Source organism: Musa acuminata, chromosome BXJ2-5 (assembly GCF_036884655.1).
Source record: "Musa acuminata AAA Group cultivar baxijiao chromosome BXJ2-5, Cavendish_Baxijiao_AAA, whole genome shotgun sequence".
Classification (NCBI taxonomy): Eukaryota; Viridiplantae; Streptophyta; class Magnoliopsida; order Zingiberales; family Musaceae; genus Musa; species Musa acuminata.
Genome location: NC_088342.1, coordinates 42,629,130 through 42,773,308, shown reverse-complemented (window position 1 = coordinate 42,773,308; position 144,179 = coordinate 42,629,130). Strand labels below are relative to the sequence as shown.

At 35.3% G+C, this 144,179-nt stretch overlaps 12 protein-coding genes and 1 pseudogene across 15 annotated transcripts in view; 7 read left to right on the top strand and 6 right to left on the bottom strand.

The window, feature by feature from the left end:
- Positions 1–7,787, top strand: part of LOC135612857 (OVARIAN TUMOR DOMAIN-containing deubiquitinating enzyme 1-like) — a 20,059-nt gene extending 12,272 nt beyond the window's left edge. The window contains exons 5-9 of one of the 2 annotated variants that reach the window (XM_065109605.1): positions 6,067–6,119; positions 6,239–6,288; positions 6,366–6,466; positions 7,109–7,371; positions 7,464–7,787. In XM_065109605.1, coding sequence (XP_064965677.1) covers positions 6,067–6,119; positions 6,239–6,288; positions 6,366–6,466; positions 7,109–7,363 — 459 coding nt within the window. In that variant the 3' untranslated portion in view covers positions 7,364–7,371; positions 7,464–7,787. Of the gene's footprint in view, positions 1–6,066; positions 6,120–6,238; positions 6,289–6,365; positions 6,467–7,108; positions 7,372–7,457 lie in introns of both variants that reach the window. The other variant, XM_065109604.1, reaches the window with a different exon arrangement.
- A 5,028-nt stretch (positions 7,788–12,815) lies between these two features.
- On the top strand, positions 12,816–18,556 carry LOC103985577 (uncharacterized). Of its 3 annotated transcripts, none has more exons than XM_009403320.3 (13): positions 12,847–13,211; positions 15,103–15,240; positions 15,393–15,474; positions 16,086–16,162; positions 16,506–16,612; positions 16,788–16,899; positions 16,998–17,114; positions 17,207–17,298; positions 17,392–17,458; positions 17,547–17,625; positions 17,713–17,804; positions 17,934–18,077; positions 18,188–18,556. In XM_009403320.3, the coding sequence occupies exons 1-13, from the start codon at positions 12,981–12,983 to the stop codon at positions 18,245–18,247; spliced, it is 1,398 nt and encodes a 465-aa protein (XP_009401595.2). In that variant the 5' UTR covers positions 12,847–12,980; the 3' UTR covers positions 18,248–18,556. The 3 variants fall into 3 exon arrangements, with proteins under 3 accessions (XP_018681703.2, XP_009401595.2, XP_018681704.2); XM_018826159.2 differs by having other exon boundaries at positions 17,392–17,464; positions 18,188–18,379; XM_018826158.2 differs by having other exon boundaries at positions 12,816–13,211; positions 17,207–17,458; positions 18,188–18,379.
- Positions 18,557–21,357: 2,801 nt separating this feature from the next.
- LOC103985578 (DNA replication complex GINS protein SLD5) lies at positions 21,358–28,769 on the bottom strand. Its single transcript, XM_009403321.3, has 7 exons — positions 28,325–28,769; positions 27,009–27,131; positions 26,843–26,922; positions 26,639–26,748; positions 24,663–24,738; positions 24,418–24,581; positions 21,358–21,639 (listed from the first exon to the last, which is right to left on the bottom strand). Exons 1-6 carry the CDS (start codon positions 28,490–28,492, stop codon positions 24,482–24,484), a joined length of 657 nt encoding a protein of 218 aa, XP_009401596.1. The 5' UTR covers positions 28,493–28,769; the 3' UTR covers positions 21,358–21,639; positions 24,418–24,481.
- A 7,311-nt stretch (positions 28,770–36,080) lies between these two features.
- On the top strand, positions 36,081–37,418 carry LOC103985579 (pentatricopeptide repeat-containing protein At4g21065-like). Its single transcript, XM_009403323.3, has one exon. It carries the CDS (start codon positions 36,081–36,083, stop codon positions 37,416–37,418), a length of 1,338 nt encoding a protein of 445 aa, XP_009401598.2.
- Positions 37,419–39,661: 2,243 nt separating this feature from the next.
- LOC103985580 (chitin elicitor receptor kinase 1) lies at positions 39,662–58,113 on the top strand. Its single transcript, XM_065109603.1, has 11 exons — positions 39,662–40,371; positions 41,729–41,755; positions 41,976–42,122; positions 46,468–46,658; positions 47,585–47,674; positions 52,810–52,903; positions 53,006–53,157; positions 53,227–53,315; positions 57,190–57,328; positions 57,608–57,706; positions 57,788–58,113. Exons 1-11 carry the CDS (start codon positions 39,699–39,701, stop codon positions 57,947–57,949), a joined length of 1,863 nt encoding a protein of 620 aa, XP_064965675.1. The 5' UTR covers positions 39,662–39,698; the 3' UTR covers positions 57,950–58,113.
- Positions 58,114–59,135: 1,022 nt separating this feature from the next.
- On the bottom strand, positions 59,136–65,225 carry LOC135612856 (cytochrome b-c1 complex subunit Rieske-4, mitochondrial-like). Its single transcript, XM_065109602.1, has 2 exons — positions 64,921–65,225; positions 59,136–60,034 (listed from the first exon to the last, which is right to left on the bottom strand). Exons 1-2 carry the CDS (start codon positions 65,105–65,107, stop codon positions 59,391–59,393), a joined length of 831 nt encoding a protein of 276 aa, XP_064965674.1. The 5' UTR covers positions 65,108–65,225; the 3' UTR covers positions 59,136–59,390.
- A 3,707-nt stretch (positions 65,226–68,932) lies between these two features.
- On the bottom strand, positions 68,933–70,978 carry LOC135611595 (S-adenosylmethionine synthase-like; annotated as a pseudogene).
- Positions 70,979–71,278: 300 nt separating this feature from the next.
- On the bottom strand, positions 71,279–79,029 carry LOC103985583 (uncharacterized). Its single transcript, XM_009403327.3, has 5 exons — positions 78,686–79,029; positions 76,675–77,038; positions 74,718–74,788; positions 71,906–72,004; positions 71,279–71,815 (listed from the first exon to the last, which is right to left on the bottom strand). The coding sequence occupies exons 1-5, from the start codon at positions 78,998–79,000 to the stop codon at positions 71,720–71,722; spliced, it is 945 nt and encodes a 314-aa protein (XP_009401602.2). The 5' UTR covers positions 79,001–79,029; the 3' UTR covers positions 71,279–71,719.
- A 5,053-nt stretch (positions 79,030–84,082) lies between these two features.
- On the top strand, positions 84,083–99,197 carry LOC135612855 (calcium and calcium/calmodulin-dependent serine/threonine-protein kinase-like). Its single transcript, XM_065109600.1, has 7 exons — positions 84,083–85,592; positions 86,636–86,690; positions 95,681–95,791; positions 95,909–96,141; positions 96,948–97,155; positions 98,539–98,598; positions 98,681–99,197. The coding sequence occupies exons 1-7, from the start codon at positions 84,856–84,858 to the stop codon at positions 98,855–98,857; spliced, it is 1,581 nt and encodes a 526-aa protein (XP_064965672.1). The 5' UTR covers positions 84,083–84,855; the 3' UTR covers positions 98,858–99,197.
- A 2,757-nt stretch (positions 99,198–101,954) lies between these two features.
- Positions 101,955–102,946, top strand: LOC103985911 (jacalin-related lectin 34-like). Its single transcript, XM_065107471.1, has 3 exons — positions 101,955–102,033; positions 102,183–102,401; positions 102,536–102,946. Exons 1-3 carry the CDS (start codon positions 102,031–102,033, stop codon positions 102,779–102,781), a joined length of 468 nt encoding a protein of 155 aa, XP_064963543.1. The 5' UTR covers positions 101,955–102,030; the 3' UTR covers positions 102,782–102,946.
- A 2,106-nt stretch (positions 102,947–105,052) lies between these two features.
- Positions 105,053–116,593, bottom strand: LOC103985585 (probable arabinosyltransferase ARAD1). The gene is made up of 9 exons (XM_009403331.3): positions 115,955–116,593; positions 114,970–115,143; positions 112,567–112,724; positions 112,328–112,475; positions 112,091–112,206; positions 111,865–112,003; positions 105,800–105,910; positions 105,595–105,663; positions 105,053–105,352 (listed from the first exon to the last, which is right to left on the bottom strand). Exons 1-9 carry the CDS (start codon positions 116,534–116,536, stop codon positions 105,233–105,235), a joined length of 1,617 nt encoding a protein of 538 aa, XP_009401606.2. The 5' UTR covers positions 116,537–116,593; the 3' UTR covers positions 105,053–105,232.
- A 3,718-nt stretch (positions 116,594–120,311) lies between these two features.
- LOC135612854 (probable aquaporin SIP2-1) lies at positions 120,312–129,626 on the top strand. Its single transcript, XM_065109599.1, has 3 exons — positions 120,312–121,115; positions 125,579–125,833; positions 129,171–129,626. The coding sequence occupies exons 1-3, from the start codon at positions 120,759–120,761 to the stop codon at positions 129,342–129,344; spliced, it is 786 nt and encodes a 261-aa protein (XP_064965671.1). The 5' UTR covers positions 120,312–120,758; the 3' UTR covers positions 129,345–129,626.
- Positions 129,627–143,518: 13,892 nt separating this feature from the next.
- Positions 143,519–144,179, bottom strand: part of LOC135612852 (protein SCARECROW 2-like) — a 3,683-nt gene continuing 3,022 nt past the window's right edge. Inside the window, exon 2 of the mRNA XM_065109597.1 lies at positions 143,519–144,179. This exon is cut by the window's right edge and continues 76 nt beyond it. Coding sequence (XP_064965669.1) covers positions 143,781–144,179 — 399 coding nt within the window. The 3' untranslated portion in view covers positions 143,519–143,780.

Sequence of the window (144,179 nt, the reverse complement as noted above, 5' to 3'; positions counted from 1 at the left end):
AGAATACCCGCTAGCCAAATGTATTTTCACACGAGTTATTCCTTCACCCTTGCCAAGGTAGTCACAATAAATACATTGCCAATGATGATAGTCCTCATCTATCTTTCGGGCATAAACCCATGCATCATCATGTGGTTGTTCCTTTGGTGCATGATTTTACCAAATTTAAACCAAATAAACTTTAAAGTATAAACATATTGAATTGACTAAATATCGATCAAAAATCACTAATCGCAGCATTAAATAATTTTATTAAAACATAACTAATCATATTTTATCATCATAAATATGTTACATACATAAAAGAAGCATTAAATACATAATTTTGATCCAATATGATTTAAATTATGAGAAATCATCATTAGATACATTAATCACCTGAATAACGTAGTTAATTACTTCTCTTTCAATACTATAAAAATGTCAAACACCCTAATAGGCAAGGTCCGCCATACCGTACCGTACCGGAGTTTCGACCCGGGCTCGGTACGGTACGGTACGGGTGTACCGACCGGTATACCGAGGTGTACCGAGCGGTACACCCGATTTTACCGATTTATCCCTCCAAAATACCTGAAAATTAGAAAAAAAAGTTATGATAGGGTTTTCAAGTTACAAATAAATATAGTAATAGTATAAGTTTAGCAAAATCAATGTAAATTAGATAAAAATTGTATCACATATCTTTTTCAAGCTTTGAGGTAGTCTTGTTCGAGGTTCGTATTTCAGCCCGTTATAGATTGAAATATCTACAGAAAAATCAGTTGAATTGTTAGACTATTTTGTTACAATATAAACTCTAAAATTCAAATGAAATAAATTATCACATATCTAGATATACCTGATTGTTGTTCTACCACCAAAACGAACGACGGGCTTCCATGGGTGGTGGATCGGGGTCCTCGATCCGATACATATCAATATGATACGTTTGTTGGACCCAATCATGATATTGATCCCATGACATAGTGTATTGATACACCGTGTGCCATTGATGCATCAATGTGGTGCTGATCGTAGACTGATCGTCATGAATCATATTTGTCCGAGGCAGCTCTTAAGGCATATATTGGTGTTGTTCTGTATAATGTTGTTGCTCAGAGAAGGATGACCAACTATCACCATATTGTTGTTGCCCGTATGATTCTCCATAATACGATGAGCCTCTTTCTGTGTCTATATCATGTATGCTCTGTCGTATTTGTTCATATTCATCCACTGCCTTCCCCTTCCCCTTCCCCTTTCGCGCATAAACTTGACCGTTGGAACACTGTAGCATTGCTACAGTGCGGTAACGGTCGATTTCGACCGTTACCGAGTGGTACCAGGCGGTACCGAGTGGTGTCGGACGGTAACGGTCGAAATTTCGACTGTTACCGCTCGATTTTGCCCCGTATTGCCCGATACGGGGGTTTTGGGGCGTACCTCCCGGTAGCGGGCGGTACGCTTCGGTATGGCAGACCATGCTAATAGGTATTAAAGACATTAAATCGATCAAATTTTGATTAAATCATCATTAAGATGACTATCATAGTATTAAATAACTTTAATAAAATCTAATTAAACCTATTTTACCATCATATATATGTCAAACACATAAAAGATGCATTAAATATATAATTTTGATCCAATATAGTTCATATTACGATGAAATCATCATTAGATACACTAATTACATGATTAACATAGTTAATTTCTCACTAATTATTTCTCTTTCAACACTATAAACATAGAAAACATCCTAATAGATATTAAACACATTGAATTGACATAAAATCGAATAAATTTCGATTAAATCATCATTAAAATGACTAATCATAGAATTCAATAACTTTAATAAAACCTAATTAAACTTATTTTACTATCATAAATATTTTTTAATATTTAATATGCATGAAATATAAATATTTGACTTATTAAGTATCTAATTTTGAATTAATAAATATTAAACACACTAATCATAATATTAAAGATCTTAATTATTCTCTAGTTAAAGAAATAGAATACATACCTCTTGATTAGAAAGTTCTTCTTCTTAATCTTCCTAAATTAGCCTCGATTCAATTCACAAATCGTTGTTTTATAGAGTTTAAGAGAGCACAAATGTAAGAAAAAAAGAATTTGAGAAAGTATAGCTTCTTATTGATATTGTTGGTTTAGGCTTATGATGTTAATGGGTCAGTTAAGAGTCATGACAAATTCTGTCATAGCGGACTTAGTATTAGCATGGAGAGGGGCTGAAATAAGAAAGGGCTCTGTTTGGATGGGGCTAGAGGCACATGGCGACATGGAACTACTACTGTGTTACGTTTCACAAGCACCATTCTGCCATTTGATTCTGAGGTATGTGAGGCTCTGATGAGGATGTTAAACCTTAAGTAGAGGAGATTGTAACACCACAAGCTTAGTTCACATTGGATATGAGAAACTACTTGAGTTGGTTTATAAAGGGTCAATCAGTGTACTCTCATTTATTTAAGCTTAAATAATTTGGACCAATTGTTTAGGTTCATCAAGTTAATGGACCAGTCATGTTAGATGGTATCAAAATGAACATAGTATTAGGCATGATGAGGGTCGAATGTCATAATGTGGAGCTACTACTATATGCTTATATGCACTATACTATGGTTTAATTCAAGCCTATGTTAGGTTTTAATGAGGATGTAAAGCCTCAAGTTGGGCGAGTTTAGATTTTGATGTTTTCACATTGGATATATGAGAAAATTGAGTTAGTTTATAAAGCCCATATTGGATATAACTTGAATTGGTATATAAAGGCTAAATGAGGATACTACCACTAACTTTAAGCTTAAATATATTTAGACTAAGGCCAGCTAGTAGCACAGATTTGTTGATTGGTGAAAAATAAGCCAAAATAAGTTTGACCTGATTGATCTAGAGATCCACTCTATAGGTGGCAATGGAAATGGAAATGGTCAATCATCATATTTAGTTCCCAACTAACTTCATATAACTATAAACCTTGTCCTTTCCGGTATGTGTACATGAAATCCCTAATATGTTGTGAAATTTTTGTTTAACTGTTTTAGGATAATATTTCTTAAATATCCTTTCTCTATAATAATGACCAGTGCAATTCATGAAATTTTCTTTTCTTTATAATCATTGGGCTACCATTTATGCCAACCTCAAATACTAGGACACTATGACTTGTTGTTGATTTTGACAATAACATACTTTGCTTGTTCTCATGAATGATGTTCAAGGGAGACAATTTTGGAATTTGCTAGGAATAAATATGGGGAAATAATAATTTAGATGATGTGCCGAGGGGAAAACAGAATTGGAGTTGATACAAATATTGATATCACTTCCCATGCAGGAATAGAATTGGACTGATAGGTATTTATCGATATGATATGGTATACCTTGGTATATAAATAAAGGAATAGTACAATGTTGTTTAACATGTCAGCATTAACTGATTGCTAAATAATATGCTAGTTTATTATGGTTGGTATCATGCAATATATGAAGCCGTGATCAGAGCTAATATGCACCAGATAATTTGCTGATAAAGGTTTTCAATTTCGGGTGCGGATCTGTGCCAATCCATGGCTGGATCCATATGGGTCTGTTCCATTTTGATGTACCGACACACTATATATTGGAACATACCACGGTATTGCTGAGGGGGGATGGGGGAGGGGGGAAGAGGGAAAGAAGGAAGAAGGAAGAAAAAGAGGAGGAGATGTATCGTAGTGGGGGTAGGAGGCGGCAGCAGCAATGGAGAGGAGATGCTTGTGAGTCGTTGTGACTCCTAATGAGCCCCAGCACATCATGCTTGAAAGAAAAAAAGAAATGATTTCAAGTGGACAAGATCAGACCACTCAGTTTTAAGCTGTTTGTGTTCTGATTCCTGGCTGGGCAGTAAACATGGGTCAAATGGTACCAAATTAGGCAACATTTAAAATCTTGTGGCTGATTATGTAATAATTTTGGTGCTTGTGGTTAGATTTTTTGGAGTTGCCAATAGACAGTGTGCAGTGTCACTGGTGCAATACTCCTTGCTAGCAAGGATTGAGGACTTCAGAATGAAGAGTGTGCAAGACCAGCACTCTTTCTAATGTATGTGAGAAAAATGTTTATGTAGAGTCTACATTGTAGACGATCAACGAGTCCGAACAATAACTTCATCTATCTCTCTTGGATGAAGTCTTAACTTGTCATGATGTATTAGGTCAGTTTTTTCTTTGGTCTATGTGCTATGATTCTCAATATCATATGCTTAGGAGCATTTTTATAAGAAGAAAAAATGGCATCATGACCCTTATTTGTTCTCTTATCCGGTTTCTCATTATTTCAGGGAAAAAGCCCAAAAAGGCATAAGATTGATAAAAACAGGGTCTGCGGAGAGAGAGAGGAAGGAACTGGTCTAATGGCAGCATAATATTTTTCCTTTATATGTGTATAGATTCCTGGATATATTAGGAGTGGTATCAAGTCTTTATATATACAAGTTGCATCAGCTATGTAAGTCAGTGTATTCTCGATGAATCTTACAAAACTTGGTTTTGTCAGTTATTCTTATTTGTGTTCTCTTCTATTCTCTCTGTCTCTATTTTCACTCCTCTTTGCCACCTAAATTTATCCAGCGTAACACATTCTAGTTGCCCATCATGGTATGTCCTTTCTGTCCCTAACCGATCTATATTTTTTCTGATCTGCCATTGCAGCACTTTTGCTTATTTTTGGTGGTCAGTCAGTTCAACATCAAAGTTACGTCATAGAAAATATATCCTTTGCAATTATGTCAACTCAATCAATAATGATAACAATTTGCAGGGAGCAATTTTAATTTCAGCTTCTCCAAGTTCAACCATGGTAAACTTGACCTATTTTTAGAACCACTTGGCAATAAAACTTGAGAGTCTAAATTTAAATAAAGATAATACTTCATCTATGTAAGATTCAGAAGATACTTTTAGGAGATAATAAGGTTAGAAGAATAGGGTTTTATGGGTTTTATCACGTATGAACCATTTGAAACAAATTCACTAGCAGTTGAATCAAATTTCGAGATTTTTGAGATTACAATGATTGTTTGTATATTAATGATCTAACACTACAGGACACCAACTGATTTTATGATTGACTGAAATCAAAACATGAAAGCAAGCATCCTTTCGAACTATAATTGAGATTAAACTTCTTCTTTATCTATGGAAATAACTCTTTGAGAGGAATTGGTTGGCGTATTTCATTGAAAGATGTATCAAGTTGCTCACTTGCATCATGATTTAGAGCAATTTCAGATACATCTAGGAATTAGATAAGGTGAAACTAGATCTGAATCACATCATGAGCTGGTGCAACTTGACACATCTAGGCACTAGAGTGAAATCAGGTCTGAATTGAGTCAGATTTATGTTTACTTCTGGATATAATAGGTTATCTTTTTTTCCTTTTTAGGGATTTTGGTTATTGTTGGTGATTTTGATAGTTTAATATGAAGTGGTAACCACATGATGTACATAATTTTACATTATTTGTTTATGAGATGTAGTTTGGATCTGTAGGTTTACCCTTGTTCTCTTTATTTGTTCTTTTTCTCATTGCACCTGTGTTCCTCCTTTCTGCTTTCTAAACATGTTCAACAGTAGAAGCTGCTCTTTGCCTACCAACACAAACTCCAATCATCTCTCTATGAATTGGTTTCTTCTATGAGAATAGTTTGCTGTAACATGAGCCTTGCTGTTAATTGCTAGAAGGATTCAATTAGATCAGATCAGAATTCTGATCAGCATCAAGTTTTTATCTGATCCAATTTCATGTTCTGTAAACTACAGGCCTTACTTTGTGGGTGGCTAATCAGATTTAGCGGGTCCAGTCTCTGTCATATTTTGTTAGTCCTTTAAAGTGTCAACGCTGTTACAGTTTTTGAAGTATCTAAAATGAACATGAATTGGCATTTAAGGGAGCCCCTTTCCACTAGTTATGTTGGTTCATGCTGCCTTTCTCCATTTATCTGCAATTTATTTCCATAATGAAGTAAAATTTGCTATACAAATCCGTTCATTTATATCTACGAGTATCTTTCAGATATTTATCGAGCAGCTGGAAAGTGTTTTGCAAGGGAGTCAAACCTCGATAAGGTAAATTTTTTTACTGCAACATTTTGTATTATATAATGCATCAAGTAATGGCACACTATTTTATGAAAGACGAATTTTAAGTGTTATTGATGGTGCAACAAACATGCTTGCATTTATAGTCATGAGGAGCTTCTGCGTAGGAGTTGTGATCAATCTATTTCAGATTATGGTGAGTGCAATTTCCTAGACTGTTTAAATCATTGTCTATATACCAAGCTATTTCTTCTAAATACATCTTCTGGCCAGTTGTTATGTTCTTCAGATTTGTTACTTCTGGTGAAATACGCAGACGAGCTGAGTTTTTTGAACCATTTGTTGCTGGTTTAACAAATACAAGTGTGGACCAGGTTATATGTAATCTCTGATCCTTAGTTTTGTACTCATTTGCATATATTAAGTTGCATTTTTAGGCATGTTTAGCATTATGTCTTTGAACTAGTTCATGTGGCATTGGTTGATTGGTTCTGTCCAAGATCAGATTGATTGGATTTATGCCGCCAATACTTCTTCCCTTCGTACATGTTGGTTCAATAAATCTATACATGTATCTTAGACAATCATTTGGCTGTTGCACCTGCTAGTTCTATTGTTAAGTATTTATACATAATTCAAGTTTGGTGAATCTTCAACTTGAATATCTCCTTGCACTTTGAACTTGCCATAATGGAATTTTTAGGTCATAACAATCAAGTGCTATAGTTGCATCCGCTACCAATTTGCAGATGTTTTGAGTTCAGCTTTATGATATGAGGCAAGTAACCTGCCTTTTTCCTGAACCTGTGGCAAATTGTGGCTCTTGATGGGTCAAGAATTCTCTCTTTTGCACGGCATTCAGCCATACCGACTGATTCCTTAGGTTTTATTGGTTTGTATGCATCATCAATTACCAGATTTGTTGATAATTACATACTTTTTTTTTTCTGTCTATTATTTAGCTGTGAATAGGTAACTTTTCTGCTGATGATTCTTTTCATCTCTTGTGCTTACAGTTTTGCAAGGCTTCGGTGGAGCCAATGGGAGAGGAAAGCGACCATGTGCACATCATAGCTTTATCTGATGCTTTAGGTGTACCTATTCGTGTGGTGTATCTCGACCGGAGCTCATGCGACCCCAGTGCCCCGACGGTGAACCATCACGACTTCATGCCTACCGAGAGCAGTACCTCAAACGTGTGTCTTTTGCCAAGACCCCGTGTGACCTTGCTGTATCGGCCTGGCCACTACGACATTTTATACCCCAAGTGACTTAAAAGGTCCGGTGTTTCTCCAACTGCGTGATGTTCTTAACATCTCGAGCTTGCTTTCTGATTGATTGACGTACGCTTACCAACCTTAGCAGTTGCAGACTGATAAAGGGTCGTCAAGCGAGAGACATGGACCAACGTTGCACCACGGCCCATTGTATTGATACGTGCAGTAGGGAGATATTTGGACGTCAGACTTGTTAGTGATTATCATGGTCTAAGTGAATCTTCTCCGCATGCACGAAGTATCGAGTGTTTCCTCCTTTCTGCCATAAAATCTAGTGATACTCCTTTTATATCTTTTTGGTAAGGTTACTTAGATTTTATGACTGAAGGATTGGGAATCTTTTTAGCAAGAGCCACAACTATTGGTTAAAAAGATAACGATTGATTAAAGTTGATCGAGCTGAAATTTAGTACCTGCATATCTTCATTGGCTTCAAACTGTATTATAACTCCAGAAACAAAAATGGCTATATTATTTGCTGCATTTGGGTCGTTCAAAATTTACCAGCACGTGTATCGACTATTATATGGTAGATTTCAGAGAATAACAAAAACAAATTAAGTTTATAAATATTATAAAATATTATGTTTATAATAATTTTTATATTGTGTTTTATTATTTTCAAGAATATAAGAAAAATACTATAGTTATGTTTAAAAATATATTTTTATTTTTAATATATAATTAGAGAAAAAGATTTGAGTGAACGTACGAAAGTATAATGCCTCGATTGTTTGATAAATAATAAATAAAAATTATATTTTAGATATGTATTAAGGTAAGTGTTGTTTGATAACGACTTAAACATTAATTTTGTTGTACACTAGATCCTCTTATCCTACAACAAAGATCCTCGTATCGAAGGTTGAGAGTTTGAAATCTCTACTGATATAACTAGTTTGGCTATTAAATACTTTGATAGTATATCACGAGATCCTAGGCTTGAATCTTGCTTTCGTTATTTATTCTTTGCTAAAAAAAGTTTATTTGATAAAATTATATTTAAAAAAAATAAAAAAAAATAAATAAATATTTTTTATTTAAATTAATAAGTAAATAAATGTAATAAACCATATAAATGAATGTAATCTTATAAAAAAAATATTATATAAATAAATATAAAATAATTTTTAAAAATAAATAAATAAAATTTCATCTTGTATAAAATATAAATCATATTGATTTCTCACTAAATTATTTTAATAATCTTGTAATTTTAGATAATGTCATAGGGTATATACAGAATTTAAAAAATTATATTAACATCTTGCAAATGCTATCCTAAAATAGAATTAGCATTTAAGCATTCCATTCTAGCATCCAGGCTAGATGTTCTTTGAAAAAACTTTACCAAAATACTAATGCATATTTCAAATGTGTTTCTAAACATATCCTATAATATAATAAATATTATAATTTAATATTTTTATATTACTTTATAGTGTTTTATAAGTATTGTTAAAAACATTGTAATGTGTGTAGTAATATTGTAATTGGACTGTTTTCACCTTATGGATAGATCTATAAGAAAAGTGACAAAAAGAGAGAAAGAAAAGATAAGTGATTGGGGTATTCTAGATATTACATAAGAAAAGAGTGATGTTATAGTATTGATAATTTTTTTCTTAACATAATAAATTAATTACTATAAATAATATTTTTTATTTAAATTTTTAATAATTTTTTGTGTAGTATGGTTAAGAAAATTATTAAAATTAATTTTCTTAATTATGTGGACAAATTAAAAAATTTATCAATCAATTAAATTATTAATTTATTTATTTCCTAATGAGTGATGTGATTTTTAAAAAATAAATAGTTCAAATTCTATTTTTATATCTTTCGGGGAGAGTTTATCTTATTCTATATAAAAAGGGTTCCTCCTCTCTCCTTCGTTGATTCTGAAAGTAGGAGGATTAGGAAAATGATTCATGATATGTAATAATATTTTAATTTTAAAATTTTATAATTAATAAACATTGCTAGTTGATTTGTGATATTAATTTGACTTATAATGGTATCTTAGGCTTTAACAAATTGTAAGATAGATTTAATTATTAAATTTTTAATATTTAGATTAACATAATAGTTCTAATTCATTTAATAGATATATCTATATTTCAAGAATTATGTGTGAACTCTTATGATTTAATTAGTTTTAAATTTAAGATCATGAATCTAAATTATTTAATTTAGGATTTTAAGTTACTCTTTAATAAATAAAATATTAAAATCTAATTTAATTAGAGAGATCAAATTAGGGGTTTGACTTGAGTTAAGTTAATTGACCAAACTAACCCATGTAAACAAGCATGACCTAGCACATATGGTTAGACATAATCTAACCTATGTGGTTAGACATGACCTAGCCTATATGGTCAGGTATACTCAACTTATGTGATCAAATATGATATAACTCATGTGACCAAGTACAATTCAGCTTATGTGACTAGACATGACCTAGCATTTGTGGCCAATTATAATCCAACCTATGTGGTTAAGCATGACCCAACTTATATGGCCAAATACTACTAGTCATAGATATCCTACAAGTCAATCACATGAGTGATGACACGTGTGACATGCTACACAATCTCTTTACTTATTATTATTATTATTATTATTATTATTATTATTATTATTATTATTATTATTATTATTTTATTTTATATTGCATGTTGCATATATTGTGATGTCCACGGATCTATGTAATATGAATCAGATCCTAGTGAGATCATGATAATAAGACCGATTCGTATTTAAACGCAAACCATAAATAATCCTAGTCATAGGTCACTCGAGAAAGATATCGAGATAACAAGATAGATTGGTGTGCTATATACTCGTCCATGCGATAAAGGTGACTAGTCTAATAGCTGCTCGTGTGGCGACACTAAGGATATAGTGCAGGTGCTCATTAGAGAATAAGTTTACTGATTGATCCACTCAATGCTGGATGGTTGATGATACCTTGTTGTCAAACAACAATTCCATAATTCCAATTATGTGTCTAGTCCTTAGACTTGAGACACCAAGAATGTTTTGTATGAATACTCAACTTTTTGATACCAGACTTCTAGGTCTAGAAATCTCAGATATGGCATAACTAGTCATCAAGAGTAGTAGCCAATTGGGTGTCGATAGAAGATTAATAGCTCTTAGTGTCATGAGCTGAGAGGAATATCTTATATATTCTTGCTCAAGCAAATCCCCGACTATGGTCATTCAGATTGAGAGAGAAAGAGTTCTTTGGAAAAATCTAATTAGAGCGAGACTATGTAGGCTTGATAGCACCATGCTTCATATATGGTCTCCAGGATATTATATAGATGAAGAACTATAGATACATGGTAACTAAGGACAGATAGGTCTAATGGATTGGATTTCTTTGTATCATCTGAGGACTATGGCATAGTGGCTTAATACGTCCACAGTCGATAAGTCGAGTGAATTATTATGAAGATAATAATTCACTGAGTTAGAAGGAGTTCTAAAAGGTATGACTAACGATCAGCTCAATATTGGGCCTAGAAGGTCACACACATATGATAGGTGTTGCGGTGAGTAAAGGTTCGGATATGAGATATATATTGGAGCCCCTATCTTATTAGATATCCAATGAGCTTATGAATTATTGGATCCTGTGGATAAGATCCAATTGTTGAAAAATTTGGGGTGACATCACATGTGTAGTGGAAGAACAAAAATAAAAATATCAGATTTTATAGAAAAATGGTTTTTTGTCGTTGTGCGAAAATTGGTGCACAAAAACCCATTAAGCAAAAAAAGCATGCATGTTAACGGATGTATGTTATCTAGAGAGATCGTATATCATTAAAAACCTACAGATTTGTAGGAGAGGATGAAAGAGGTTAACTGTCCTTCTCTCTAACAGTGATCCACGCGGTAGGGGATGCAAAGACACTCCTCAAATCGCTACACAGATCTCCCTCTCGCACGCACCACACAATCAAGAAGGCCCCGACCCTTCTTGTTGTCCACACACCCCAAACAGGTGCTATTGGCTGAGGAGGAGAGGGGGAGAAACAAATATGAGGTGGCAGCCAAAAGGAGTCTAGCACATGACCATTTGATTTCCTCCTATTTATAGAGACCCCCTTATCAACTTAACCATAATGGATCCTACCCTATTGGGTACTAGACCTAAGCCTCTTAGATTAGTGGGTCTCCACCCAATAATCTCGCATTGGCTCTTATTGGATCTCATCCATATGATCCAATAATTCAAGGGCTTATTGGATATCTAATAAGATAGGCTCTAGCGGATATCTCATATATGAATCTCTACTCGTTGTAACACCTACTATATATATGTAACCCTCTAGGCCCAATATCGAGTTGGCCGTGATTCATACATATCAGAACTCCTTCTGGCTCAGTGAATTATTATCTTCATATTAATTCACTCGACTCATCGACTACGAATATACTAGGCCACTACATTGTAGTCCACAAACGATATAGGGGAATCCAATCCATTGGACTTGTTTATCCTTAGTTACCAAATATCTATATTCACTTATCCATCTAATATCCCAAAGACCGTATATTAGGCATGGTGCTATCAAGCTCATACGGTTTTTACTCGAGTCTCGCTCTAATCGGATTCTCCCGGAGAACTCTTTTTCTCTCAATCCGAATGACCCAAACTAGGGATTTGCCTGTGCAAGAACATATGAGATATTTCTCTTATGACACCAAGAGATGATGATCCTCTATCGATACTCAATAGCCCTCGTAAGCATGGCTGTCATTTTCGATGATCGGTTGTGCTAGATCTAAATTGAAAACTTTGAGTTTGTGTAGCTCTCAACCCTAAGGCTATTTCCTCCATATATGTATATGCATATATACATATATATATGTATATATATGTATATATATATTTATATATGTATATATGTATGTATGTATATATGTATATATATATATATATATATATATATATATATATATATATATATGTATATGTATATGTATATATATATATATATATATATGTATATATATAAAGATTGAAAATACATTAAGATGTAATCAGGAGTTGTAATCAAATTTTCTCCAGGTCATTCATATTAAAAAAAGATCGCCAACTAGTTACACATTTAGTGTATAATTTAGAACGATTTCAGAGAGAGAGAGAGATCATAGGTTTAAAACGTATTTAGACAATGTTTAACTAATTTAATTTGGTTAAATAGGATGCGATTCTCAAATCAGACTTTCTGAAATTAAATTTAATTTTCAACGATATATCGGATTAGAATTTAACGATATATATTTTTTATTTTCTGCTGCTTATAAGAATAAATCCACATGCAGCGGCTCTACTCTCGTCCTTGTAAATAACAGCAGGAGGAGAAGCGATGGGGTGCCAAGGCGCGCTCAACACACCCCTCCGCACTCACAAAACGAGCGGTTATGAACGCTGAAGACACATCGTCCCTTCACTCCCGATCCCTTACCGTATCCCTCTAAACCTCTCCCGCTCCCTCGTCCTCCTGCTCCTCCTCCTTTCAGTTTTGGAAGGGGAGGAGAACTGCTCCCTCTCTCCTCCATTTCTTCTGTCCATCTTCCTCTCATCCACGAGATGGAGATGTACGAACTCATCAAAGGCGAAGAGGCCACGGCCGCAGCCGAGCCCGAGAGCAAGATCAGCGTCATTGCCGTCGCCGCCGCCGACGCGCTTCTGTCCCCGCGCAAGGCCGACATCGAGGCCGGCGGTCCGGAGGCCTCGGCGGAGAAGGAGTTGCCGCCGGCCAACCGGAATCGGGAGCCACGCCTCGTCTCCCTCGACGTGTTCCGGGGGCTGACCGTGGCCGTAAGTCCGCTGTCTCTTCCTCGTTGCTTCCATCTCCGCAAAAATCTCGTCACTAATTTATTATTTTTATTTCATTTTTTAATATTTTCATATAATTTTTATTCATTTATTATCTCCTTTAATATTATAATTAATTACAGTAACGTTTGATGTTGGCCTCTCTTCTTCTCCCCGAATTTACTCTACAGTTTACTTATAGATATCCTAATTAATCACGCTCTATTAGCATTAAGGTCACCAGTTATATCTCTGCTTCATCATCATTAAGTATTTTCTCGGTATTAGTACTTTTGATGGGTAGGATAAATAATAATAAGAATAAGAATATCGCCTTTGGCATGGAACCGAATTCTAAATTTGGATGGATAATATTTGATCTTTGTGACTTTATTCCTCCGTTCATGAAGCTTACAATCGGTCTTCACTCTTCTTGTGTGCATTCAAATCCTTCGCTTCCGCCAACAGCAGCCTCCACTCCCTCTGCATCTCTTTCCAGCTTTCGTCGACACACGCACACAAAGAATAATCCTTTGTCGTCAGCTGAACCCCGGAAGACTCGGTCATCGGCCGACAGCCATCTCTTTTTTATGCCTTAGTCGTGGGATACCATGTCGGGTCAGTCCAAGGCCGTGGATCCTCGCCAATCCCACTTTTAGATGAAATCATTCGATCACGGTATCACTGCCGTTGCTGCGTGCAGGGCAGTCGCTCCTTCCTCCACCGTCTTTGAATTCGACTGCTGTACTTGGAGATGGACCAACCAAGGTTATTCACCATGATGCTCTGTGGGTGAGCACGGCCATCCGCCATTAGTGGAGCTCGGGGATGGCTCCTACGGCGGTCGTACCTGTCGAACCCATTAGATGTAGACTTGCTTTCCTTTTTTATCCTTCTCCCGTGAAGTTAGCCTTGTGGTTGGTGACGTACAACAACAATTGAAGTCTATGGTTTGAGATCGAGCTGGGTTGACCCATCCGGCTCCGTAGGGAGAAGTGACCTGGCCAACGCAGCCACTTCTTTCACCTCATCGAACTTTGTTTTGAGTGAACACGACAGGTGCAGGAGCCCACTATATGACAGCTCCACTGAGTGAGCGGGACAGCAAGACAGAAGCTGCTCTTCTGCTGTTGCTTTGCTTCCTGGCACCCACCCTTCGTTAAAGAATCTGTACGTACAACAGTAGTTCTCAAGTTCTTCTGAGTTATCAGGATGGCCCAAGTGCTTCACACACTTGTATCATATAGTATCAAGGTTGGTGCGTCTCTATCTGCTCCCTTTGGCCAGTTGCTAAGCCATTCCTTTTAGCTGACCATCCACTCTTTAATTGGGTTCGCCGCCGGAAGTAGGGTGCTGCTCCTAAAACAGAGTCTCTGGTCACCAAGTTCAAGTGGAGCAGAAAAAACAGTATATTAGAGCTGCCACTTTTAAGGCATTTTGTAATATGTGTATAACTTTGACTAAATTCCTGTCCCTTCGCATCCAAGTTTTGAAGCCTCAGTTTTGTGGCTTCGGATTGAGTTTTCGTGTTCTCGATTTTTTTATATCATAACAATTATATGTTTTCGTTTTCCCAAATGTGATACATTATTCATAGTGACATTTAACAAGTTCAACTGAAGATCACAAACTCCCAATTGATGTGAAAAGTTTCTGATGTGCTTTTCAATAATTCATTTGGTATAAGGATCATCGATATGAAACTATAGACATGAGAAAGTTTTGTATTAAGGATTTAACATTGTAGAAATTATGTTTTTGCTCTTTTGTTCAAATGGAATTTATGAAAAACCAAATCGAGAAACATGCTTTGACGTACTTACACCTCTGGTTTCGTAGGAAGTTGGGTTTTGTTACATCCAGAAAATGTTTATAGAACTGTCATTTGTTGCAGCTCATGATCTTCGTAGATGATGCTGGAGCATTTTTTCCTGCAATCACCCATTCTCCATGGGATGGCATAACCCTTGCTGATTTTGTCATGCCATTTTTCTTGTTAATAGTTGGAGTTGCATTGGCACTTACGTATAAGGTAAGCCTAATGGATTGACAAAAAAATCTTTTATTCTTCTTTTTCTTTTTTTTTTGAAGTTTTCATTTGCTAGATATCAGAAGGTAAACTTCTTCAGAAGTGTAGAAGGATAAAACCAAAATGGTTCTGTTTAGACTCCACTTTATGTGCAGAGAGTCTCAAACAAGGCCGCAGCAACCAAGAAAGCTGTACTTCGAGCAACGAAGCTCTTCATTGTAGGCCTTATTGTTCAAGGTATACGACTTTTTCTTGTTTATTATGACAGATATATCATACTGCAGTATATTTATTCAAGCAAAACTTGTTAATTTTCTTAATGCCTTGAAATCATATTTGTATTAGATTATGTGATCGTATTTAATTAGATAAGATATATTATAGATATAATTGAATTCTGATTATGATTATTGACCAATAGAAAAGATGTTCATGTTTAAATAGGATTTCTTAACAGATAACCTCGATGAGAGGAACTCTCCTAATAATTTATTATACTCTTTGTTCTCACCTATAAATAGATAGAACCTCTAGGGATTAAAAAGAAGTATCTCATAGAGGATTCAATTGAGAGATTACAATCTCTCTCTCTCAACCCTTCCTCCTAGAATGATCTAGTTCTCGAATCTAGTTCTCCTTGCATATTCATATCTCAGATTCGACGATAGTGCGCAGATAAAGTTTATTGTTCTGAACAATAATGAATAGGTATGCATCGTAATATTGTTAGATCTAATTTTATTTGATATCAATCTTGACATAAAATTTTTTTCGCATTACAGATACCATGATTATAGATTTTATGCTAATAATTTGATCACTTGCTAAGTTAATAATTATGTTCTTAGGTGGCTATTTTCACGGCCTTCACAATTTGACCTATGGAGTTGATATCTTGAGGATACGATGGATGGGTGTACTTCAGGTAGGACATCAATCATTAAGCTTCGTAATGAGTCATAAACAATTATTCTCGTTTAAGCATAATTTCGATTCCAAACTATTTAGTTGGAATTGAATCACATCTCTTATGTCTCAAGGAGTGATCAAAATTCACTAATAAATCTACCATTTTGATTTCTTTGGATGAGTGAAATTAAAACAAAATGGATGAAAATAGATATTTTTTAACGATAAATTCACTAATAAATCCTGCAGGTCGAAGGATGCAAATGTCAGAACTCCATATCATCCCTTAGATCTTTTAAGGCATTGTTATAATGAATTTTCGCCTTTCTAAGATTATTTATTCAACTGTGTTTTTGCAGAGAATTGCAATAGCCTATCTGCTGGCTGCACTATGTGAAATCTGGCTTAGAAATGATGATGATGTTAATTCTGGATACTGCCTAGTTAGGCGATGCCAATTTCAACTGTAAGTATGACTTGGTGTTTTTGATGATAATGAAGTCTTGTTCGATCATAATCTTTCTAGGATGCGACAGAAAGCTAGTGGATAGATAGAAGAAATTATTGGCAAAAAAAAAACTTTAGTAGCCTTTTTATCCATGAATCTCTGTCTCACTTGCAGCTTTCTTTTCTCCACATAGGTTGGTGGCTCTCATTCTTACAACCATTTACTTGGTTCTCCTTTATGGTTTACATGTTCCTGACTGGGAATACCAGATAGCAGTGGCAGGCTCCAAGCCTATGACCTTTTCAGTAAGTCCAATGCATTCCATTACACACTTCTGTCGCCTCTGCAGATGCATTTTAGTTGAATCATTCAATATATAATAATCAATATTTCTAAATCTTAGGTCAAATGTGGGGTGAGGGGTGACACAGGACCTGCTTGCAATGCTGTGGGAATGATTGACCGCCAAGTCCTTGGCATCCAGCATCTCTATCGACGTCCTGCTTACGAGAGAACGAAGGTTCTTCTAACATATACCAACTCTACTTTATGGATTATTCCTTATTTTTTTCATTCCATTCCTAACATTTTAGTTTCTTGCTGTGTCTTTAGCAATGCAGCGTAAATTCACCAGCTAGTGGCCCACTTGCATCTGATGCTCCTCCATGGTGCCAAGCTCCTTTTGATCCTGAAGGACTGCTCAGGTCAGCTGTTGTCACTTCCCTTGGCAACTTAATCTCTAGTCTCTTCGTATTGGCCCTTTTTTCCCCTGAAAATAATATTAGTCGATGCTGCAGTTCTGTCATGGCGATTGTTACTTGTTTGATCGGGTTGCAATTCGGGCATGTCATCATTCACTTCAAGGTCCTGGTATTTCCTTAATCTGTCTTTGAATCATGAATAACTTTTTTGCGATGAATTTATAACACTGTTCCAACGTGGTGGACTGCAGGATCACAAGGAAAGAATTGTCCGGTGGTTGATTCCTTCCTTCTGGATGTTAGCCCTGGCCTTCTCCTTGGACTTTTGTGGTGCCCACCAAATTGCCCCTTCTTGTTCATGTCACTTAGAATGGAGTTCTACGTAAACTTGAGCAACTGAACTTGTCTTCATCACAGGAATTCATATGAACAAGGCTTTGTACACATTAAGTTATACACTTGTCACTGCTGGAGCTGCAGGGATTCTCTTTACTGGAGTGTATGTGCTGGTAAGAGATCCAAAACTCTCTTCTATTTAAACATTTCCATTCTACCACTCGATAAAACTGGTCAGCTGAGCTTCCATCTCAAATGTTATTGTAATACTGTTTAATGCTTATGGTTCTTGATGGGTACAGGTTGATGTATGTGGCTATAGGAAGCCAACCTTGGCCATGGAATGGTTGGGGAGGCATGCACTAATGATCTACATTCTCATAGGCTGCAACATCTTGCCAGTTTTTGTCCAGGGATTCTACTGGAGGGAGCCTCAGAATAATGTTGTGAGTAAATCTATCCAACATACCCTTTCCTCCCTTGCTTGTATACTATGCGTTCTAACCACAAGCAGGTAAAATTGAATCAGTCTCTTGTTTCTGTGATCCATAAACAGTTGAAGGTCATCGGCATTTGGATTAGTCGATGTTCAGAAGAAAGTTACCAGCTGCATTGATCAGCAGTAAAATAGCACATTTTTCATGGTCACCATAAGATGAGGATTTGAATGAAAAGAAAGTAATTCGGTGATCAAACACATGTTTATATGCACATGGAACAAACATACAAGAAAGTTTGAAGCAGACATGAAATGAAAGAGTCATCAATGAAACAAGAAAGAGAACTATAATGATGATAGATATAATATTCCAAGATTTTTGCCTTTAGTTTATAAAAGATCAATGGTGAAGGCAGGTCTTGGAATTTGCGCCTTTTTTTCCTGTAATGATAGATTTAACATTTTTTTTTTTGCCAGCAATACTCACATATTACTTTTTTTTCCCATAGAATATTGATTTTTTCTGATATTTTTTAAATAACAAAAGTAACTCGAACTACTCATTTATTTATTTATTTTCTATTTTCCTTCCTCTTTAAATCAGTCGATTGAACCAACCCATGATTTGAACTGATTAAAAATAATAATTTATTTTTTATATATCAATTTTATATTAATAATAAATAATCATTTTAAAATAACAAATTAAAATATGACTTTATTAAATTTAATGTAAATAATAATAATATAATAATATTTATATATTTCAAAAAATAATAATAAAATTTTAAAATTTTAAATGTTAAAAAAATAAAAATAAAAAAATAGAAAAAGTTTTCATGATATGTTAGGTACATTCAGCATGGTACCTAAAGAAAAATTTTTCTTATTAATCTGATAATTATAGAACAGATATGACATAAAGAAATATTTTTAAATGAATCTTCATTCTAAACAAAGAGCAATTTAAACCTATTTTCTTTATGTATTATGCTCATGTTTAGGATAAAAAAATATTTAAAATATTTTAATTGATTAGTATATCTCTTTTATGTATGATACATTTGACACTATAGAAACAAACATTGACCTGAATGTTTTCATTCTGAAATTACAAGATGAATAATTCATTCTGGAGTTACAAAATGGATACTTCATTCATTATGGTCTTTTGATGCCCTCAATAAATAAATAAATAAAAAGGTATCAGCTTGATCTTTAAAGGGGTTTTACTAAATACATCTCCGGTCTAATCACTTGAAGGAATGAATGAAGTAAAACAAAATATAAATGATTTTAAACATCTTAATAAAAAAAACAAAGGGACGTTGATGTTTTTTAATCTCTTTTTTATAGAATTATATACTTCTTTATATACCATCAAACATTTTCTAAATTATTTATGATAAAATGTGCCAAAATGGCTTCAGATTGATCAAAAAATTTTAATTAAAATATGGTTATGATATAGACATACACGTACAAGTCATAGTTGATATGAAAGAAGATTCAATAGATGATAAAGATAAGCCTAATATTTTTGCTTGGGAGCAGCCCTATTTTCCCATTTAGATAGAAATGTCTTAAATGTTTTAGGTTAAATGACGTTGGGACAATGCAGAATTCATGATTCGGTTCTTTTTGCACCAGTCCATTCTGATTTTGTTATGTTGAATCGATCCATTCCATGCATATGGTTCATAAATTACCCCTCCTCATCCTTTGGCTTCATCTCATCTTCCTTCTCCTGTAAAAATGATTCTAAAATTCAAATTGTAATTCTTCAAAAATCATCCAAAAATTAAAAAAAAAAGAATGAGCATCAAAATCATATGTGGGTGCGAATGTACAAGTTCAAAGTATTTTAGACAAAGCTCACCCAAATACTAAATTTTGAACTGAAATATACTTGATTGCATAATTCTCAATTAGATAGGTATTGTGAATGACTATATTTTAGTTCATTTTTAAGTATAATATGATCCACTTATTAATACCAAATTTTCTATTATTAGAAGATTTTATGATAATTAAATATTAAATATTAAATTTGTTAGATAGGTTCTATGAACGAACGAGTGTCTTTTAGTTCATTTACAAGTGCAAAAGGTCAACTTCAACCAAACCACATCAAACTTTCACCACTCTACTATGACAATATTTTTTTATTTTTAGAAGATTTTAGAATAATTAATTATCAAAATTTAAATTTTTTAGATAAATTTTGTAAATGAGTGTATTTTAAAATATTCTCGAGTGTAATAGGGTCTACTTCAACCAAACTATCTTAAACTTTCACCCATCTACCAGAACATCATTAAAACATCATTTTCCATTTTTAGAGAATTTTAAGAGAATTAATTATTAAAATTTAAATTTTTTTTTATAGTTATTATGGAGGCTTTTAGTTTATTCTTGAGTGTAACAAGATCAACTCTTACCAAACCATCTCATATTCTAGTATCATACTAGAATATGATACTAACACCATTAGTATCTGTTTTATTTTTATAAAATTTTAACATAATTAATTATCAAATTTTGGATTTTGTTGGATAGGTTCTATGAATAAACAATAATGTCAACTTCAATCAAACTATCTCAAAGTTTTACTAATCTACTAACTCATCATTCTAACATTATTAATATTTTTATTTTTAAATAATTTTATTATAATTAATTTTTAAATTTAAGATTTGTTAAATAGATTATACGAATAAATATATCTTAGTTCATCAGTTCACTGTCGAGTATAATATGATCAATTTCAATCAAATTAGCTCAAACTTTTAAAGTTCTACTAGAATATGATTTCAACAAGAATTATATTAGTTTTTTCAATTTATGATAAACTCAGGATTATTTTTATATAAAAATTAATATATTTTATACTAGGTTCTGTCAACGAATATATTTGAAGTTATTTTTTTTTAGTAACGAGAGTTTTATTTTGGATAAATTATGAGTAAGAGGAGGAAAAGAAAGGAAGGGATTTTTTAATGTAAAGAGAGGTTTTTCCTGAGTAACTTAAGAGCAGGAGAACGAAAAGGACAGTGAGGAGAAGAAGAAAAAGGCAGAGGGGGTGACAAAATGGGAGGAGACAAAAGGAAAGGAAGACGACCGAGGAGGATAAGGTGAGAGGATAGGGAGGATGTGGAGGGTTTAGTGTTTTGACCCAAACCAGATCAAAGATTTTGCGAGGATAAATTTGATATTTATGAAAACAATAATCACCAATGATCTATTGCTAAATAAGAATTTCAATATCTTGGTCAGCAGCAGGCGTATCATGGAAGTACAATGATCTATTGCTAAATAAGAATCTCAAATGTGAAATCTAGCTATTTGCATTGACTGGTCGCATCTAAAGTCGGGTTTGTTAAGATAGGTGAGAAGAAATTAAAGGTGAATATTAGACATATTACAAGGATTTTTCTAAAAGGTAGCATCCAAATGTCGACACCCTTAATTTAGACAGGAAGCAGATGTCTCTGAATAATCCAACAAGTTGTCACCTGGAACACTTACAAAAACTCCATAATCCAGCAAATGCTTTCAACGGACAATGCCTGCAACAGATAACTATATGGTTTTAGCAAGTTTCTTAACTAACATTTAGAGTTCATTAAACTTTTCTGTGATAAGATGATGGAAGCTTTGCAAAACAAGCAAACTATGTACCAACATTGTATTAGCGGCGCATGTAGCTTACATGTAATTATGATCGTGCAGGATGCGCTTGTTCTACAATAAGCACAAAAATTAAAAGACGAAATAATGCATTTGTTAGTGAGGTGGTCCACCATTTTCATTTATTTTCTCTTGAATAAATTTTATCAATTTAATTGGTCTTTTTACAAATGTTAGACGCTTCATGTGAGTTATTCCATGAAAGCGTTAGTTCAAGTATAGTGAAAGTCGCTTATAACAAGAATTTGAACTAGATTTTGCCCCCCTCGCTCCATTAGCCTTACCGAAGCGACGAGCAGTCTTAGAGCAGACTAGCGCACGACATAAGGTAAAGAGAACAATTAAGATAACCCTAAGACAACTCTTTCTAGCTTGCCAGTTCAATCTGACCATATGTTTACGAAAGGAAGAGCAGACGTAACTGTTAAAAAGAAAATGGAAGTAGCATCATTAGCAGCTTCTCCGCCAGCACATACCCAAGGCAGTTGTAATTGTCATATGATGATCTTGTGTTGATTACCATGATTGCCCAAAGAAAACAAAAATGAAAATAAAAAATGCGAAGAATGCAAATCTCGGGCTTTATTGGGCATTCCAAAGAAAAATGAAGATGATTTAACTTAGATTTAATTGATTCCATTCCCATTAAGAAGTTATATGATATACAAAGAAGAAAGTTTATTAATCAAAATCTTATTGTAACAAGTCATTTGTCAAAACAAATATGAAACCTATCTACTTTTCATGATTGACATGCCTTCACCTATGAAATATAACTTTCTTTATTGCATCCCTTGTTATTTTTATATTTTTCCTATTCTACTAGTATTAGAGGCCTGGAGAAGTGAAAAAACAATTGAAACCATGAAGATCACAGAAAAACTGAATGAATGAAGAAAAAAAAATCTTGTAATTTCTTGCAAGTGATGTGAGACCATAATCTTATTTCTGACCGGATTCTATTGTCCATATGTGGAATGTTCAGAGCTACAAGACCTTCATACATGGCGATTAATCCTTGATCCAATGTAGATCTGGTAGTTCTATTTTTTGCTTTTATCTCATCTAAAATATTTTATTCTCTTCAAATCCTATAAAATACTTTCTTTACATCTATGCTTACATCCTCCGTCAAATTCAGAATCAGATAACCTATCCTCCATCAGATTGGTATTCTATGTGTCCTACAAAAGTTGTTGTCAATAAGCTAAGACAACCAAAACCTTAACACTAACCAGGCTTTGTTTTTAACCCATTTGGTGCAACTAGGCTTTTCAATGAGTTGGTGCCAAGTTTTAGCTAAGATCACACTTGGTTTAAATAAAGGTATTAAAATCATGAACTTGACCTAGCCCAGCTTAAAACTCAAACAACGTACACATGTCCAGGTCCAAGACATTCAGGCTTATTCAGACAGGAGACAATCGTGCATGCCTGAGCCTGTATCGCTGGCTATGCTATGGCATAAAATGTCTCTAGCCTAGCGAAGAGCAACAAGGACAAGCCGTTATCCATGTCATGATTACCATTAAGAATCGCAATTTTAGATAAAGTAACCAGGTAAGATAATAGTACCTAAAGAAGATTGGCTTTTCTTCCAAGTGTTGAGAATTCATTATCAACTCCTTGGAACAAACACCACATGCTAAAGGACACAGCATATAATGCTGTCCTTTAAGACCCTTATAACCCTTCTGTTTACAAGTCCTTCAATGTTACAGGAAGAAAAGAAATCAAAGAAAAGGTCATATTGCAAAGTTCATATACACACAAATATACCTTTTTACTGAATGAGTGTCATCATATGGAAAACAATTTTCTTACCAAAACATTCTTGTGATCATAATCAAACAAAGCAGTAGATCAAACAAAACAATTACAGAATAATGTCCTAATCTAATGAAGCATGACAGGCTACAGAACACCAGTATTTAAAAGTCTTTAAGGAATATGGGCATCTCCGACCATAATTTTGCATTAAGCACTCTTGTTTCTTTCAATTTTCTTAATAAGCTTATAATTTCAAGCAAAAGTAGAATGAGTTCATAGTTTTTCTTATCAATAGGTAGTAAGGGTTTTCATCGTCAAAGTTATCAAAGATAAGACATGACCAAGATACGACAAGTTTCTAGGTTTATTCTGCTTAAGGCTAGATTCAGCATCTATTTGCACCAATGACCATGTTGAAGTCAGATAATGAGTTGCTCATGATAAGCACATAGTTTATGATGTTTTCTGTAATCAATCTAACAGTACCCTACAGGCAGAAAAATATAGAAAAGCATTCTTTCATTAGTAAGCATTAGTTACTAAGAGCATGATTCCATACACAGAGATTGAAATTACAACATAACCACTAACTGTTCAATGATCTATGATTTATGATCACAAAATTTCTCAATTCTTTCATGGGAATGTTAATTGTACAGTAACCACATTATATTTTGACTTCATCTTATTTGCATTGCTGTAAGAAATAGAAAAGGATCAGAGGATAAAGGAGACAACAGCCATAAATTAAGCAACAATGAAATTGAACTATATTATTGCACATGCTTCGAAGGATGACCACGACAAAAGCAGGAAACGCACACTGAAGGCTACCATGGAAAATTTGAAGACAGCACTGAACATACAAAAAGGGTAAACCCTCTTACCACATCCTTCAGCCCCTCTCAGAAGATGCAGATTACTTTGCCCTATATTTAGCCTTTGAATAAGTCACACAAGATCAATCTGGCCAGCCTCCACCAAACCTTTTATGGATTTATAACGGATGACATACAAGTCATCAGCAACCAAGTCCACAATCTCATCCCCACTACAGTGAATTTAAGTATATATAAGCACAACATGCTCAAATAAGAAAATCAAAAGTGAATGCCAGAGTGAAGGCAGTTACCTGTCATCCAGCTGAAAAGCTCCAACAGCATCCTTTGCCTTGCAGAAGACGAATGTATCTAACTGGGGCTCGGGAACTAGATCAAGGATAAATTAGTCAAAGGGGCTGAGGAAAACATCTATCAATAAACAAGTTTATCAATGGTAGCTTTAGTCATGAATTCTAAAACAAATTATAATGTCTCGTAATGCTGAGTGAAATAAGGCTGGTGGACATCAGTTATTCCTTTGTGAGCACAAAAACAAAATATAATATATCAAAAATCACATGGAAAAACACCAAGGTTATATGAGATCAAGGTTTACAGTTGCCTGTATTTATTAGGGCAACAACCACTCAGGACTTAGCTGTGCATTTTCAACTAGTTCAGTCAAGCATGTGTTGTACTGCCTGCTAAGCTCATTGTACCAAGCATTCTAATACTGAACTGTACCGGACAATGAACTGTAACCTTTTTTTTACTTTTAATAATCGTTAGCTGTGTGTATGCCTTTTTTTTTTTTGTTATTCCTTTCCCTCTTTCTCTCAATCTCTCTTCCTCTCATTCTCTTTTTTTTATCTCAAATGTGCTCCCTCTCTCTCTCACACATGCTATTCGCTTTCTCCCCTCCTCTGCCACCTGCTGCTGCCTCTTGTTCCCTACTGTGTCGCTGCCTCGTCTTTCCTCGTACTGCTATCAACACACCTCCTTATACTCCCCTTCCTTCTCCTCCTCCACGTCCTCCTCCTGTACCAGTCCTTCACCTTCTCTTCCTCATCCTACCCTTCTCCTCCTACCCTATTCTCCCCCTCTTCCTCCTCCTAGTCCTTCCATCTACTCTCCCTCTTTCTCTCTCTGATCTAGACATTACCAATCAATACAGTGAGTCAGCTGGTTAATCCATACAGACTCAGCTGCCGATCAATCAGCTCCAAACTGAGAATTTAAACATTGTATGAGATATTGCACTTAGCCATGAACTAGCAATTGCTATTGCAAGTACATTTACTAATATCAGTAAAAAAAATCACTAATTTTAGAAAGGGCCAGGTATGATAGTCCAAATTAAAGTTAGTAAAAATGTCAGCCAATTTTCAATTAGATATCTAACAGATAGGGTCTCAAAAGTGTTGCTGGTTGACACAAAGAACTAAGGTCCTATTTGTCCACAAATTATGCTTTTTTAATTGCATATTCATTCATTTCACTAATTTCATTTGTTTTGATTAATTTCACTAATTTCATTTGTTTTAATTGCATATTCATTCATTTCACTTTTTTAATTATGTTTTTTTAAAGGCAGAATGTAGGAGCATCTCCTGACGATGAATGGAAAGGCAGCAGCAAGAGCTCTAGGGCGGACCCCCATCAAGATTAGGAAGTCACTACTCTTCCACCAGAAGTAACAGGAAACAGCAGCTGTTGACTTTTACCCTTGATTGCAGAGGATGCTGAATAAAAACCACACACACACACAAAAAGCATCATAGCTCTGTTTTTCCAAATATTTTAAATTAAAAAGTTTTTGAAACAAAATGATATGGGGATTGAGGAGTAAGATAAAATAAATATGTGGTGTGGTAATAATTAAAATGGGGATTGATACTTATAATCATTCTAGGGTTCTGTTTTTCCAAATATTTTAAATTATAAAGGTTTTGTAAACAAAATGGTATGGGGATTTAGAGTAAGATAAAATAAAGATGTGGTGTGGTAATAATTAAAATGGGGACTGATACTTACAATCATTATAGGGCTGGTACTTAAAAAACATATCGTAGTCTCCTAGTACTAATGGACTCAGATCAGATAAGTTATGAACCACCATACAACTAGTTTCAATAGTCAACTATAAGCAATAAGATCAAATAATCTCAGTCAGTGTATACAAACTACAAAAGCAAGTTGAAGTGCTTAACCAGAACAGGAAGAAGAAGCTTGCTGCAAGAGTAGAAGAATTTACAGAGATAAGTACAATGGAGATAAAACGATATACCCATATCATCTTCTTCACTTGATATTGATTGTTTCAGAAAGGACTCGTAGCCATAGGGCAATCTTGCTAGCACAGACTGCTCAAGAAGCTTCTCCATTATCTCTGTGCACCTTTAAAAGGACAGATTATCTCCAGAAAATTCAGAGCACACCAAGACCGTATGACAAAAATTGAGAATTGAAATAGCATAAATTTACTTTCTACCTTTTTGCAAACTTCTTTTCTTGCTCAGAAAGCCGGTTCCAAAGATTAGTCTTGGATATGTGGATCATATATTTCTCAATCTGATAAAATTTATATTTATAAGAAAGCATCCTCCAGGCTATGAGCTTGCAAATAACTGCCAAGAAAGACAGCAGGTTTTGAATACCTTTTGTAGACGGATTCGAAGATAAGATCTCAAAAGAAATAGGGTGCGATCTAAATCCATTTGGTAAAGAGAAACAACTAGATCATTGGAACCATTCTCCGTAGATTCCTCCACTGTCTCTTCCTAGAGAACAATTAGTCAAACATGATAGTATTAAAACAAAAACTAAGAAGAAGTAATATGTATATACACACTACATTTTGACACATAACTTGGTATACTGATACATTTATAAAGCACCATAGTTCAACATAATTCCTTATTTACCCCTGTGAATCATAGGAAGACACAGAAGAACAAGCATCTGATATAAAATCAAAGCACACATAATATTAGATGGTTGTTCTTACAAATTCCAATTTGAGATCTAAAATGTCATTTTTAGACTTGGATCAGCTTGTATACCATAGACTTTCAATTTTAATTGTTCTAAGTAACGATTCAGAGTTTTCAGGTGAATTCAATTTGTTCTTATGTGAACTAGACTGGAAAATTAAGTTCCATGAGTTTCACAGATACCTGGCGAAACATGTGTGTTTTGATCAACTTTCATCTTTTCACTCGAGCAGTTTTCTTTTTTTCCTGGAACTAGTCTGAACAGGTCCAAAGCCCAAAGTCAATTGAATTATCTGGTAGGCAGCATTTTCCAATGTCTTCTTTTGTTCGAAATTGTCATCTAAAGTTTGTTGTATAACATAACAAAAACAAAAGGATTCTATTGGAAACTACTCTAGGAGAGGCCACATTTAAACAGAAGCTACAACTATTTTATCCAAATTCAGATTTGTTTCCTTTGTTATATTAAATCTAGCATAAGGCCAATTCGATTTTACAGAAGCAAGTAAAGATCTATTGTTGCACCATAGATACTTTTTTCATAACAGAGGTTTAGCCCTAATATGGTTGAACTTTGTTAATGAAACAAATGAAACATGAAGACAAATCACTTGGGTTACCACTAACATGTTTCTTACTGGCTGTCCATTCTTTATAATATGTTTTCTTAAAAAATGTTCTTCAAAATGACTGAATATGAAAATAATGAAAGTAAGACAAAGCTCTTAAAGCACAGAGATTGCCTGAATGTTTTACTCCGATCAGAACTTGGCCAAAAACCATCAGATGATTAAACATAACAGGAGAAGGGAAAGAAAAAACAAATTTTCTAGTCTTATAAACCAACTCGTAAATATTACTCGGATGCCTTAAGTGTTAAAGCTAATTTGTACAAGCAAGATTGTGGGACGAGACATGGGCATATCTGCAATGCTCATGATTAGCAACCTGAGAGAAAGATAATACTTAGGGTTACTCACAAGGAGCTGGATCTGCTCTCGGACGCGGAGGACGAGCGGACCCTCGAACTGAAGGATCTCGGGGGCGGCCTTCTCGTTCCGCCATGCCCGCTTGATCAGCTCAACGTCAGTCGTCCCTGCCAGCGATGACGCATCCTCCTCCGCCTCCTCGCTCCACGGCCCCGACATTAGCCGCGATAGAGTCAGGTAAAACCAGGAAACTTGTCCAATGCTACGACAAAAGGAAAATATGGTTGCATATCCAGAGCCTAACCGAACATGGTACACCTAACGGAGAAACTCTTGTACGTGGCTCAAGCTGAGTAGACAACAGACGGAGAGAGGCGATGAAAGTGCCTTGAGGCACCAAATGAGGGAGAGACGGCGGAAGACAGATCAAAGAAGGGGGAAGGTTAGGTCACGAGAAGACGACCGACAGACTGAAATACCCTAAAACAAGGGAAAAATTACATATCTAATCCTTTCCTACTACTGTCCTCCGAATTGAAGTTTATATAGTTAGTTGATTAATACATTATATTGGGTAATTGATAAGATTGAACTTTTACCATATTATGTCCCATAATTGATTTTTATTAAGGAATATTTTTTAATTATGATAATATCTTTGAATTAGATTGTTTGAAGCCACAGATCCACAGATCGGTTCGATTCAACCTAAGCATCACATTTAAATTGATATATTCAGATTAGATCACCTTAGATTAGAAAGATCCGGTTATAATGGATCAGTTCGAACTTTATCAAGTGAACGAGTATAACTCTCATGTAATAAAGGTATTTTCATCAAATCAATCTAAGTTTTTTTTAAAACTATTAATACATAATTTTAAGATATTTAATTTTTTAATAATTTTAGGTTGAATACATTTTTAAATATGACATTTTTAGGTTGAATCTATACTTGAGTATAATTCGTTGAATTTTTATTAAATATATATAAACTTCTTCAAATTATTAAGGTAAGATGATAATATATTTAATATTATTTTTTTATTTTATATGAATTTAGGATGATTAAATTTTAAAATATATTATTTTTAAGTTAAGTTAGATTTTTAAATTTTTATCAAACATATCTAATGCTAGTTATAAATACCCTGTAAGCCAATCATATGAACGATGGTACGTGTGATATGCTACGTAGTCTTTTTGCTTATTATCATTATTGGTATTTTCTTACTTTATGTTACGTATTGCATATATTGTGATGTCTATGGATCTGTGCAATGGGAATCAGATCATGATGAAATCACAATAATATGACCGATTCGTCTTTAAACACAAACTCTAAATAATCTCGGTCGTAGGTTACTATAGAGGGACATCGAGATAATCAGACATATTGGTGTGTTATATATTTGTCTATATGATGGAGGCGGTTGGTCTCGTATCTGCTCGTGTAGAGATAGTAGGGATATGATGCAGGTACTCGTTGGAGAATAAGTTCACTGATTGATCTGCTCACGGAATGCTAGATTGTTGATGATACCTCATTGTCAAACAACAATTTCGTAATCTCAAATGTGTATCTGGTCCTTAGACTTAAGATATCAAGGATGTTCTGTATGAGTACTCCACTCATTGATACTGGACTTATAGGTCTGAAAGTTCTAGATCTAACACAACTAGTCATCGGGAGTGACAATCAATCTTATGAGTGTAATCGGGGTTATATTGATGTCGTTCTTGAGTAACGTATGACCTGGATAATTTATGATCTGTATTTAAAGATGAATCGATCTCATTATTTTAATATCATCGTAATCTGGTTCTCATTGCACGTATCCAAAAGCATCACGGTATATATCCAGATAATATATATAATGTGAGAAAATATCAATAATAATAATAAGTAAAAAGATTATCATAATAATATTATTAATTGACTTGTAGGATACGTGATTTGACTGACACCATATTAAAACCTAGTTAGACCCACTTTATTGTACATACGTAGGCAACAAAATCAAATGTTAACATATGATTCCTATAAGTGATGACCTATTTGATGAGCAGCAGAGTTTGTATCATAGACTACTTCCGGAAACATTTGTATTTTTAAGAATAAACTATAGAAGTATAGTGCCCAAACTATCTATCCACCATGATCTAACATGGTGTTCTTAGAAAATAATAGATGGTTTGGTTAGTATAGTCAATCATCTTCTCCTGCTGCTTCTGCCAAAATCAAATGTTAACATATGATTCCTATAAGTGATGACCTATTTGATGAGCAGCAGAGTTTGTATCATAGACTACTTCCGGAAACATTTATATTTTTAAGAATAAACTATAGAAGTATAGTGCCCAAACTATCTATCCACCATGATCAAACATGGTGTTCTTAGAAAATAATAGATGGTTTGGTTAGTATAGTCAATCATCTACTCCAGCTGCTTCTGCCAAAACTATGATGTCATTCATTATTGATCGTACTAATGGCATATCTAACTATCTCTTTTGTTTTTGGTGAGGTAGTTTTAACTGAAAACGAACTACATGCTTTATTTATTTATTTGTTGAAAACAAAGTAAACATTTTACTGATGAGTTTTTGCATTGCAAAAAAGAGGGAATCTTTGAGATCTACCAAAAACAGTTCGTTTATGAGCTACACAATTGAGATCTCTACTAAGGTGAAAATATTAATGACTGAGAGTTGCCGGTTACAAAATATACTACTGCATGTTAAACACTATCTTTTGTCTATTTCATGACCATGCATGTAAGATTCAATGGCAATTGTGGCTAAATCATAATGTTCTCTATTTGGTAACCATAGAACCGATGTATGCTTCATATGGAGTAAAAGCAGCAATTATTTTTTATTATCAGTTTAAGATTTTATAACTGTCTATATGCTGCATATGGAGAAAAGTATCAATTATTTTATTTTTCATGACCAGTTTAAGATTTTATAACTATCTATATGCCCCATATGGAGAAAAGTATCAATTATTTTTCATGATCAGTTTAAGATTTTATAGACAGAGAAAAGTATCAATTATTTTTCATGATCAGTTTAAGATTTTATAGCTGTCTATATGTCCCATATGGAGAAAAGTAGTAATTATTTTTCATGATCGGTTTAATATTTTATAACTGTTTATATGTCCCATATGGAGAAAAGTATCAATTTTTTTCATGATTAATTTAAGATTTTATAATTGTCTATATTCTCCATATGGAGAAAAGTAGCAATTATTTTTCATGATCAGTTTAAGATTTTATAAGTGTCTAAGGGGACTAACCCTAACAGTAGGACTAAAAAACTTGTGAGAACTACGATCAAATTTATAACTTTCTAAGAGGCTTAATCCTAACACAAGACTAAAAAACCTTCGGGAACTGTTGGGATTCTGTTTTCACTTTATTCCATGATGGCTAATTTCACCGTTCCAGTGGTGAAGTTAGCAAAACGTGAAGACATCCATTGCATTAAATTATTTTCGGACGCTCCACATTGCATAAATTTTGTTGTGGAATGTACTAAAATCTCCTGAGAACGATATTTGTGAATATTTTATTATTAGCTGCAGAGGTCAATATGATTAGCTTTAGACACTATTTGAAGTAGGGAGAATGGGATGACTTATTCTTAATAAAGGTCATTTAGTTCATAAGTATAGGAACCAAGGGCTCATAAGTTTTGACATGTCTTTTTTATCTTAAAAGGTATTTTTTAGAGCTCACATGCTCCTCCGAAAGGATAAAACTATATGAGTACGTTCATCGCTCAAAACGAAAAATTCCTCGTGAGCCTACAAACCGCATCAATGAATTCCTTAAATGATTCATTGTGTTTCAATTGTTGCATATTAAAGTATTAACTATTTTGTCAAAAGAAAAACAGGTTTAATGAAATTCAAGAACTTTAATCCAAAGTGAAAAAAATCTATACGAGTAAAAGTTCAAACTTGGCTCACTAAAGGCACATTGTTGTATAGGTATTTAACGTTATCGAGCATTTGGATATTGGAACCTTAAGGGAAAACTCGATTTTCTTTCAATCTCTACTATCTCCTCGAGTCCACCACAAGGCTTAAAAGAGAGGGCTGACCTGAGCCCATGTGTGTGTTATCCAGATCGGATAAGTTGGAGCAAGCATGGACCTAAACTCCCGTTCAACTCAAATATACTCGATAAAATCTTGGGTGATCACTTGTAGGATACTTGCATGCGGTTAAAGAATAATATGCTTTAGATAATGCTTGGACTCCTATTAGAACAAAATAGAATGTTTAAAACAAATATGTTATCCATTGTGATTTTATTAATCAACATAACATTTTTTTTCTCTGAAAAAGATGGCTTGGCATAACAAGTTAAGCTTCATGTTGACATTTTATGAGTATATAAAATATTTAATGGTAAATATCTTATCCTATAAATTTTTTAACAAGAATAATCCTACAACATGACATATACAAAATAAAGAGGTAAAATTCCATGTTAAAATAATTTAAAATACTTATATCCACAGGTAAGAAATATAATAAATTTATAAATTTTTACACCTCATATCATAACATATATATATATATATATATATATATATATATATATATATATATATATATATATATATATATATATATATATATATATATGCATTCTTATACCACACGTCATCGTAATATATACGTGCACTCTTACACTATACATCGTAATATATATGTATACTCTCACACTATATATCATAATATATACATATACTTTAACACATGATATAGTATATATATATATATATATGCATTATACGTTGTAACATATCTGTGCTCTCTTTCACCACATGTCATAGAAAATACATGTCCTCACACCGCACGTCATCATTTATATACTTTTATGCTTACAAAATATATACATTCAAATTTAGCTCATGATAATCATATCATTTGAAATATACTTTCCAAAATATATTATGAATACAATAATTTATATGATCATTATTTTGCAATGAATTAAAATTATACTTATTTGATTGAACTCAAATATGAATATATCAATGAAAGATTACGTTCCTTAATGATTGAGTATGCTAGGAAGTGGTACACCTATCAAATTGGGAGAATAGGGTCATGAGATGACTTAATTAAAAATCATACTTCTCGAATTATTGATTTATAATAATTTATAGCAAAATTCATAGAAATTTTTTTGATAAAATTCCTAATAAAATAAACTATACTTTATCTAAAAATGTATCTAAATTCCACCTCTAATATTTTAATAGTTCATTTTGTAATCAAATGAACTAGTTACTATCACTTAAGCTCTCACATAATTATAAGAAGAAATTTTATTATACTATTTTAGCTAATTAAACGATCTTGAATTATCATGAAATTTTATAAAAAAACTAAGAGACATGTAACACTAAATACACTAATTTTTAGTTTAAAATAGAATAATTTGGAGATTAAACTATCCTTCTAATTAACTATCAATACCTATTCTATTATGCTGAAATTGGATTAGGACGGTCAACTTATAAACGTCATATGCACAAAGGTGGTATTCACCTTATTCTAAATCATACAAAACTCCAATGAAACATTTTAAAATATATTAAAAGGATAGAACATAATCATATCCTATGGGGTCAATTCCTTTTGAATAGATCCATTTCTCAAAAAGTAAAAGATTTTAAATACATCAGATTGAGACACTCATAATTTTATGCATCGATCTTCTATTAAAGTCATACCAAAGATCTTATAATCATAAGAGATTTATACAAAATATATCCTAAATTAAACATAAATTTAAAGTCTAGATTGCTAAAAAATAGTTGAAAATATCAGTTTATAATATGTAAAATCAAAATCCTAGGTATAGAAAGAGAAAAATTAGGTTTTTCTTACATTAACCTTTTTTAGATATGACATTTCCTAACTTCCATAAGAAAAGATAAGAGAATGACTGAAGAATAAGAGAAATGATCATGAGTTATTAAGCTGGTAAAAAGAACGAAGCTAAAATAAATTAGAGATAGTAAGAGATTACTTTGAGGTCTAGAGTTCAATCCAATTAGACTTTATTTTAATTTTTTAATCTTCTTTTACTAATATAATTATAAGACTATAGCAACTTCAATTAAGTCTAATTTGGTTTGACAAAAATGATATTTTTAGTTTGAACTCATCTTTCAATCTCACTTATATATCTCAACATTTTTAGTATGACACTTTTCTTTAATTTATATTTATATTTTATTTTTTATTACTTCTTTCATATTTAATTAGCTTATTATCCTCTATATGCATAATGTTTAAAACTTAAAACTTTTTTATTTTAATCATGGTTAAACTCATTCACGCCTTGAGATTTACTTAAGGTCAATTAAAATTTAATTATCACTTCTAGTTACTATATGCATACTCGTTACCAAAACTTAACCTAATATTCAAGTCTACTAATACACTTTATCTAGTTGCACCGAAGGACTATGCTTGATTTCTATAAAACATGTTTAAAGTAGATATTAATGCTTATGCATGCTCAATAAAATTTTATAGAATATTATGAATAATATATTTTGAGAAGTATATAGCATAAGTATATCATTTATTATATTTATGAAGTATAAACATTATAAATCATATCACGATAACATATATATTGTTTTTATTTTTATTTATATACTGATTATAATATAATGTGTGTATGACTCGGGCACTACACAATAAATATGATTGTAAATTTCTATCCATTAATATACACATCCACTCAACTTATTTGAACTAGGTTTATTGTATTTGAAGTAGGTTTGGGAAAGATTCTCATTCCTAAATACTTAGTCATATATAAGATAAATGTAAACATAAATTAAAATCTTAACAAAAACAACTATGATGGAAGAAAATTATTATTTTTTCCATATAACAAAGTTATAGACAAAAAGTAATTGGCATTAGAAGAAAATAAAAGAAAAGAAAATACAGTTAAAAAGTAGAAGAAAAAACAATTTTAAATAATATAATATAAAACAAAAGTAAAAACCTAGAAGAAAAATATAGATCTTAAAAGTTAATATATAGACTACTAAAATAAGCAAAATATAAATAAAATGAGTAACAATTTGAATAACTAATAATAATGTTGATAATTAAAAAACTATATATATATATATACACAATTATATTAATAAAGGTGCCTAATACAAATAGTGCTCGTATCATCAGCACTAAAAAAAGGAAAAAAGAGAAAGGATTCAGCTAGTGATCGGTCTAAAAAAACGACTCTTTTTGAGTAGGTTGATTTCACCAAGCAATAAGTACAATGATTTTCTGTACTAAAAGTATATAAGATCCAAAATACAAAAATTAGATAAAAAAATAAAAAAAATAAATCAAGTGGCGTTTAAGGAGTTGGCCATAGAGATTCTTTGTTCAACAAGAAAATGTCAACCGTAAGTTTATCATCGGTCTCGATGTGGACTAGTTCGATCGTAAGGTTGACTCGAGTCCTACTTCGATCGTAAGGTTTGCTCGAGTCCTACTTTGATCTCCAACTTTTCATCAAAATGTATATATCTCGTCCCTGAATGCAATCTCCTGCTACTCATAAACACATCCCAGCATCATCAGTTCTAATTCGCCCCACCACCACCCCCCTCGCACACTTGCCATCGTATACCATTGTGAAACATAATGTTTTTAATGGTCATCTGGTTAATTATATTGTGTTGGCTACTCTTGCCAAAAATTTGATAACATCTATTAGGATATCGCGAGGCACGGCAACTGCAGCAAATGAACCAAGCCTACAGGCTCCACGCCCGCCTCATCAAGACCCTCGACCTCACTGCCCTGCACTCCTTCCTCCTCCTCTCCGTCCACCACCCCTCCACCCTCCCCTACGTCCGAGCTGCCTTCGTCCGCCACCAGCCGTCCCTGCTCCGCCACTCCGCCGCATTCCCTTTCAACACGCTCATCCGCGCCTCTGCTGCCGACCCCTCTGACGCCCTCGCTGCTTTCAGCCTCATGCGCGCAGCCGCGGTCCCCCCGGACCTCTTCACGTTCCCCCTCCTCCTCAAGGCCTGCTCGCTCCTCCCCTTCTCCTGCGCCGATGGCCCCCGTCGCCACCCGGGCGTCGCCGCCCACGCCCTCGCCGTCAAGCACGGCCTTTCCGCCGACCTCTACGTTGCCAACACCCTTGTTCGTCTCTACAGCGGGTTCGCTCTCCTCGACGCCGCTCTCCAGATTTTCGTCGAAATGCCCCTGAGGGATGCCGTCTCGTGGTCTGCTCTTATTTCCTCGCTCGCGTCCAATGGCCACGACGAGACCGCCCTCGACGCTTTCCGCCTCATGCAGGCTTGCTCCCCCGACGCGGCGCCTGACGAGGTTACCGTGATCACTGTGATCACGGCGGTCGCACACCTCGGCGCTCCGGACCTTGCCGCCTGGGTGGACCGCTACGTGGCTCGACGAGGGTTCGCCCTGACGGCCAAGATGGGCACGGCGCTGATCACGATGCACTCGCGGTGCGGGTCCATGGACCGAGCCGCGAGGGTGTTCGACGGGATGCCGCAGCGGGAGCGAGGCGTGAGGGCGTGGACGGCCATGATCGTCGGGTACGCGGCGCACGGGCGGAGCGCCGAGGCCCTGGGAGCTTTCGACCGGATGGTGGGCGACGCGGGGCTGCGGCCCGACCACGTAGCGCTGATCGGGGTGCTGACGGCGTGCAGCCACGGGGGCCTGCTGGAGGAAGGGTGGCGAGTGTTCCGGAGCATGGAGCGGACGCCCGGGATGGAGCCGCGGATGGAGCACTACGGTTGCATGGTGGACATGATGGGGAGGGGGGGGCGCGTGAGGGAGGCGTACGACTTCGTGGAGGGGATGCCGGTGAGACCCAACGCGGTGATCTGGAGGACGCTCCTGGGTGCGTGCGTCAGCCACGGCGACGTTGCGCTGGCGGAGCAGGTGAAGAGGAGGATAGCGGAGACGGAGCCTGGGCACGATGGGGATTACGTGCTGCTGTCGAATGCCTATGGATGGATCGGGCGGTGGGAGGAGAAGGATCGAGTCCGGTGCGCGATGAGGGTGGCGGGCGTGGCAAAGAGGCCCGGGTGCAGCTCACTTCGTGTCTGAGGGCAGAAGAAACAACGGCATTATCATATACTTTCATTACATTACATGTATCTTCAAATTCTCACATAAGCTTGGTTTTAATGTCGAGCACACATACCACTCATTTTCAACTAATAAATTTTATGACATACCCCGCAATATAATGTCCGTTTAGTTTGAGTGGACTATCCGGAAAAATGTGGCTTCTCCTCAAATGTGGTTGACCTGACACATTTGGCCTCTCACGTCAAGTGCAATAACAAGGGCATGAACTGTCCAGAGCGGAAGTTCGAGATAGATGACAAATCAAGCATATGGTCTGTCGTAGAGTAGGGACATCCTCTGCCTCATTAAGACAGTGATGAGTTTGCTCGCAAGATATTTCTTTCAGAAAAACAAATTTCCATTCATTGTATTAAGATGTACTGGACGTTCATGTGAACTCAAATATGAGACTTATCAACTATCCCATGGTGCTATGAACCGATAGTATCTCAACAGAAATGAAATGATGATTGATGTTACATTTAAATTTTTAATTAGAATTATATTGGAGACGACAGAATCACTATATGATAATATAGCATCATCAATCTAGTATTCCGTGAACAGATCAATTAGTAAGCTTATTCTCTAATGAATACTTATGCGGTATCCCTAGTGTTATCACATAAGCGTAGTTATGAGACCAGCCGTCTTCATCATATGGATTGGTATACAACACATTAGTCATCCGCTTATCTCGATATCACTCTCGAGTGACCTATGATCAGAATTATTTATGGTCTATATTTAAAGGTAAATCAGTCTCATTATCATGATATCATTATGATCTGATTCTTATTGCACAAATCTATGTACATCACAATATATGCAATAGCTAATATAAAGTGAGAAAAATATCAAATAAATAATAAGTAAAAAGAGTACATATCATATTTCACATGATATCACTTATGACTAGTAATATGTATCACCATAGTAGGATGTGATCTAACTTATGTTGGGCATAAGAAGTCAAAGCTTTAAGTAGGAAAAATTATAACACCACAATTAATTTCATTTCGAAAATAGATAAGATTAAGATTAATTTATAAGAATAAGTGTACTACTATTAACTTTTATAAACTTAACATTATATTGTAATCTCCTCAACAACAATATATTATGATAATATTAGTGCATTTATAAAAAAAATCAAGTTGCTGTATGCGAATTACGTGTATATAACGTTCATACTTTTGACCAACTAACTTTTTGCTATATGTAGCGTATTCAAGCCATATTTAAGGCCTTGATAATTTCTCTTATTCTTACTACATGAAGCACTTTCAAACCATGGAATTTTAATTATGAACCACATTCGATGATCATGGTTAGGAATCTATGTGTGAAATAATCAAAGAAGATCAAGAGAAATTAATCAATATTATTTATTTAATTATTTATCAATTTAACTTATTATTAGTTTTACTAATAAATAATCCTTTCCAATTAGCTAACATTACTTTTCTTATATATTATCTATTCGCAAGATCAATTACATATAATTAGGCTAAATTTTTTAAATAATGTTATTGTCACATATTGGTGGACTTGGATGAGTTAGATCAACCTGGGTTTAAAATCGATTCGTGTTAGGAGATATATTGACACCCAATGTGCTACAAGCCTCCAATATGATGTCAATCTTGAGGTGTATTTCTTTTTGTAAAAGACCAATATTAAGAAAGGCTTACAGTGTGATCCTTCTAAGACTCAAATTAAAAAATTTCAAGATAAATTTAAGAGATAAAAAAAAATCTAACATTGATAATCATACTCGTATTCACCTTTGACAGTGAATTCTCCCTTAACTTAATCACAAGCAAATATAAAAATATTTTTCATAGCGTTGTTGCATATCTAATCTTTCGTTCTTTTATCATTTTTATTAATGTGGCTACCAATGGGTAAGCTTCCAATGAAGGTAATATCAAATAGATAAGCTTAAGAAGAGATTATAACCGGCAAAACCCTTTAAATAGTTAGATATCTCTTGTGGCCTTCCAACTCGATTTATCAGCAGGCCGGTTCCTGGGCCCCAAGCAAAATCGTATGCGGCGGGGGCCCCCAGATGTGTTTCTCAAAGTTTGACCGGCCTATCGAGCAGCGGACCCACTGAGGCCACGTGGCCATCTCCCATTTCTCACATTTAAAAAAATCCCACCGCCGCTTTGACCTTATGATGAGAAGTCAAGTCGACAAACGACACCGAGAGTCCACCTCTCCCTCTTTTATTCCCTTGTAAGGAGATGGGGGATGGAGCGTCGTCAGGGTTTCCATCGACCTGCATTCCGTATCGAGTCCAAGATGATCCGATCGAGCTCTTTCCCTTTTTGCTTCCTAATTCTGGCTTCACTCCTCCGACGATCGGAATCCGCTTGCCGAAGAGGCTGCGATCTCGCCCTTGCGTCCTACCACGTCTCCCCCAAAGACAACCTCACCTACATCTCCAGCCTCTTCGGCGTCAAGTACACCGATCTTGGCCCTTACAACCCCAACATCAAGAATTTGAACAGCATCCGGACTGGAAGCCGCGTCAATGTCTTCTTCCGTTGTGATTGCATCGACGGCGGCTTCCTCGGCCACAATTTCTCCTACGTCGTTCTCAAAGGCGACACCTATAACACGATCGCCCGGGATGTGTATGCTAATTTGACCACGGTTGACTTGCTTTCGACGTTCAATAGCTATCCAGTGACCAACGTGCCCGATGGGGCGATCATCGGTGTGGTGATCAATTGCTCGTGCGGGGACGCGTCGGTTTCAAAGGACTACGGGTTGTTCGTGACTTACCCACTCCAACCAGGGGAGAACCTGTCATCGGTGGCTGCCGCGAACGGGTTTCCTTCGCAGGAGGATTTGCTGCTGAAGTATAACCCTGGGGTGAATTTTAGCTCTGGGTCGGGAGTCGTGTTTATCCCTGCAAAAGGTGAGCCTTTTATTTTCTTTATGCTGGTGATTAAGAATCTTAATTTAACCAAACTCTCCTAAAAGATTTAGTATAACCAAAATCTAAACCTAATAGTTGATATGATTTTCTCAAAATTTCCTTTTGTTCCCTAAGAGTATAGGGTTTGGAGGTCAAATTTAGATGGAATTAAATCTCAGGAAAATGAACCAACACATCCCTTTAACAAATTACGACAATGGATGCCTTGTAAAGGAAAAAAAAAAAAAGCTAATGCATTTTTGTCCAAAAAGTTCCTTAATCTTGTTGAGTAGGTTCAGCTCACCAGTAAATCTAGGAACGGCATCTGTGTGACTGATGTTTGCTGTCTTTTTATGCTCATGTATTTTGAGCTGGCTGAGCTAATGTGTGTAAGGTTTTTCTTTGCCCAAGGACTGCCATTACTCGCTGATCCCTACTAATTAATGATTGGACTAGCGTGTGTCAGTTGAGCATGTATGACAGTTGGTATGAGCATATCATATTGCTAAGAATCTCACCCTCTTGGCATAGCATGAGATCCATACTATCACTCAGGTAGACTGGTATGTTTCAGTTGGTATGGTCAATATGTATCTGATAATTGATTTTTAGAACAATAATTGAAAGTTTACCTTGTAATTGTCCAATTTCTTCATCTTTTTTGAATGTTCTTCAAAATGCTGTATCCTGCTTTCTGTTTACCCCTTTTTTTTGACCTATGCACTGAATGATGGATCTTTTGTTTCTAGGTTCTCCCTATTTGTCCAATAATAGTCTTTAAAGCAAGTCATCTGTACCTTGAGCATGTGTCAAGATGATTAGATCTACATTAGGCCTGCATTAATGTTACTCTTTAATAAAATTATTACAGTATTTAGGTTGTTATATTTATGTGGCATTATAATGTATGATCCAAGGTTCGCCGTACCGTACCGGCGTTTCGACCCGCGCTCGGTACGGTACGGTACAGGTGTACCGACCGGTATACCGAGGTGTACCGAGCGGTACACCCGGGTGTGCCGAGCACTGTAGCAGTGCTACAGTACTACAGTACTGATACAGTACCGGAACGGTAAGAGGCGGTCCGCGTACCGAAAGTCTATCGGACTGGTACGTACCGCCCGTACCGGGCGGTACTGTTCGGTATGGCAAACCATGGTATGATCTCTATATGCCAATATTTAGGACGTCAATTCTGGATGAATCAAATTTTTTTATTGAGTTTTTATGAAAATTTCAGATATTCTTTTAAGTGGTTCTACTGATTTGAATTAAGTGGAACTATGCTTGATCTCTTATATCAGCTTCTCACTGAAGCAGTTTATGACTACTAAAATGTTTTAACATGATTTTGCAGATCCAAATGGAAGCTATCATCCGTTTTCCTCAAGGTGAATATTGATAATTACTTGTTTAACTTTTATTTTTTCAATGTATTCTAATATGAATATTCTATCACTGTACTATTTCAGTGCAGGTAATTGATCTTCTTAGATCTTGTTAATTAAAGATGCTTATTTCGATCACAGAAGAGTTCATGTCTGAATGTCTGATGGAGGAAATATATCTCATTGGCTTTTCCAACTTATGTAAAGAGCATGATGTGAAAACAACAGGAATTTCTGATGGAGCTATTTCTGGAATTTCTATTGCTGGAGTAGTTCTATTAATACTGGCAACATATCTATATTTTCATCTTCGAAGGAGGAAGAAGGCGAAGAATGCCTCATTGCTTTTGTCACCATGTGAAGGTATCTTTTTGCTAAACAGTCATGGTAACTTTTTTTAATGTAATTACATACTATTGGTGCTTCTAAATTGTGAGCTAGATTTTATATAAAGTTCTGCTTTCTCCCCAAGTCAATTAAGTGTAGGTTTAGCCACTCCAGAAGATGGGATCAAAGAGAACTTGTTGTCCCTTGTACTATGTGCAATGACTTCGGATGGACACGACAAACAATTGGCTTGATCTGATAAAAAACAAACAAAGTAAATGACTGAGAAAGGAATCCTGTGCATACTTAAAAAGGAAGAATGGCAGTTGGATTGGACAAGTATTTAACCCAACGTGTAAAGAATCAAGAATCTTTTCTTTACATTAAATAGGTAAGGAGGTGCCAAAAGCCCCTGTTTGCTAGTAAGGAGGTCGAATTGTGAGGATTTAACCCGATACTATAGACTGTACAAGGTTGTAAAATATGGTATGGACAGCTGAGAGAACCTTGATGCAAACACAATAATGGTTGATCAGGCATAAGGGCCGGTCTAGTGCGCAAACCTCCCACCAATGTGGGCTCTAGAAAAGATTAATCTATGAAACCTTATCCGTGCAAGTAGAGAAACTGTTTTTGGGACTCAAACTCTGACACCAAGATCACAAAAAAGCAACCTGATTGTGACATCAAAACCTACCAAGGGCTGTCAGCTAAACCGTATAAATTAGTTGCAAAGCACATCAAATTCTGAAGAACTTATTTAAGTTGATTCAGCTTAATGCTAGCAACCATTTTGCCATATTCTCCCTATGTTGAAGACAAATATAGAAGTCCCATCCAAGGATTTTAATTTTGTCCTGTCTATTCCTTACGAGGTATATAGCATGGTACATTCACCATTCTGCATGGACCACCTAACATGTGATGTACTTCTTAGCAAGGTTTTTAATTTCGAATAATACCGTCCGTACCGGGCGATACGTACCGGTCCGCCAGCGGACCGGTACACGGACCGCTCGCTACCGGGTGGTACTATCGATTGGGGCTGTATTCGCCCCGTTATCGTCTTAAATTGGACGGTGACCGAGGGAGAAGAAAGAATAGGGAGAAGGGGAAGAAAGAAAAGGGAGAAGAAAAGGAGAACTTGGAGATCAGCGTCGCTCTCCCTCCTTGTTTGTTGGTGACTTCTCATCCGCGCGGGGAGAAGAATCCTCGGCGTCGCGGGTAGAAGAGAGGCGACATCACCTCGGCGAAAACGGTTATATATATATATATATATATGTATATATATATGTATATGTATATATATGTATATGTATATATATGTATGTATATGTATCAGTGATTTAAAAAGGCGCTCGGGCGCTTGCCTAGGCGCTCGAGCGAGGCGAGGCGAGGCGAGGCCCGAGCGCCTCGCTTCACTTCCAGGCGGCGGGCTTCAAAGAGGCGCCATCTGGGCGCTCGCCCGAGCCCAGGCGCTGGGCGCTTCGGGCGAGCGCTTGGGTTAAACCAGGCGATCGAACCAGGATTTTAGGTCTGGTTCGGTCTCCGGTGGTTAGTTGGTTCAATCGAACCAACTAAAATTGATATTAGCTGTCGCTGCCCAACCCTAACCCTGCTCGTTGTCGCTGCCACTCCCGCTCCCGTTGCTTGCAACCGCTGTCGCTGCTCGGAACTGCTGCCGCTGTCGCCGCTCTTGCTCCCGCTACCCACTGCTCGCCGTTACCGCTATCGCTACTAGCCGCTGCCGCTGCTGTTGCCGCTCCTGCTGCCGCTGCCTACTTACATTCCCACTGCCGCTGCCTCCTTACACTCTCGCTCCCGCTGCCGCTGCCGCTGCCTCCTTACACTCCCGCTGCCGTTGCCGCTGCCTCCTTACACTCCCGCTGTCACTGCCGCTTCCTCTTTTCTCAATCAGCACCCCCTTACACTCTTCCTTCTTCTCCTTCTGTATACTGTTAACAGTATACTGTATACTGTTAATATTGTTAGGTTTATTTGAAATTATTAATTTTCAATACTGTTAATAGATTAATAATATATTATTCTTAATTTAATATTATATTTTTATTTAAAATTTTAAATAATTATATTATATATTTTTATATTTTAGCGCCTCGCTTCGCTCGGGCGAGCGCCTGGCGCCTCGGGCGTTTTAGGACCTTAGCGCCTTTTGACGCCTAGCGCTTTTTAAATCACTGATATGTATATATATATATACATACATATGCATACATATATATACATATACATACATATATATAAATACACACACACACACACACACACACACACACACACATATATATATATATATATATATATATATATATATATATATATATATATATATATATATATATTATATAAGGTGACGAGGCCTTGGTGACGTCGCCTCGTTTTTCTACGACATCGCCTTGACGACGTCGCCCCGCGTGGGGAGAAGAGAGGCGATGTCGCCATCTCGTTTTTTCTACGACATTACTTCGACGACGTCGCTTATATATATATATATATATATACCGAACGGTATATCGGAATTACCACTCGATATATAGTACCGTACCGTACTGAGCGAATCTCGAAACTCTGGTACGGTACAAAATTTCAATTCTTGCTGCCTAGTATCAATATCGATTCATGGTCATCTTTTATCTAGATCCAACCACACGTGTTATCGATTCATTGTCATGTTTTGGTCCTCACAACAAAAGTTATACCTTGACATGGACCAATATTTTGCACTCATTAATTTGATCCTTTGGCAACCTTTTTAGGCTTTACAATATGATCTTGTACTGAATTCTTACCCTTCTACTCATAAATCTATTCTGGTTGCACTAGCATTAGGTAGGATGCTACAACTCTGCTTTACTACCTAGAGCTTTAACTTTCTGTAGATTGACTAATAAAATTTATCTTGTGAGAATAATTACGAAGAAGAAAGAGAAAAAATATTCATAGAAATGTCTAGGATGAGTAGGTTGTAAGTTAGTACACAAGTGTGCATCAAAATATGTCATATTATTACGGACAAAACTGTAAATAGGGTGTTCGATGGAATGCTTGTGTATGTACGTGTCTTTCAGTTTTGTTCATGTTTTGCACAGCATATAGAGGGCCCGCAGTAGACTTGGCAGCTTTATTTTGGTTGCGCTTTGTGGTTGTTTTAGGCTTGTAAACATAGGTTGTATCCAGTTGTTGTGCAGAGGCAAAACTGCTCAGAAACAGGCCATCCAGGCAGTCATTTTGAGGGTTTTCTAGCTCTGTAGAGTGGTATGAAGTGTCAACCAGCATAGCACCCAGGAGCTACCTGGATGACACATGGCAGGATGAGCCTTTGGGGTAGTGTCTACGGCTGGTTCACTTCCTTGTTCCATAGCAGTGTCATGTGGGCACTTGTGGGGACTTTTGGTTATAGCAGACCACCTTGGACCCTTTGTCATGTGATTGTTCAGAGCTTTTGAAGTCTATGTTTGTAATTTGTATTGTCTATCAAGTGCTTATTGAAATGTCTGTTTGTTGGATCCCAAGTTAAACGCTTCCTTTAATCGTATTCTCTTTTGTAGGTCTAGAGTCATGATAACGACATGAACAACAATGCCTTGACTGACGATGGCTGTGACGCCGAGGAGTCAATGGTCCCATCTACACAATTTGAGGATGATGCATAGATCGAGGAGTAATATTTTACACGTGCCACTTAAGATTTGGATCATAAAGCTCAATGTGATAGTTGGTCATTCTTCTTTAAGCAACAATAAGATGATTGATCTTATGATATAAAGTAACAAATTAGTGGCAAAAGTAGAAGTTCTAACATTCTCCATCATGCGCACAAATATATGCCAGAATTGTACTTGCTTCAGGAGCCGCCTTAGGCATGTAGTTCATGACAATTAGGTTACGACTATTACCACATTGATGCACTAATGACATGTGGTGTATTAGTATATTATGTCATGAGATCAATTTTAGGATTGGGTTTGACAAACATATCAAATTGATATACAGATACATAGGATTAGGGAACCCGATCCATACAAAAAACTTGGGCAATGTATATTTTTGTGGAATAGTTCGAGGCAATAAGACACACCAACAAGCCTTGTGATGGACTTAATCATCCAGAGGGATGATTAATATGTTGTCGTAGAACTTCATAAGATTTCTAAAGTTTACATTTTGCAAAAATAACAATACCATCTGAAGTAAATTATAAGACATGACTCCTACAACACTTTGGTCGCTTTGTCAGTAAGACATTAGATAATTATCCTTTAATGTGTTTCAGGTCTCTTTTCTACTTCTGAGATATCCTGGGCATGTTATATACTTGTTGGCTGACTGTCACAACTTTCTTTTCTTATTGGGGTCACAGCTTACATGTACAAGCCAGGAGTAGTTACATCTCGAGCAGAGAGGAGTTCCACAATTGCAGGTATTACTGTTGACAAATCAGTGGAGTTCTCATATGAAGAGCTTGCGAGGGCCACAGATGATTTTAGTCTGGCTTACAAAATTGGAGGAGGTGGCTTTGGAGTTGTTTATTATGCTGAGCTTAGAGGAGAGGTTAGTTGCTCTATGTCATTTTAATGTTTTTAGTATTTTTACAGTGTATTGCATCCATTCTTGCTTGTGTATATCATGGGAGAGATGACATTTACCAAATGAACTTGTATTTTGTACCTACTATTCTTGAGATTCATTCTTTTTTGTAACATACAACAACTATAAGCTGTAATATCCTAACTATTTGGGGTTGAATATGTGTATTTTATACCACCAATGAATTTTGTACAAATCGATATTCTTAGTTGAATGAAAAATATTTGAATATTTATTTATAGTCTCTAATGGAGTCATCCTATGTCTGTCTCTACTTCTCGTCACACCACTAATACTAATTGTATCATCTATTTTAACTACAACATTTATAGGTCTCGTTTTATTCTCTATTGTAGTTACACCTAATTATGCAGCTACATCTAATTATTCGTGAACACAAATATTATTTTCTATCTTTCCTAATAACTCTAGACATTTGACTCAACATTCTCATCTCAGTGATACAATTTTTATATATGTTGTTTCTTAATCTTCCAACATTTGGATCCATGAAGTATCACTGACATAACAACAATCTTTTCTGTAAGGACAAGAAGTTTTATTACTAAAAAATTATGAACTTTGACTTTCATGTAAATTTTTAGCATCTGGAGTAGTTCATTGTTGCAAGTTAAGTTGTCTCCCTCATCTGTTCTGAGAACTTTCTTCTATTGTTAATTGTTGAGTGCTGGATCAGCTGCTTGTTTAATTGTGAGAAGAAAACCTACACTGAGGCATTACTAAATGTTCAGTCTCTTCCATTCAAGATGTACTTGGTTTCAAACTTTCAATAAAAGTTGACTTTTCCTATCTTCTCCAAATACTCCTCTCTTAATTGCTTCCAGAATTTCTTTCCTGATTCTTGACCTCCTTGATGTCTCTTTCTGCAGAAAGCTGCTATCAAGAAAATGGATGTGCAGGCAACCAAAGAATTTCTTGCGGAACTGAAAGTCTTAACAAATGTTCATCACTTGAATTTGGTAAGTTTCTTCATTCATTTCTTGCATGAATATGGTGGGACCATTTATGTTATATTTTACTATTTAGCTTTTGAATTTACTATTTTGGGAGTCATTTCATGAGTCATCTTACAATATCATTTGTTATCAAATGTCATGATGGTATTATGTTAAATTATCAAGTTAATTTTTACTAGATAATCAATTTTGAAATAAAAAGTTTGGCATCTCTACTTGTTACTTGGTTTACATGCAATTTATCCAATAATGTTCTTTAATTTAGTTTAGATCATGGGACTCTGTAAGGCGAGATTTGATTGTTCAAATCTCCTATCTAATCTGGCAACCTTGAAAACTTGCAATTACCTCTGCATAAAACTTGAGTCTTTGCAAGTGTTCATGAAATTCATTTGAATACCTGCTATCTTAAACTTACAGGAGTATCAATGTGCATGGGAATTCAGGCATATATGACCTATATCAGTAGCTTAGCTATTGTTGGAAAGAATTTTTCTCTCATCTATAAGAACTATGTGTAGAATAATACTTTGTTATATCTGCTTGTACAACTCAGTCCTTAATAGTTTTTTCACTTTAATTGCTTTTGCGGTTTGGTCCTTTGAAAGTTAAGCATCCACATATCATATAATTTATACAAGTAGCAAGTTACTCATATGTATTGCCCCAATCAAAAAATTGTGGTTTCTCGTTCTCTGTAATAGTGGATGATATCACATATTCCTTTCAACAAGGGAATGAAAAACCGATCAGTTCAGTACATCCGGTTGGTATTCCCAAACTGTAGACTGGGATATTGACTGCGACCATTTCAGATGCTCCATTTTGGATATTATTATTTCTCTAACACAGGTTTCAGGGCTTGCGATTGCTCTGTACCTTCTGTGCTGGTCGCGAGCCTCCACCATTGCCCAATCATGTTGCCTGCACACTGCCATTGCACGCTGGTGCTTCTCCTCCTCTCCTTCACAAATCCAGTTTCTAAGATTGCAATCCTTATTTTCAACTATGCCCTTGGATTCTTAGCATGTAATTCTGAATCAACATTGAAAGTTTTTAACCACGAATAATCTTTTCAGCTAGCTAGATATCTTTTTATCAGTTTCTGTGGGAAGAAAATTAAATTAAGGTGATTTCTTTATTTGATGGTTTCCCATCTACCTTCTATGATGCCATCACAAATAATATTGTGTTACTAAGGTATTACTTCTGACAAGGAGCGAGCTATGCTTCTTAACTTGTGCCTTTTAAGTTACTGAAACATCTTTTCCTTCCTTCCACAGATAGTGGTGCACATCACCTTCTCTATAACTTCTGATTATGCATGGCCTTTCTCTCACATCTTAGGAACATTTCTTTTCATCGGTTCAATCTTCCTATAAGGTGATGGTTTTGCACCAGAATTAATTAGTTTGGAGTCTTTGGACCATAATGGATGCTAGCCATGTCTTTACCATTATTTATGAATTAAAGAGAACTTGTTATCATCTTCCAACAGGCTTTCAACCAAGGATTGCATTTTCAGGTACGGAACCCATTTTGGCAATCTATCAGACCAGTCTGTACCGGTGTACCAACATATGGTATGCCGGTATGTACCGGTGTTTTGGCAATGAAGAAGAGGGAGAAGAGGAAGAGGCAGTAGAGGAACAGAGGAGGAAGTAGGAAGGAGGAAGGAAGAAGGAAGAAGAGGAAGTGGTGAAGGAGGAATAAGAAAGAAGAAGAAGAAAAAAGATGAGGAGAAGAAGCAGCGGCAGCATAGTGCTCATGTTCGCGAGCCCTAAGTTGTTTTTTTTTTCTCCTTTCTTAATGCTGAGTTGGATAGGGCCCCACCATGTTTCTGAAATTTTTATTATTTTGATCAAACTGCTCGAAATGGGGTTGGTCTGTGTATTGGCCCATGCCCAGATCGATACCATGCTGTTTTGGGTGGTGCAACAGTCCTTGCTTTCAACAGTATGTGGTAGGATTGAGCAGCCTACCTGTAGGGTATAAGGTAGAATATAGAATCTTTTCCATTCACATGATAATGGACCATATAATAATGAAAGTTTTATGATTATTATCAGAATGGATTTTGTATTTGTGTTTTCACATATATTGTAAGTGAATCTACCATAAGAAGATTGCATGAGGCTCACCTATATAGAGAAAGATAAGATAAGGATGCTTTTGATGTTGGACAAAGGTATCTTTCTCTTTGCTTATTAGGGTAAGTTGTGTACATCATGGTTTAAAAACTGGTTGGACTGGTCCTTACCAATCGGTTTTTAGCAGTCTGACCATAAACCAAGATGGTATTAGGTGATTTCGCTGGTACCATCCGAAACATGGATTACCACCCAAAAACCCTATAAACCAGACTTGTCGCTTGATGTTAATGCATAAAATTGGGGTCTAGCTATATTTGCTTAATTTTTTCACAAAAACTATTGTTTTTTCCCTTTTTTTTTTTCCACTGTTGCTTTTCTCTCTCTCCTTGCTTTCTCTCATTGTTGCGTCTTCTCTGGTACACCTCCTCCTCTGCATCTCCTCTTCGACTGCCTCCTTTGCTCTTCCTCCTTTCTCATTGTCCCTTACCATCCTTTGATGCTTATTCTTCTCCTCCTCTCATCATCTTTTCTAAATCTCTCTCTCTCTCTCTCTCTGTTTGGTCCATGCCGACCAGTACACCAGACCAGTTAACGTCAGGTATCTAAATTTCTAACCTTACTGTACATTGACCCTAGACTAGCCAGAGCCTCATGGACTGGCCTTCCTCTTTTTATGAAAACTGTTAAAGATGGAGTCTGATGGGATTTTCGGGTTTTGGTGTTTTCATAATTTCATAATTTCTTAAACTTTTGAGAGACAAGGTGTTCTTTTGCCCTAGCTCTTTGAAATCACACCAAGTCAAGATTTTCATGTGTTGGCCCCTAAGTAAACTAATTATTAAAGAAATTTTGACAGCCAAAAGTTGGCTTTCTACCTTCCACTATGTTTTATGTTTCAACTTTCAACTAATTTAGAACTGTTTACAATGTGCTCCTAGCCGTCTCCTTACTTTGTGTCGGACCATTTTTTTCTATAAAAGCCAACATATGATACCACTCAAATAGCATTGAGAGGCTTGAATAACCCTAAAATGTTCCTCAACCTTATCCCACTAAAGAAGTTGGGATGCCTCCCTCTATGCTTAAGTGTTAATGCATTTCAAAGAAACTATACTCGAGTCTTTGGGGAAAATGATGGTGTTATATCTGTATTTGTACAATCATGAAAATCCTTCATTCTTCTGAAATTGTTGGCCCTCATGAAAGGAGCTTTCAAAAAATGATGCTCATGCCTTGTAAAAGTGATCTCCCTGCTTTGCTCTCATTATATATTTTCTGCCTTTTTGATCACATGACTATTTTTGTTATCATCATTTTTTATCTATATATTTTTCTGAGTCTTATATAATATTCTTATTAAAAAAGGATTAGATGTGTTTCCCCAGTTTTTCTAGAAATATTAAATTTAATTTAAGCTTATTGGAAATGCTTTTAATTCAAAAAATATGCAAAACCATATTGCTACCAACTGCAGTTCAGAGAAGGTTAGAATCTTCATGATAACATAGTCTTTAATGAAAGAGCCTAACTTGGATCGAGTATGTCAATGAGTATTTGGGAGATAACATAGTCATTTTGAGACTTATCTACGTGAAGATTGAATGGCCCCTAATGTTGTTAGCCTTATAACTATATCTACCATAATTAGTTTTATTTGATTCCAACAACAAGCCATGATGTCTCAATTATTTTTGGTCCATTATGTGAATCTTTTCCTTCCACTGAGTTTTATTTAGCCAATATTACTAATCAAACTGGGGGCCATCAAATCTCTTGTTATCTTTCTAATTTTTTAATTAATTTTTGTTTGATAGGAGCATATATGATGTACACATATCTATAGAAAATAACAAATCGAAATGGATATATGTGTTTTTGTCATCTAGGACTATTGCATCATCTTTGTCTTTGCATGGTTGCACCTTGGCAAGTACTTGAAACCACTATGTGTACCTCCATAGGCATTATATAATACATAAATTTCAAGATGTCACCAAAATCTTTAATCCACAATATATTAGTCAACATCAATCTATCAGATAAAGAACTGCTGATTATTATTGTAATTGATCCACTAGAACTCAAAGATTGAATTTATGATTATTTCTGTATTGCCATATTGGTAGCTAATGCCTTTTCTATTATTCAACATAACCTTCATGAAGTTCAAAGAATATCCACACAAAAGTACCCATTTATGTATGTGCCCAATTAAAACCAACAATATATTTGATATTCCCTTAGGAGTTCAAACTTGATCAACATTCCACTAGTGAGCTTAGTAATAAGTTTCTTTTTAAGATAATTATAGGAAGCAAAAAAAATTGTAACATGGCAGTTTCTAAACTTTCCTTGTCAAAATTGCAATTGCCTTTCGTGTTTTCTTTTAAGAAGTACAACGGATCATGAACCTTATCTCACTAGCAATTGACCCCCCTTTATCTAGCTAGACTCGTTCTATCTCACTAGCAAAGGGATCATGAACCTTATCACTACCATTAGAGATCTCCTTAGTTGTTTTCTGTCACATACTTTGAACATCCTTGTGACTTTTGTACCAGCAGTGGACATACATCCTGTTACTCCTTTATTATTCCATTTTTTAATTATAATGGATGGTACAGGTCAAAGACTGCCCAATATCTGGATGGTGTACTAGTTTAATAGGTTGGTGAAACAAGTATCTGACTGATATTTAACTTTGTTACCTACATTTGTTTCGTAAATATGAAATCTGAGGAATTTGGACAATATCCTTGAAATTAGACTCAAATACCAGTTTGTGCCAACCATAATGAAATGGTATAATGCACTGTTGTGTGGTTCAGACAAGCATTTAAATATCAACATGAACCTCTCTTTTAATACACTATCTTATGACAAAGAGATGAATGTTCAAAATTAAACTCTTGCATTTTGGATACGGAGTTAATTAATAAATATATAGGACATCTTGGTTTTATTGGCCTGACTTAAAAACTGAATCCTCAATCAGCTGACTTATGGAGCATTTAAATTGCCAGAATGACATGGAATTTTATGCAGGTGCGCTTAATAGGATACTGTACCGAGGTTTCCTTATTCCTTGTCTATGAATTCATTGAAAATGGCAACTTAAGTGAGCATTTGCGAGGGTTAGGTAAGAGGAGCACTAAAGTAGGCATTCTGAATTTGCAACCAATCAAATTTTTAAAATTCTTTCATGAATTACCCTAATGCCAGCAATTTCCATTTGCTATAGGTAGAAATCCTCTGCCATGGGTTGCTAGAGTGCAGATTGCCCTTGATTCAGCAAGGGGTCTAGAGTATCTCCATGAGCACACGGTTCCAGTGTATACACATCGTGATATCAAATCGGCAAATATATTGATAGACAAGAATTTTCATGCAAAGGTTATCGTGATCATTTTGATTGATAGACTGATATTAGTATTCAATGCTGAAAGTTTGGTTAAATTGCAGGTTGCAGACTTTGGATTAGCAAAACTAACTGTATTTGGTGCATCTTTGCAAACACAACTTGTTGGTACATTTGGTTATATGCCTCCAGAGTAAGATATATGCAAAGCCTCTCTCTATCTTAACACATTTGTTCCCTCTCATGTTAGTGTAAACCACTTGCCTGTTCTTAAAGTTAATTGACCTACTGAACATCCATCCTCATATATGATAAAATACCCAAGTCAAATACATGGCATATCACATTTATAGGCATAAACAGAAAGTGAAAACAAAGGAAAAATTTTAAATCATACAAAAGGAATTTCGATTGAGGGTGACAACGGATGAATTTTGACAAAAATTGACTTGAGTCAACCTTGCTTCACCCTCCCTTGTCTCTTTCCATTAAGGCTTCCCACCCAAAAGACCTTCTTAAATTGACTTAAATAAGGGTCTCTTCTGCACTTAAAATTTTGTATTTTGATTAATAATGCTTCATGCAGTTTAGTTAGAATCAAGTGCCCTTACTGCTGGATATATCTAATATCCTAATACCAATCATATGCCACAGTAATGATATATATTTTGACATGTCCTAAGGGGAAAGCTGCTTGACATGGTCCTATTCCATGCATTCTATTGGAATAAATCAAGACTGAAAAACCAAGGATTAGCGTACGTGTCAGGTTTTGGTGGTAGTAACTCAAATCCATGTGCTGGTATACAACCAGTTTTGGTTCATTACCACTCCTTGAATACATGTCTAGTTTGACTTATGAAGTCTTGACCCTAGGGAGGTTGATCCAAGTTCAGTATTAAAAAATACATAAAGGTCAATGTGGCTTATTTAAATCAATCCAGCATATTTCTTCTGTGGCTCAGAATTACATGACGGAATCTTCATCCACTTGAGTATCCTGCTGAGATCAAGCTTCTGCTTACACTGAGGTTATGCTGGTCCTTTGTCAACCACGATTAACTATATTCTAGCATTCGCTGCTTCCAATTTGGCATTAGGGATCAGGTATTTAAATTTTTAAACAGTAGTCTTTGTAAAAGAGTGCCTTAACCTGAAAAATTTTCAAGGAATTAAATCTAATCCAAAGTGGGTCAAATGGATGATTATTTTGTTGCCTCCAAGCTGCTTCCAATGACGTTGAGTTAGAACACAATTGACCTGGATAAATCAGAAAAACTGATTGTGTGGTCCTGTGTGTGCTCCCTCACTGAGAATGGCATAAATTTTCATGCTTTATGACGTGTAATCCAGATAAGGGTGAATATCTGATCAATGAACAAACTATGCCTAGAAGGAAGTGTGGAAATAAGAACCAAGGCACTGTAAATTTGATATGAGTCAATGTCTCTTGACAAGGATTAGAGTGTAAATCTTATTTACAAGAATCCAAACCAACTAAGATCAGAGAATCAGATTGGCGGGCATTTAGTAGAACATGTTTGTATATATTAAGATATAGAATTCGTGTACATGTCTAACTGAATTCATAAAGCTGGGCTGAACCTCTTTTATATGGATACATAAAAATCTATTTAAAAATGACAAAGGATATACTTTATTGATTGCAAAACCTATGTTAGACAAAACAACTTTTTATATATTCAAATACTTGCATGAGGGTGGTGTGACACCCCAATCATCACACACTTGGACTAGTTTATATGGACTTAGTAGCTTATAACTCTTGATTTTCGTGTGCCGTGGCGACCGTCATGAGCAGAGCGAAACGCCAGCCATCTCAGCACCCTGGAACCCCCCGATTGGCACAGGGCTGGATGGGGCTTTCGTATAGCAGGGAAGGTGCTGCCCCTCGCTTCGCTCGCTGTCCGCCTCTCGCCGCTCGCTCGCGCAGCCAAAAATGGCCTGTTTTGGCCCCTTTTTGGGCTGTTTTGGCCTGTTTTTGGGCCGTTTTCGCATGCCGCGGCGACCGTCGTGAGCGGAGCGAAACGTCAGCCATCTCAGCACCCTGGAACCCCCCGGGTGGCACAGGGCTGGATGGGGCTTTCGTATAGCAGGGAAGGTGCTGCCCCTCACTTCGCTCGCTGTCCGCCTCTCGCCGCTCGCTCGCGCAGCCAAAAATGGCCTGTTTTGGCCCCTTTTTTGGGCTGTTTTTGGGCTGTTTTCGTGTGCCGCGGCGACCGTCATGAGCGGAGTAAAACGTCAGCCATCTCAGCACCCTAGAACCCCTCGGGTGGCACAGGGCTGAGTTTAAAGAGCCATGTGGCTTGAGGCTCATTGTGTGCCATCTTAAAGGCATATGTGAGTTAATGATAAATGGTCTCTGAACAATATGTAGATTTATAGTTTGATTATGCAGGATGTACATCATGTGCAGTTATATGGGAGTTTCCCTTAATTTCTCCTAGTTTAGATGCTTGGGGATTTTAAGAGATGTTTCTTGCCCTGATGAAGGCATTTGGTATTTGTTGGGGGATATATTGATAATATTACTCCCATGATTGAATTTGTATATGTGGACTCAATAACATACCGCTAATAACTTGAATTTTTAAGCATTTGTAGTCACATGACTAAGCTAGTTGTATAAGTTATTGGATTAATAAGATACTAGGATAAAATTTATTGTGACTCAAGTAGCCCACTGACATACATAGGCCTTGGGCAACATTCCCCCCAAAATGCTTGGGTTAAAGCATTGAAGTAGTAGGATATAGAGATGATAATACGGGGAAAGTAATCGGCATGTGAAAAAAATGATGATTTGGCAATTGGCATCATTAGAGCCGAGAGGGAAAGGAACCAGTTTTATCCTAAGAGAAGACAACCTTTCTTTATTTTCTCTTGTTCCTTGTACTTTTGGCTTATTTGTGCTTACAATAATTATGGATATTTTTTAAAGGGAGGAATTGCCTTCCAGTCATGCCATAAGACTATACTTTTTAAGGCATACAATATCATGATCTTGCAAAGCAAACTATGAAAGGAGATTAACTAGGCAAGCACATCCAAATTCATGATCTTGCAAGAGCAAACTAAGGAGATTAAAGCACTGATGTAGAATTGAATCAAATATTCTTTTGTCAAATATTCTAACAAAATAAATAATAGAAGTTTATTGATGACAAATATATTGTCATTTTATTGATGACAAAAATATTCTAACAATGCCCACTACTATAATGAAAATAGGACTTGTACCCAGAATAGTTCACAAAATACCAAGCAACAACAGAATTTTCACCCAAGACGACCTGGCTTTTAGTTGGACAGCGGATCTGAACTAGGCGCTGGACTTACCATTTGGAAATCATCAGTACAGGACAAATACCAGATCATACATTTGGCATTCTAGCCTTATCATGTAATTAGAACAATACTGCTCAGTTTTTGCCAGTTTATTTACTGATTGGTCCAACCCATATTTGATTGCCTAGGTGAGACTAAACTGAATGGTAAGAGCCTAGACTGTTATCTAGGTTTGATCAACACTAACTTCGATAATTCCCTATATAATTAGGTTCTTCCTCTTCATAGGAGTTTAACATAAAGTTGTATTCGTAAAATTCTTATTAATGCTTTAATGTTGCCTTTTCTTTTATTGTTCATTAACTTTTCCTTTCTTTTTTTTTTCTTCGTTCTGTTGTCTTATAGGTCTCAATTTAAAACATGGTTTAGAACAGTCTGAAGATGATTATGCATAAATTGATATGAATCAGTACTGTTAAGATGATGAATCATCTAATTTGTAGACAATGAAGCAGGGGAATTATATGATTTTGCAGCTCATAGTGTCAGCAAGCTTACGGTCAGATCATATTAAATGAGTTTAACACTAAAGTAGATTCCACACATCAATCAGTTTAATTAAATTATGATTGCTCTGTTGAAATAGCAAGAATCAGAAAGTAGCAAACTTTGCCAATTGAATCTACAGCAGGAACTTGTCTCCTCAATGCATGTCAATGCATGTTGTAGCCAGTAATTTGTCTGAATTTATCATGCAGGTATGCACAATATGGTGAAATTTCTCCTAAGGTGGATGTCTACGCATTTGGTGTTGTTCTTTATGAACTTATTTCAGCCAAAGGTGCAATTGTGAAAACAGGTGGTTCTGTCACACAATCGAAGGGATTGATTGCTCTGGTTGTTTTCTGCTTCCCTACTCAATATAGGCTGTCATCCTAATTTGTCCAGCATTATTAACAAGAATTATGGTTTTAGTTCAAACCAATAACATCTATACGTTTCTTGGATCCTGTTATGGTAATTGCATGATCTTTCTCAGAGACACTTCCTGATTGCATCACCAGTTATTCCAATGTTGAATTACTTCATTCGGAAATCCAGGCTTTTCTTTGCATTGCATAATATTGCTGGCTGAGTAATTCAACGATGATTAATTTTCTTGCGTGCATGCTGCAGTTTGAGGAGGCTCTTAGTAAACCTGATCTGAAGGAAGAACTGAGGAAGTTGATCGACCCAAGGCTCGGTCAGGACTATCCAATTGACTCGGTCATTGCGGTCAGAAAGTAACCAATTATATGATTTAATTTATGACTGAAAACGTCATACTGTTAAACTATGCTTGTTTTTTATTTTTAGATGGCATGGCTTGCGAAGAGTTGCACTGAAGAGAATCGTCAGCAGAGGCCAACTATGAGACAAATTGTTGTGTCGTTGATGACACTATCTGCGGGTAAGGAAGACTGGGACGTGGGCTCCTACGAGAAACAAGCTTTAGTCAATCTCATGTCTGGAAGATGATTCCCATTGATTCTTCACTACCGTCATCTTTGTTGTATCATTTACCAATAATGAGTTCTATTTATGTTATATTGTGGCTCTCGTCTTGAAAACCTGTATCAGTAGGAATATGATGGCGATGTAAAAGGTGGCATCTGATTAGTTTTTCTTTTTCTTTTCTTTTAGTTATCATCTTATTTTTTAACTGAGAAAGGCTCGAGTTTGAGACGAACCAAGTCTACCACTATGTGCCACAATAACGCCGTTTGATTTAGACGATGGCTCATTATCGTATGAAGTAAATGGATTGCTCCAAGTATTATAACGTGTTTCGTCTGGAAAAAAGGACGGAGAGTACATTAAGAATTTAGGACATCACTTCACCGCTACGTAGCCACACTAATCACCTCCTCTTAAGTATTAATTAATCCCAGACTTCAAAAGCCTGAAGACATCTTCCTCTCAACTCTCATTGACATTTGATTCGTGGACAGCAGGCGATGGAGCAATCCACGTTACTTGCTTCATCGCGTCGAGCTCAAACTTCTTTCCATTTGCGCTCAGTATCATTTATAGAGTTATGTCTCAGCTCGAGGAATACTAGTAACTCCGAGAATATGGTGAACAAGCACTCATCACAAGCCACTTACCATCGGGATGCATCCTATTTACAGGTGAACCTGATTCATTCCACGTCATGGTTACCATTTTGATACCATCTTTTCACGATGCGAGAACCACAAACCACCCTCATGTGCAAACAAAAAGATAAAAGAGATGAGACATCTTACATGGTGCTTCACTTTTGCCTCACTCCCTCTCACACTACCAACGAACTCTCTACCGCCTTTCTTTTTCTTGGTGAATAGGGGTTTGATATATCTATAGCATATTTATCCCTCTAAATCTAAATGTAGCGTCTATATCCTTATGAAAGCTTAAATGTTACGTCTATACATACGTATATCTTCTCTCTATATTTGATAACATTTAAATATTATCAGTTTTGGTGACCTTAAATTAGAATGATACCTAAAAATATGAACAATGATACACGTGTAATATTTTTGAAAGATATTAATGTTTCTGCATTTTATGTTTCTAATAGCAAATTTAACTAACAAGGACGAGGGACCTGAATACCGATGAGAGAGCTCATGGAAACAAGCAGTTAGGCTGAACAACTGGTCACAACCACACAGCATCAAGGGGCAACGGAATACGATACAGTAGCTCAAAAAATTTTACAGGGATCTAAATAAAGTTGACATAATTTAATTCAATAAGTACAATAAATATCGTTCAGAACTTTACTGTGCCGTACTATAATGCACATACTACAGCTTCAAAACTATCTGGTCCTCCAAGGCAAATTGGAGTTATTCATATTCAAATGCCAGACAGACTGGCCAACAAAAAAGATCCATGTCACATGACAATAAAGGAAAGAAGTTTTGCCGATTCAGCCAATAAGCAACTTGTTTTCCTCCAAGAAGCTATACTGGGGCACCTCCAGGTTAAATGGAGCTGGACCCTTGCGGATCCTACCAGAAACATCATAATGTGAACCATGGCAAGGGCAAAACCAGCCACCAAAATCTCCAGCATTTGGTAAAGGGATGCAGCCCAGATGGGTGCAAACACCAACTACAACAAGCCACTCAGGGTTCTTCACCCTGTCTGAATCCACCTGGGGATCACGAAGAGATGAAACATCAACACTGTTTGCCAGCTTGATATCATCCGCTGTTCGGCGCCTTACGAAAACTGGCTTCCCACGCCACTTTACAGTCACTGTGGACCCTGGTTCTATGTTGGAGAGATCAACCTCCAATGAAGCCAGTGCAAGGACATCTTTGCTAGCAGACATGCTTAACACAAACTTCAGAATCAGGAGTCGAAGCAAAGAAGCATAAACAAATCTTCCACCTGTCAAAACAAAGTATGCAAATGCTCGCTTGCTTGGATCGCCTGGGGGGTAACGCTCATGATTGTGTTCGTCATAGGTGATCCTTGAGGATGGATTCTTCACAGCAGCCACTGTTGCTGGAAGATCAGCTAAACCCAAATCCTGGTGTCTAGGGACAATGATTTCAGAAACATACCCTATAATTTTTTAAGAGCGACACAAATTAAGCAACACAAAATGAAGGAAAGCAGAACTTTTGGATCATTAACAATTATTTAAGATACCATACATCGATGATCTATTATGAAAATAAAAAAATTATAATAATAGTTACAATTCACAGAACAAACACTAATAAAGCAAAATTCTCATTACAAGCACTTCTAAGAAGTAAAAACTACTGCATACTAAAAGTTTCCTTAATATGCATTTATTAGAACATGTTTTATATATAAAAAAAAAACCACAAACTAAGTGCACGATATGCATTAAATGTCACTTGCATGTCCACTCTATCAGGTACAGCAGCATGCTATTGGTAGCATATTAGAAAATTGGATGATTGCAGTCCTCTCACTAGTAATATTTTACGTAAGAAATAAGCACCTCTCGTTGTGCTAGTCATCTTTTATGTCTCTAACTTCTCCTATTCTAATAAAGAAATCTTCCTACAAATAAATTCTCAATAGTTGGAATTTCAAGATTTTAGGGGACAGATTTTCAACTTGTCTCACTTCCTCCTTTTTCATTTTAATTAGCAGATGACCATTAGAAATACAAGTCAGCAACACATATGTTACATCTATACGTCACAAATCAAACAAACAATTGTTCTTAGTTTTAGTATATTAAAGCCTTGATGCAGATGATCTAACATTTCTTGAAGAAACAGAATTATTTCAATGGATTAGCATGGTGTTCAGGCAAAAGTAAACTGCACTCCCTTTTTTTGAACTTGTGTAGCTTAAACTCCATTTCCAACCATAGACACAATGTCAGATTCCAATTACCATCGACATGCTTGTAGTTTCTTTTTACTCATCTCTTTCTATCTTTCCCTGATATTTTATTTTCATTGGAACTCCTAAATTTACAACTTCCATAATCGAATTAACTAGAGAAACTGAGAGAAGTCCCCATTTGGCTTGCTCGAGATAGAGACCAAATTCCAATAACTTGCATTTCATACTGGGAAGCAGTAATTACAAGCCAAAGAAGTGCTAAACAGGTAGCTTGACAACCTAAATTAAACCACCAAGACATTGTCATGTCATGCTAAATTTAGATCGTCTAAACCAAGACTCAGAAGTTGCCCATTTTCAAGCTATAGCTACTTCCAATTCTGAAATCCTCAGCAAGCAAAACCTACTGAAACTATCAACATCTGCATTCAGAAAGCAATTTAGTAGGATTCAATTCTTTTCCATATCTTACTATTCTCACTTTAGATGGATGAAAGTCAACAACTGTTGCATCATATCTTAATATTAGATCGAAAGAGACTGTCAACTGGCTTTTTATTTGACTCTTTTCAATCGACATCGGAAAATTTAGTTGCCTAGCCCTAGCCTATAGTGTAGTTTTCTCCGTGCATAAACTTGCAAAGATTTGGTCAAATCTAACTAGATAAACATCATACATACTAATCCCCAGCATAATTTAGAACCTTGAACCAATAACAGTTTCAGAACATTTTGAATCAATATATACTGGTCAACACAGTATCAGTTGTTATCTGTAGCTTAAAAAAAAACTAAAATATGAGTTTATTTTGAAAAATATAGCCAAGACCAACAGGATGGTACATGGTCCGCATGCCTGGTATACCATGAAATTCGATCCCAAGCTCATCATGCAGTAAAATTTGGACCCCTCTGATACAACATAGATTAGAAGGTTTATGCTTCACGACATGAAAGATTGACTAAGCCAACAAATCTAAAATTCCTAACAAAAGAAAAACAATTTAGAATCCTAAAAAGACAGAGATATGGAAATCCAAAAGCCTCTACCACTAAACAGTAATGTAATCTTAATGAACTCAAACATACAAGATTGCATATCAAGTTTCATTTTTTTAAATTATGGAATCATATAATCCACTTAAAGCATTCCAAATGTGTTACTTAGGGACCATGGTCATTGAACTCGGTATTTCACCTCACTGTACCCATGTTGCTATAACTCAACACCTGCACTTTTGTTGTTGTCCCATCCAAGAAACTCAATTTTGGTCACCAGACTCATGTTGTTTCATAACCAGACCTGTGCAGGTCTGATCCATTGTCATATCGACACACAATGCAATAGGACGTACCACGATACAAAGGCGACAAAAATAGAAGAGGAGAGGAACAGATGATGATGAGGCACCAGAGGAGAGGAGGGGAGGCGGCAGATGGTAAGTCCTATATCACATGAGGACGCCCCAAAATTGAATGGTCCACAATCCACATGCTGGTTCGCTACAATTCTTGGCCCATTATCACAAACCCCTACCATCACTAAGTAGTTATTACAAAAGCTGCTTCTATAGCCACCAAGACCATGAAAAAGTTAAGAAAGCAAGCCAAGAGACATCTCTACCAAAAGGAAAGATGAAATATCTCCCAGATTGGTTTAACTATTCTCCAATTGGAAGAGACATGGATCCCCAACAACACTAGTTCTGAACTATTAGAAATCCTACAGAGCAAGAAGAGAAGAACAAAATAAAGGAGATGAAGCAAGGATAAAAATGATAGAAGATAGGAAAATAACAGGATAAGAAAAGTAACTAAAAAGAAAAAAGAAGAATGAAATATTTGAATAAATTTCAAAATAATATAAATTAATTTAAAAAATAAAAGTTATATAACCTACAAATGATCACTTAAAATTTATGTTTTAGATATATCCTAAAACATTTTAAATCGTGTCATTTCCCTGTACCTAAAATAATTGGAAACTACAGCTTGTTATTGCTGTATCCCATACACTATCTTCAATTTGAACCATTCACATCGACCACATGAGCATGTCACACACTAGACAAATATCATACATACATGTGTCACTTTGCCCAAGTCTGAGCAACGTATCTTAGATATTAAAAGAAAAAGAATGATCACTAGTCTACCTATTATCTTGTGCTTGCAGCTACAAAAATAGTGAATTGAAGAAATTATGGCTCCATAAAACAGAACAAATAACGTAACCGAGTAAAATTAGATCAAAGTTATTGCGATAAGTGGACTAGAAAAATTATAATTTTTTATTAGAGATCTTAAATATACATCTTTACAAAGATGAAAGTCTATCAATCAATAATATCTCAAGAAAGGAAGATTATCCCTCAAATCAAGTAAAAAAATATTATCTTCTTCGAAGGAAGGAACAGATTGTATATTTGATTTGATGTGATTGTAAATTTCCTTATTTCTGTAAGTTCCCTTTCTATCTTTGGACTTGAGCTTATGAAAGGGGCTAGAATATTGTAATGCATCAATTAAAAATGGATCAATGAAATGAATTCTTTTCCCACCTTGAGTGTGAGTGGTGCGAGGCTACATTTATTTTCTAATGTCATGATTCCATCGTCCACGTAAAAGACGTGTAGAGATGCGAGGCCTTCATCTTGGGAGAATTCTCCTAAAGCCAGAGCGAGTCTAGTAGTTATCCATTTGTTTTCTTATTATCTTTCAGTTATTATCTTCTATTCCTCTCTTTTATTTTCCTCTATTATCAAAAAAAAAATCCTGTCACTCTCGTCCTGCATCAGATTTGGTATCACAGTTATTGGTTTAGCTAAGATGTTCTATCATCAAGGCCGATCCATACTCCAATCATTTGAACTCAAGATGAGTTCCACTGTAGCAGAAGTGTATGGTATAGGATGAATTTAGTTTGTGTTATTTGAATAAATTTTATTTGTTTTGAGATATTTTTGCATTTATCATAAGTTGCCAAATGGCAACATCTACTCAAGACGAAGAAAAAGAAAACAAATACAGGAAAAGTGAAAGAAATCAAATTATTGATTGAAGATTACAAATTTTTATTGGAGATATTAAATATTCATCTTTACAAAGATGAAAGTCTATCAATCAATATATCATTAAGAAAGGAAGATTATCCCTCGAATCAAATCAAGAATATTATCTTCTTCGAAGGTATAGATCATATATTTGATTTGATGTGAATATAACAATGATTTAAAAACTGCTAGGCACCAAAATGTGCTAATATCCCAAAGTGCATTCTAATGCAAACTGGCCATGGATTTTGATGTGGAGACTGTTCTGTTTGGTTGCAACTTGATGGATCAAAGACTATGTTGGACGAAACAACATCAAATAAACTTTCTAACCTTCTGATTCCTCTTTCTAATCCTTCTCTGCTGAAAGGCATATCCTGATGTATTATTCATTGTAATGCTGAATAATATTGCTTAAATATTAAACAGGAAACTTGCTGGTTAAGAATGCAATTATTCCACAAATTTAGTAAATCCATGGTTACTGGATACTACAAAATAAACTCAGCAAAAAATAGTCGGCCTACATCTTCATGGCCTATCATGGTTCAACCATTAAAGCCATATTGTCTCCAGAGACAAGCCTACCCATATCACCTAACAAACATTAAAATACGAGTAATACACAAAAATGCATGCTTTTATCAGTTTCTTTTTTATACACACCGGATTTATCCTCTTGTGAAACCTCCTCTTCCAGTTTATCAGTGTTCCTAGTCCACTAAGCATGGCATGTTCTCATGCTCTACGAAGGCATCATTCATAATCAGCAAAGAAAATGGAAATTATTACACATTGTAGTAAAATATTTCTGAGCGGTTAAGCACGCATAGGCCACAGAACATAGAATTATAAACATTCAGATCGAGATTTATTTACAAGCCAACCATAGAATTACCGATTCTAATGAATGATGCAGGAATTAGCCAAACTACAAAAAGGAGGAAGAACGATAAAATCACCAAAAGAACCCAACTTTCTCCTATCAAGATCAGTATCTACAAACAATGATACATCTCGGTGACAAATAGATTCAAGTGCAAAACGAGAAGGTTACGAAACCCTGACCTCTCACGGCGCCAAGAAGAGGCGATTGAAAGACAGACCGGGAAGATCGGTCAAGGACCGTTGTCGGATCTTCGGCAGCGGACGAGTCCCCGATGCCACGGACGGGATCCCGCGAAGAGAGAACAGAGGCTGTGGGGGCCGGCCGCCATGAGCAGACAGCGAGCCTTCTTCCGGCAACCCTCAGCATCTTCTCTGCCGATAGGTGATGATTTCCAAGGTCTCAACCCGCCGCCACGAAAAGGACAGACGGAAGTCGAACGGGGAACGGCGGGCACGAGAGACGAAGACGAAACTTCACATTATTGCATCCCGGTACAATGTTATAAACTTAAATCCCGGTATTCCCATGCAAAACGGGGAAAAAATGATATAAGCCAGAAACACTTGTTACGAATGAATCAATCATTAGCCATTTGCTAATATATTTATTGTTAAACGTTAATAAACAATTGCTTTGTTCATATGTTCTAATGAAGACATGCTTTGTGAAAACTTGAGAAGGCGTACTAGGTGGAAGAAGAAGAAGAAAAAAAGGATACCATGGAGCTCTCATTTGGGGATGGCTATGGATAAGATATCATATTATTTTGTTAATTTTTAAGTAATTAGCTAAAAGTACGAAGTCCAACTTGGTGTCTTCAATTTTGCTATCTATCTATAATTATCATAAATTCAGTTACCAAATAATTTAATTTGATTTAAATTGGATCAAAAAATTAACAAGGTCTGCATACCGAAGCGTATCACTCATACCGGGCGGTACGTACCAGTCTGACAGATTATCGGTACGTGGACCGTCCGGTACTGTTATAGTGCTACAATACTATATTGTAGTACTGCTATAGTACTACAGTACTATACTGTAGTAGTATAAAAAAATATAAAATTATTCGGTACATCAGGGTATACCGCTCGGTACATCCTGATGTATCGTCCGATACGCCGGTACGTTATGGTGGCGAACCTTGAAAATTAATACAGTGGATATGTACTTTTTTTATGATGGGATAACTTGTTCATTAATCATTCGAGTAATTATTCTTAAACATATCATATTATTTAGATAGATTCGAAATCAAATAAATTATATGTCCAAAAAATTTCAATCCATTGTCATCGCTCGTCATTTTATTGTTCTTGCCAAGGACAATATGATTAGTCTATCACTAACAAAATTGTGAATATTTAGTTATGATATGAAGTATTTTAGTTAATTAGAACACATGACACCATCCCATACATTATATTATAATATTTTTAGATTGATTTATCCGGGCAAAAGTTGTCTAACTTTAGGCTTTTTAAGGAAGAAAATTTTAAGTTCTCTTTTTTTAAAGTGAAACTTAAACTTTATTACTCAAAACACCTCTATATATTTCTTTTCTATTTTACTTGAGGAGATTAAAACCTCCGGTGCACCACATATTTTTCTCCCTTATTTACATGAGAGATTATAAGTTCCTCAAAGAAATCTATTAGATATAACACCAAATAAGATATTAGCTATTAGAAAATATTTGTATCAAGAGAGTTTGAAAAGAGAACTAAAAGAATAAATATCGAGAAAATCGAGTAACATATATTAAATTTGACCTATAATTAAAATTTTAAGCATGCTTGCATTAGTTAAACTCAAAAATATGTCATTCGACTCTATCGATATTTATCAATATAAAAATAATTTTTTAATCTCTCATCAAACAAGAATATTTTTTGATAATCTCCGTGGCTTAATCATTTTTTAAAGTTATATTGTTAATAATTAGTATATACCATGTTTGATATTAGAAGGTTAACATATTTGATATTATTACTTATTACTTATAAATGATAAACTAAAGTACACTAATCTACAAAAATAATCAATCATTATCTAATATGGACATAGTGATAACAACCCTTTACAACCCAACCTCATGTCTTCATTTCAAACTCAATATTAGAATATTTACATATATGAGGTTATTACATATTATTTATAATAGCAAACTAAAGTATGCTTATTTATAAAATGATTAGTCATCATCTAGTATGCAGTCTACATCCAAGTTTATAGGGGGCATAATGATAATAATCCCTTACAAACGCTGTCTCATGTCTTTACTTTAAGCTCGATATTGGAAGATTAATATATATAAGATTTCTACCTGTTATTTATAATGGCAAAAAAAAAGTATACTTATCTAAAAAATGAATCATCTAATATATATACTACATCGAAGATTTGGGGAGGCATAACGACAACAATCTCTTAGAACCTTGCTTCATGCCTCTGCTTCAAGCTTAATATTGGAAGGTTAATATATATATGAGGTTATTACCTATTATTTACAATGATAAACTAAAGTATACTTATAACATGATTAGTCATTATTTGATATATAGACTACATCTGAGTTAATAGGGGGTATAGCGACAACAACCCCTTATAGCTTTACCTCATGTCTTAACTTTACACTTGATAATATTGGAAGGATAACATATCTAAGATTATTACTTGTTACTTATAATGAAAAACTAAAGTATGCTTATCTACAAAATAATTAGTACATATTACAACTAAGTTAGTGGGGGATAGTGACAATAATACATAACTTAGAGAATGCAGGAGGCACCAATCTAGGATTGCTTGCGAACAAACTATCAAATGATGAGATCAAATAAGCTAATTGAATAAAAATAGACTCGTTAACTCCAATAGAGTTCCAAACACCCATGGGTCAACTTAGAATAAAATGGGAGGCATCCTAACAAACTGATATTAGAAATGATTGACTGTTCAATTCCACTCAAGGGATCTATACATAGTTGTGCAGTAGGGATAGGCACAACTTATCCCTTGGTGATCGAATGCACGTAAGTATGGGGTTGCCAATGAATGGCCACCAATGTGTTAGCTCTAAATCATTGGAGATGTAGAGCGAGTGCATGGACTTCACTTCTAATTTAAAATTTGACTATAGTGGTAACACAGGTAAAAGTGAGGTCTAGCTGAATTACTTGGGTAGACTGAAGATGTCTAGTAGGTTGCCTGATCAAAAGAGATCGTAAAACTTGGAGTATAACTGATGCAAGCGAGCTTGGGGCCTAACCAAAAGGGATTGGTGGAGGTTGGAGTTTGATTGATGCAAGTAACCTTGGGGCGTGACTAGAAGGGATCGATGGAGGTTGGAGTCTAATTGATGCAAGTGAGCATGGTGCATGACCAGAAGGGATTAGTGGAGGTTGGAGTCTGACTAATGCAAGTGAGCTTAAGGGCTTGACCAAAAGAGATCGATGGATCTTAGTGCTTGACTACCATAGTTTGGGCCTGACCAAACGAAATGAAGCAGGACTAGAACTGAAAGGGGTTGCCATTGATAAATATTTTAACACAAATTCTTTTCTTCTTTCATCAAATCATTTGTCAATGACTTCATACCATTATAACAAAGAAACAAAATAAACCATGTAACATAACCCAACCAAACAAAAGGGAATGAACGATAATAGTCTTGCTATGACTACAAGAGCAAAAACAACCTCACCTTTTAGGTCATCATGACCAACATATGTGGCTTCTCTCACTTGAGGGGCTTGACTATCTCCTAAGAGAAGCTTGGCTTATTCCTACTAAAATATCTATATATAAGTTTCTATCATCATATATGTGTCCTCACCCCTCTTTAGGTCAGGTTGGAGATTATCCCAAGTTTGAAATCAAAATTCTACTTCACAACCTTCAAAATCTCCTTATAAGGGATCTTGCCTATTCTATAAGTGTCAACAAATATAGATAGTGGCTCAGGGATAGGAAACCTAAATGATGCAGCGATGAGCAAGCTCATTAGCTTAAAAAGATACTATCTCCATATGTAAGATCTTTGCCTAAAAAGTCACTACATTGATATACTCCCCAGCCACCATAGGTGTCAATAATGATCTTGCGGCCAACAAGACCAGCATCACCATGAGATCCACCGATAACAAAATAACCAAAGGGGTTCATATGTAAGATGATATTTTCATCCAATTATTGCTCCGAGATGATAGGCTTGATAACATGCTCCTTCAGGTCAACATCAATCTCGTTATTAATCACAGTCTCATTGTGTTCGGTGGAGATAAGGATAGTGTGCCTTAGGATAGGAACCACAGCATCATGGTCGTCCTGGTACTCGATAGTAACTTTGGTCTTACCATCGGGCCACAACCAAGGATAAGTTCCATTTATGTAAACCTCAGTGAGGCAAGCACCAAGTTTTGTAGCAAGGACATGGCTAAGGGCATCAACTTATGAGTCTCATTAGTTGCATAGCCGAACATGTGTCCTTAGTCACCAGCACCAATCTCCTTATGGATAAGTTCCATTCATGTGAACCTAAGTGAGGCAAGCACCAAGCTTTGTAGCAAGGACATAGCTAAGGGGCATCAACTTAGGAGTCTCACCAGTTGCACAGCCCAACATGTGTTCCTGGTCGCTAGCACCAATCTCCTCAAGGCACTTTTTGAAGTGCCAATAAACACCCTGAACCATGTTAGGGGATTGTTACTCGATGTTCACAAGCACCTCATAGTGGTCAACATCAAGGCCTACATCCTTAGATGTGAACTCGATAGCATGACAAGTGTCACCGATAATCTTGTCATAGTCAATATTGCAGTCGGTGGTAATCTCACCAAAGACCATGACCATACTGGGTCTTGGTGCAGGTCTCACAGGCAACCTTGTTGTTAAGGTCCTACTTGAGGCATGCATCAATCATCGCATCTAAGATATGGTATTATAGTTTATTGGGGTGACACTCATTGATAGATTTAGGGATGGAAAGGAAGGTATCGTCCATCTTAGTTATATCTTAGAGTGAAACTAAAGAAGATGAAGCGAAGAGGTCGTAGAACCTTAATATCCACTACCCTCTCACTGGTTCGAACAGGACTTGACAAATGGTTTTATCAAAGAAGAAAAATATTTTCCTGCTTCATGTCTTTTGAATTGGTGTCTGACTTGATATATATTAACCTTATTTAATTTGACTTGACCCGTTGTCAATACATATTTAACTTAATATTAGACCCAAGGTTCATAAATAAAAAAAAGAGTGTAAAAAATAATTGAAAAAATTAAATTGACATGAATTATTGAATAAATTGAATCAAAATAAACTTAGGAACAAAAGTCAAGCTTGTGATTATGGGACAGAGTTAGTTGTACCACCTACCAAACTGTAGTTGTGGACAAAGTCACACTAACCAAAATGAGATTGGTAACCAAAGTCAAGTTTGTGGATGTGGAAAAAGTTTGATCCATAATCTAATAGCTTGAGCTTGAGCTTGAGCTTGAGCTTGTTGATTGAATTAGTATATGACCTGATGTATATCGATCTTGATGAATTTAACTTGACTCATTATTAATAAATTTAAATTAACATTAGCAATACCTGATGGAGGGACTTCCTTTGCATTCAGTAGTTGAACAAGGGTTTTCACATTGCTTTCAATGTGAATCTTTCGAATGTCCCTCTTCTGTGCCTCCGATATCACTCCTCGGATGGCCGACGCTTCATTGTGAAACCTGGATCTAACCATCGTGCCTCTGCAAACATACGCAATATCAATTCTAATAAAAAGGCCTTTCGAATGTCCCTGTCCCAACGTCACTTCTCGGATGGCCAACACTTCATTGTGAAGACTCGATCTAACCATCATGCTTCTGCAACCTGCGCAAACAACGCATACAGTATCAATTCTTAAAATAAAGTCAATTATGGTTATTAGGATCAACCAGTTAACCTGAGTACTATAATTTCCCTCCTTGAGCCACGTTCCATCCTCTAACCCTCAAAATGTTGAAAACTGCATAGATAATTTCTGCTGACAAAGATGCCAAATCCTCATAGCAAACTCACATTGAAAGAGCAAGTGTTGGTAGCCATGCTGCACAAAACACATTGTCCTTCGTTTCCAATTCCCATATGAGCCAACCTCCGAGTAGTAGGAAGTCGTCCATGCAAAAGTTTCCAGCACAGCCTTGCAACTCTAGGTAATGGAGGTAGAGACCAAAGCACTCGCCAACCATCCCTAGAATCTTCAGACCAGCCAGCAGTTAGAAAAAAGAGACTCGTAAGCAGATTTGGTTGATGCTAAGCCCCTGATATCATACTTCCAAACCCACAAATTGTCCCGATTATTAGGGATTCAATTCTAGCAATTTAATAAACTAATTCAGGTCCAAACAATTCATTTAAATGGGGAGTATTCCCATCTTGACCATTAAAAAGATTTGTAATTAAAGAGTAAGAAGTATCAACAGAAATAAAAGTAGGTTTCATACACGGGTGTCAAGACACCCAACTACCATTCATAATACTAGTGGATCTGCCACACTAAATTACTTTGACATATCCAGATGTAAGTTGTACAATAGCAGTCAAAAACAAATTCCAACTCCAAGTCATTCTCCTAGGATATTGAAAGCTCCTAAAAGATTAAAAATCATATTTAGCCATGACAAGATTATTGCAAACAATTTCTTCATGGTTAAGTAAGCTTTTAATCCTTTTGTTTTGAAGGGCAACCTTGGTAACATACAAGTCCCTAACTTCAAGTCCCCCTTCAGCAGCAGTATAGCAAATGCCTGCCAATGATCCATAGTACTTTGTGACACAATACACATGCCTGTCATTGATCAATAAAGCATCATGGTATCAAATGCAACAGAAAAGTCACCATGCAGCTAATCAGATCTAAATGACAAGTTTCAGATATCCTTAAATTAATCAATAGGCCACTACTAATCCATTTATCTTTAATCCAGTGTCTATTCAAGTTGTCCATCAAGATTCTGAAGCAAAGCCTTCTTCTCCTTTTCAGGAAGAGCATTGAACATGAATACAGATTTGTCACCAATATCATCCTACAAAGAAGTGGAAAAATAAAGAAGATCAGAGAAAATCCAAAATCATAAATTTGATACTTCAGATATTGGCAACATCCAATATAGAACCTTAATGGGCTGTTGAAACTTCCTTGCTGCAAACACCATGAAAAGAGCCATCCAAGTACCCAATAGACTCAGTTTTGCTCCATCATCAATAAAACCTGTCTGCACATACAAAGTTTCTATTAGATGCACTGTCACAGACTAATCAATATCGTCTTCAACATTTTTGAGCAAGAATATTCACAAACATCATCATGCACATAAAAGAGATAAAAAGTCATTCTACTGAAAAGAAATTGAATAGGATGTTGACCAGCTTATTATAACAGGATACACCAATTTATACATCTCCTAATGTTAACAGAACAATCCAAATAAGTGTGTTAATTGCCTTCCTAGATGCCCCTTCAGGTGGATTTTTTTTCCTGAAAATCTGAGAATTGCTTTGGTAAAAGTAAAAAAAAAATAGAAAAGTACTAATCATGTTTGCTTACCAAACAAGCCATTTGGAACATCCATGAAGCTTTAAGTTAATTGTTATTCATCAAATGAAAAGGTCTTGAAATCAATATGGGTGAGTAAGAAATCCTTGCGGGACTAGTATATATGCACATACGATTGTCAAATGGAACATTAACAGGGCAAGGATTATTATTTTTGGCATGAGAAACACGATGTAAGTTGGAGACAGTCATGGTACATTTTTGTGACAATCAGGGATACAAATAATAATCAGACCAGCATGTACCAGCTATATTAAGCAGTCTGATCAAGTACCAATACCCAAACATGTAACCTGATACATGCGGATGTACCATTTTCTTCTTCTTCTTTTTTTCTTTTTCAATGATACTGGACAAAACAAGCTGCATATTATTTCATATATCAACACCATAGAAATGGGCATCGGACCAGTATTTAGATCTCTAACATGTAAAATCAAGGTGACAACACGAAATATGTAAAAAACAAGTTGACGACACTACATAATTAAATACAAAAGGGGAGCAAAAGAGCAAATATGTATAAAACCCTTTAACAAACAAAAATCTTAATAAAAAATATATATTGTTCATGCCAGCATGGTAACCCCAAAGGAGCAATAGAAGAAGCCCATACAATTTTTTCTGCATCGTACATGATTGGCATGTTTAAGGAGTAACTTCCTGTCATAGAATTAATTGAATTTACCCAAGTCATGAGAGACCCTTATGATATCCATCTACAAAGGACCAGCCTAAGTGCAACATTGTATAGGTTTCAGAAATATAAAATAGAAAATTAATTAGTTTAAAAAACAAGTGGCAAACAAGTCTCGACATCAGGGTTTGCAATACCGTACCGTACCACTTGGTATGGGCGGTACATCTCGGTCTGCTAGCAGACCAGCATACGGACCGCTCATTACCGGGCAATATCAACCATCTGGCCCTATATCGAGCGGTAACAGTTGAAATCGATCGTTACCGAATGGTAACAGTGCTCCAACGGTCAAATTGACCATTGGAGGCCTCCTCAAGGGTTTTAAAACTCTTTCCTCCCCCCTATTTCAATCCATTTCACTCTCACACTATCATAAACTCTCTCAAACTCATTTTTTCTTACATTCTTTTTTTTATTCTCACATTTTCACTCTCCTAAACTCAACAAAGCAATGATTTGTAGATTGAATCAAATTTAGGAGGCTAATTTAGGAGGATTAAGAGGATGAACAATCCAGAACGGACCGAAATTGTGAACTTTGCATAAAGCTACTCCTTAAAGCCCGAAAAGAATATATTACACTATTCTTACCTAATTTACATTATTTTTTCTAAAACTATACTAAATGTATATTTATTTCTAACTTAAAAATCATATCCTAACTTTTTTTTTTTCTATTTTTCAGATATTTTCGGAGGGTTTTATACCTATTTTAGGCGTATCGCTCAATACAATATGAGATTAAGAACCCTGCTCGACATCTCGAACAAAAGCACAACAAAGCAAATTAGCAAACAATTGAAAGGGAAAAAAAATGACTCTAAACAGTAAAAAGACAACCACAAACCCAACAACAACTACTTAATCAGTTGTCGGATTGTTTGGCAAGCCTACGTATAATTTACATACAAGGTTGAGAGTTTCAAACTGATCACCAACGCTATCCCAAAGTTCCATCTAGTCCTATGCCACCTGAGCAATTTTATAGACTATCTTGACCTACAAAAAAGGGGAAAAAACACACATAAAACAAGCAAAAAATAAGTCAAGAAACAACACAAAAAAACAAAAGTGACAAATGGCTTGTTGATAAAGGTGGGGCATACGACAACCATTCGTGACATTCTCCCCTACTTAATCCTTGTCAGTGCTTGCTAGTAGGTTTTCATGATCACTTCTTAATTTTGCAAGTCTTCTAGTTCCCAACTGGCTTTAGTTATGAGAAGTTTACGCCACTTTGTAACAATCGCCTTTAATATGATGCTCGGGTCGAGATGGTCGAGTTGAGACTTTCTGGGATAAGTCTTGCAGATCCGAAAGGTAGGCTTTTAATTCCTCACGTAGAATACACAGTGAATGTTAGCAATGTCGGGTGCTACAACTTATAGGATACATTGCCTACTATGTCGATGATGAGAAAGGGTGCTTCATATTTGTTCACCAATCCTTTGTGCACTTTCTACCTAAAGATATGGATAGATGCTGGTTCAAGCTTTACCAACATGGAGTTATCGACCTTGAATGATATGTCCTTGCACTGATCCATGATATGTCCTTGCATTTAATTAATAAATCCTTTTGTAGCATTCTGACATGTTTACTACTCTCTTAACTTCATTAGAAGATTTTATTCTTAGTTTAGCATCTGATAAATAAGTTGTAGGAAACATACGAGATGTCCTAGAAGAAGTCCAGGGATGATGAATGTCAGGATACCAGCTTCCAACTTCCCATAGCAGAGACCTGTATGGTGTCCAGTAGCAACAAATATCAATAGAAAAAAAACCAAACAAAATATAAGATGTGCACAAAAGATTTATTATGATATACAGCTACTTGCACAGAGAAAACATGACCTGACCAAATTGCAACAGTCAGAGGACCTAAACCATTTTTTTCTTGATAAATGAACTTGGATGTATAATTTCACTGACAAATATTCCTAAGAAATCTAGTTTCTTCCTAGCTTAGAAATCATAACATATGCCAATGTATGAATATCCAATTGAATTTATATGCAACAGAATATAATAAAGTATCCATAAGCACAAAAGAATTTGGATTTCTTGGATACTCAACAAGAAGACAGATTCAAATATGCATCAGAACTTAGGCTATTATATAATATTGGAGTAAAGTACAAGAAGATTTCATATTATATTCCAGATTAGCTTCGTTTACACTATTTACCATAAATATCTTGCCATATAGGACCGGATCTTGATTATTGCTCCTATTCTTGCATAAATCATTCTCCTTTAATGATCTTCAATTAGTTTGGAAAGGAGTTAGAGAAAACTGAGTGAGTTTTGAAAGAGATTAAAGAGAAAAAGAGAGTGAGAAAGAGAGGGAGTGTGGGAGTGTGTGTGAGGGCTAAGATTGAGGTGTGGAGGGGATATTTATAACCCCCACAAAGGCCCCAGTGGCTACCCAACTGCTATTGGGTAGCCTCACCATATCAGCCCTGTACCAATCGGCTTGGGCTGCTCCCTTATCAAGAGCGGTAAAGACCACTTGGATCATACCATACCAAGCAGTGGATCATAAACCCCATTTGCACCTGCTTAAAGTTGCATATGCTTTAAAAATGATTATTCCCTCAGCTATATAGATTCTAAGAGTGAAATTCCTTTTTGTTCTTGCTAATTTTTGGATCATAAAAAGAACACTCAAGTTGTCTAAATTAAAAGCATGGAGAAAGTCTTTACAGGATGGGGGCCACGGCAAAATGAAAACTAGATGTCTTAAAGACTTCGATCGATATACCTTGTGATGATCATTTTATTATTCATAAGAAAGTCGATAATAGGGATATAATAGATAGACATATGGACATATAATAGGCAAGTTGGTAATAGGCATATGGAGATATACTTAAGAAAAACATAAGCAAGTTTAATTATAATTGCATGATTACTGCACAAATTTGGCTGCCAATTAGATGGTAATAGGCACATGGAACTTTGATCAAGAGAAAGTATTAAACCAGTTAATTCATCTCTGGCAAAGATATCAGAAAAAGAAAACTCATACAACCATAATAAAGCTAGTACAAATCTTTGAAGTTAAAAACATGGATCATTCAGCAACCTAACTCAAGAAAGACTGATAATATGTCAAATGCACATCTGCATGACTAAAACAACTGCAAATACCTTAACTCACTGTTCTTTTTTTTTTCAAGAAATTACATTAAACTACTGCATGGATTAAGCTGCAAAGCATATGGAACATTGATCAAAGAGAAAGTGGAAAACATGATAAATTGATATCTGTCAATAATAAAAGAATGAGCAAAGACTTGCACAACAACAAGAAGCTTCTATTATGAACATTTGAGGTCAGTATACATGACTGAGAAAGAAATAAGTTGGTAAATCCAACTGCAAGTTTCTTGATACACAGGTTACATTTAACACAACAAGCCAGACTTTTCAACTTGCACCATATCTTAAAAAGAGAAGAAAGGAGGTGTGTTAAACCTAGAAACAAAGTTCAGAAACAAACTGCTTAAGCCACATCCTGCTATTTGATGTTCAAGGTATTTACACAATGTTAGTTAATAATACATGTTTGAAAACTAATGCAAAATTTTTGAAGAAAATTGCATTGAAAAATATTGCTTATACCTTCTTTGAAAACCACACCAGTCAGTGCTGCAAAGAGAGGTCCAATGAACCATACACCGACCGGGTTACTTATGACATATTCTATCAAGCTTTGGTTCAGAGGCTTGGCAAGCATTATATAGGTTCCAACAGACCCGATAACACCAAGTACCCAAAGTGACTGAAGGAATCGCTTGATAGGAGTCACGTAAATGTGAATTAAAAGTAAAGACAGGCCTAGTCCTCCAGCTCCAATGATGTACAAGAAATCGACATCTTGCTTGATGATATCACCCAATATGTTGCCTTCAGGTATAAAAGCAGCAGAAGAAGAAATAACAAATGATGCAGCAGCAGTAATCAATCCTAACCTATATAGGATAACCTGCAAGCAGAGAATGAAGCAGTCAGACAAATAAATATACACACGCAAAAGGCAAATTGTGTGTCATCATATGTGTATTACTTCAAAATAAGAATTTAATATTGACACATAAATATCATAAGAGATTTTTGTTACAGTCTATAGATATTGTAAGAGTTCATTATTTGTTTAATAATTAAAATAACTTAAACTTATTATTAGTTCCAGGTGTCTGATTTTGATCTATTGCTGCAGCTACCAAAACCAAGCTGATGTTGAACATTCAAGACATGAGAAAAGTAATCTACTTCTTATACAATTGAGAGCAATGAGAGTTAGAAAGGCTAAATGTCCAAAATTTGGTGGAGGCGCAAGCATAAGTGGAATGCTTACACACTTTGAATATCCCCTAAAAGCTTTCAATGGCTAAGTGGTCTCTATGGATGATGAGAAGGGTACTTCTAAGGTGCATGGCTTGATATCACCAAAAGCTCTAGAACAACGAACAATTCTTGTGCAAGCTGCACAAGCAATCACATTTATTCAAAAGAAAAATAAATCAAATCTTTCCTCCTCATTTCATCATATTCACTCCTATTTACTGAGTATCCACCTCTTAGCTTGTAATAGTCTCACACATTTACCAATTAAATAAACATAAAACTTCTAATTTTCTTTCTTTGTTCTTCTGCAATTATCCAGTAGCAGTTGACGTCATCCTTGGATTGCATTGAATAAGCAAGCTTTCATGTTCAATACCTTAACCTAAATTCTGAACAGACACATTCCTGCTCAGATCTTATGTGATTATGTCAACAATGTGCCAAAGATAGACAACCAAATAAGACTTAACTGGTGCATCTGAGTTTCCAACTTAATCCTGAACAGTATGGCAGAAGGGTTAAATGGGTTGCATCATATTTCCTCATAATTCCAAGTTTCCATAGAAGAATGAGCAGGCATATGGAGTCTAGTAGATTAAAAATGATCCATCAGGAAATTATTCTAGATGCAACCTAGAATAAACTAATAAGTAAAATTTTCCAGATCTGAACCTGATGCTCTTGAATGAGTGGTTTTTAACGGTCATTTCTTAGATGGGTCAGGTAAAGATAATGATCCATGTCACCAATTTCTAGCCAGATTGCCTTGTATGCAAATTTGAGCCTTTATTATCTTCCTCATGTCTCATCCAAGTAAAACACTTGACTGAGCTCCAACTTTCGGCCTTTCATCAACTAGAAGAAGGTAAAGCATCATAGTTCAAATTCATTGAATGCATATAATATTAAAAACCTTTAGAAATTGCTTCAGTAGACATTAGTAATAGAGCTTCAACCCACGGCTGAACTAGAACTCCAATTATTTTGGATGGATAAAGAATAAATAGAACCTAAAGAAATGCTTGCGAACCCTAAATCTAACTCTAACATCTCTATGATAAGACCACTTTATCTAGCTGTAATTTAGTACTACATAAAGACAATAAGAACAAGAAGATACGTTCAACAAAAGCTTCTTGCCCCAACTCATTTCTAAATCTTTATGTTCAAAGATCACTTCTTACCGAAGGAAAAATACAAAACACAGAGACAAAGTCACCATGTTAGAACAAACAAACAAACGTGTCAGACCGAAAGGGTAGAGGAAACGAAGAGGACATCGTACCTCGCGAATGTCAGAGGGATCCACCGTCCAGGGGCCGTAGACCCCTTGATAGACCATCCGATCATCGAAGGTCGACTGTGATCCCTCGCCGGTGGCGCGGCACCTCACGGATCCGATCCGGCCCGAGGACAAGTAAGAGGTGGAAGCCGAGTACGAAGAAAGCTTCCTCGAGCATGAGGAGGAGGAGATAAGATGAGGAGCAATTGAGCAAGAATTACCCGGTAGAGACGATCTTTTGGGAGGAGGAAGAGAGGTGGGAGTGAGGAGGGCGGAGGCAGACAGGGGCACCGAAACCATTATTGCCGCCATTACCATCGCGATCAAACCTCGGTTTTTTTTTTCTTTTTTTCTTTTTTTTCTTATTTTATAGCGTAACAAACAAAATGGATTCCAGCCACACACGAGCAACGCTTGGGTCCCACATACATGATAACTCTGTAAAAACAAAGGAAAAAAAAAAAGGTTTTGTTTTTAGCGGTAGATTTTTTCTTTCAAGAAAATAAAACTATATTACCCCCGACTGACACAGTCGACCTAATGAATACATATCATGATCAATTGGCATTCCTTAATTGGTCGATCCCCTAAGGATTTTGCATAAATGACCCATTATTATTGTGCATGACTTATTCTCTTCTTTATCTCAAGAAATCAATTTCGAAAGACATTGATAAGGTGATATAGATATCAATTTCTACTCTCAAGAAATCAATTTTGAAAGACATTGATAAGGTGATATAGATATCAATTTATACTCTCAAGAAATCAATTTCGAAAGACATTGATAAGGTGATATAGATATTGATTGTCTGTTTCAATTAGCAAGTCTGATCCTTTTTAGCAACAGTAATATTTGATTGTCAAAACAACTACAATCCTGTCGAGAGACATAAATCATTAGAGTTTATTGTTTAGCAATAGAAGTTACTACACAATCTAACATCTAATTATCAATCAAACACTGTTCTAGTATCTCATGAAACCATCATTTATATAATGCAAAAAAATATTATATCAATTTTACGATATATATTTTTTAATATTATCTGAAAAGATCTTTGTGTGTCTTTGGATCCAAAATTACTGTGAGAACTAGATTTTCATTTTCCTAATCATTGTTAATATGCAAATATACAAGAGAACTAAACTTTCTTTCTCCCCTTTCCAAGATGTTCTGTTTATTTATAGACGAAATTAGAAGATCTAGAATAAATTATTAAAAGTTCCTCGTAAGGATATCCCATAAGAAATATGAACTTCTTTACTATTAATCAATAACTATAATCAAAATTCAATCATATTAATAATATATCTTATCTAATTAAATAAAAATACATAATCTAATATTATCTCCTTCAATTAACAAATCTGATCCTTTTTTAGCAACATAAAATTGATAATAATTGATTGTCGAAACAACTACAAATACATAATCTACTATTATCTCCTTCAATTAATAAATCTGATCCTTTTTTAGCAACATAAAATTGATAATAATTGATTGTCAAAACAACTACATTCTTATCGAGAGACATAAATCATTAGAGACTATTGTTTAGCAATAGAAGTTACTACACAATCTCTAACATCTAATTATCAATCAAACTCTGTTCTAGTATCTCACGAACCATCAAATCACAGCACGAATCTTCATCACAACCTTAATAGCGTATGCAATGATATCACTTTAATTCATCACCAATTGCATCTTTTTTTTTTTAACAAAACAAAAATTTTTGAGTTCTTTATCTAAAAGAAAATCTCAATCTTCTAACTTTTGCTGCATAGTGTTCGATTTCAAAGTTTTACCACATAGCATCGTTAATCTAAAATGCTAAAAAAAAAGTCCTTCGTATTGTGGCTTAAACCGATTAAACTGTTCAGTATAATTCAGATTTTAAAAAAATTAGTATAACTGTAACAAAGTACTAAATACATAATGTAATTATTTTTATTAAATAAATCCATATTCAATCTAATTTCTTACAACCCATGTGAAAATTACCAAATAAATCATGAAAATGTATATAAATTTATCTAAAATTAAAAATCTATAAAAGTATTCTATTCCACTTGTATAATCATGTTTAAAATTAGTGTAAATTTAAAGATTTGACTATGATTATATTTCATTATTTATATCAACAATATATTACCAATGTATAAGGATAAATAATACGTACAATTACTTTTTGTTATTCCAATATGTGCAAAATTTAGTCTAATTTTGTTGTGCAATCTACACTAAAAAGTCAGATAATAGTAATAACTTCATTTTTATTTTTATAAGTAAAGTTAAAATATAGTATATATAAAATAATTAAAAAATAAAAAATAATCATTCCTTTCATCTTGGATCCGAAAATTAAGAGAAAAAAAAAAAGAAATGCTCATGCAAGCAATGTAGTGGTTGAAACAAATGATTAATCAAATTTCTTGTACTTTCTTTTTTAAGATATTTTTATGTGTATACATACATAAGGAGAGTCGTTGGCCACTGTTTGGGGAGGAATTTTTTCCTCTATTATAATAAAAAAAATTATCTACTCCATTTGACAAGTATAATCCACATGAATATATATATATATATATATATATATATATATATATATATATATATATATATATATATATATATATATATATATATATATATATATATATATAGTCACTTCATTTATAAATTATTTTGATGCATTTGGCAATAAATACTTTGTGCATTTAGCCATAGAAAGATAAGATACCTAGATATATGTCTGTTTATGATATCATATTATTGATAGAAATATGTGGCATGTTATTGATATTATTTATAGATATATGTCGTTTACAAATAAGATTACATATTCTATGTCACAGTTAAATACTCATGATGAATAAGAATAATGAAACGTTTGTCGACAAATAAATTTCAAACTAAAATAGATATTAATATTAACATGTCTCACGAAAAAACTGACGTGAAATATGTAATCAATAAAAACTCAAAACTTTATATACGAAACTCATGATAAATGCTTCATATTGAATATTATCATTGTGGCTTCCTCATCGTTAGCAATCTCATCCTTCTCGTACATTCAAAGAAAAAACATCAATTAATAAGATGCAAATGAAATATAAGAAACAATAATAGTACATATGTTGCTATACCTTGACCACCACATCTCTCTTGGTTTCACGAAGCTATAACCGATCTTCTTTGTCCATTTATTCAATTTGTCCGGTTGCATCACCTATTGCTATTAATTTGTCTCCCTCACCTTGTTCTTGCTCATTACTCTTGCTCTTCTTGTTATTTTTCTTACCAGTTGTAGAACTTTTTTATTAGTAAAGCCACAATATTCATCCTCCTTGTAGCTGCATCACTCGGCCTTTACAGTTGGGACCTTATTAAAGATGGATAATAGTATTTCCCAGTTCTCTTAGTCATATGCTTCTATGTCATCAAACTTCTCTAATAATATGACAAATTGAGTTATTTAGTGATCCTTTGCATCACAACTTATTCATTCAATGTTTGTTCTTTCCTCCACATACACAACCTGTATAATTCTATTGACCTCCTCCTCGATCATTTTGACACTCTTATTCTCATATACCATAGTAGTTTTGTAAATCTCAATACTTAAAGTCTCTTCACCCCTTAACCCCAATCATCATAGCCTCCTCCCTTGTGGTCTTACCTATCTTAACATCAATAGTTCCAATCTCATCACCTAAGGTTCTAAGCTAATTAAGCTTGACTCGTAGCCCCTCCACCTCAACAATCATGATCTTCTCATGGCTAATTATCTAGTCTACCCCTCAGGAGTCTTACTCTCAGTGTCATTATTCTTAGCCTCATCTTTAAAATTCATAGTCAAATCATCAAGAATCATCTTAGTGTCTTTAACACCTACTAATTTAACTTTTTGAAAATAATATACGATTATAGTGTTTCAATAGAGGACACGATCATTACTTATCAAACCTATGAGAAGAGCAATATGAATACGACACAGTGTTCACTCTTAGACAACCAACGAGAACCGAGATGCTCAATACTATTGTCATTGAGAACTAATCCAGAAATACTAATGTCCAGTCGAGTAATCTACACAAAAAAGGCAAAGCTTTTAGGGGAGTTTTAGGGTATTTTCGACACTGATCTATAGTGTTTCATAATCGATGAGATGATTGTAAAAGCTATAGGAGATTAAGATTTATGGGAGTCCAGAGTCGTCAGCACTAGAGAAGATGAAGAGAACATTAGGGATTTGGGAGAGAGAAGATATGATACAATGCTATCCGCTTTAGGGTTTAGGTTGTCACTAATGAGGGAAAACCCTAGATAAAAATCTAAAAACTAAAACCAAAACACTGTATAGGTAGAGCCACTCGAGATAAGAGAAATACCTATTGGGTTTGCCTTATCGAGAGTAGACGAGATGGGAATGAGTTTCATAGAAGCTATAGCTTAAGGATAAGGGTAATAACAATAAAACCCGTGAGGATGTTAAAGAGTCGATAGTAGAGTTCCAAAACAAGATTGGACATATGAGGTCTAAGAAAAAGTAGAAGAGTTAGTGAACATGTTTCGTCGATTACTAAAGAGAACTGTTTGACGCGAGAGAGTAGAGGTAGCTAGAGAGCCAAGAAAACAGAGGAGTGCACATGAGAGTAGAATTAGTTGGATTCAATTGCAATAGAGAGAAAGTCGACAACTAGGTTTAACAATAATTAATGATATTATTGTACCGGGCAATGTCTTAATGGTAGTATTGATATAAGAGATTATGAAACGGAAATAATAAAAAAGGGAGTGATTGATCAAATAATCACCCATTATATTAAAATAATAAAAATAAAATTTAACCTTTTAATATAAAGTTAAAAATGATATAATAATATTATTTGAAATTTTAAATATATGAAAAAATAAAAATATTGAAAACCCAATAAATGTTAAATATTTATTTTCATTATAGTGTCACATCAAATAATAAAATATTATTTTTCTTTCCAAATGATATTTTAAATAATTAATTAAAAATAGGGTATATAAAGACCAAAAAATAAAAAAAAGTATTATTTATAAATAATCCTTGTATTATTTTTTATATTAGAATTTCATAGTCGAACTCTCATAATCTGTTTTAAAAAGCATATTAGTTAATCATGAACAGTGCACTGTAGTATTAGAATATGTGTGTTTTTTTTTTTTGTTTTGGGAAAAATTTGAGCGGGCCGCAACGTTTGGTCAATGTTTGGAGGACTACTGAACGAGCTTATTATGTTGGACACAAATTCGGGACGAAGGAACCATTCGTTGATTGCTGTGTGTTTTTTATCCTTTCCTTTTCGTTGTTTGCTGTGTTGATCTTGTTAACGATGTCACCAACGACGGCATCTTCTGGCGGCCAACCATCATTGAGCACCTTCTAAGAGAACACAAGGAAGAGTACTCCACAACCACCAAATGAGAACAGCTGCTGGTCTTTCGAGTAGGCTGACCTCTTCTTTCGTTCACCTGCTTCCGTTCCTTGTCCTTTTGCGTCTCTGCTCCCCTTCGCCGATTCCACCGTGATATTCCCTCTGCTCTCTCTCTCTCTCTCTCTTTTCTTTTCTATTTTATAATCCCTACCCACTTCCACCGTTTCTGTATACTATAATCCGTTTTATATAATACAATGCACCGTTCATGATTATCTAATCTGCTTCTTAATAATGCAAAGCATTCTTCATTCATCTCCGTGTTCCCTTCGATCTCTCTTTCCATCGGCAGCTTCTGCGGCGCTCACACCTCTGCCGCGCGCCTTCGTCTCAGACCAAAACAGAAAAAATATCTCTTGCAATTCTGAATTGCAGTTTAGGCTCGTATTACTCGGTCGGAATCTTTGCCCTCCATTGATTTGTAGTTCGAAGTCGTCTTCCTTCTTGAACGCGTCGAGTTTCTTGGGCCTGTTTGTGTTTCCTGTTCTTGATCATATGTGCTGCTTCTCCGTCTTTATTAGAAAAGAGTTGCAAGTTCTTGAATTGCGCTTTGTTTTTGCTTTGTTTTGGGAGCATCTATCTGTAGTGACAGTAATCTAGGTGATGGTGGAACCCAAAATTTTGGAATAGGAAGCGTGTGAAGAAGAAGTTGTGGAGCAAGTTTTCGACTTCTGCTGGCAGAACCACTTTTTACAATGTCGAGGATCGAACGGAGAAAACTATCTGACGATTACGAGGTGGTTGATGTCCTGGGTCGAGGCGGCTTCTCAATTGTCAGAAAGGGGATCAGAAAGTCCAGCATCAGGGAAAAGAACCAGAACCAGAACCAGAACCAGGTAGCAATTAAAACCCTGAGAAGATTGGGAGGGTACACGCCTCCCGGGCCACTGCAGACCTATCATGGCCACAAGAAGAGGCTGCCTTCGTGGAATCAGAATCAGATTTCGATATCGGATGCATTGCTGACAAATGAAATTGTAGTGATGAGGAGGATAGTGGAGAAGGTTTCTCCTCACACCAATGTAATAAATCTATATGATGTATATGAGGATGTGGATGGAGTTCACCTTGTGCTGGAGCTTTGTTCTGGCGGAGAGCTGTTTGATAGGATTATTGCTCAGGAGCGTTATTCGGAATTCGAAGCGTCTGTAGTCGTTCAGCAGATAGCCAGTGGATTGGCAGCACTTCATAAAGCCAACATCGTTCATCGTGATCTGAAGCCAGAAAATTGCTTGTTCTTGGACAGCAGTGCTAGGTCTCCGTTGAAAATAATGGACTTTGGTTTGAGCTCTGTGGAGGATCACACTGATCCTATCATTGCGCTGTTTGGATCAATTGATTATGTCTCACCTGAAGCTCTTTCAAGGCGTGAAGTTTCTGCAGCAAGTGATATGTGGTCTCTTGGGGTGATCTTGTATATCCTTCTATCTGGGTATGTTTCTGTCTTTGTTTTAATTTGGATATATAACAATCAAACTTGTATCCAAACCACTTCTCTACTACTGGTCTACCTAATTCACTTATCCTAAATTGAAGGTTCTATATCCCATTTCACAAAGTTTTATACCTAAACTTTTGTTGTTGGTGATGGTATGTTAGGTCTGCATATTCTTAGGTTCAGTCTGGAAATATTTTTTTGTAACAGGATCATTTAACTAAGATTAAATTTTACGTTTGAAGTATTTGTTCGATGGTGATGTACCATATATATTTACCTAATCGATAAAGGAATCTATTTACCAAATTAAGGGATCGAAACAACATCCAATAAATCTTCAAGATTGATGCTAGACTAATAAAGTAGCAAGGAACTAGAACCAAATCCTATCTTTGCCACTTACATTAGCAGAAAAAAAAAAATCTTTTATTTCACTTGCGAACAAAGAATTATTTTAAGGGAAACTAGAAAGCCTAGATTAGTGTCATTGGTAGCTAAACAATCTGCCATTTGGTAAGGTTCCCTTTCTTGAAGAAAAATAAAATGAAAACAAAGAGAATTCTTTTAAGGGAAACTAGAAAGTCTAGATTAGTGCCATTGGTAGCTAAACAATCTGCCATTTGGTTAGGTCCCCTTTCCTGAGGAAGCATAAAATGAAAAAAATAAAGTTTTTCAGAAGGTTCAATGGCTCTTAGGGGATTTTTCTCTTTAAGAATTTGATTAAGTACTTGGTATTATGATCTAAGTACATGCTTCCTTGCTTGTCTCTTTAGCCCTTCTAACTAGTCGATATCACTGAACTTATGGGAAAAAGAATGAAAACATCTGCCTTTGGACCTGCACACGCCAAAATCTCACTAGATTTGGCTATAATAACCCCTGTCTCTCCCACTACCATTATCATTGCTGACGTCTGGTGGCGAAGAGGAAGAACAGAGGAAGAGGAAGGAAAGGGAGTAGTGGGGGATTGTGTTTCCTATGCAGGAAGACATTTCTAACTTTGACTTTGCAAATAATTTTGTTATTCATCACTACAGATGCCCACCATTTACTGCATCAACAAATCGAGAAAAACAACAACGGATACTGGCTGTAAGTTTGTCTACTGTAACAATTTCATAAGCACTTCTTTGCTGCCTACTTTTACGTTGTCTTCTCACTTGGTTTTTGTATAACTGCTTAAATTGTATAGCTTCTGGAGGAATAGAGCTCCTGCTCTTTTAAGTGATTTTAATTCTAGATACTACCCCGAATAACATTTTTGAAAATAATTTCTTCACTAATTGATTGCTACATGAGCTTTTGAACTAGAATGTACTTTTAGGTGTGCAGATTCTGTATATATAATAACAGATTTGATATCAACAGTTCTAATCATGACAAATTTTAATATTATATATATATATATATATATATATATATATATATATATATATATATATATATATTACATAAAGGGAAGGGGGCTTTTTATCTGAATATTTAGTAGGATTAGCTAAAAAAATAACACTTGATTTTAGCTAGAAAAATAGGCTTCCTTGTGTTCTTTTTCTTAGAGTTTGGAAATGGGTTTTAGAAGCTTTAGTTTCTCACAAAAGATGGGTCAGATAAACTGTATGTTAGAAAAGATGAGCTGTGACCTGAAGTGATTGTAAATTTTCTACCGAACTGATCTAAATAAAATAGAAAGGCTAATTTTAGAGAATACATAATAAATATGAAGTTGTCTGGCAAATGGCATGTAGCTGATGCAAAAGGATTCTTTTCATCCTGTGTTGCTCTTTCATACTTGGTACGTTAATTTTAGCTCGATTTAATTATTTATAACAGTAAACAGAAGGAAACAAAATGCCATTGAGTGAAAGGAACAGGCCTATTAGTAGCCATGGTGGCAATGCAACAATCGTTTTACCTCTGTTGCATGCTGTGGTAGTCATGAAGGGAGCAATAGGAAAAAGTATATTTCCACGCCATTGCTTACCTATGTGACTGACATCGTCAGCAATAAAAATGAATTTGCTTGCAGCCTCAACAACTTTAGTGCACTCTCTTTTTGTTCCTTATACAGGGAAACAGCAAATACTGGGGTAGAATATTACTAGAATTAACCAAGGCATGATGATCTAAGAATATGTAGATTATGTTTGTTACACTTCATTTGCAATAGTCGGGAAGTGAAATACATTGCTTCTTGCTGAACTTCTCATTTAATTATTTGATCCTTCTATAACTTTCAATGTCTAAGGAGAACACTAGAAACTTTCCCCCAATTCATGGATGATAGGAACGGTTATTAACAACATAATCAGCAACAACAAATGAATGTGTGCTGTTCTTTATTCTTCTTTTGCTTGCGTCTCATCTGCTTCCCTTCTTTGCCTGACTACTCTTCCCCCAATCTTTCTGTTGTTCCAGTCTCCACCTCCTTTCTGCTGCTCTTCTTTTTTTTTTTTCTATTTTCCTTCTCTGGTACCGTGTGAACCCTGATAGATCATTGACCGCTGCCCTTTGCTTAAGCCCAACATGTGAAAATTTTATCAAATAGGGTAAAACTACAATCGTGTGACTTTGATATTTGAAAACAGTACATTATGTTCTGCTTTTTTTAACACAGAAACTTATATTAAATTGGCTGCTGCCAATCCCTCTAGAAACTTATGTCAACAGATGAGATAATAGGGTATATAGATAGCTTCGATTGTCAGTTGGTGTTAGAGTTTAAATATAACTTGTCTCATTTCCTATCTATCTGCTTAAACTTTCAGGATAAATGGTAAACCAAACTAAAATTTTATCATGGAATTTGAGTTGGTCATGATGTCAAATTGAGTTAATTCATTTTCTCTGACTATTAGGTGTATCTCAAGCCCATTAAACTTTCATCTAGCTTTCACATGAGAAGGAATGTTAAATTTAAATATAAGTTGCTCAATTTTCCTCTCAGCTTATGCTTTTGACACAAGTGTTAATTCAGCTGAAGTTTAATGAAACATCCCAAAATCTCATAAAAAGAAATTAAAATTGGAAGAAAAACTTCCAAATGGTTTTTGCTACTATTTCATTGCTCTCACTAATATGCTACTATTCTTGTGGTCCTACTGCTGTGTCGCTTTGTGCTACTATTCTTTTTTAGTCCTCATGATGATCTGATATTCAAACTAACAATTATTTGATAGTACTCATGTTTCAGTTGCTTTGTTTTACTAATCAGTGCTTCAAATCATGAAAGTCTAATCTTACCTTATCACATGGTAGTTTCTAGCTATAGATGTCCTTTTTCAATAGCTTACTTAATTTTTTTTGTTGGTAATTTCTTTAAACTATATGTTGTATTTATATATTGCATAGATCATTATTGCTATTGTTCATAATCATATTTATATTAAAAATTTCTGAATTGGAATGACACTTTTGACTGCATATGCTCCTGCAATAAACACCCTAGCTAAGCTGATGTTAAATGCTGCAAAAATGAAAATAGACAAGTGGTCTCTTGACATCCAAGGTACTATATTAGTATATTGTTCATCATATGAATGTACAAATTGGCATGGAATCACTTAACAATGAGACCCTAACTACACTAAGCATAACAACTACCACAATGATTTCTTTATCACATCAGAAATTGACTGGTCTTCTGATCATGGACGGACTGCCTAGTGTACCGGCTCCCATCATTGCACTTCCAATTTTTATTTATTTTTACTTCCTTCACATACGCTTTGTCAGACATCTATATGGCATTGTCCTGCACAAGAACCATATAGAACGTAATCCATCTATGTGTCGCTGCTCCTGTGGTTGCATCTAGAAGTAAAATCAAGATTTCTTACTTTAAAAAAAGAGTATAATTGCACAGGCAAATAGGTTTGGGTGAATTCTTGTTTTAAGAATGTCTTAATACTTGGGAGTGTACATCGAGGATCAATTTTAGCAATTTGTAGTGTCTTGAGGTTTTCTATACGGGTGTTATGATATCATTTGAAGATTTAAGACTTCTGAGGCCTCAAGAAATATATAATATATGTTTCAGGAATTTTTTGATAAATCATAAAAGGACGTTTTTAGTTGACTATCTTGATTTTATTATTTATTTACAAACCTAATCGTTGATTATTGGTTATACTAAATCATGGCAAATTTTTTATTATAATGGACCTCTGTAATTGAAGCTTGATAGAGTATATCTGATCTAATTATAACCTTTATAAAGAATCTGACCTCACTTGGTAGTGGATGCAATTTGTATATTAAAACTGAGCTGATGTGATCAGATATGATTATACTTGTACATTAATGGATCTGATTAAATAGTTTATCCAAAGTCATATTAGAATTACTTAGGATTATCTTTGATTAGCTAGGGTTTTTGTTGCTGTAGACTTTTATTAAGTTACGTATTGATCTATTAGAAAAGAAGCGATGTTATATGTAATATTGATAGATAAAAGTAATTTGATGAAGCATTTGACTATTGAGGTTAATGAATTGACTATTGCGGATGCACTTGACTATATTTGTTAAGAAATATAAGAGGATGTATACATATGTGTACACATTGAATTGTGTGCGATATTATTATAAGTATCTAGATAGTCTAGCTGGTAAAGACTTTGATGGCTCATCGTAGATCTTAGTTCAAACCCCACCATTGTCACCTATATTTTACAAAAAGAAAACAATTGTCAAAGTTGACGAGTAAGAACATGATGTATTTTCATTGGTTGCCCTTGTTCTGCAGTTGTGTTCTTTTCTATTTCTATTATTGATTTTCGTGGATTAGCATCTCGAGGTCCTTTGATGGGCATAAAGAAATCGTCTTGGTAGCAACTACCAAACAAATAGAACAACGGTTAGCTCTGTAGTTGTTAGTCCACAAGAAAGGGTTGTAGGTTTATTACTGTCTAGCTCCAAGCCGAAAAGACCTAATGGAGTCATCCTAACTGTTTTGTAAATCTACTGATGAATATTGATGTTAATAAATTTTAAATTATTTAATTAAATTAGTAATAAAAGATTTTGATGCTATCTTGGAATATACATAATATACCTATATTCTCTTTGATTTGTTATAGATAAGTGTGGATTTTTTAATCACTGATAACGTTAAATTCAGCTTTAAAAATACAATATACTTCTCCCTAAGTCTTTTTAGTGATCTAAACCAAATATTGATCGAGGATGAGATGCTAAAGATATATAATTGTACTCTTAAACATCAATTAAGATGATGTGAACTTGATAGATCATTCAATATTATAAAGACTCAGATGTTTCTCTAGAAGTTATCAGAGTTATTACCTGATCGTGAGATTGAAGTCATTATGAATTTAATATTTAACACTGGATTAATTGTTAAGATCCTTTATAGAATGATATTTATTAAATTAAAATAATTGAATAAACAATTACAGGAACTATCTGATAAGAGTTTTATTGATTAGTATATTTGATGAAATTATGTAGAAAAAAATGAAAGTATGACTGAAGTTATATTATTATTAATCTTTTTTGAATCAAATACATCACATTTATGGACTAAACTTTTTATTTAGGGGGAAATATGTAATATCTATATTTTTATTTTAAGGACCCCAATGTAAATAATGCAAAAGGCACAAAAGAAAAAATAAATTAGCTCCCCACCACCTGTGTGTCTCGTAACTGCATTGCCTCTTTCATAAGGAGTGTTTCACATGGAAGAGAGAGAAAGAGAAACAAATAATTAGCTCAACACTGCCTTTGTATTGTAATTGCATCACTGCTTTTTTTTTTTATAAATGATAAGTGGTGAAGGCGAAATTTGAGTCCAGGACCTCATAATATACTTTCAAATCTTTATCAATTAAGCTAGTTAACACCTTCACTACATCGCCTCTTACATAAGGAGTGTTTCACATAGGAGAGAGAGAAAGAGAGAAACAAAAAAGAAGGGAGAAGGAAAGAAGAAGAGAGAAGAGAGAAGAAGAAAGGAAGAGAAAGATGATCTTGTGGAAGAAGAAGAAGAAGAGAAGGCAGAAGGAAAAGAGAGAAGAAAAAAAAAGAAACAGAGAGAGGATCTCTCATGGAAGCAGAAGAGAGGGTGAGAAGCGAGAAGAAGAAAAAAGAAAGAAAAAAGAGAGAAAATGTATGTGCTACAATATATTTTCTTATAGCCTTATGTCTAACACCATAGTGGTTCCAACCAAGGATTGTCATGCTGATTGGTGGTATCAGTCCCCTTGATCAAACTAGTATGTACAGGTAGCTACCGACATACTGTGTGTTGGTATTATCGATGCATACCGAATTATTAGGAAAAAAGTCAAAACTAACTAAAAAATAAAAAAATATATATTTTTAAGGATTCATCCATAATATAAAGTATACTTAAATAAAGTAGACAGGTCTCTGTTGTAGGAAGTTGCTTTCATTGATGTTGAATCATTTGCTTAGGAACTTTAATTACAAAAGTGTAAGAAAAAGTGGGAAAAAGAGTGAGATTGAGAGAGTGACTGAGAGTGAGATTGAGAGGGTCAATAAGAGTGAGAGAAAGTAAGTAAAAGAGGGGGAAAGGAGGGAGATTTAAAGCCCCGAAAGAGATCCCAATGGTCAATTTGACTGTTGGGGTCAAAATTGACCCAATTTTGGTTGGTATGGGTCAAATTTCAATATACTAGATAAATTTTACCAGATCAATCGATATATCCCGTGCCAGCCGATATCAGACCATATTTGAGCATATTGGTCAACTAATTGATTGGTATAAGTCTCCCAATTTGTCCTGTTTCAGGCGATGTATCAAACCTTGGCTCCAATTAATAGTAATCATTAGTGAAATAAATCACAGATTAAGAAAATATGTCTGTCTAAGGTGTGACTAGAGAGTCAGCCACTTGCTCCTTGGAGAGATTTCATAACCTTCTTACTTTGTCAAACCTTGGTTCTAACTAATTGTACTCATTAGTCAGAGAAGTCACAAATTAAGAAAATCTTTGTCGATTTAAGGTATGCCTAAAGGGTCAGCAATTTCCTTCTTGGATGGATTCCATAGATTTCTTGCTTTTTAAAATCTTGTGTCTAACTAACACTAGTCAGATAAATCATAGATTAAGAAAATCTCCATTTGTCTGAGGTGTGCCTAGAGAGTCGGCCACTTCCTCCTTGGAGAGATGTACCTTCTTGCTTTACAATGTTGATTTTTAAGCATAGCAACCCCACAACTTTGAACCTAACACTCCCTTGAATCTTATAGAGATGCTACTTTTTAATTTGCAATGGTGATCGGAGATCCATGTTCTGCTCCTCCATGTTCTTGTCAACAATAATCATCACCTGGCCGAAGGCAATTCCACTTGTCCACAAAGCATAGAGAAGGAATACGATGCTATTAGGATAAATAGCTATTAGAACTCAAAAGCAAGATCCTTGGAGGCTTGGAGAGACATTTTAAGGATGGACCAAAGGAAGGAAGATTGACATTTAACATGGTGGTATTGCACATTATCCCTAAATGGTTTGATGTATAATTAATGATTTGTGTTAGAACTTAGAACTAGCAAGGAATCTTAATTAGATTTAATTTCTTAGTGTATTAGGATTTGGATTAGTGATCCAAGTAAAATGAGAAGTCCTTAGTGAATGAGGACTTGTTTCTATAAATACACTATTTATCTCATGATTTTTATGAGAGGAAAAGTTATAGAGGAAGACATTTTGGGTTTTCCTGAGTACATTCTCTATTGAATCTAGAAAGAGGTGAGAAAAAAGTTTTTCGGGTTTATGTGAAAGTGTGTATAACGGTTTCAGGCTCGGGTTTGAGTTAACTTATGAGAGAGTGATTCCGCATATTAGTTTTCTCATATATTTAAGAATTTAATTTTTTACATACATTTAGGTAGGGAGTGTCAAACCACGTTAATCTTATATCATTTTTTAGTATATTCTTTGGTTGATCTTTCGGGTTTCTCTTTTAGTTTTGAGTTCTTCTCTCTCCCTAACAAAATGGTATCAAAGCTTAAAATATCCATAATTAGAAAATTAATAAGGATATTGTCAGTTATTTCTGTGGACTTTACTATGGAGAAATTTGATGAAAGAAATAGTTTCACTCTGTGGCAAAGAAGATGGTCTTCTTGAACTACAAGGTCTAGGACAACCAACCAAACCAGAAAATATGAGTGATAAATATTGAGATATTGAGAGAAGCTTCAGGCAAAGTATGTAACCACTATTCGTCTTTGCATCATTGATAATACTATCAATAATATAATTGATGACGATTTCGTCATCACGAAAAAGCTTTATTTGACTAAAAGTTTGACTAACAAGTTATATCTAAACCAGAAGTTATAGTTGAGAATCGAGGAAGGCAAAGACTTGATAAAACATCTAAATATATTCAAAGAAATTTTAGATAAACTAAATAAAGTTGATGTGAAGACTAATGAAGAAGATAAGATGTTACTTCTTGCATCACTCATCAACTTTTATGACAATTTTGTAGAGATAGATATTATGTGAAAAAGATACAATAACTCTGAAACAAGTTGAAAAAGCTTTAGTATCTCATGTTACAAGGAAAAAGGATAAATATAAGAACATTGATAATGAGGCATTAGCTACTTAGGGTGGATATCAATTAGGATGATTTTTCGATAAGAGTTGATCTCAAGATGACAAATCAAGATCAAAAGTTAGGTTTTTGGATGATGTTCAATGCTATTATGGACATATGAAGTAACTTGTCTAAAAGAAAGGGAAGAAGAGCCTGATGAGTGCCTTCTTATGATGGATGGTGATGGAGATGTCCTCATACTCTCCAAAGGTAATAATGCATTTTTCTAGAAGAGTTGACATTTAAATTTTGCTTGTGTTACTCGTATTTGTTCTCAAAAGATTGTTTTGGTTCACTAAATAACAAGTTGACTAGCAAGTTGAATCTAAGTGATGATTCAATGATGGATGTCATACATGTTGGTAAGGTAAATATCAAAATATTTGAGGGAACACAACATACTTTAGAGGATGTGGCTTATGTTCCAAAGATACAAATTTTTTAAGTCTTTTGGTTTCCAAGGATTATGGCTATAGGGTTAGAGGTGGAGTTTTAAAAATTTCTTGGGGTTATATAGGCCTAATGAATGAAGATTGCATCAAGAATTATACCATATGGATGAAGCATAGTAAAGATCTCAAAGGGCTGGACACATGTTGCACATGTAGGGATGGTAGGTACCTGCAATAGCAAGTCTTGTTCGCGATAAAGAAAACAAAGGGTGATGGACAATGTAAGGGGAAAAGTCGAATTGGTGGTGAGACGGAGAGATGAAGATCTCTCCTGAATAAGTAGTGTCATTGATTTAGTTTTAGTTACACATGGTATATTGGCGAGTTTATTATAATCAAATGTTGAGCCATGAATCGATTCATCTGCGTAGCTGCGGTAAATTCTTTAAGCCAATAGTTTATAGATTTTGTATAGGAGACACAAAGTAGGAAGATACTCGCTAACATAGAGATGGTTAGGATTTGAAGTATTTTAAAAATAGTAATTATGCTGAAACCATTTTGATATTTGGAGCAGTACTAATTAGATTTAAAGTCCTTGGTAGATTGAGATTGGAGATCCAAGTAGAAAGAGTATTTCTTAGTGAATTAGGATTTGTTTTTATAAATACGTCACACATTTCATGATTTTAGTAAAAGGGAGAGGCATAGATGAAAATATTTTGGGTGCTCTTAAGATATTCTCTAGTGGATCTAGAGAGAGTTGAGCGAAGAATTCTTCGGGTTTATATGAGAGGATATACAAGAGTTTCGGGCTTTGGTTCGAGTTAGCTCAGGAAGAGTGATTCCTGGTTTTTTCATATAATAAAGAATTTGATTTTCTGCATGGATATAGATAAAGAGTGTCAAATCATGTTAATCTTACATTGACTTTTTGATATATTCCTTTGATTATTGATCACTGAGATACTCTTTTGGTTTCCAATTCTTCTCTCCCTCCCAACAATCCGCATCATATTTTTCTTCTCTTCATGCCAAACTTATGAATTTTTTTATAATTTTAACGATCAACATAAATGTTCTATATCCAGGGTGACTTCAACTTTGAGGATCCTACATGGAAGACCATATCCTTTTCAGCGAAGGATTTGATTTCTAGACTGTTATCTGTGGAGACTTATAAGAGACCCACTGCTAGTGATGTATGATTAATGTCCATATGCATTATTTTTTTGTGACTATATTGAACTATGGTGATGTCATATAACTTTTTCTATATCGTCTGTTTATTCAGTCTCATTGATCTGATATGTAAACAGCTTCTGAAGCATCCATGGGTCATAGGGGATTCTGCTAAGGAGGAGCTCATGGATTCAGAGGTTGTCACTAAACTGCAGAGATTTAATGCTCGGCGGAAATTGCGTGCAGCTGCAATAGCAAGCGTATTAAGTAGTAAGGTTGCTCTACGAACAAAGAGGCTGAAGAGCCTGCTAGGATCAAATGATCTCACCACTGAGGAAATTGAAAATCTACGTTTACACTTCAAGAGAATGTAATTCTTTCGATATCTGATATGGTTGATATATTTTTTTTTTTAATGAGATTTTGAAACTACCCTTACGAATCATTTTAACAATCATGTTCAGATGCTGTAGCGGTGACCAAGCAATATTGAATAAATTGATAATATATCCAACCTTAAATCACTAATGAGAATGTCTGACATGTATGTTCTGGTAAGGGCACTGGAAAATTACAATAGGTCACTCGAGCTCATTTCATTATTAAGATCAGATATAGTGAAATCAATCTTTCATGCTCATACAATATTTCTTTTCCCTCCTATGTTCTCTATAAGTCTAATAAACTTGCAATTGATTTGCATAAGACCAGCTAACATTGTTTAGTTTCATATGCTTTTTTCTATTAGAACAATGATACGTTGTGCTACTGTTATATTGTGTTATTCCTGTGAATTCTCAAAATAGCAATTTTATGGCACTATCTGATATAACTCTCTCTGTTTTCTTTTTCCTGCATACCTAGTCATTTGTATTTGATGTAGTACTTGAAATTGTTGATAAGTTCTCATGTCTTGGTAAATTATAGTATGAATAGTAGCCTAAGACAATCTATTTATCATGGCATGATAGCTGAAAATTCTGAAGTGCATAGAGAACTATGATCTATAATTCTGACATTGTTGATAAGTTATCATATCTTGGTAAATTATTGTATGAATAGCTAAGATCTATTTATCATGGCATGAGAGCTGAAAAATCTGAAATGCTTAGAGAACTATGTATGATCTTTAATTCATTGGAGTTCAAAACGTAAAAGTAGGTGTTGTGGATGCAGATGTGCAAATGGAGAGAACGCTACTCTGTCAGAGTTTGAGGAAGTCCTGAAGGCTCTAAAGATGGATTCACTAATCCCTCTAGCTTCTCGAGTGTTTGATCTGTTTGACAACAACCGTGATGGAAATGTTGACATGAGAGAGATCCTTTGCGGGCTATCCAGTCTCAGGAACTCACGAGGAGAAGAAGCTCTACGACTCTGCTTCCAGGTAACAAGCTAGCATACTTGTCATGAAACACTTAACAAACAGGGAGAGAGAAAACATGGTTTTGATTTCACAGCTTATGTCCACAGGGAAAACATATCCTAGAATTTTCTTGATCATAGAATATTCTCCAACTCATGAGCATCTTGAGTATCATGACTACATATAAAAAATGAAAGAGGTAATACATTAGCAAACCTCACTGTTATAACGATTATGCAATCAAGATATACATACATGGACATGCAGGCCTGATTAGCAACAGCAGTCAGATCCTTCTCTTCCATCGACAATAATAAGTTTGGAAACTTCGTGAAGACTGACAGCATAAATCCTTTATAACATACTAGTTTATGTGATTTGATTCAAATTTATGTATTTAGTAGCAAGTGGAGCTGGGTACAGTTTTCTTTTCTTTTTTTTTTTCCTTGTATTAAAATTTAAATGGAGGAAAAGAAAGGAGAAGTGAAATTATATATATATGTATATATATATATATATACATGTATATGTATATACATGTATATATATATATATACATGTATATACATATACATGTATATATATATACATATACATGTATATATATATGATAAGTAGATGAGATTTTCCTAACTGTTTGAGGAAATCTCTCTACTCTGTTAAGGGATGAGAAGGGGTGAGAGAATGTTTTCCTCCTTGCGTGACGACGACGGAGAGTGTCTGCTGTAGGTAGCAAATAGGAGAGGGAGCAAGGCCGGCGAAGAAAAGCAAGACCGACGATGAAGGAAGAGAAGGAGTGGATAAGCAGAGCTAAGACGGTGCTCGTTAGCACTGGCTCTGCGGCCGCTTGGCTAACACACGGCGATACTGCTGTCGTCAAAGAGGAACTGCTCTGATACCAAGTTAGAAAATAAATAGATAAACAAGTTGTAGAAGAAGTTGATTGTTATTAACATATCCCCCTTCCTTTTATACAGGTTAGAAGGGAGAATTTTCTACAACTTGTTTATCTATTTATTTTCTAACAATATATACATGTATATGTATATACATATACATGTATATGTATATACATATATAGATATATAAATATATATATATACATATATATATATACATACATATATATATATATATACATATATATATATATACATATATATATACATATATATATATGTATATATAAATATATATATATATAATTCACAAATGGGAACTGTGTAGGATTAGCAGACACAATATTCTTCTCTTGGAACTTAATTTGCAATCAAATCAATGAGTTATACATAACATGAGACACTTCTACATTGACACGAGAGTGTCTGATGGTATACATCTGTGTTATGTTTGGTCTATTCTTTCTTAACGCTAATAAGATATGTTTGTGTGCTGCTGCCGCAGATGTATGACACTGACAGGTCGGGATACATCAGCAGGGAAGAATTGGCGTCAATGCTTAGAGTAACACTACCAACTAAAGTCTCCTCCTCAATCCCATGAAACCATTTCCAATGATCTAAAAGGAAACGGTTTACTTCTGCAGGCCTTGCCTGAGGATTGTCTCCCTGCTGATATTACTGAACCAGGGAAGCTAGATGAAATCTTCGATCAGATGGATGCTAACAGTGACGGGAAGGTCACCTTTGATGAGTTCAAAGCAGCAATGCATAGAAATAGCTCTCTGCAAGATGTTGTCCTGTCTTCTCTGCGGCCAGTTTGACTCCCCATAATGAGAAGCAACAGGTGAGATGAACTCCATTGTCCACCTTGACTCCCCATAATGAGAAGCAACAGGTGAGATGAACTCCATTGTCCACCTTGGCTCTCTATACCTGAGTGGTTCCGGACTGAGGGGCTGCTTTGGTGATTGCACCAAAGGGAGTGGGAGTAGAAGATATATTACTTTTACGTACTACTAGTATAGTGTCTGTAGACTTTATTTTGTCACATGTTCCCTCAATTTATTAGAAGAAAAATGTTGGCTTAAAAATCCCACTTGTTCCTATAGAACTCCATTGCAAAAAATAAAATTTAACACACTGTTAAAATTTTATTTTGCATAGATACGTGTATAGATATAAGAAGGATTCATTTAGCGTGAGATTTGGGTACCTAATGTTAGAGTTTGTTAGTATTTTAGATCCTTATTTTGGAGTTGGTAAGTTCTTTTTAGATCGCCTAATTGAAACAAAATTATTTGGAGAACCAAATCATTCCGAAAATAAATAAAAAAATTTCAAGAGTGAAGATAAAAAATTCTTGAAAATTTAATTATCCTATGTCAATACTTTAGTAGTGAAGACAAAGACGCTGTGATCTACAATTTTCTCTAGTACATTGAAGAGATTGAGAGAAAGTTTCTTATGTTAACGCGAGAGGAAATATAATAGACTCTAAGCTTAGATTTAGATTAAATCGAAAGAGAATTTAATTTTTGAATTTTATTATTTTATCATATGATGAAGAATTTGAGTGTCAAATAATGTAATCCTACATTAAATATTTTGGATTTATGTATTATTGTTGGTTCCATTGAATATTATATTGATATCAATATCCTCATTGTTAATAAAGTGATATAAATGATCTGAGAGGATTATAGATTAAATAAAGGGGATTATAGATTCAAATAAAATGTCATTGAATATTTTTTCAAGCCATAAAAATTTAATGAATGAAATTAGTTTCATTTTGGTACAAAGGAACAAAAGAGAGTGTTTCATTGAGGCTTAACAAAAACCTTGGAGGGATGTGCAGTCAAATCTAGAAAGATGAACTATATATATTAAAAAAATTAAGACAAACTGAGTGAGTATTATGTGTCATTATATCTTTAGTATTTGATAATGATTCCATTGTAATTATTTGTGATAAATTTTAAAAACTTTTTATCTATCTAGTTAAAAGCTTAATTAACAAACTATATCCAAAACGAGGAGTAGACAAGAGGAAGGTGAGACTTTGTTGAATATTTGAAAGTGCAAAGGAATATTAAATCAACTAAGAATAAATGATGTAAAAGTTGATAAAGAAAAAGTGTTGCTTCTTGCATCATTCACCAATACCTACGATAATTTTGTGAATATATTTAGCCACTATGTGTAAAATTAATAGTACCCATGGAACATATTTAAGAAACTTTAGTGTCTTATCCTAACATATATATATATATATATATATATATATATATATATATATATATATATATATATATATATGCTTTGAAATTTGGCGATTTCGATTTTGTGAAAAATGAACAATAGTATTCTAAACACTTTTAGTTTCTGGTTTTGGAATTAGCAGTTTTACTTTAAATTTCGGAACGGATGGTTCTAGTTCTGATTTTGGTTCAAGTTTTAATTTAAAATCAATATTAATATTCTTTTTTATATTTAATTCCTTTTATTTTTATTAAAAAATAAAAATAAAAATGAACTAGATGAGAACTAATTCAAACATTACTATAATATGTCACCTAGTTCAAATAAAAATTGAGCTAGATGAGCCCCAAGTTTGAACGGGTCTCATCTAAGATATGTTAAAATGACACTTATTACTAAAATTTATTTTATAATAATTGATTAAGTTGTTAAATGACACTTTGTACTATTGAAGAAGAGCTCAAAATTTTGATCTCTACCATATCAAATTTTACTAGTTCGGCTTGGAAGATTAAACCCATAATATTGCTTTTCTGGTCTTTTAATTAAATATGACCGAAGCCCAAAGGTGTGGGAGACAAACAAAAATGCATAATGAAAGACTAGAAGAGTATTATTCTTACTAGTTCTTTAATAAAAATAAAATAGTAAAAGACTCCGAGGAGTCTTCTGTTCATCAGCTTGAATGCATAAGGAAATCCACATTGGTTCTTATGTATTAGTGCCTCTCGTCCCCTTCTCTCTCACTCCAATGTATGGTATAAGTGGAGATGCTTCAAAATCCAGTGTATGATATTTGTGTTGTTGGAGTTCAAAGAGAGAATAGCTTTGATTTTGTCGTAATAGCATTTGTATCACTGTTAAAAAAGAACGTGTCATTGCTACTATTTTGACTTTCGATCAGATCTCAAGTCTGACTCCTAACTCAGCATTACCGCTCCTCAGTGGTCAACCACACAAACAGCGAGAAATGATTGAGATGGCCAAAAGCTGCTCGATGAAAGGTCTAAAGAATTAACGTAACCTATTTAGTTAGTGTCACTTCAAAAACATTATTCCATACCAACACATCCTTAAATTTACGCATGCAGTGGAAAATGATTAGCTCTATTTGTTTTGTCCAGTTTAAATTCAAAGGTAAGAAGACGGTGTTAAGATATCGCACAATCATGTTTGAACCGACAAGATTTCTACACTGAAAAAGAAGGAAAGAAAGAGAAGAGAGACGGCTTGATGTAATGTAATACACGTAAAAGAAAAGGAGGATCATTTGCATAAATAATTAATGCAAGCCATTCGTATTATTATAAACTAGGATGGAGTGATAAAACTTGTATTATTATTGACTTTGGATTGAGATGGACTTGGAAGTCATATTTTAAGTAATCCAACAGACCAAACTAGTATTCACCTATAAATAGTCATTATGAATCCAATGCTTCAATTTTTAGGTTATCGATGATGTTATCCACACATAAACCTGACTAAAAAGAAGAAAACAGCAAAGAACTCAATCCACTTGGTTTAAGTAAAGCATTGACTTGGAAGCGGTACCGGTGCTGGTTCTTTCTGTATTGTTACGAGTCCCATTCATACAGCATGGTTCCAACTTCATGCACCTCCTTTTGGTTCTATAAATACCCCCCCATCCATCCACTCTCTCCCCATCGAGTGTGAGTGTTTGTGTTTGCATATCATCTGCCGTGAGAGGAATTGCTTCATAAGCTCGCTAATGGTGAGTGAGAGAGACGCTATATAGATGTTCTGCCTCCCCCGAAAGAATATAGCTTTGCTTCCCTTAGAGGGAGGCCTATCTATCTATGTAGTACTGCGGTTTCTATTCTACTCTTTGTGGTTTGTGATGGATGCTGCATGGTGGTGCAGGCTTCAAACCAGATCAAGACGGCCGCGCATGCTCGAGGGGGCGTCCCCAAATGTCCATGCGACAGTGAGTCTCGTTGGAGCATGGAACCTGCTGACAAAATCACAGGCATCAGCGTCGGCGCTTCTTCATGCGTAAACTCCATTAAGATAACCTTCGACATAGACGGAAGCACTCGCGTAACTCCCAGATACGGAGGCCCCGGCAGTGAACTATTCCAGGCATGCCTCTCCAACCTCCATTCGTCTATTCTATTCTTTTGCCTTCAACTCGTACTAATAATACCTGCTATCAAACGCACTATTTACAACATATATAAATCACTAAATGTAGCATTGCTTTAATTGCCTCGCAGTTTACTCTCATGCCGGATGAATACCTCACCTCCGTTTCTGGTTATGTCAAGCACGACTGTTCTGAATTCCCTTGTGTATCTCAACTCACGTTTACCACCAGTCTTGGAAAGACATATGGTCCATATGGAAGTGGGGGTGGAACCTTTTTCCAAGTCAATGTAGAGTATGACGAGATTAAGGGCTTTTTTGGACATGCAACGACCGAGTATCTCACTGCATTTGGAGTCTACGTGATGCTGGCTTAGCCATCTCGTGGAGGGTGTTTACTATCTATCTCTGTGTGCCATGATGAATAAGGATGCCAATGTCTGTTACTGGCATCTATGTTTGAGTTGGGTGTCTGTTTACTATCTATCTATCTTCATGCACTAATAATATGATGATGTGTCTCGTTGGTGACATTTGCAACACATCGTTAGCCCATTCGGTAATAATAAGTTTAACTTACCCACTTATAAACTAGAAATATTTTCTTGTGCTTCACCTACTTATATGATATATAATATCTGCGTAGTCGTAATTTCCTAATCACTCAAAGTGAAATCCCAAAAGTAAATTTGGTAAATCAAGTTCGACAAGATTATTTAAGTTTATAATCAAAAGAATCCCTCCCAGTAACATCATCCACTAACTAACGAATTGATATAGAAGCATAGCATCTTAAATTTCAAGTTATAATATGATATAAATAATAATAGTATGTTAAATATACGATGATGATGAAGATTATAATTTATACTCTATATTTTAGCTCATCCACTTTTGAAGTCAAAATCTAAACCACATTTTATTTGTTCCTGAACAACAATCTTCTATATTTGTTACTTCCAAGAAACAATCTTCTTTCTATGGTACCACATGGAGATGCATGGTGTTCTCTAGGAGGGATGGGGTCTCATTTTCTTAGATTTCCTGTTGCCTCATTCTACTAGTTGCTCCTTAGCTCACAATTCGGCTGCCTTATGATCGATTCTTCGTGAAGCTATGGATCGACTAGTAAGTCAGTCAGTCAGTCTGACCAAACTAGGGACGCTTGATTTGATATCAAATGTGAAGTTGTACTAATGTATCTGAAATATCTTATAGCATTTTAAGGTTCATCTCAGTTGTAGCCTTATAGGCGATCGTGCAACTAACCCGTTAGAAGATCATTGTGGTTTGATTAGTATCATTTTTTGAGTTCTTTGAGCAGGTTTAACTTCACCGGTTTAATTAATGAACGAGTCCTTAGTTATATGTATATGCCTATTGTTAGGAAAATACGATAAAGAAGAGGATAAAAACACTATGGAAACAAATAACAAACACAGGATCAAGAATACTTTTGGAAAGATATTTAGACTTGATACATGTATAAACACTTTCATAAAAATAATATTTGCACCCTCTTCTCAATAAGATTGCTATGAGTTTGATGCAAATAGTTTTAATGGATATGACAAGTCTTTAGAAGATCTGTATTGAGCAAACAATAAAAAATCTTCAAAGAGGAATTAAAGAATATCTAATTCAATCACTTGGAGAGTAAAGAAGAAGAATATGAAAAAGATGTCTAAATAATTTACCCTCAAATATCTATTTATAGATATTTTATCAAAAGACATCATCTTTGAAAAATAACTACCAAAATAACTATAAAAGAAAATATATTTTCAAATAAATCTTTTGAAAAAAAATTCTTTTTTCTTTTTAATTTGAACAATTTATAACACCTATATGGATGATCATCGAGTGTTTCAAGATCAACTCGTAACGAACAATTTCTATTACGCTACTTTCTAAAGGCCAATGGACGTACGTGTCTATTCAGATGCAGTAGCATCAAAATACTAGTCCAAGACTACACTCAAAAAGAAAGAAAGAGGCTGGTTCCCATCATAACCTTGGCAAGAGTGTTTCATTTAAGGACCTATAGAGTGAGCACTGAGACCCACCCCATGGTTGTCCTTGTGGTGTCTAACAATCCTATCTTCTTTATTCGCTATTTGCAGAGATTAGTCGTTACCAACTGTCAATTATTTTGGTGACGAGGATCTCAGGGTTTGGTCCAGCGGATCTAAGAAAGTCCGACTATAACTTACGAACGACTGAAGATTCAGTCTCATTCAACGATTTTTTTTTTATATTTAAAATATTTTTTTTTATGACGATAACTTACAAGAGATCGAAGGTTCCAAACAAATTTGTGAACCTGCTAACTAAGCTAGCTGGTAAAAAGCCTTAATTATTGATGGCAAGTTAAAAACAAAATTAAGCATCAGTTCCCATCATCACCGCTTACACTTTCCAAGAAAGAAGAAAGAAAAGGATAAATATCATCATGCCACTAAAGACATAAATACAAGAAAATTAATTAGGGTAAAATCTGGAGACTAACATTCAATAATCTGCATAATTGCAGCTTTATACTAAACAAAAAAAGAAAGTTGCTTGTTGGAGTGACAACAGACTGCAAGAATAAAGCAGTCCAGGTGGATATCAGAACATTAACATTAACACATTTAAGAGGGAATGCGGGATCACTAACAGGAACACATTTAAGAAATAAACCATGGGAAGCAAGATTTTCTCAGTTACAAGAAACATAGGACTATATATTTTTTTTTTCTATACAGCTGTTATATCATATGGGTAAACAAATCAGCATAAGGGGATATGAAAAAGAAAAAAAACATAGAACAGGAAAGAAAACGCAATCAGAATACTCTAGTGATATTTCCTGGTTTGCATTCACATGTGCACAAATTTCTTGAACCTTCCACAGTCCGTTGTGACCGCCTTGTCTGCAGCTTGATGTTCACCAATTTACCAGCAATCTGTCGTATCCAAATGGAGGAAATAAAAGAATTAGAATGTGCGGAAATCAGCAAATGCAATTTATTCCACCTCCTTTTATATTATTCTCTTTTTTCTTTTTCCCCCTTAAATGTTGACCTAAAAAGATGACGACAATCAAGCAAAATTAAACAGAACAAAGTGACGTCTAGAAATTATTAGTACGACTGAAATAATTATTGTGAGCACAAGATCAACCGATTTCATATTAAGGAAAACAAACCATTCTCCACGTCATGTCCTCTGCACCAAGAGGCTGAGCTGGACTTGAATATAAGAAGTGCCTCGAGTACTGCAAATGTCCAACAAAAGACAACCATAGATAAGGTGGGGAAAAAAGTTTATCCTGATTTTATCAAGCTACTAGCTTTTTCAGAGTCCAAGCAGAACAAAATAACATAGAATAGTTTAGTCATACAGAAAAGAACCTTGGCAATGTTCATCTGCATTTCTTTGATTTGCCTGGAATCTATATTCTTAAGGAACTTAATAAGCCATCCATGTTGTACAGCATCTTTAGAAGAAACAAAAAGCGCGATCTGCGTACATCATAATATAGAACTTCAGTATCAGGAACACCATTAAGAAATTACATCAGACAGAAATACTAGCATCTATAGTTTAAGAAAATATACAAAATAGTGAAGTCCAACAGAAAAATGGAAAAAAGATAAAGAACCAAAATGAAATATGTAACATAGAATGCTATGATGAAAAATTCTAACATCCTAATAACTCATAGAGGGCTTAGAATACTCTATGGAAGCCAAAGGCAAAATAGTCAAATTAAATTGGTCTTAGTCCCTACTAGGCTCCATAGCAGTTGCGTGTCCATGAGAGCTCAATGTCTAGATAGTAGATTATATTAAACAACACCCAAACCAAGTCTCTTGGTGACTGGATCCAATTACCAGATTGAGTGCTAAAGAAAACACAATCATATTCAGATTAGAATTATTCTTTCATTTTGGTCATTGATTTTGGAGGCAACCTTTGAAAGTTCTCTAGAGTCCTATTCTAGTCTAATTAATCTCAAAAGTTCTGATATTAGTATAAGGGTAGTTACTTTCCTGATAAGACTAAAATTCTAGGAGTTCTAAGATCTTGTTTCAAAGGAAGGGAATACATATTTTAGGGGCTCTTACTGTAGCCCGACTAGTATCTTTATAGAACCATGGAATCTCTATCTCTAGTGGTAGAAAAATATCAATCTGAAGGCACTAGAGAAATGTTGCACTGAAGTTAGATTGGAAACCTTCCCTTCGGTGGTCCAAACTTACTGGAGATAGTTCAAGGAAATATTTAAAATAAGTGAGTTAGGATTTGTTATCTGAAATGATACTGCCAATGCAATTTTATGTGGTTGCAGGTAACATCTGTAATACCAGGCAGCATGGTACAAAATTGGCAGTATACACAATTTCGTATCATGCCACCCGAACAATGATACCTGAAACAAGGTCGAACTGGCTGATTTGACCCAAAGTATCATATCTGGGTGGTACACCCTTCATACCATTCGATGTGGTCGAAATTCGACCATCACTAACTAGTATAAGTAGGTAATGATTGAATTTCGACTGGTACTAGCCCCCAATGGTCAATACCAGCCCCAGACGATCGAATTGCCCATTAGGACCTCTTTAGGGCTTCTATAAGCCCCTCTCTACCCTCTCTTTCTCTCTCTCGTTCCCTCTCAATCTCTCATTGTCTTTTTTCTTGGGGCAAGAATGCAAGAGAAGTTGTATTAAAAAATAAAGATGGTTACAATGTGCAAAGGGTCAAGCTCCACCACACCAAAAGTGTACAGAGCATCACAAACATCCCCCAAAGGAGGCCACCCCCATATTTAGAGACAGCCAAAACATGCAAGGGACCCATGAGAATCATGTCATTCTGATGTATTCTCTTTTTTAGCGCATCAGCTTCAATCAGCCTTCGCAATTCGTCCAAGAACTCTGAAAGTGACAACAAGATCTTCTCCTTGAACTTACACAGGTGAGTGACAAAGTCGATTGGCTTGTTAGCTTCTCGATGGATGGAGAATTCTAGAAATTCAAAGCACTCTCGAATAATATGAATATGCTCAAAAGTAATCCAGCACCACCATGGCGTACTATAACGACCATTGAGGATATCCACCACGACTTGTGAACCGGACCAAAGATGGACCGAGTGGAATGGCCTTCTTCTAGCTTCAGAAAGGCTAAGGAGGATAGCCTATAATTCAAAGCACTCTCGAATAAATATGAATATGCTCAAAAGTAATCCAGCACCACCATGGCGTACTATAACGACCATTGAGGATATCCACCACGACTTGTGAACCAGAACAAAGATGGACCGAGTGGAATGGCCTTCTTCTAGCTTCAGAAAGGCTAAGGAGGATAGCCTATAATTCATGTTGAATAATGGGACCTTCAATCTACCTTCTGCTATAGAACAAAAGGAGCTCCCAAAATGGTCACGAAAAACACATCCCAAACTAGCCATGGAGGTGGAAAGGGATGCATCGATATGTAAGACGATAATGCCCTCAAAGAGGGGGGGTTCAATGGTGCCATGTAGACTTAGCAGTTGCAAAGTTTGGATATAGATTCCAATTTGCAGCAATAGCCCGACTTGAAGCAATGTCTGCTACAGTTGTGGATTCATTTTGGATTCTCCTGTTCACGTCTTGCACAATTGCTGAGATAATGACATCTAGAGGTCTTTGGGCATTTGACGTAAATCTTTGGTTCCTCTCACGTCTTGCATAGTTGTGGATTCATTCTGGATTCTCTTGCTCACGTCTTGCACATTTGATAAGATAATGACATCTAAAGGTTTCTGGGCATTTGACTTAAATCTTCGGTTCCTCTCAACCTAGATATAATATATTGTAGATGTGAAGGATAGTTTTCCGATTCGACTTATCAAACTCTCGATGTTTCATTGACTGCATACCCATGCCAATTCTACGTTCCACCCCTATAGGGGGGTGGGGTAGGTTGCATCTACTCAATATGGCTCCCTAAACGCGTGATGAGAAAGTAAAATCAAAGAATAGGTGATGGATGCTTTCGTCTCCTTGACTAAATAAGTAGCAGGAAGATTTGGTGTAGATTCGCCACATTATCAGTCTATCCAAAGTGCTTAATTTGTTCAAACAAACAAGCCAAGAGATGAAAGAATACCGTGGGATGTCGACACTCCACTCTTATTCACAATCTTTATATTATGGAGGATCTTATGACCAATAAATATATGGTGATAATTGGTCATTTTCTTTCGAGCTTGATTGTTTATAGAATACAGAACAATAGGTCACTAGTAAAAGATCCAGTGCACTCCAACCTCCCTGGCCCTATATGCCACATTCATACTTCCTCAAGGCTCCTCAGACACATGTTGTTAATGACGATGAGGCAACAATCGTTATCATGTTGATGCATCAGTGATGTGTCTTGTTAATACAATATATCATGGGAGCAGTTCCAAGATTCGGTGGTAGTTGAAATCCTAAATTTTTGGTGCATCAATGACCACTGGTTGTGGAATCCCATCATCTATTTTGGTGGTAGTTGAAATCCTAAACTTTTGACACCTAATCCAACATCTCAACTCATATCTTTGGGCACTAAAAGCAACATATTCTATCTCTTCACATGCTCAAAAGCAAGGTTTGACGTACTGAAGCATATTGCTCCATACAAGCAGTACATATAGGTCCAATAGAGGATCGGTTCGGGTGATAGATCGGTACATCCCAATGTACCATGTGTTAGTATGCTCGGTATAGATCGACACGTACCGTAACGATAGTTGGTTGGTACACTGGTACGGACTAGTAATGTGAACCATGCCCAAAAAACTTGAGTTAAGCAACAAAGACTTTGTCCTTCAAAACTATGCCTCTTTAATAATCACCACTATCACATTGAGTTGTGCTCCTACACAATCAACAAATCAATTGCTGCCTGAAACTCAAAGTTAGGGCTAACCAGGCCTCTTAGGTCTTACACCAAGGCCATCCTAAGCCTGAGAAGGGATCGGTCAAGTGGTAGACAAAGAGGAGTCCTATCCTAATGATGTCTCAAATGGACTACAATATCTTGAACAACCCTCGTTAATGAAATCTACACTAGGCTATGCATCCTATTCTCTGCACAAATGGTGGGTAAATTGTCCTTACAATTTGCAGTACAAGATTCTAATTATTATTAATCCAATTTAGTACCACTAGCAAATATTCCTTTATAGGGGTGAAGCAATATCTTTTAATTAAAAGTAATGAATTTTTTTGTCTTTACAATTTGTGGTATGTAACATCTCTCTTCATCCCTCACATTGTAAGAAAAATAATAATTTCATGATGCGGTATCGTCAGAACATCCTGGCCTACTAGTGTAGTGTGGCAATCAAGTAGACTTGAGAGGCAAAAATTCCTAAAGATGCAATCCTCACAAAACCTAGGTCGGTTTGTTCTACAGTCATCCTCAAACCACCATGGACAAACACGTTTGAAGGTTGGAGGTGATAATTTATTTAATATATACAATTTGAAAAAATGTGATCTAACAAATGGCAGCAGTCAAATTTATGTTTGATCTTGGACCCCACTTGATGGGGTACTCTCCCCCAACCTTTTGCTCATAAATTTATCCCGACTACATGTTCAAGAAAATTTTAAAAATTGTGCACAAATTGACATAAATGTCAGCATGCTGTATAATTCTATTATAGAAAAACTTGATTTCCTGTTCAGCATTGGCTGCCCAATCAAATGACCTCCAATTTTGGTGACTTCTGTCGAGTCTTTTTTAGACACCAAGAAGTTCTTACAACAGATCAACATTACACAATTCAACAAGAGAAAATCCAACATGTTGTCTCTCAAACCTACAGTTCTGGATTTATAAACCTAGTGAAACTTGCAACAGAAAGACCTCACAAAAGACTGATTTCTAATGCAGAATTTTCCAAATCCAAATAGATACCATTTCGATGATCATCTATCTAAGAAACAAGTTGAAAATTTCATAAGTGCCTTCTTACAAATAAGGTGTACTTGAGGGACGAAGATTTGTTATAAATGAAAATTTCTAACAATCCAAAAAATCCTTACTCAGTCCAAAATATTCTACAAAATTCAAGCCTATATATTTGTTGGGTCTGACATCCAAATCATGACTATATAAACTGGATCCAGTCAAGACTATAGAGAACATTTTGAGAGGCCTTTATCTTATTTGAATTTAAAATATAATTAAATTTTCGTCATTGTTTTTTAGAAAAAATTTGAAAATCCTCTAGTGTCCTATTCGAAATTTAATTAGTCTGCAAATGGCCTAATATAGGTGTAGTAGTATAGAGTATGCTAGTTATTTTTTACAGTCTGAATTCCAAGTTCTAAATTGCTGATCAAGAGGGATTTCTGGTGACATGGGATACTTGTAAGAATATAAACTCAAGTTTTATCCTGCACTGGTTGGATACAAGATGGAGTAAGGATGAGAGGCTATAACTAAGTTCTCATAAATCCTTGATGTATCACAAATTGTGTAATTAAATTTCCTATCTTTATTGTTTCCTTCTATTTGTCTTCTCTTTGTTCTTTCCGCTTTACTTTCTTGGAGGTGCCCTTCCCTCAAAGAAAGAAGGTGCTTGATAAGAAGCATGAGAGAGACATCATTTATAAAGGCTTGAAGTCATGATGAATAATTGGTTTTATACATTAAGCCAGACTATTGACTTTCTCTTTATTGTTTTGTGTTTGAAGTATTTCAGTGAGTATTTGTTATTTATGCATATGATTAACGCAACAGTAATAATTGCCTAAATTGATTAATTGTTGCATCCAGTCATGTTATATATTTCTTATATAAGACTTCTGTCATCATCATCATATATGCATAGTGTCCATGTCCATCCTTCATAAGAGAGTAATGAAAAGAAAAATCCAAATTCATCAAAAACAAAAGGGTGGCTTACTAACATAAGGTTAGGAGCACGATTTGCCATTTCGGGTACTAGACCCGTCTTGGAGATTTGTCAATACGATATGTATCAATCTATATCGGTGCATCGACACATGGTACGTTGGGACGTGCCAATAGGGACTTGGGCGAGGCGTGTCTCGATGGCGAGTTGAACAAGTTCGCTTGTACCATACCGACTCAGGCAGTAGAACAAACCTTGGTTAGGAGTCCTATCTAGTTCCACATTTGAACATCTACTCAAGGCTGAATATTCACCAAGTAGTTGTATTTATGCTGACCCATCTCTATGCAAATACTTCAAGTCCTAGAGGCAAAAGGACCGTACCCATTCAGGATTTTGCTTTCAAGAAAATTCTTCCCATCACACATAGTGGAGTAATGGCAGCCTTACCAAGTAAAATGAAATGACTTTAACTGAGCAACTACTGTATCAAGTCTTCAATCCAATGGTTATCCGAAAAACATAAAGGAACTTTCAAAGCTAAAATATACGAGTGCAAAAGATGCATTACCTTCCGATAATCAAGTATTCCTTCAAAAGGAAGCTCTAATTCATCACTGACAATAACAGGTATACATCCACTAACTATTGCGTCAAACAGCCTAGCAGAGGATGGGGTATCCCCAGCTGGGCTGAGGCAAAAGAGAGATCTACCATGAATGCAACACAAATAAGTTGATAGGTGTAATAATACAAGGTTCTACAAGGATAAATAACTAATATCATAAACAAATTACCTGCGCATGCCATTCTGAGCTGCAGCTTTCCCAGATTCACCAGCACTTCCCTCTTCTACAACAACACCCTCGGTGTTATGCAATGCTTCCACAAGTTTACTACGAATTTTACCTCCCTGGACAAGAAATACACCCTTGGTTTGAGCATACAAAGACAAATAGCTTCATGCCCAAAACGAAAGTAACATACTAGTCAAGAAGATCATCATTTTTATGAAAAGTGGAGGCAAATCTTACAGCATTTCTCTTAAGCCTTCCACGAAAGAATATCAATGTTTTTCTTTCTGACTGCACGTCATGTAAGCATTGTGAATTACAAAAATCAACATTGGGAACATAAGGAAGGATAAGGTCTTTTTCTAGCCAGACTTGCCCTGGTTTATACCTACCATAGTTAGATCCAAATTCAAGATTACTGCATGGCACATATGAGAGGGTCTATAGATTGCTGGAAAAAAAGTACATGATGTTATTACCAGTTTCCAGTGGAGTCCATATCTGGTAGAAGCCAAATTGCATTTTTCATGAACCGGCGAACAGATTTGAAAGACCAAGGGTGATGGACTGGAAGTATATGATCTCTACCTCCAGATCTTTTCCAGGCAGCCTGGTCAGTCACCCACTTTAAAGCCTCCTGATATCAAATAGAACTGCAAAATAAGATATTTGATCCATGGTACCCAACAAAACTACTTCAAGCATTGATGAAACAATTTTTTTCTTGCAACTTTAGTGAAAGTCAACACTTATTACTTGTCCATTTCTGTAATATGAATACATCTATGGTACACTTAAATAATTAAATTTAGAGTACTAGTCAGGTGTCGAACTTTAGATAAGTAATTATAGGTTTTATATATACAGTTAGTTTCAAATATATATTACTAAATTAGTTTCCAAATTTTATTCAATTAATTATGGACATGGATTCACATTTACACCGACTGCATCATATCAATCTGATCCTGTGTCAATGGGCAATATACTAGAGCATACCGAAGTATACCAACACCAAAACTAATATTTAGTACTTTTACCACTATATTAAACTATGCCACTTCATATTAGACAAAGTTGGTGATCACATTTTTATCTTTTTACATATACCTAAGAGTTGATAATACAAAATGACAACCACTAGATAGGCTCTTTAGCATATAATATCTTTCTGTAAGTTTGAATGTTTTGCTTAAGAACCTTGCACAGTAGGTCATTATCTTATAAAATTTACAAGCAATCTATGATATGTATCTTTGCAAGTTACGTGGGAAGGTATCTCAGCATGGCACAAACCAGGAATAGTATTAAGATTTGTCTCAGAATACAAGACTAACAAGATGCAAAAAGAACTTCAAATGTCAGGGTACTGTATAATCAAGATTGTTTTTGACAAGATAAACCCTTGGTTCAGTTCTTCTATATCCATGCTCATGTTTGCATCCCTCTGGGTAGTTACACAATGGAATATAGTGTACAAAACAAACATGGACCAAGCAAAGATGCACAGTCAACAAATAACATAAGCCTCAGAAAGTACAACCAAGCATCTAAATCAACAATGACTAAACCACTTACTTTCTTCTAAATACCTAGTGAGTTACAGCATGTAAACTATCAGAAATCAAAGATAAAGATTTAACTAATGAAACAACTTATGTCAAAACCCTTTAGGTAGTAAATGTTGCATTATTGTTTTATTCATAAAAAAGGTTAGAAGATGTATGATCAGTATGAGTAGTCTTTGCATTTTAAAATTGAACCTCGGGTCAGATTTACCAGACACTTTAATGGACCGGTTCGGGCCTTGAACTACATGACCGAGTGATTTTGAAGGTCAAGGTTCAGCCTCTGTAGCCTCTAAGCAGTCTAGGCAATGCTACGACAAAAACAAAAATTTAATTTTCAGCTTTTACCACATACCGAGCTTGACAGCAGACACAAATACAGACCTAGGCTAGACCTTGTTCTCAATTATCCTGACATATCCTCCTCACATCCCTTGATAGGAGCGGCCAAACAAAAAGGCTATCTGGCCTATCAGCAATGGAATTTGGAACGACTCTAGCTGGTCTTGTATGCCCTATTTTAAGGGCCCTGATACCAGATCAGTGGCTAACATAGCATGGGATGATGGGGCATCTTTCTCGATGCAATGGACCAGCTTATATGACAATCTTACTAGGCTTGAAGACCATTTGCTAATTGAAATCAGAGTAGATTAACAATTGGCACAAAATTCAAGCATGACTACCAGATGGAAATAGGATTCAGTTAAGCTATGGTTTGACCATCAAAAGCATCCTAGAATCAATCTATCAAGAGAAGTTCCAAAAGAATCCTAACAAATATCATAATAAGACTGAGAAAATAAGACAAGGGAGGAAACCTAACAAGCAATATTTATGAATTTTTGTCATTGATTTTAGCAGCTATTGTAGTGTCCCAATATAGGATCCAATCCAAAAATGTTCACATAGGTATACTGTAGTTAGCTTGTTATTTTCCTATATTAGCTTTTTGCCCCAAAAATGTAAATAAATTATTATATGCATCCTAAATCATATGGTTAGATAATGTTTCTCTTTTTGTCTCACTTTCTCTACTTGCCTCGCTTTTCTTATGCAGAGGCATCCTGCCAAAAGTAGATAATTTAAAATTAATAGATAGATAACTTGACTAAGGTTTGACCTCTTAGTGTTCTTCGGTATAGAGAAAAAATAAGTTGACAGTTGTAAGTAGTCACTGCCCTAAGCTTATCTATCTTTTCTGCAAGTATAAAAACATAAATGTCAGTTATTTAAGTACCACAATTGACATGATCCAAAATCACATGACAAAACAACAGCTCCGAAAATAAATATTTCGATAATTCATCAGACCCTGTAAAGTGCCTTGCACTGTTGCTTCTCAAGTAAGAAATAGCTAATTGTTGTGAAAAATGGAATGTAGAAAAGTTCCGCCTCCTCCTGTCTATGAACCCTAATAACATTCTTCAATATCCTCTCAGATTCTGGAGCAATCAGATCTGCCCAAAGCCAGTAATCAATAGAATGCTGCAAAAAACAATGAAAAAGAAAGTTTGCTTCTAAAGTCAGATTCTACAATGACAAGGAAGCATTATAAGAATATAGTTATGTGCTAGGATACCAATCCTGAGTTATTTTATGCTCAAATATCATAAAGAAAATGATGACACAATGACACAACATTATTAGACACCATGATATCACAAATTCAACAAATTGGTCAAATTTAGCTTTCAGGAAATGGTTTTGATAATCAGATAAGAAATAACTAATGACAATAAGTACTTAATTAAAAGAAATTACAAATTCCATGCTCTTTATAAGAGCTTCAACCAACCAAGAGCATCAACGAAGAGGACTCATTTTATGCATTGATTATAAATTTTATGCACCATCACGGTCCCATATGATGTTCATCCAAGAGCAGTCAAGGTTCACCATAAGAAATTATAAATTTAGAATTGGCAAGCTGTCCCAAATATCAATCCAGTCATTTTAAGTTCACTTCTAAAAAGCTGACCTCATGAGATGCAACTCTAGGATTGAAGACCCCTCTGTGGAGCTGACAAGTACTGTTTTGACATAATGTGGTTTCCCAACAAAGTATATGGAGTTTCAAACATCTCACTGTTATTTTTTTTCTACTATTGATGTAGAATCTAAGTGGTTCCAACCAATCATTGTCATTAGCTCAACGCACTAGATTTGCAAGTGGTTTCAACTCCTCAATAACGTTAAATCAATGCACTGAATCATATATCATTTTTCAAAAGAATCCCCTCATTCTTCGACTAGAGTTCAACAACCCATTTGGAAACAGCGAAGACAGTCAAAGTACCTGTTCGATCAGGCGATGCACGGGACTGCCGTTGGAGGTTAGGTTCACGGTCTCCTTGTAGGTGTTCCTGAACAGCCACAGTAGATCGTAGGTGAATTTGGAGGGCATGTCATACACGTAGACCCGGACCACGGAGGGCGCCGACCACGGATCTAGGGGATCGCCGTAAAGCCTCTCAGTCTCCTCCTTCCACATTGAGTCGTCGAGCGCCTTAGCGGCGGCGGCGGTGGGAACATCACCATCGTCAGGCACGGCGGACTGAGATGCAGCAGCATCGGCGGGGGAGGAGGAGGAGAAAGGGGGCGCGCGGGTGGTGAGGAACTTCTCGAGGGATGCGACGAAGGAGTACTCGGGAGGAGGGCCGGCATCAGAGCTAGGGTTGGGATTTCGCTTGGAGAGGTGGAGCGGGGAGTCGAGGGGGTCGGAGATCAAGAGGCAGCGAGAGGAAGAGGAATTGTTGTGGAAGAAGAAGAAGAAGGTGAGGAAGAGAGCGAGTAGGGAGAGGGAAGTGACGGCGAGGGAGGAGGAGAAGGGGAAGGAAGTGGATCTCAGACCACCTGTGGGGAAGTGCTTCCCTGCCATTTGAGGAGAGAGAATAGGAGCGTTGCGGTATGAACAAGACAATGGATTCTTGGGTTGCAGGCGACTTGCATATTATAAGGTGGTTGCAGCGACAATGGGCTGTGCGAATGGACAATGGGCCGCAAAAGATGACATGATGGGTGAGAAGAGGGTTTGCGGCGAGTCAATTCCAATTGAGCTCCGTGTTGCATATGTGACGGTCTACATCTCAACAATGAAGCGTCTAAAGAGCATTTCTTCACCCCTTTTCTTCATCTTCAGAAATTGGTGTGTCAATTGTTCTTGGCGATTTACCGAATGAACTCTCCTAAAATCATTATCCATCGTATGGTGCCTTAGTTTTCTAATTGAGATTTATTTTTATAAACATCGGTTTTGCTCTCACAAAATATTTGAATCTGTTTGAAGTCAATCAATCCATTTAAGTTCATGAATTGGTGAGAGCAAAAAAAAAAATCAAATTTACCAAAAGAAATCTAAATTTTAACGATTAATTATCCTAAAATTATTTTAAAAAAATATTACTGATGTTAAAATGATAACCTAATAGATTGATGAAAGTTTGAGATAATTTGATATAGGATGACCGTATGACACTTGAAAATAAATCAAAAGTATATTAATTCATATAATTCTTTAATAAGCATATGTACTGTATTATTAGTGTTACTATACAAGTAGTTATGATATTAAATATCTCCATCATATTGATGAGTATATAGTACACAGATTGATTCGGCTATCCCAATGTCTCTATCGAATTATCTATGGCTAGGAATATTTAAGGTCTGTGTTTATAAACGAATTGATCTCATCATGATCAAATTTTAATTGCACATATCCAAGGATATCATAATATATCTAATAGGTAATATAAAATGAAAAAAAAAATAAGTAAAATGATTATATAGTATATCATATGTGTCATCACTCACATGATTGAGTTACAGAGCATCTATAATTAGCATATAGCAATAGCCAAAATAATTTTATACTATTTGTATCTCATAGACTAATCAGAAGAATTTTGTTAAAATGAATAACATCACCATGATTTGTTTTTAATTTCTTAATTATGATAAAAAATGATTAAGTTTTTTCAATCAACAATGCATATTTTTAAATGATGCAAGAATTGCTCCTGTAAAACCCTAGTTTCAATCTTGGTTACATAAAGTGTAATTAAAAATAATTAATTATTACTATCAATAATTGTAGGCATCATCACAACACTAGAAAATTTGCTTGATAAATATATAATCCTATTAAAAAACTGTAATTCTACACACAAAAAAATAGTGTAACTCAACTATTGAAAAATAATAATTTTTATCAAAATTTTTTAGAAACCTTCTCTCATAATATTCATATAATTTTGTGCCAAAAAAATTATAAATGTAGGTTGGAATTGACCAAAAATGGAAAATTATCAAGTTATTTTTAAGGATTAAATTTAGTGAAAATGTCTAATTAAGGGCTATAAATATTGTAATATTTATTATTTAGCCCTTAATAATTCATTTCCAAGGTATCATGATTTTTTTTATAATTTTTTGAAATAGTTTGAACCAAGTTATTATTATTATTTTTTTTATGGAGTTAGGTAACCTTGTTAAAAAAAAAAAAATAGTGTAACTCAACTCTGGACAACAAAAAATCATAAAAGCCTTTGTAAACTTAGGTTATATTCATGAAAACAATTGAAATTCAAACTTTTAAGGACAAAATTAAGTGAAAATTCCCAGCTAAGTGTCATAAAAATTGAAAAATGGGTTACTTGGGCCTTGAGAAGTCATTTTCAAGGTATCATAAAAGTATTATATTTTTTTGAAATAGTAATATATTAGTTACATTGTCTTTGAATTAGAGTTAAAAAAATAGATTAACCAAATTCAAAATAGTGTGACTTAGCTCCGAAAAAATAAAAAAAATTCACAAACGTATCATAATATATTCTACGATAATATTCAGGTAATAATTGACCAAAGTTAGGAAATTGCCACAAATCTAGCCTTTTAAGGGCTGAATGTAGTGAAAATGTCCAATTAAGAGCCATAAAATTAGAAAATTGGTCATTTATGCCCTAAAAATTCATTTCCAAGGTGTATGGAAATTTTTCTTTTTCTTTTTTTTTAAGAGTGGGATTTAAGTTATACAATTTTTTGATGGGGTAGTAATGAAAGTTTTTGAAACATTAGCCTTTTTTTTATTTATAATATTCATGTATTTTCGGTGAAAAGTATTTGTTAAAAACTCAGGTTATAATTGGTGAATATTTGGAAATTACTGTAAATTTTCTTGAAACCTTCGTTGATAATATTCACATGATTTTGGGCCACAAAACTTTGAAAATTAATGTTATAATTGGCCAAAAAATAGGATATACAAATTAATGTTTTAAGGCTGAATTTAGTAAAAATATCCAAATAAATCAGTTCTAAAACAAAACTAAAATCTTTACAAGTGTCTTATAAACCTTCTATGGTAACATTGATGTGGTTTTGAGCCAATATATAATTTTTATATTCAGCTTCATTTATCCAAACATAGGAAATTGGCCTATTACAAATGTCATGAATTGGTTATAAAAGATAAGAGCCTCACACAAGAGCATACAGGATTAAATCAATGTACCATACGATAAGCAGCTCATATAACAGTTTAAGGAGTGTTCAAGTCAAACAAAGGATATTTGTACGACTGTTATCTCCATGAAAACCCTACACTGGACTATGCCAATTCACATGTGTGTTTTTATTTGGGTGAAAGAAAATGTTATTCCCTCGAATCTTAATCATATCAAACTCAATCTACTCGAGAATAATACGATAATTCAACGTAAAAACTTATACCGTTTATTTAGGGTGATCATTATAACTCTGAATAAAAAGAATGATCCAAGTCTCATGGACTAATTGGTAATGTCACGGACAAACTTCTAAACAGAATGTTTGATGTAATGCTTATGTATGTCCGTATCTTTTGGTATGTTCATACCTTGTACAGCATGTAGAGGGACGGTCGAAGGCTTAATAGTCCCATTTTAGTTGGGTTGGTGGTCTCTTTAGGCTTGTAAATAAAAGTTGTATCATGTGAACACGTGCGAGAGATTTTCGATTTATAATGGACCATTTTACCCTTTGTTGTGCAATGGTTCAGAGCTTGTAAAGTCTATTTGTAATTTGCATTGTCTATGATGTATTTTTCGGAGATGTTTACTTGTGGATCCCGATTGAGGCGTTCTTTCTAACCTGTTCTCTCTTTTGTTGGTCCTAAGGGACAATGAGAGGCTTCGGGGAGGTTGACCTTTGCGGACGGACACGCAAGGGTGCCGCACAACTTAGGCAAAACCAGCTAAGTCCGTGACAGATGGTATAACTCTGATTTAATTTAAATCATTGATTAAAATATTTAAATTAAAATTATTATAATATACTCATCGAGGTAGGATTAATCGGAGGTGTTGTATGATCTCTAATTTACCTTGTACCGCAAATACTCGATGATAAAATCTCATTCATTTTACTCCAATTCGCCCAGAATCATACCTACGGAAGCATAAGTGACTCTGGTCCAAGCTGCGACGGAGTCCACGCCGGGATAAATTCGATATTTCGGACGGCCCATATGTTAAACCCGCAGATACGTGAGCGTGACAACTGAGGTCCCTGTCGTTTGCTTCGGGTCGGGTTCGGTCTGCATCGGATACGGGCTACGCGCCCGGACAAAATCGCCGCGGGTCTTCTACTTCCACGAAACCGGGGACGATCCCTCATCCTCCCCCCCCCCCCCCCCCCCTTTCATCCCTCGTCGCCGGCGGCCATCTTTCCTGTAGTGAGTCCATCCCTCTCTCTTGTTTGTCTATTTCTCTTACCTTCTTCCTCTTTCTCTGTTCTACCACGATAAGCTGCAATCTTACTCTTTTCCTCTCTCTCTGTTCTACCACGAAAAACAGGCCGTTGCGTTGCCATCGCTCCTCTTTCTACTCCTCTCCTCACTCTCTTTTTCTTCCTGTATGTATCCCTCCATACCTTTCGCTCTCCCTTCTCTGTCTCTCCTACTGTAGATGCAGGAACAATCATGGACACAATTTAGCTATTCTTGCGAACGAGGAAGAAGAGTTTTTGAGATCCCATAGTGCCTATCATTCCCCTTGCGATCAGTTTTGCTTGGAAAATTATATATCTTATGGTTTTTGCTCTTTCGAATGACCAAAGACTAAATGCTTGACCAGAAAGAGTTTGTAAATAAAAAGGAAACAGATGTAGAAGAAGAGAAGGTACACAGCAACCAAGCGTCTCGGGTTAAGCTCATTGTCTCCGACTCCTTCCTCTCCTTCATGTGGGTGCTGTCAGGATCCGTTATTAGGTATTTGATTTACATGATTCTAGGGACTGGAATGGACCCAATTTCTGTTCTATTAAAAGGATATTTGGCCCTGGTGTACCTCTACTACTTCTCACAGCTTCGAAAGGTGACCAATGGTGGAACATATAACCCTCTCTTTGTCCTCTGCCATGCCATATCTGATAATTTTGTCGAGTTCCTTTATGCAGTGTTTGGAAGGATTCCTGCTCAGGTACGTATTGTTCATGTCTAAGTAATATCTACATACGTAAGTTAGTAAATGGAAAGGCTGATACCTTGTTTCTTTCGTGTTCTTTTAATATACACATTGAATTGTCGCTTAAGTGGCGGTTGTATTTGTGTTCTGACTACATAATATTTGTTGATGCTTGCATGTTATATCTGATTTTTGTTGAATTTATCACAACTAATTGATAGAAGATCTTTCTTCGTACTTATTTAGATTTTGTTTTTTTGCATTAAATACAAACATGTTTTTATTCTCTGAAGGGAGTTGTCTTATTCTTCCTTAATTTATTTGGTTTTACTAGTCAACTATAAAAGAGAGTGTTCCATTATGAGACTTTTGCCAATGTATGCATTTCATGAATCAATTCCTTGACACAGTTGATTTAGGGTTTATATCATTTTACTAATTGACATACAATCTCCTACTCAAGCGTTGTATATTTTTCTTTTAGCTATTGCCTTAGGATCTAATATATATGTATATCGTATGTTGGATAATCTATGAAAGATATCATGATGTTTTTTGTCATGTTGTAGTTGCATTGATAACTTCAGATACTAGGTTTGTTACATTAGAGAATGAGCAGTGAATCTTTCAAACAAATTGTAGAAATTGATGATGCTGCTGCATCATGTGCTACCAAACAAATATTTGGTGAGTAAAAGTTTGAAGTTTCTTTCTTAACTAAAAGACATGGATATCTCGGAGAGGCATGGGTGTTGGTGCTTAGTTGATTGCTAGTTGATTTGTTGGAAGAGGAACTTGTACAAGACCTTACTTCATGGAACACTAGAGTGCAAGTATTAACTTGCAAGAGTTAAGGGATAATACCAGGAGCATGGTTTCAGATACCAGTTGGTGCTTAGCTGATCGCTGGTTGATTTGTTGGAAGAGGAACTTGTACAAGACGTTACTTCATGGAACACTAGATTGCAAGTATTAACTTGCAAGAGTTAAGGAATAATACCAGGAGCATGGTTTCAGATACCAGTCGGCACACCGTGTATAGGCGATATTGGACCATATGCTACTGTGCTAATTATTCTTTTTTTAAACATTATTGTGGTATTGGGGGATATATGTCTGTATATTGCTCAGTATACCAGTACCATATTGGTCAGGTAAAATATGGAAATTGGTATTATACTGAGATTTAAATTCTTGACCAGAAGCATAAAGTAAATGAGATGGTGTAAGATGTCTGGCCATAACACTTGTAAGGACATGTGACTACCCCACCCATTGTTCAATAAGAAAAAGAAAAAAACAAACAAACTTGTGTGATATCATTATGAGAAGAGATTTTTTCTTTTTAAGTTATGGTGAAACAGAGGTTCATCTGATAAGGATCAGGTGTGGTTTAAGACTGGCTGAATCAGACCACGAGTCTTTTGCAAATATCAGAAAGTAGATGAGATTAGCTAGGCTAGTGGAATCTGTTGAAAATCAAATTTAGATTGACAAAATCAATTAGAACAAGGAGGAATGTATTTGTTTGGTTTGTAACTAATTAGACCATCTGAACTAGTTAGGAGTTGCAATATTGGTTAGGAATTGGTTTGGTTTGAATGATTGGATTGGTGGGATCGAATGTTGTTCCTAATGATCCCCTCAAAAGAATCAATGAACTAGAATAAGGAGGAATTGGTTTGGTTATTTTGTAACTGACTAGACAATCAAAACTAGTTAGTAGTGATCAGAATGGTTAGAAGTTAGTAGCAATCAAAACTAGGAATTGGTTTGAATGATTGGATTAGTTGTATTGAATATATTTCCTGATGACCTCCACAGAAATCAATTATAGAATATGGCAAATTATGGGCAATATCATATTACATGACGAGTCTTTAAAAGGAATTTCTTATCTATTGTAGAACTTAGGGCAGTGATTGCATCTTGTACTATATTTGGGCACAAATTTTGAAAGTGACTATGTTCTTTTATCCAAAGGGAAAAATCAACTTGGCCATACACTGTACAATTCTTCAATTTACAATTTCAATTTATGAGTTAAATGGGAGATGCAATGTGGAGTTCAATGATGACATGATTTTGATTTGAGTTATCGTCAAATTTGTTATGTTACATCAACTAAACCAGACCTCCGGGGACATTGTACTGTCACAAAATGTAGGTTCTCTTAAGGGGCTTTTGGTGTGAGATTTCAGAGTTTGATTCCCTTTTTTTTTCTCTTTAGGTTTTCTTTTATTATGGTCAGAGTCACTCATAGATAAGTGGCTTCGAAAAGGATTGTTGTTTTGTATCATATCAATGAGTTAATCCTGCCATATTGGGTGTCACAACAAATGGTATCAATAAAACAAAAGAATTCTAAGAAGAAACACCAAAAAAATTGAACTAAAGTGGGGAAACATTGTTTATAAAGTTAAAGTTGGGTCCTTAAAGTGGAGAAGGGCACCATAGGCTTTTTGTGATCACATGATGTTTTTAGATTAAAAAATTATAAAATAGTTATTGTGCTAGTCATGCTTTAAGAAACATGTAAAAAATATTTATATAGTTTAAATTAGAATGCTGTGGGGAATTATAGGAAAGTTTAAATAATATCTATTCATTTATAAACAAATTGATGTCTCCTTGACAAAGGATAACATGAGAAAGAATCGTCTAAGCGGGCATAGACAAGTTCAGAGGAAACCTTTAGATGATGTTGTTAAGTAAGATGAGCCAATTAGTACTTATGTTATGAAGAGAGATAGAGGAGGATCTAAGAAGACTTCACTAAAAATAATAGGAGATTTGGATGTTCTTGATTTAACTAGAGATATTGCCTTATATAGATAACGATGATAGAAAGAAGATCAATATAGGCAACCTTAAGTACATTACAACCTGTTGTTGTCTGTTTGTTTGAGTGAGGAGATAGCATGCCAAATCTCCCCTACTCTTTTGTCATGTTCACTGAAAGGTGGAGACCGCTGAATTCTAAACCCTCAATCTCCTTGGATCCTAACTTTAAAGCTAGATCAGTTCAACATTAGGACCATGCTAATGCAGGTTTGAGTTGTATGAACTAAAGCTTGTGGATCAGTACAGGTGATCTGCATTGCGGTTTCCTAACGAATCTTCTCATATCACTTGCACCAGGTGGTACAGATTGGGATGGACATCCTTGATTTTAAGAAAACCATTAGTTAATGATTACATGATATCTATCATCCTCATATGCCTTCATTCAGAGCCTGTCTGATTTTGGTACCAGCTATCAGATGGAACATGTACTTTTTGTGTGCACTCACCACTCTTATTTTTTATTTTATAATTTTCTTCTTGCTTTTCTGTTTTTGAACCTGTGTCTGTGGTGCCTTAAAATGATTCCTATCTTGCTTCTACCATCTAATGAAAAGGTCATTTTGATGCTCCAAACAAACGAACAAGAGTATCTTGAAGTACTTAAAGTAGTTGATCACTTGATTATACTTCGATATTAGGAAATATTCAAAGATCAACTGCAATTTGACTGAGGTTCTGTAGGTAGCAGTTGGTATATCCATGTATGATGAAAGGGAATTGCATTAAAACGACTTCCAATTACAAATATAAAGATTGCAGTGGTTCTATAATAGAGATGCGATTGTAAAAGCCTTTGGTATCGGAGAACTAAATTTGAATAAGTAGTATAGGAACTTGTGAAAATTCAGAAAGGTTGGCTGTGTATTGGTACATTTTGCTTTCTGAAAATGAAGATGAGGAAGAAGGTGGTGGTGGAGGAAGGCGAGGAAGGAAGAAGGGGAAGGAGGAAGAGGAGGCAGTGGAGGAAGAGGAGGCTGTCAGGTAAGAGGAAGAAGGAGGATGAAGAGGAAGGAAGAAGAGGAGCGTACCTGGTTGGTGGCGGTAGTGGACAGGGAGGTAATGGCGGTTGGCTACATGCATCGAGGCTCTCTGTCATGGTTAGGGCTGGACCACATGGAGGAGGAGGCATAGGATTTTTCTTTTTGTATATATGGCCAGACTAAGCCACCCCAAATGGGTTGGATTGACATATCAGTTCATGCCTGGATCGGTAAATACCAAACAGTTCACGTCTGAGCGAAAATGAAGTCCTTATGCGGTACTTCCAAAATCATTGCTGGTAACATAATGGTTATTAATTTAATGATTAAAAAGCTATAGTGTTCCTCTTCTATGAGGGATATGAGTTCAATGCATTTATGAGCAGAAAAATATCAGAAAATTTGCATTTTAATATGGCTCTTTACAGATTAAACATTTCTTTGTTACCACTACTTTTATACTTTGCCATTATGGCAGAGTAATTCGTTGAAACTGAGATGCTCAAGACATCAAGTTACATGGCATCCAAAACTTGCAACATAGGTAATACAACAGAAATTTCCTTATAGTTTAATCAAAATTACAATTTCATTATTTGTTAGTTTCAGAAAAAAATATGGAAGCAACTTTCTAACAAAATTTGGTTTCAGGTTCTTGGATCTGTCATTGGGGTTTGGTTAATTAATGCAACCTTCCCTGCAGCGGCTAATGGACCTCGTTTGAATGTTGATGTTAGTTATGGAGCATTGATTGAAGGACTCATTACATTTGCGATTATCATTGTCTCTCTAGGGCTAAACAAATTCCCAAGATCTTCCCATAAGACATGGATATCAAGTTTTGCCAAACTTGCACTTCACGTCCTTGCTTCTGACATCACCGGTGGAGTTATGAACCCTGCTTCTGTAAGTTCTCAAAATTACCTCAGTTACAACTTCTCTGTCTTACTGAAGCGAACTTATCTGCTTGATTCATGCATAATAAGGCTTGAGATCTAGGAAAATGGATATGCTCGTTTCGGATCTCACATTTGACCTCCTAGACAAATCAGTCTCGAAGAGCATCTCTTGCACAATAATAACCAATTAACAATTGTAGTAATTTCCATGTAGCACTAAGCTCTGATATAAATTCCAGCAAAGTTCTTGCTATCAACAGTATCCACATCGTTATACCTATATGTAACTGGTTTATGACTATGCACTAAAATTCATGGGATTTATAGACCTCTTTGATTGAAAAGAAAGCAGGTAGAGTTTAACACTTGGAAAGATGTACTCTGGAAATTTTAGGCTCTTGATAAGTAGAAAAATCTGATGAAACAAGTTATATTTGAAAGGAAAAAATTTCAAATCGTTTAGTGTCTGTCTGTTTGGCTTCACTTTTCTTGTTTTTGTGTTGGTAAAATTTAGACTTTGTAGATGTTTAGCTTTGTAGGATTGGATATCATTTTGTCAGCATCGTTTGTAATCCTAGAATATACAGGTCAACAACTTAACATTCATGGCAAGCAAAAACAATACCCCTATGACCACTCCTTTTCCTCTTCTTCCCTGATTCTGATTCCAATCCTTGCTATTCATATGTCCTGTTCTCTCTTCCCGTTCGCTAACCCTTGGGCCCTGCCACCAGTACACGCCTCTCCTCTCTCCTTTCTCGAGCCATTCCTCTTCTTCCCTGATTCTGATTCCAATCCTTGCTGTTCATGTGTCTTCTTCTCTCTTCCTGTTCCCTAGCCCTTGGGCCCTGCCACCAGTACACGCCTCTCCTCTCTCCTTTCTCGAGCCATTCTTCTTTCCTTACTCTCTCTTCTATTTGCTCCTTGATGCTAGAACCTGATACTTCCACCCTTCTTCCGATCGTTTAATTTCTTATTTATGTTGTGCCAACCTGACACAAATCGTTATTTAATCTACCTAATTTGTTATTTGTTTTCTCAATATTGCATTCATATTAGCTCTTCTCCCATTGCTCCCTACATCTGCTTCTCCTCCCTCCGAGGATGTCAGCCTTTCAATGTTACAGTTTGCTCTCCCCATCCCTTACTCTTTCCCTGCTTCTTTCTTCTCCCTTCCTTCCCCATTGCTTATGTACCTTGCCTCTGCTGCTCCTCTCCCCACCTTCCTTCTCTCACCACATTGATGCTTGCCCGAATTCATACGTCTCTTCTCCTTCCCCTTTAGATCAGCACGCAACCAACCAAAAAAAAAGCTGCAAACTGGAATAACATTATTTGAAACCTAGTCAAGAGTAATTGTTATTGTATTACATCTTTTTCAAATGTGAAGGTGCCAACTAGCTTGGGTGGTAAAGGTTTTGATAGTTTATCACAAGGTCCTGGACTCCAATGCCACTTTCGCTGCTTACTCTTTTTGTATTTTTCTTTCAAATGCAAATTATTGTGTTTTTCTGGCATTTATAGTCATTTCAATGAAATGTGCCATTAGGAACTTAATGATTATTAGGAGAATGTTAATACTTCTACACTTGCAGCTGGGTATGTTGATTGTAGATTGGCTGTAAATGGATGAAAAGATGACGAAATTTATTTAACATCATTTTGTCTAAATTTGAATCATATTTCTATTGGGTGGAGCTAACAACTATCAAGTGCAAAATATAGAGCTGCACACTTATGGATGGAGATGATAAAATCAGAAGAAAATATGATGCATATGCATAATAGCATTATATAATCCACTAAAATTATCTGTAGTAAAGTATTTTTTTGTTTTTTGTTTTTGCCAAGGTAAGCGGTGAAAACAAAATTTGATGCCAAGATCTTACAATGATCTGATCTTTATCCGCTAAGCTAGCTAGTACCTTCCATAGTAGTAAAATATCTTTGGGATGGTATATGAAATGCAGTGGGAGCTGTAAGACCACGTTTGGTGGTTGTCCTGAATTTCTTGAAGCATTTTGGAGATGTTTCTGAACTCTTGTGCTGCAGAGTGTCATGATAAAGTCAGTGAGTTGTATGTTATGTGAAGATGTGAGGGCACCATTCTCCATAGCAGGAAACATTTAGTAACCGGCCCAATATCATACTATGGAAGGCTTTACACAAGAACAACTGGATTTAGTAGAAGACCCTTTTATTAATTCTGACAGGGTCAAAACCATGCAACACTAGGAATACACATTTTGAAATGCTTATTGGGTCTTGTGGAGTACATAGTATGGATACATATTTCTTCGATATTTTGTTGGATACATATCTGATACTTCTTTATGTTATTTGAGCATTTTAAATGATTATTAAGCTAATGAATTCTTATAAGGTATTTTAGTGATACTCTGAATATACACCCGAGGAGTTTGTTTTCTTATTTATTTGCACTTTTATATGTTCAAATTATGTTGTGAAAGTTGGACGTTGGACTAAATATCCACTTTTGCTAAAATCAAAATCGTCAGTTAGAAATCAACATTGAGGAAGTTTGATATAGCTACTGATCGGTTTGTCTGGCTTTGGTATATAAATTTTAAAAGGTTATGTAATAACTGGAATTCATCATTAAAGTATAAATTACATAAAAATACACAGACTTCAATGAATCTCACAATCAAGGTTCGTAATTTCGTATCGTATAGGCATATCGAGTTCAGCTCGGTGCGGTATGGTACGAGCGTATCGAGCGGTACACTATGATGTACCACTCGATATAATAATAATAATAATAATAATAATAATAATAATAATAATAATAATAAAGTTAAAAATAAAAAAAAAGGGCGACGTTGTCTCGACAACGTCGCCTCGTTTCTTCTCCCCGCGAAGCCTCGACGACTCCGAGGCTTCTCCTCGCGCGAATAAGGAGAAGTCGCCGACAACGCCGAGGCCTCGTCGCCTAAGACGAGGAGGAGGCGACATCTCATTTGCGGCCTCCGACATGGGAGGGCGGCGATCGATCGGGGTCGCCAAGAGAGAGTGGTGCCGGATCTCCAGGTTCTCCCTTTTCTTCTCCCTCGGCTAACACCGCTCGGTAGTGGGTGGCGACGGTCGAAATCGACCGTCACTAACCGATTTCGGGTGGTAACGGGGTGGAAACAACCCCAATCGACGGTACTGCCCGGTAGTGGGCGGTCCACGTGTCAGTCTGTTGGTGGACTAGTACGTACCGCCCGATACGGATGGTATCATTCGAAATTAAAATCCTTGCTCACAACTAATGCTATTAAAGTAGATAAAAATATTCAAACACTGCATAATTATGACAAATCATTTCGTTTGTTTTGCAGGCCTTTGGATGGGCATATGCTCAAGGGAAGCATCTAACGAAGGAGCATTTGTGTGTGTACTGGCTTGCGCCTCTGGAGGCAACTTTATTGGTTGTATGGATTTGCAGCTTGTTCATTAAGCTGCCGAAGCAAAAGAGGCAGCATGAGATGCAATACAAGGATAAACTAGTTTGAGCTACTTGGTGCGTAATGGCAGCTTTACTTGTTTATTCTCATGGTAGTTTCTTGCCTTGTATATGGAATACGTGATTTTAGTTATAGAAGTAGGTTTTCTATTCCAAAACTAGCTGCTTACCTTGCCTGAGTTTGTTCATATCGATGTGTGCTTCATTTAACCTATCCTCTCTGTCTATCAATCTTTTTTGCTGAAATTGATATCAGTGTTTTAGGTTGCCATTGGCAGCAAAGGGATTTGTTTAACTTTAGTTGGAATAGTAATTTATTTGCTGTTTTTCAGATAGGGGCCCTCCAAAAATCTTTTGGTTGTTGAGAAATTGAGAAATGAAATACTTTCCTTCTCATAGTTTAATTTCTTTAATATCAGTCCCTTGAATATTTTTGAATTTGTGCATAAATCCTACAATTTGTTATCATTTATATAAAATTCCTCCAAATTGCTTGTGTATGTTGATCAGCCAGGTTTTGCTTTAATATTTTGATATATTCCATTTGAAGATTGAGTTCACTAATAACAACATAATATATGCCATCTCATGGGTTAAATCATAAATCATAATATCAACATAATATAAATCATAAAGTGATTTTAAGTTCGGCATTGGGATTAAAAAAATCTTTTCATGGGTTAGGTTGAGTTAAATTAATCATAATTAGCACACAACAGAGAGGGGTTATTATGCTAAAGGACTCTCCTCCACCATCCCTCGGTGTTTTAAGAGCTTTTTATCTACAATCTCATAGTTACAAGCACAGACATATATCATCTTCATAGATCTTTCAATAATGTTAGTCATTCATTCCCTAATAAATTTTGGCACATCTCAGTATGCTCCTTTTCTGTTTTATGTTTCTAACCCTTTGTCAGGTGCTTTGTAATTAGATCTTTATCAATATAATTTTGTTTGTCTAAAAGAAAAAAAACCCAAAATGATCATCCTCAGGTATAATTGAGACTGATATAAAACAATTGAAGTTCTAGTTGAAGTAATCAGCAAATCCACATCTTCTACGCAGGTATCTTTTAACACATCAATCAAAATCACCAGAATAATGTATAATTGACAAAGATGCTGCTACATATGCCATCGATTTAAACATAATACAAGTACCCAAGAGAGAAAGGACACAAAAAGTCTCTACGGCATATCCCCTGAATGAGATGAGTAGGTCAGCGAAACTCATCATGGAACGCACCATGTCTAACAGTGTACGATTTCTACGTTCAGATACACCATTGAGCTGAGGTGTATAAGGAGGTGTCCATTGAGATAGAATCCCATGGTCTTTGAGGAACTAGATAAACTCTGTACTCAAGTACTCACCTCCTTGATATGATCGAAAAGACTGTACTTTTTCTAATATGGTTCTCCACTTAACTCCACTCAATAGATGCTGAGCCACCCTTGTTGTTGGTTGTACACAATTGAGTAGGCTAATGATTCATAGGACACTATGGTCAAATTTAACAGCTGCCACAGAGGGTAAGTGATGGTGAAAACTGCTAAAACAAGGAGACAAAGAAGAACAACAGGCGTACAATTTTGCCCAAATTCCTTTACCTTCCTTTCAATGACTAGTTTTGCTGGTGGCTCGAACAAGTACTTACCAGCAAGCAAACCTGGAAGAGTTTTCTATTGATAAACGAAGATTAGAAAGCACAACATGATAGAGGATCCAATGTTCTAAGAATTGTGAACGAATACTTTTTGTCAGTGGAAACAGATGACTTTGCTGTCATCTGGATTTAAATTACCTTAAACAAAAGATGTGGATCATGAAGCCAAACCATAACGAGGCAATTTACAATGTGGATCATCACACATCACATATACAATGTGTTATCAGATCCAACATAAGGTAATAAGGAAACTGTTGTAATTTAAAGTAGCACTTGAAAAGTCGACAATGATTTCCTGTATTGCATCCAATAAAACAGGCATAAATAGGTTAGATAAATCTTAGGCTGATTAATGATGGTAATTTGTAATGTTGGAATTGGAACATCAGACCAAATTAATGAACACAAGCACTGGAATTGGCTAGAAAACAAATGAAATATTGACAATCACTGGAATTTAGAATCTATTATCAAATATTTGAAACTAATTTTATTAATATTTATAGTATTGTTATCAAATTTAAAAACTTATCTAAAAAGTTCAAAGTATATTATCAAACTTTTGAACATTTAATAAATAATTTATTTCATTAGAAACATTCTTTTATCAATTTTATGAACTCAAAATTTTTTTTCTTATTAATTGTGATAAAATATCTTAAACCTACATTACAATTTAAAATCTAACACAAAATAAAAAGGATAATGTTTCATGTCTCATTTTTTACACAAAAACTTTCTTATAAACATGTCATATTCAAATATAATTCGCGAGACTCTCATGTTTTTCGACGAGAGTCAGGTTGAAGTTGATGCATTTTTAGGGATCTTCGGTATTTTTAATCTAGATTATGACAAATGAGGCTGCTCAAATCTAAAGACAAACCTAAAATAACTAAGGCTGCTTATATATATATATATATATATATATATATATATATATATATATATATATATATATATATATACCTGCAAATAAACCAAAATAGATAAATATTAACAAATTTGACTTGTAAGGCTGCTTGCACAAAGATTAAGACTGGTGCAACAATAGTCACTTCAAGTCTTTAATTAAAAATAATAATAATCTTCAATTAAATGGAGGTTACATAAATAGTTCCACATCATCACTCACTTTAGATTTTGTTTAATATAAATCCCAAATATTCAATATCATCCAAATTCCACAACAAAAAAACAACATTCCTTCACAAACAACCCAAGTAGATACTAACACAAACAATAAATCTTGTTTAAGATGTACAATATTAGTATGGAAGGAGACCATAGCACTGTTTCATATGCATCCAAATTTCAATGGGAATTTCCTGATGGACCCAAATGACAAAACACAAAATTGAAAAAAAGAAAATCTGAAATGTACTCCAATCAATCACAAAGTAATTTAGCTAACCCCAAAAAAGAATTGCTCCTTGTTGCTCTAACTATTGTCCCTTTTCCTATGCTATCCTCAGAGGTTGATGCTTGACCTTTAAACAACAAGCTTCTTTACTCCTACCTTCTCTTTGCCTAGGTAGAACATAGTGCCTTTGAAATGTCCTAAATTATGGTTTGTCCAGTAGGAGCAATTTTTTAGTCAGCCACATAGTATCATCCAGCTGCTAAAAGTTATGCATTTAATGAGTGATATATTGGTTTGAAGCTAACTGGCTACTAAAAGTGATGCCTCCAACTAGTGATACTTTGGTTTGACGAAAAGCAGAAACCTCCTTAAGAAAATTATATTATATTTACTAAACTAGATTAATCTTAATGCTGAAAACGATAGAAAATTAACACAAAATAATAAATAACAGTTCAATGTCTTTGGGCTCCCATGTCTCTGTTTATTATATAATGTTACCACTTGCTGCTCATCCTATTCCCACTACAGTAACCTAACCTTTATGGAGTCTTAGGTGCTGTTGCGCAAAGCCTTCAAGCAGTTGGAACCAAGTCGGTTTCTTCATCAATATGAATTGCTCTCAAACACATTTGACTCGTAAGTCCTGTTCTAATGAGGTTGAGGTGTTTATTGGTGTTGACTGCAAATATGATTGAAATGCTGGGGTAGCAGGTGATAAGACATGATTTGATGAATGCTAAGATACTGTTTGACACGTCCGGCCCCGACAATCTCGGGATAACAATGCATCGCATGCCAAGCCAGAATCCGTACTGATGTCGTGTTATGTCCACCACGTCAATCCATGTACAACCGACCCTCTCATGGTAGTATAAAGACCTCTATCCCGGCCTCCAAAAGGGGAGAAAAAAAAGAAAGACTACTGACTTGATCATCGAAGGGGCCCAACCTCGGAAGTCATGAATTGGCACACCCGCGACGAGTCATCGACCAATCCCCCGACTCGAGAATTCAGTTGGCTCCCGACATTAACCCGTGGACTAAGCTGTGCTGACTTATCAACCACGACACATCTGTTCCTCAACAGCAAGGATGCCGATTACCATAGTGGGGATAAGAGGAGTGCAACCAGCGAGAGGCGATGAGTTGAGCAGGGATGACAAACAAAGTGGCCATCTCCATAGATATACTCATGCTTTTGTCTTTTTTTCTTTTTTTTTTCTATGTTGGTTTTTTTTTTTTTTTTCCCTCGTAGCGTTTCTGTTTTTTTAGTTGGATAAAAGTGTCATCGACACTCTTTTTATCGATTTTTCTTATTTTCATTCATTTTCAAATTCATTCAACTAAAACAACCCATTCAATCGAACTTATTTAATCAAGCCGAAACTTATATCGGTCCAAAATAAATAATATCGAAAAAATAAATGATATTAATACATATATTTTTATGTTAACAAAAATACCAAAGAGTTATATAAAATTCATCTTAAAATTACAATTAAAATATTATTAAATATAAAATAAAAATTAAATAATATTATTTATATAATTTAAATGAATAATAATTAAAAAGGGCATACCTAATGCATAAGGACTAAATGTACACAACCTTTTCCTTAAATATTTAAACATTATTATTTATAATTCACATAAATCATAATAATATCTAAAAGAATTACAATTTCAAAAAACCTTGAGAATAACTAACAAAGGACCAAATGCCTAATTCTCCATTTTTAAGTCTTTAATTGGTATTTTTATTCATTTTAGACCTTAAAAGGTTGAATTGATGTTTTTTTTAGTTTACCCAATTTAAGGTGAGTTTACAATCACTTATGGGGTTCTATTGTTTTTTAGATTCTATTAAAAAATAATATAACCCCATTTGAAAACAGTATAGCTCACCTGTTATTTTTTTTAAAAATTCTCAAATTTTTAGAAAACTTTGAAAACAATCTATAAAGGCCTAATTGACCATTTTTTTTCATTTTAAGCCTTTTAAATAGATATTTTTATAAGTTTTAATTCAATTTGTGCCATTTTTTTTTAATTTTCCTCAATTTAAATGTGAATTTAGAACCAATTTGGATAAAAAACATTTGAATATTATATAAAAAGATTTTATGGAGTTTTGAGAATAATAAAATCTAGAGACCTGAGTTACACTATTTTTGACCAGGGTTATATTGTCTTTGGATCCTATTCAAAACTAGTGCAACTCTATAACTTATGTTTAGTTTTATCTAAAAATATCAAAATTTTTATGAAACCTTTTACAATATCTAGTGAAGCCCTAAATGACCACTTTTTCTATTTTTGGGCCTTTAAAAGATCAATTTTCAGTTGATTCAGCTATTAACAGATTGGAATTTTTTATTTTTTGATCAATTTAAGTTAATATTACAAGGTGCATTGCCAAAATTTTCATAAAACATTGGATTTAAATGATCATTTTTTTTTTTATTTTTGGACCTTTAGAGTACCTATTTTAAATTAATTAAGCTCTTAAAAGATGAATCAATTTTGGACCATTTTTTCATAAATATTAATTTTGCACTCATAAAATCTTCAATGAATCAATTTGGGTCAATAAACTCGTTTTGGTCAATAAATTCATTCGGGTTAATAAATCAATTTAGGTCAAATTCTTAAATTCTCCTTTGCCTCCTCAACCTCGTCCTCCTTTGTCTTCTCCTCCCTCTTCTTCGCCTCTTTGCTTGCAGTATTCAAACAATAAATCCATGCATTTTGATCACAAAAGAAGACCCATAACACAATGTTGATAACATTTGAGATATCAAATAAAAAATAGCATCTAGAAAGAAAATCATAAAATAAAAGGTCAAAATGCAAATTGTTTGTTAATAGTTTCCTCACCATGCACATATATTTCAATCCTCACCTTGGATGATGCTTACTATGTAAAATGGTCCTTTTTTTTCTCTAATATTGTTAAATGAGAATATGCACCATTTACACTATTCTATTCCTCCGATGATACAATAACTGATGCCCCAATTATTTTGGATTTAACTTAATGTAAGGATTTCAAATACTGGTCACATACAAGATCATTTTACTGGTTATGGAACTGCTATGGTACTTCACACCAACCTTATATCATGTGTTGTAATAGATTGACATGGCTGGATATGAAGCTTATTGTGTCTTGAGAACTAGATTTTTACAGTGGATGCTCCTTCAAGATGACTTTTTTTAAAATGAGGGATGACTTTCCTTAAATGAATCCCTTGCATCGTAAATATTATGTCATGTCGTAAGAGTCATTGGATGTTACAAGTGATAAAGTATATTTTGGGCCCAAGCCACGTTAGGATCGATGACACGTGGCGCTACAGTCAAGTAAGCAAGAGGAGCACCCCCAGGTGACAGGCCCGAGATCGTACCAAGGCGTCGCTCGGTATGTCCCACCTCGGAAAGCTCGGGACGACGCCACATGGCGTCGTTCCGCACATCCCTGGGCGGTGGCCGCACAAAGGTACCTTCTCACCTCTCGTGGACTGGTCGCTATGCCCGCGTACGATCGACCCTCATACAGTAGTATAAAAGCCTCGGGCCGGCATCCGGCCCAGGGGGAGGAAAAAAGGATCCAACCCACCACTGACTTGATCGCCGGAGGGACCAAAGTTGGAAAACACCCGACGAAGATCTTTTTTACAGAGAAGCTGCCACCCTCAGGCGAAAAACGCTGGCCCAACTCCCAGCGCCGACACGCAAAGTGGTGGTCGATCGATCTTGAAAACCAGCTCAGCCGACCGGAGACTCCTGACATTACCCCGTGGACCAGGCCGTGGCTGACTCATCAACCACGGCACATCAGTTCATCAACAACAACCATCACCTACAAAACTAGTATCATACCATGCCCACTTTGATGATCTAGGTAGTACAAATCATACCTAATAAGCTTCTACTTACGGTGATGACAAAATATTTCAGAGTATTCCAATAAACTCTTCAGTCTAGCTCATGCTCACATGGCAGGTTTGATGGACTAGGCTCTACATTTCGAGTCTGGTTGAAAATATCGACCACGAGAGGGCAAATGCTCGAGTTCCATAGACATACATGAACAAGACTTCTAAAAGTGCAACGTAGGAACAAGTGATATGGTCAATACTTTAGGACAACTAGGACTTGATAGGAATCGGCATGCAGTTTCCCAGTCAACCTGACTTGCCATGTCAACATGACATGGAGAGGAGAATAATCTTTTTTTGAAGGAATAATTCCTTATCACTTTATAAATAAGAGCAGTATCATTTAAGTTTCGATACTTCATTTTCGATCATCATGTAGGACTTGAACTGAGTTGAGCATTAAAGCATTATGAGTTTTATGAGTAAGTCATCTGCACCCTCCTCGAAGATCCAATTTTTAAGACGAGACAACCTCCAAGAAGTGGACCCAATCAGCTCAACCATGACCAATTCTACACTGCGAAAGAGCAAGGCAACTTTCCTTGTACTAATATACTAAAAGTTTGGATCCCATAACTAGAAGTGAAATCAGGAAAGATGGTTGAGGAATAAATGACCATGATCCCTTTTACCAAACATCCTTTTCTTCCTATTATTACTCATAACCATTAACTCTACCACCGTCCCCTTGCCAAATTGATAATAGATATATACTTGTATCATGGCGCCCACTATCGTAGGTTGCCACCGTCCATCTATTCTCGGCACCATTTGTGACGAGCACATCACTAGCCCACTAACCCTACAATTTATCTTTCATTGTCTCATTATTGTTCACTACCATCTACTTCTAGATTTATAGCAAAGCACCTTTTTTCCGTACCCTCACGTTGTCAATGATAACTAAAAACTCTATCACCAGTAGTGCTTCTCAAAGTTGAAACCAAAATATTTATAGTTTCCATGCGTTAAAAGACATCCTGATGGAAATCAAATCACATTTTGATGATGAACTCGGGTTCAAATTCAATTAACTTTATTGTATTATCATAAGATAACATCTTATGCAATCATGATATTATATTTTAGATTTATAATAAGTAGATAAATAAAAAGATAAAAGAAAAACTTCGATGTGAATTGGAGTCCTTGGAACTGAGTCCAAGATCTATGCCGTGCCTTCCTCTTTACTCTCTCGTAGCCTATCATTAGCAGCTCCTGTAAAAGTCCAATCTCCTTTAAGCTAACTGGCAAAAATATTAAGGTTTCGATTCAACGCAACATAAGCCATTTGGAATGACTTAGGGCTTCCTCCTTAAACCAATGGTGTTTTTTACTTACAGTACTTGTTTTTCTATTGCTTGAGCTAAGATATCACACTTGTGTTTCTTTTTTATTGCTTAGGTTGGATATCTACGAATCAATTTTTCTCATCCCCTCTCTGTCCGTTTTAGCTTTTTCTTTTATTATACACCCCTCATTCAATTCACTCATCATATTCAACATCCCCTTATGTTGTCCTACACCAATCCTTATTTTTATTTATCGTTATTCTCATTTTTATGATAATTATTGCAAGCCTTGTGCAAGTTCAATCAAACAAATTCATAGAATATGGTCCAAGCAGAATGATACCATAGGATTGTTAAAACCTAAACACTTAAATCCTTGTTTAAATAAAATAGGTTAGCTCCTTAGGATGTGTTTAGAAACAGATATATTTGAGTTACTTCGGAGAGTAGAATCCTTATTCATATTTAATTTGTTAAATTTAAAATCATCATCAAAATTATTTTTCTAGGCATTAAGAGATTTATCAAAAATAAATAGATTCTTTAATATTAAGAATCTCCTATTGAAAACTCGATAAACTTTAGAGACAGTGGAATATCCAAGAAAAATATCTTTATCGAATTTTATATTATATTTTCTTAAGGTATCCTTACCATTTAAAATAAAAAATTCATAACAAAAAATTTTAAAATACGAGATACTGTGCCTTTTATTGTTCTATAATTTATAAAGAGTTTTAGACATATGAGGTCTTATAAGAAACCTTTTTATGACATATCATATCATGTTAACAGCTTTGATCCAAAAGTATTTGGGTAGGCTATGTTTATTAAGTATGGTCTTTATCATCTCTTGTAAGCTCCTATTCTCTCTCTCCACAACTCTATTTTTTTTATAAATTTTCTAGAGTAGAGAAATTATGGTCATACCCATTTAAATAATAAAATTTTTAAAAATTATAATTTTTTCACCATCATGATCACTACAAATAGAAAAAATCATAAAACTTTTTTTATTTTAAACTTATTTATAAAACTTTATAAAATATTTAAAATAATGATTTTATATGCTAAGAAATATGTCGAAATATGTCGAAGTATATCTATTATAATTATTAACATTTACAAAAGTATATTTATTACCTCCTAGACTTGTTTATGAGGAGGTAATAAATATTTATATTTATAAAAATCATCTTAGTTGCTTTGATTGGGTTGACTTTAAGAGTTTCGGCCAAGATTGATACCTTAGGGTTAGGTCGATCATCTTAGATATCTACTTAGGGTTACATCGATCATCTTAGATTATCTTAGACCCGAGTTTTCTAGCTACTAATATTTAAACATAAATAAGTATTTCAACTAATAGATATCGGACTTCAATATTCTTGGAGACTAGACTAACATGGCATCAATCTTTCGATTCAGCTCTTCTCTGACAATCAAATACCTGTATGACTACCTCTTCCATGGCAACCAAGAAAAAGAAAATGTTGAGGGTTTTGGTACTGTTCGATCATATTATCAGAGAAGTTTACTTGGAAACACTTTGCACATCCGACGGTACTCGGGTCTTCCAATGGTTTGCATTACTTTGGAACTCATCCTTTATTAATGCCAAAGTACTTTCCTTCCAAACTCAATGTCTTCATATAGTTATACAGTATATGAATTCTCCTGCATGGGTTTTAACCGGAATTTATGCCATTGTCTCTCTTGTTTCTCAAAATTTTCTATGGAAAGCCCTTTCTTAATTCCTACTGATTTTAACTGTATCAATAGTTCTTGTGACAAATTTGGTGGCTGTTGCTTTTCCAACAATTCTTCAATTCGTATGTTTAATAGTTTTATTAAAAATACTAGTTTAATTGATCTTGGTTTCACTGGACAATGATTTACTTGATCCAACAATAGATTTGGTAATTTTGATATTTTGGTTCTGCCAATTCATCATGGTTTTGCCAATTGTGCTTGGATTAATATTTTTGGTAATTTAATTGTTAAACATATGCCTAGAAATTATTCTGATCATCATCTCCTCCTTCTACAAATTGCTAAGGTTTTTATTGCATCTAACAAATTGTTTAAATTTCAACATTTTCAGGTTGAGTATGTGGATGCACATAATATTTTTTCAAACTCTTGTAATACTACCCCTTATTAGCATATCCAACTCAAAAATCTATCTCTCTTCAAAAGAGAATATGCTAAGGAATATTTTTTAATCATATCTATACGTTCATTATTCATATATAAAATAATCCTTATATTTTAAAAAATATAGTATATAAATCCCTCCCGTCAAGTTTAAGTTAACAAACGTTAAAATCTACTTACGTGACATGCTGACTTATAATAAAATATTAATATAATAACATATATAATTTAAGTTTAAAAAAGAGTTAAGGTCTATTTTAACCCCTATAGTTTTGGTTATAGACCACTCAAACCCTTATGGTTTACTGATGCATAAAATAACCCCTATATTTTTAAAAATATAATATATAAACTCCTCCTATCAAGTTTGAGTTAATAGACATAAAAGTCACTTATATGACATACTGACTCATAATAAATTATTAATATAATGATACGTATAATTTATATTTAAAAAAAAGGTTCAGATCTAATTTAGCTCTTGTGGTTTTAGCTATGGACTACTTAAGCCCTTGTGGTATATCCATGTCTAAAATAAATCTTATATTTTAAAAAACATAACATATAAGCTTCTCTCGTCAAGTTTAAGTTAATAAACACTAGAATATACTTACATGACATACTAACTCATAATAAATTAATATAATAACATATGTAATTTAAGTTAAAAAAAACTAAGACCACCATCGATGACGGGAGGAGGCATCGTCGTGGAAGCGACCACCAATAATAGCATCAAGCCGCTGTTACCTAGTAAGGCATTGTATGCACGTAACCTTTCTCACGCTAACGACGTGCTCAGGAGCTTCTAGTCCTGCCTTAGGTGGATGTGTATCGACCAATTCGACGCTAGAGACACAGTGATCTCCTAGTCCCTCTTCCTCCTTATGAGCGTTTTCGTCCCCATCACCTCCCATTTTGTCCTCTCTTGTGTCCCCACCCATCATGCCTATGATGTGGTGGTCCATCTTTCCCTCACCTCTACCTTCGGTCTCTCATACCTCTGCCTCTCCGCCTGCGTCTGTTGCTACGATCTCTGCTTCGTCTTCTTCCTCGACAAGATAGACCTTAACTTTTTTTTTAATTTAAATTATACGTGTTATTATATTAATAATTTATTGTGAGTCAACATACCACATGCTCTAATATCTGTTAACTCAAACTTGACGAAAGTGACTTATATGTTACGGTTTTAAAAATGTATGAATTATTTTAGACGTGAGTAAACCATAAGAGCTTAAGTAGTTCATGACCCAAATCATAGGGGCTAAAATAGACTTTAATTTTTTTTTAAACTTAAATTATATATATCATTATATTAATAGTTTATTATAAATCAACTTGTAGATTCTAATATCTATTAACTCAGACTTGACAGGATGAACCTCTGCGCTATGTTTTTTAAAATATACGAGTTATTTTAGACGTGAGTAAACTATAAAGACTTAAGTAATCTAGTTAAATTCAAAATGACTAAAATTATATGCGGATGATAGATGATATATTATTTCGTTTGAGCAAAGTCTTATCGTTTCATTCTTAATATATTTCAAACCTATAAAGATTTTACTAATCAAAAGGTTAACACCTCTAAATCTGAAATTTATTTTCCTCGGGATACTAATAGAAATATGGAACAACTTAAATATGATAACTTTCCCTTTAGGTATCCTGGCACTCTCATCGCACAAGGAGAATTCGCCCTTCAACGTTTAGCGAACTTACCAAACCTTTTGTAAATAGATTTGGAACATGGCATAGCACCTTTTTGTCATGAGTTGGTAGGGTTGTGCTTATTAATTTTATTCTTTAACTCCATTCCTCTTCGTTCTCTTAGTGTCACTTGTATATCGAGTGAGATTCTTAACAATATCATTAAGATTACTAAAAACTTTCTTTGAAGTAACGAACCTAACTCTAAGGGCTTGCATATTCTGGCTTGGAACACTGTTATCTTCCCTAAAGGGGCTGGCTAGGGGTCTTGGTGTTGAGTATCTACATGTGATGAAAAATGCTTTGCATGCTAAATGCACTTGTCAATATGTTACTAATTCCAACTGCATTTGGATTAAGATGGTTTAAGCCACATATGATTTCATTAATCCTTGGGGTATCAGGTATAATATTAAAATGTGTTGAAGCCAGCATCTATCCCTATTGGCATTTGAAAATTTATTTTTATTATTATTTTAAACTTTTATCTTATATTTTAACTTGTTAATGGGTTAACTAGTAGAATGTTAGATTATGTAGCTTAATAATGTATATATTGAAGACATAATTAAATTTTGATGAAAGATAATGACCAATAGAATGAGAATTCTAAACTTGATGAAAGAGATTTAAAGTTCTCTCTCTACAAATCAACAAAGGCTTCATGACATCGGGGATATTACAATCTAATTTAACAATATCATCAAAAGATACACAATGCTATTCCTTGATCCCTAATATTATTATTAGATTTCACTGACCAAAGTTTTCCAAATTTTCTATCATCATACTAATAACCAAATGCCTTTAGAGTCCCTTAAAAATGTAATAAGGACACTATCATCCATATCGATGTTATAGGAACTATTGGACTTCACAAAATCAATAATAAGAGTTACAACTCGATGGAAAATATACATCAAGTTAGAAACCATCTTAGCACTATGATATCTCGACTCAACTAAGTCACTAGGCCCAGTTAATCTTGAATTTAAACTAAATCAGATAGTATAATATAATATAATATCGAATATGTAATATAATATAATATAATATAATTGCAGCTCATCTCAATTTCCACCATCTACAACCTTTGGGGGCAAATAAAATCGGATAATATTTAATCTATATAATCCTTAATCAGTCTTCATAATTTTTTTTAAAGGACAAATGGCGAAAATAAAATTCGAGCTTAAAATTTTACGATAGATTATCAAGATTTTTACTAGCTAAACGAGTTGATACATTCAAAAATATGTTGAATTAATTCTAAATTAGTTCTTCTTGATCTCGGCTCTGGAATATTTTCAAAAATATTTAAGATATATAATTTTCATTTATTTTCTAAAGAAGAGTTTCTTCCGAGGATAAAGAATATGCACTTCATTTTCTTTAGAAATGCTTCATATAAAAAATCTTGGGTGTAGTTGGGAAAGTAATATTAACTATGGTTATCAAGAAGAAACAACTGTTTAGAGTGATTTAAATCACCTTAATCACAACCAAAAGATGGTATAATCACCAATGGTCTAAATGCACGGCAGTTGATAGAAAAGCGGGACTGAGAGGGGGATTGATGAGCTTTGCTTATTCTTTTCTACCAAATCAATGGCTTGACCAACGCTTTCCACCTGACAATGACACTTGAGGCTGCTGCAGTCACGTACACCCTTGCTATATCTTGCTGGGCCAACCACTGCCATAAACCCTAACGATTAAGATGAATCCGCAAGGTAAGATTGAGATGAGTGTCGAATACGTCCCAGAAACACAGCCCTCAGAAACATTAAAGACCTAACATGCTTAGCTTCCTCCAAGTGGTAAAAAAATGTTCATCATTACCGGGTTTCACCGGAAGGCAGCCAACTCACTGCAGGCTACACATGTGTGTAATAGCTGTCTGACAGAGATAAATCACGCCCACAGCCAACTCACTGTGTCTTCCTTCTCTCTCTCTCTCTATCTCTTGTGATAGCAAACAAAACCGTAGTGCCTCTCCCTATCTCAGTCCCAGGGCTGGTACAGCTTGTAAGAGCGAAAGGGACATGTCATTGGAAATAGCCATAGAAGAAAAAGCAGTGTCGCTGCTAACCTCACCTAGTTCAAAGCATTCATAGCAAAGACAGATCTATGACATGCGTTCTCTCCTCACCCAACCACTTCGTTAGGCAAGACATCAGTCTCTTGCACACAGGAAAAGCAGTGGTAGGTGGTAAGACGAAGAAGAAGAAGAAGAGGAAGAAGAAGAAAAGATGAGGTTTTGTAACTCTGAGAACTATCGAGTAACTAACAAGTAACATGCAATACCTACTTGGAATAACAATGAAATGTATCGTTCTTCTCCTACCGAGTGGCGGCAACTAGGGTGGAGGTGGCGGCGGCCTGGTGGTGGTTGATCGGTCTCCAAGCTGAAGCTGTAAGCAAGCAGAGATCCTTCCATCCCAGCTTGAGCGTGCCGTTCTCCTCGACCAAGGTGTAGCCGTCGGAGGGGAACATGCCCAGGAGGAGGGTGGCCTGGGCTGCTGCATTGCCTGCGAGCGAGACCCCACGGAAGCCAGACTGACTAAGCTTCTCCCTCCAGTTGCTGAACTTGACCTCGCCGGTGCGCGCCGGGCCACCCACGGCGAGCACGTTGCGGATCTCCCGAGACAGCAGCTGCTGCTCGACAATGTGCCGTTCCTGGCTGTCCTCGCCGTAGCTGGCTCCGAGCGAATCGAAGAGGGCCGAGTAGTAGTGGATCGC

Bases quoted from the DNA above. Each gene is read 5' to 3' on its own strand.
- LOC103985577 (XM_018826158.2), top strand. From the start codon at position 12,981: ATGGAGATGTACGAACTCATCAAAGGCGAAGAGGCCACGGCCGCAGCC. The intron at 15,475-16,085 runs GTATACGACTTT...TTATGTTCTTAG, and splicing joins TGTAGGCCTTATTGTTCAAG to GTGGCTATTTTCACGGCCTT. The intron at 17,115-17,206 runs GTTCTTCTAACA...CTGTGTCTTTAG, and splicing joins CTGCTTACGAGAGAACGAAG to CAATGCAGCGTAAATTCACC.
- LOC103985578 (XM_009403321.3), bottom strand. From the start codon at position 28,492: ATGTCGGGGCCGTGGAGCGAGGAGGCGGAGGAGGATGCGTCATCGCTG. The intron at 27,132-28,324 runs GTGAGTAACCCT...ATTGTTCTCTAG, and splicing joins GAGAGCAGATCCAGCTCCTT to GAAGAGACAGTGGAGGAATC. The intron at 26,923-27,008 runs GTATTCAAAACC...AAATTTTATCAG, and splicing joins TTCGAATCCGTCTACAAAAG to ATTGAGAAATATATGATCCA.
- LOC103985579 (XM_009403323.3), top strand. From the start codon at position 36,081: ATGAACCAAGCCTACAGGCTCCACGCCCGCCTCATCAAGACCCTCGAC.
- LOC103985580 (XM_065109603.1), top strand. From the start codon at position 39,699: ATGGAGCGTCGTCAGGGTTTCCATCGACCTGCATTCCGTATCGAGTCC. The intron at 53,158-53,226 runs GTTATCGTGATC...GTTAAATTGCAG, and splicing joins ACAAGAATTTTCATGCAAAG to GTTGCAGACTTTGGATTAGC. The intron at 53,316-57,189 runs GTAAGATATATG...TTTATCATGCAG, and splicing joins TTTGGTTATATGCCTCCAGA to GTATGCACAATATGGTGAAA.
- LOC135612856 (XM_065109602.1), bottom strand. From the start codon at position 65,107: ATGCTGAGGGTTGCCGGAAGAAGGCTCGCTGTCTGCTCATGGCGGCCG. The intron at 60,035-64,920 runs GTCAGGGTTTCG...AAAAAATTATAG, and splicing joins TCTTCTTGGCGCCGTGAGAG to GGTATGTTTCTGAAATCATT.
- LOC103985583 (XM_009403327.3), bottom strand. From the start codon at position 79,000: ATGGTAATGGCGGCAATAATGGTTTCGGTGCCCCTGTCTGCCTCCGCC. The intron at 74,789-76,674 runs GTATAAGCAATA...GACACCATACAG, and splicing joins TGGTGTGGTTTTCAAAGAAG to GTCTCTGCTATGGGAAGTTG. The intron at 71,816-71,905 runs GTTCTATATTGG...ACTTCTTTGTAG, and splicing joins AGTTTCAACAGCCCATTAAG to GATGATATTGGTGACAAATC.
- LOC135612855 (XM_065109600.1), top strand. From the start codon at position 84,856: ATGTCGAGGATCGAACGGAGAAAACTATCTGACGATTACGAGGTGGTT. The intron at 85,593-86,635 runs GTATGTTTCTGT...TCATCACTACAG, and splicing joins TTGTATATCCTTCTATCTGG to ATGCCCACCATTTACTGCAT. The intron at 95,792-95,908 runs GTATGATTAATG...ATATGTAAACAG, and splicing joins AGAGACCCACTGCTAGTGAT to CTTCTGAAGCATCCATGGGT.
- LOC103985911 (XM_065107471.1), top strand. The intron at 102,402-102,535 runs GCATGCCTCTCC...ATTGCCTCGCAG, and splicing joins CCGGCAGTGAACTATTCCAG to TTTACTCTCATGCCGGATGA.
- LOC103985585 (XM_009403331.3), bottom strand. From the start codon at position 116,536: ATGGCAGGGAAGCACTTCCCCACAGGTGGTCTGAGATCCACTTCCTTC. The intron at 112,476-112,566 runs GTAATAACATCA...TAACTATGGTAG, and splicing joins ATGGACTCCACTGGAAACTG to GTATAAACCAGGGCAAGTCT. The intron at 105,911-111,864 runs GTAATGCATCTT...TGATGTACGCAG, and splicing joins GAATACTTGATTATCGGAAG to ATCGCGCTTTTTGTTTCTTC.
- LOC135612854 (XM_065109599.1), top strand. From the start codon at position 120,759: ATGCTTGACCAGAAAGAGTTTGTAAATAAAAAGGAAACAGATGTAGAA. The intron at 121,116-125,578 runs GTACGTATTGTT...ATTTGGTTTCAG, and splicing joins TTGGAAGGATTCCTGCTCAG to GTTCTTGGATCTGTCATTGG. The intron at 125,834-129,170 runs GTAAGTTCTCAA...TTTGTTTTGCAG, and splicing joins GAGTTATGAACCCTGCTTCT to GCCTTTGGATGGGCATATGC.